At 31.6% G+C, this 121,896-nt stretch overlaps 4 protein-coding genes across 9 annotated transcripts; 2 read left to right on the forward strand and 2 right to left on the reverse strand.

Moving 5' to 3' along the window:
- Positions 1-39,564: 39,564 nt before the first annotated feature.
- On the reverse strand, positions 39,565-58,656 carry LOC130449060 (MMS19 nucleotide excision repair protein). The gene is made up of 12 exons (XM_056786710.1): positions 58,480-58,656; positions 58,218-58,420; positions 55,569-55,749; positions 55,001-55,203; positions 51,929-52,072; positions 47,528-48,085; positions 45,714-46,407; positions 43,646-43,797; positions 42,506-42,609; positions 41,323-41,467; positions 40,156-40,326; positions 39,565-39,863 (listed from the first exon to the last, which is right to left on the reverse strand). The coding sequence occupies exons 1-12, from the start codon at positions 58,574-58,576 to the stop codon at positions 39,675-39,677; spliced, it is 2,841 nt and encodes a 946-aa protein (XP_056642688.1). The 5' UTR covers positions 58,577-58,656; the 3' UTR covers positions 39,565-39,674.
- Positions 58,627-68,337, forward strand: LOC130449061 (uncharacterized). 5 transcript variants are annotated; one of them, XM_056786713.1, is made up of 11 exons: positions 58,627-58,703; positions 58,973-59,232; positions 59,282-59,439; positions 59,545-59,722; positions 62,821-62,992; positions 64,321-64,481; positions 64,647-64,831; positions 65,216-65,371; positions 65,531-65,846; positions 65,987-66,268; positions 67,548-68,337. In XM_056786713.1, the coding sequence occupies exons 2-11, from the start codon at positions 58,999-59,001 to the stop codon at positions 68,169-68,171; spliced, it is 2,466 nt and encodes an 821-aa protein (XP_056642691.1). In that variant the 5' UTR covers positions 58,627-58,703; positions 58,973-58,998; the 3' UTR covers positions 68,172-68,337. The 5 variants fall into 5 exon arrangements, with proteins under 5 accessions (XP_056642691.1, XP_056642693.1, XP_056642692.1 ...); XM_056786715.1 differs by having other exon boundaries at positions 58,634-58,707; positions 58,966-59,232; XM_056786714.1 differs by having other exon boundaries at positions 58,634-58,707.
- Positions 68,338-71,291: 2,954 nt separating this feature from the next.
- On the reverse strand, positions 71,292-75,845 carry LOC130449062 (carbonyl reductase [NADPH] 1-like). Its single transcript, XM_056786716.1, has 4 exons — positions 75,490-75,845; positions 73,633-73,896; positions 73,181-73,419; positions 71,292-71,833 (listed from the first exon to the last, which is right to left on the reverse strand). The coding sequence occupies exons 1-4, from the start codon at positions 75,511-75,513 to the stop codon at positions 71,515-71,517; spliced, it is 846 nt and encodes a 281-aa protein (XP_056642694.1). The 5' UTR covers positions 75,514-75,845; the 3' UTR covers positions 71,292-71,514.
- Positions 75,846-77,270: 1,425 nt separating this feature from the next.
- On the forward strand, positions 77,271-120,030 carry LOC130448646 (uridine-cytidine kinase). Of its 2 annotated transcripts, none has more exons than XM_056786097.1 (6): positions 77,271-77,481; positions 77,539-77,795; positions 79,234-79,379; positions 80,093-80,190; positions 80,965-81,013; positions 102,336-120,030. In XM_056786097.1, exons 1-6 carry the CDS (start codon positions 77,383-77,385, stop codon positions 102,494-102,496), a joined length of 810 nt encoding a protein of 269 aa, XP_056642075.1. In that variant the 5' UTR covers positions 77,271-77,382; the 3' UTR covers positions 102,497-120,030. The 2 variants fall into 2 exon arrangements, with proteins under 2 accessions (XP_056642075.1, XP_056642076.1); XM_056786098.1 differs by lacking the exon at positions 102,336-120,030 and adding an exon at positions 83,961-87,452.
- Positions 120,031-121,896: the final 1,866 nt, after the last annotated feature.

Here is a 121,896-nt window from a genome sequence, read left to right on the forward strand (position 1 = left end):
ACATAAGGGATGTGCTACTTCGATCACCACAGCGCTTGAATGCACATACACATCTTGTAACACTTAAAAAATATAGTTTGGCTAGAAGTTTTTTATGTATCCACTGTATATCACAGTTGGATTGTAATTTGTCTCGATCTTTGGAAAATTACTTTAAATAATGTAGAACTGACTTCAAAAAAGGTGAAAATCACTTTCGTCTAGTGACTTTAGTGACGGAATCATGGTTTTACCAGAAAATAGGCAAAAGATGATTGATTAGAACGGCGTGTATAATCCATAATGAGAACAAAATACCTATTCCCAATAAGCAAGGCTCAAAGACATCTGTCTCTTTCTTTTACTATTTGCATTTCTTCGGCAACAAAATGACATTATTGTTTCTAATAAAATATAACAGTTTTTCAATATGGAAATTATTATCATTGATTAGTATTTGACATATGAATATCGCCAACGGTTCCAGATATTCCAACTTAATTATATCTCGTGTTTAAACTTACTCGTCATCCTACTACTCAATAAATAACAGTGTGATTTTTCAAATATATCATACTAAATATTGCTAATATTTTCTCTGTACAACACCATTGCGTGTATTTCTACTCGCTCCTCATACCGCTCACCTCTATCTATCGTACAAATCCCCGATCCTCCAATTTTTGATTTTCCACACCCCGCGCTCCTTTGTATATTGGGATATTTTCCTTCGTTTCTTGTCGGACGGTTCGGTCGATTTTTGGTGGCTAAGACTCTTTGTTCTTTTTATTTCAAATCTTTGAAAAATATATATTTCCACAAAGACTGTAAAATAATGTCACTAAGTAGACTGTCTGTCTGGGTAACGTGTGAAATACGGTCAATAAATAAAATCTTGAAATGAAATACCGTGACAGAAGTAGGTGAGATTATTTTAACGGGACTGTTTACAAAAATTAAATACATTAAATATATTTCTCGAAATCCAACGGAACATGAGATAATAAATTTATTTTTATTACTAACCAATTCTTATAAGATTGGATTATCAGGATCATATAAACAACATTTTGTATAAGAAAAGCGGTTTATTCGTATATAAAAGTGAAATATGAATTAACGCATATCTAATAAAATTATTGCTATTAATTATGCTTTCTATTATTTGCTTCCATGTCTCTTGTGATACCATTCCCTGATTGGAGTTTCAAGTTTTTTCGCTTATTTGTGATCAGTATGAGGCTCATATCAAGGAAGATCTCTAGCCAAGGTAAAATATTGGGGTTTCTTTCAGCCAGAAAAGCAGAATCGTGTATAAAGATGTATTCTGCATCACCAGGAAATCATTTTTCGAATTGTAGCAGTAGTTTCTACTACGCGTTTCTATTGGCTCTGCATGGTACCTTCCACAATGTAAAGAGGCTTTAACTGAAATGATAAACCACACCATGACTTTAACCGGATGGGTAATTCTCTCTACGAGGTAATCTGGATAAAGTTGCTCATACGAATAAACTAATTAGAAGAAATTATACAAAAATGTTGATTTTTCATGTTGATACAGATTAAAATAATAACAATTCCTTTCAAAATTGATCTTTTCTCACAAAAATATTGTTATTTGACTTTTTTATGAAGTGAATATAAAAATAATATAAGCAAAAACAATTTTTTCAAACCTAACACAATATGCATGAATTTTATATACGATTAATAAAATAATATTAATTTTACTAAACATTAATAAAATTTTAATTGCAAAAAATTTATAAATAAACATTTTAACACGATTTTTTTTCCAAAATGTTCGTTTTTTTGATTAACAAAAAAATATGACCTTTGTTTCATGCTTTACAAAAAAGTATTAACCATTATAATAAAAAAGGTGCGTTTATATTATCATTTAAAGGTGAGAAAACCATATAAAATCTTCAAATGAGATGTTTTCCATTTCTTTCGTGATTCGGATGATTTCTCGAGTTCCTAGAGCTAAAAAAAAACAATGTAACCACGAGACTATATAATTACCAAACTGAATTTTTCGAAGTTCTTGTTCAAAACACGTTCATCAGTTATCAATAAATAAAATTAGAGATAATTTACTAACTCTTATTAATTTACTAACTATGTATCAACATAAAGATTTAATATAAATCTCGATAAAAAATCAGCAATAAACATGAATAAGCATTCCTGTAAATTATTATAGTAATAGTGATTTACGAACTACTACTCTACTACTACTACAAGCTCAACTCCAGTCTGCATTAGGCAGACATACGTCGGTGTTGTTTGGCCCATTGCAGTCGATTGTTCTTCGTGGTTTCCGTCAGCTTCTCCACCCCTGAACTGTTGTTTTTGGAAACGATAACTCCCTCATCATTTATCAACGATATCAAACGAGCTACACTTTTTTAACGATTGGACAGACTAGTGGTTTTTATTTTTCCATCTACACGAGAAGTAGTGATCCGTTTTCTGTTATATTTCTTTTCCCGGTCTATTCTAAAGGACTGCGTTTCTCCATTTCGACTTCAACTTTGAAACACCTACAACAATTACTATTTCTCTTTAAGGAAGTGTCGAGTGGAAGAATAATAATATTTTTTTTCTCAACATATTTCTGGAGTTTTACCTCTTACCCATACCAAACAAATATTAATTTCATCCTAACATCCTATAAAAAACAATTTACTCTTCAAATGGATTTAGTAACAAACGTTTTAACTATTTCCTACAGGGATATCTTGAGAAAAATGATACAAAAGTATTTTTAGTAACTTTATTTCAACAGTAGTTTTTAACAAACCTCAACTGAATGAAACATACGCACTGACGCAGATTGTCATTATGTCAGTTACCAAAAACATTAATAATGCCACAACATCTCTTCTAAGTAAAATAACAACAGAATCGTGGATTTTTTTTGCAAAAAAATACAGACATTTAAGTACTTAGGACAGTACTCTGCACTATCCACCTCTTAACTATTAACCACAAAATGCTTTTTCCTTCAGTTATAGATAAAATTCTAATTTAGGGATTGGTAATTAAAGCTTAGAACTAACGATTAGTTAAGGTAGAAACTTCCCAAAGGGAAATGAGCCCCATTAGTAACAAAGTCAATTCATACGATTTAAAAATTTGACAATTCGCTTCGTTACTGATTACGTGCTTTCATATTACTTCACTCAAGTTTTTGAAAATGTGATATACCTCGATAATATCAAATTCAGCTTCAAACTGACGAGTAAAATACATACACTCTACACCAAGGCTACGTGTTTTATTCCTTTTGTAATTTATTCAATCTGGTATATGAATTTCATCTTATGATCTTTATTCTTTTGGAAACTCAACATGACTAGCACCCTTTCGGCCTTTTGGTCACTGTTAACTTAGATTGGATGGAAACATCTTCAACTGTATATATGTTTCCTCAAATATACGGAAAGATTTCTTTATATGGGTGGAACCCAAGGTTTTCTTAGAATTATATGATATAAAAATGCATTATTTACGTATGTAGTTGCAAGAAAACGTACTTCCTTTTCGATTCAATGATCTTGTCAACATTTTTAGTATACTTATCAACAATGGAATTATGTCTTATTCACTTCCTCTAAAATTGTTATTTCTAGATTAATTTCATTCAAATTATTAGGCAACAAGTAAATTAGAAGTTAATGAAGATGATTGCAATATTGTCTAATATATTTCTCTTATGCTCTTCGACTCTAGTGATGTCCACTTAACCAAAGTTACTTCATACTCAATCCCCTTTTCTCTCGTATTCGAAAATGATATTCGGGATTTAAAAATAATCAGAACTTCATTGAAATCTTTGAAGCTCAATATGTACGACATATTTTCGTGCATTCACAAAAAAGCTACAGACATGTTTTCATTATTCTTATTATAGATATTCTTGATGCAATGATGATTTTATAAAAAGTTTAGCGGATGAATAAATATCTTATTAAATATCAATTTGAGTCAATATTTTTTTCTTTATTTAAACATAGGTTTTGGATTGAAAAAGTATTGTTTATACCAAAATAGGTATTTGTGAATAAGATTATTTCATCGTTGGATTGAAACATGTTTTCGCTAGTGCATTTCTTCAGTTTTAGAAAAAATAAATTATCATTCGGTGATTTATTCTGAAAATAGGCTAGATTAAGGAATAATTCATATCTCAATTCATGAATGCCATGTACAAATCATGTATGTGCCTCTTACATTGTCATGATTTATTTTGACAAATGCAGTCCCCATCAGATTGAGCCGATGAGGCCTTTTATTCGCATTTGTTTTGTTTTACCCTTTTGAAGTAGTTAACCTGGATAATACAATGTGCATTATAAAAATAACCACAAAGAATTTATCGGCTGATAAACTCATCATAGTCTTCTTTAACACCAATTACCACCGATAAATCTTAAGTTTTAACAATTGTTTGATCTGATGCATGATGTGGCGAATCCGCTTTCTTTCAAAAAGATTACTCATATCTACGTGTATAATCCAAACTGAAACTACAAAGCCATACAAATCTGACATCTGGCTCGCTATCTTCCTTGCATGTACAGCCTCAACCAACTTCAGTAAACCAATTTTTTGCATTGAAATATGTGGTTAGATTTCCCATTTCCCAGCTTATTTTTAGTTTTACTTATGGTTTTTTTCGCACAAAGAATGCTTAAAGAATACACAAAATTTCTTCGATTTTTTCTTCAAATCTCTCTCAAAATTGAGGAAATCTGCTATCAATAGCTGTCGAAACACATAACAGGAGTCAAATGACAGCTGCTTATTGATAAGAGGAATATTAATGGTTAAAAGGCAACTCTCGTACCCTCTCGTGAAAGATGGGCGAATTTCTTTGCGTATATAGTTGAATAAATTCCCTAATCTTAGATTGGTTCGTAAATAAACTTTCTTGACAAGAAACTTAACTTTACCTTTATCAGATTTGTAAAAATCAAACGACAAAACAAAAAACTTTGTAATGCTGACGCAAAACTAATGAAACAAAAAATATTCAAATTTAGATTCAAAACGAAAAACTTGGGCTGAAGCTGGGCTGAAAAATCTATTTGTTTTTTATAGTTTAGAGTTTAGATATTGAACACTCTACTGAATCACCCTCTATGTGAACTAGCTCTAGTTCATTTGCATAGTATCCTATCAAATATTGAATATATGAAACGCAAAAACATCAGTAGCAAACCATATCATATAAATAACATTTAAAAAATCAGAATTTCAAAAGCACTACGTTCCGATATTGTCTTCACGACTTCTAGAGACTCCCACAAGAACGAACAAAAGCAATATACATCACAAGATAACAATCGCGAATGAAAAAAAAATACGGAAAGACCGAGAAGTGCGTTAAGAAGGAGGGTTAGCGGGGGGTCCATTCTCTCGAACTTAGTATAGTCAATGATGCGTGAATAAAAGTCGATGCAGTCACGCGTTCGCAACATCTCGTCACGATTCCTATCCTGAGCACCGAACGAGGATCTAAAGTTGTAGCGTGAGGCGTGAGCCGTGAGTATCTATTCTCCGTTCTTTCTTCACTTGCGTCTACTCCACGGCGTTTTTCTCTCCAATGCTTTCAAATACCACGAAGTACCGGAATAATGTAGAGATGGTACGTACCACAATTTATACGTTATAGTATTAACTTTTTTTAAATTGATGCTAGTTAGTCTTCTCGTAAAATTATGACGCATACTGTAATAACGCTTAGGAGTTTATTAAACATATTTATCAAAATTATCTCTTGTACCAAGCATTATATCTCCATCAAATTTAACGGTAACCTAAAAAATAATGTCAACGCTCAAAACTTCTTGTAGATTAGAATCTTTTCACTTTTATTCCAGGTGTAAGTCAATCCGAAAGATTTATAGCCATATTAGCTAATTATGAGGTCTACTGTCAGGTCGCTGCCCCGTCAAGTACCACGATATGCATGTCAACAGAGCATCTACTCTTCGAATGTCCAATACATTTCATCAAAAGTCTTAGATACCTCAAAAGATTAGTGGTAACTCCTTGTGCAGTCGGATGTAAATAAGCCAGAAAAGTAACTTCCTTTGAAAGGACCCTACTTATTTATGAAGCAGAATCATGAAATGCACAGTCTCGTATGAAATACCTTCTGAATATAGGCGCAGTTAAGGTTCTTATTGATTATTTACTCGATTAGCATCGATGACTGGGATCATTGATGGTTTTATATTTTCTTCAAAATATTTTATTGCCAAGAAAAAAATTTACCTTTCACTTAAATTGTCCAGTCCAGCAAATTATTGATTTCATATTTTATCTCCTGATTTGCTTGATAGCAAATTATTACAAACATTGGGTGCTTTTTGAAAATTACCTGGAGGTGTATTTTCCGACTATAGATCCTCCTATTCCAGTACAATCAATATTCAATAAATCGGAATTTTTAGTACCAAAAAAACCAAAAATTATTTCCTGTTGTATAGGACATCAATACTAATTGTGGAATATTTTTTAGTCATTGTTATGGAAACACCGGCAAATGTTTTCATGACTTAAGTAGATACTGCGCGCTTATCGTAACATGGAAAATGTGCCGTATCAATTAGACATGTAACAATTCGTCGGATTACTTTCAAAACCTCCAAAAGTCCGATTTTTATGATTGATCAGATTTTGATACGAATGAATTCAAAATATCCTTATTTAACATCCTGTCTTTTTAATTGATTATAACGACATCTATCGGACAATCGCAAAATCTTCAATGTCATTGCATCTCATGAAATTACTCGGAAGCTTTTAAGTCTGCATTTTGCATTCGGCTGTCATTATATTGTTAAATATTGCGTAAAATAAAAAAAATATTTAAAAAATTGACTGTTTTCTATTGAAACATAAGGTAAGGAAGCCATAATCAACTTTTAAAAGTAGACAGTTATATTTGACCCGTTTGTTGGAGAACTTATGAGGTTTTGATTTACGTTGTTTTCTGACAAAATATTAGAATAGACTTCTGTGGCTTTGTGTGAAACATTATGATTACGAGATAATTTGCGATAAGATTTTTTTATTTTAATATTACACTTGTTCTCAAGATTTACGGCGGAATGAGAAGAAATGAATGTATACTATTTTTGGTTTCAAATTCAAATGGAATTTATGGTAGATCATCTTTGAATGAATGAATTACTAATAATGAAGCTCTAGAAAAAAAATAAAATCCATAGAAAGGGAAGGGAAAATTATTGCTTTGAACTGTATTGAGGTTTTCGATGGAATTATAAAAAAATTCACTATTGTCGAGTTTTATCGAGTAAGAAGTATTTTTAGCCAATTTGTCAAAGCAAATCTAAATTGTACAGGAATTGCATTGAATACTGCGCAGAGAAGAACATTAAGTCTCTATCCTTAAAAACTTTTTATGAGGAGTTTGCTTTAAATAATATAGACTCCAGAGAAAGAACGAGTAGTACTTGCGGACTATCATCATTTATGCGATACCCTACCGTTTGAAGAAGATTAATTTTTATATATTTATTTTTTTAATTATAATTATTTTTTTCTACGTCCGTTATAATATTCCCTTTTTTTTCATTCATCTGCATTCATTTTTTCAAACTTTTGCGTAAAAAAGCACCGTAACGTATTATTTTTTAACGCTATTGAAAAAATTGTTTTATCAATTGACGAATTAACATGAGGCTGTTGACGACTCATGTCAATTCATTTCTCCGATAAACTGTCAAAATTTTATTTCTTGATATTCGTTCAAAAAAATCCGTTTTGTGTCTAATTAAAAGGAGTGAGTATTATTATTAGTGATGGAGAATAATGGTGAAGAAAGTTTAAGCTGCACACCAGAAGATGTTATTGATTCGGCAACTGCAGCGACTATGAATCTTCTCCCTGAGAAACCCAGGTTACAGTATTTAAAGGAATATAATTCTTTTATTGAGTTGCCTACTAAAAATGGAATAAACAGCTTCACAGAAAGAGTGTTACTAGCTTAATTTGAAACTAAATCCAAAATGTGGAAATCTTCAACACTTTGGTCGACTTATTCAAAACTGAAAGGCACCCTAATGGTAAATAACGATGTAGACATCAGTAAATACTCGAAACTCATTGCATATTTGAAAAATAACTCAGTTGGCTAGAGACTCAAAAAATCTAAAATATTTGCACGTGAAGAAATTAATTTTCTGTTGCAAGCTCCAGACGATCATTATCTCATGCATAAGGTAGGACAACAAAAAATTTTAATGTCAGCTTAGATATTATTTGTAACATCTTTCAGGTTGCTTTAATATTCGGAATCTTCGGAGGGAGGAATTATATAGAATGAAGTGTAACGATATTAATAATACCGGAAATGTTTTAATTATCACAGTACCTGATACAAAAACTCATGTTCAACGTCGATTTACTGTTATTGGTGAAATATCTGACAATAGATTAAACTTGGTAAATATTTATAGAAAGTATAAAAACCAACGACCCACAAATGTCAAAACAGATCATTTCTGAAGTATAGAAATGGAAAATGCAAAACCCAAGTTGTAGGTATCAATACCTTTTCAAAAATTCCCTCGCTTATCGCAACATATTTGAATTTACCTAATTCAAAAAACTACACTGGGCATACATTTCGACGCTCCTCGGCGTTTCTATCAGTGAATTCCGGTGGTGATATAATTCAACTAACGACGAAGCACGGTGGATGGAAATCCAACACAGTTGCGGAGGGTTACGTAGACGACTCAATAAAAAACAAAATGGATTCCGCAGTGAAAATTTTAAGGGGAACAACTAGTTCGACTTCATTGTAAATGTTCACGATCCTACCAACAATCCAATAAGTACTAATACAACTATAGACGATGTTATTTCTTTGAATTCGTTTAATGTTGCCAATTCCAATAGTAATGTAACTTCTTCTTCACTCCAAATTAATAATGCTCACGGTTGTATTTTTAATATTACTATTACAAAATAAAAAGTGATAAAAGCTTTGTCCAATTTTTTTAAGTCTACGGACGTAGAAAATTTTTTGTATGAAACTCGTGGGTAAAGTAACTTTTTTTTCACTTGTAGGAATTCTCAATCCATTCTACTCGTGAAATGGAGAATTACTTTACTCACTTGTTGCATAAATAACTATTATTTCATTCTAATTTCTTCGTATGTACAAGTTTTAACTATTTATTTAAATTTTATAATTTTTTTCTATTTTCTCGCATGAACCATGCTGGTTATTAGCGATAAATATGATCACATTTCATTAAGTAAAGAGGTATTTAACAGATACTTTTAGATATAATCCACGTCGCAATTTTTTCCTAGTAGTCTTCATATCATTCCAACAATTACATTGTAGTCTATGCGATGTTTATAATGTACATTCTAATAGTATATGTTTTACAGTATGTTCTTAATCATAAGTTTGTCACTTCTACATAATAAATATTCAAGCATGATTTTACTCTGATTAGACCGTTTTTTAGTCTGGTTACTATCACTTGTTTTGGGCGATTATTTCATGTACGCGGCTACTTCTTAACACTTTTCTTTATTTATCTTAATTTTTGACATTAACCATGCCACTCAGCTTACCTATGAAGATTAATTTTCATTTTATGTAGGCTTTCACGTCACTATCAATCAAACTATTCACTATATGTACATCGCTGCATACCATAGCGTATTTTGCACGTTTGTGAGCGTCTTCTTTCCTTGTAGTACTTGGTGAGAGGGCACTCACAAATAACTGACATCTAAGAAGTTGTTTTGTAGTAGATGCAGATGAATCTTAATTTGTTCAAGAGGTTTGTTTGTGTAAATATGTTTCAAAGAACTCGGGGCATTTAAGGAGTGTTATCTAAATTATTAGTCTATCAAAAGGTATTTTATAGAAAATTGGGAAACTGTCTGTTCTTTCTTAGCGTTTGTGAAATCGTTCGAGGTACGAAGTATTCAAATATTTTCTGTTTTTTGCATTTTCATAGATATTTTAACATCGTAATGTATTTTTTCTACGACCGTGCGTTTTAACCCACTTTCCCGCACGCATTTTAGCTTTGAAAGTGTCACTTTCCCGCACTAGTGCGGGAAAGTAAAATTATGCACATTTTGACCATATTAGATAGTTTTTCACTTCTGAGATTATAACTATTGTTACTACAGGTAAATAAATATTTACGAAATAGTCCATCAAACAAAATTTAAACCTCTTCTAGCTTTTTGTAGCATTTTTAATTTTTTGAAAATATAAAATAATACAGATATTTTTTATATAACCATGTAATTGTTACTAAAACGTCAAAGTTGTTCAAAACGTCTTGGAAGTGACCGAATAAGTGCAATCTCCTTCTAAATTAAACCATATTAAACCGAATCCGATACAATAATATTAATTCATCATCAACCGAGGAAGAACTTCCCGAAGCCATTTTGAAGGCTGCAAATGAAACTAATTCCGAGCTGTTACCTGCCAAATGATTTAAAACCGTTGCCGTCACCGTCATCGTCATCTTTATGCGACCTGCAACCGATGCGATCCTCATCGACCTCATCTACCCTCCAGTTGAAACCAAATAACTCCACTGGATCGGCAATTCTTACTAGTCTACAGAATGCAACAAATTGTGTTTTCAATATTAATATTTATAATAATTAGTAGTTTTTAGTTACAGTTTTTTATATTGTTATGTTTGTTGGATTAAAATAATTTTTGAAAAATGGGTTGGTATACTTTTTTGTATATACGGTCGTAGAAAAAATAATGTTCCTAACACATGCGTAAAGTGTCTTTCCCGCACTTGACCGCTTGCCCGAACTCTTCTCCGCGTCGTTCGGGACAACTGCAGTCGCGTGCGAGAAAGTATCACTTTCCGCACTTGTTAGGAAAATAACTATTTCAATACCATCGAAAAGTAGAGATTTCAACGAACAAAAAATCTTTGAAATTTTTTTAAAAAAAAACCATATTGAGACGTGAGAATTTTCGATCGAAAAATAGGATATTAAGTCAAAGTGCGGTAAAAAAATTAATTTTAAATTAAAAAAAGTGTGTTTGGGACATAAAACAAGAAGTACTAGTATTTTTCCCGTTATAGCGACAATTAGATCTGCGTTACTAAGGAAACTTTTAAAATAATCAAATAGCTGTCAATTCAATTTTTTGATATGATTTAAAGAATTGTGAACTTGGTGAATGTTCAGTATTTTCAATACTATAAAGAAAGAAATGTCTGGCTTTTTTTGACACCGCAACTAGTAGAAGTAGCCAAAGTAGCGTCACAAAAATTATTGCTAGCTATATCGCGGAAAATTCATGGAATGGAAGATGGAAAAAACATGCAGCTCTTTCTCGGAAACCATGTTATTCATTGGCCTAGTTTTCATTATTGGCGCAACAACAAAAGCCACCAACAATGTGGTCGAATTATTCAATGATTGAAAGTATGTTACGACCCAATAATAATGTAGACAAAATATTTCAAACTAATTACATTTCTGAAACAAAATGGGAAATGTTCAAAGCCCAAAAAAGCTGAGATTTACACAAATTAGTGGTTTTTTAAATAATGCTTCCGAGGAATTTTATCAAGGTTGTTGTTGTTTTGGGATTACAGGAGCTTGTCGAATTTATGAATTCAGCCAGGTAACATTAGATGATATTGAAGTTTCGGTATTGTTATTAACAGTTAAACTTAAGTAAACACAGAATGATATAAACAGGATATTTGTGGTTACAGATAAATATGTTAAATTTTGCCGAATTTACGTAGTCCTTCGTCCAGCAGCAGCAAAGGATCGCCGCCTATTTTATGCATATCACAATGGAAAATGCATCAAATCAGGTTGTGGGTAAAAATCAGGTTACCGGAACAGTGACTAACTTTCTTCAACTTCAACTCATATTCATTTCCAAAATCGACTACTACACTTTTAGTTAAATATGGAGGAGACTTGATGACACTAAATAAACATGGCGGCTGGATCGCTGAAGGGTATGTTGATGTATCGTTAGCACACAGGACAGAAATAGCTTGTGTGTTTAGAACGTGTGATAGTGCTGAAATAATATAGGATTTGTGACCAAGTACATCAACGGGAGTTATAACGGCAGGACGAAATATAATTTCGATACAAGAAAATTCGACTGTTGTATCGAATAATTTAAGGAACGTGTCATTTATGCAATGCACATTTAATAATTATATTTTTGATTTAAAGTAAATGTAACTTTATTATATAATGAAATATTCTAAAATTAAATATCTACCTTCGCTTATGAATTTTTCTTCCAGCGTATAATAATATCTGTATTATCTTCGGCAACGTAGATCGTAGGAATAATATGTCCTTTTACTAGTAAAATAATGAACGCTCATTATTGTACTAGTAACAAAATAATGAGAAACGATAGCAACCTCTTATTAAGGGCGTTGTAACCAAATAGGCAGGAACTGTCTTATTTTTATTTAATTTGATGTTTGTCAGTTTTGGAAAGTGTATTGTAAAAATATCTCAAGAAAAAGAATTTTAATGTATTATTTTTATGCTTAAAGAAAAAATAGTATATGTCACTAGGAGCAGAAGACCCATTATATGTTTCGCCCAGTTTGCACAGCATCGGTTAATGCCTCGGTAGTGCAAGAATCTGTACTCAACAATAATGATAGCCTTCTACTCCTATTAACCTCAAAGAAAATAATAATAATCGTTCACGAGTGGAACACCGTTAGGGGAAAGTCCTAGCAATTAAAATTAGATAATTCTCTCATAAACTTCAAATTAAATTACAAAGCAATTTACTTTTTGACTTTTCTTTCAACAACTTTGACGTTTCTTCCTTTGTTATGTCAAAATCTTCTTTTAATAAAGACTTTATTCATCTAGACCTTGTAACCAGCCTAAATTATTAAAGTCCGCCTGTAATTACATCCATTGTTCAAATAATTCACAACATGAATATTATTAAAACTTAAGCAAAGTCAAATGATATTCATGAAGTGAAGCAAGATGCATTCCAGGAGCATATTCCCATTGGAAACCAGTAGAAAGGTGTAGAAACTAACATAGTCAGATAAACTATAAAAATTAGAAACATTTTTTCATATTATATGTATATAAATAATATGGAACTTGTATTATATATTATGAAAAATACATTCTTCTTCTCTTGCAACATATATTTCTTAAGTTTGTGACTCGAACTAATAAATCTCAAGTCCGTTATGATACAAGACACGTAAAGTTTAAAGTACTATTTTTAAATGATAAAAAATATTTTGACGTAATATAAAAAAGTGTAAATACAAAATTTGGAAATATGTTTATTATCTACAACTTTCCTCTCTAACTCTTTTCCGTAGGACTTGTAGTTTTTCCGAAAATCGAAATAAGCCGTTTTTTACCTCCTCCTACTTCCCGTCCGCAAATTATTTATCCTTTCATTTATATTATATTCTCTTTTTTTCGCAATTGGTTTCATCCAACTACTATTTTTTTATTTAAAAAAGTATCGGTCCTGTTCAATTGATATTTGTTCATTAACAATTAAATAAAAGGTCCATTAACCGAAAGTTGTAACTGAAATGCGAATTTATAGTGTTCAAGAAAACGGCTTCCATCTCTAATTTCATTCCATCGAATCAACTATGCACTGTGGCTTCTTGACTCATATCGCATGCCCAGACACATCTTCTTTACCTAACGATCCTGATTCTCTTACTATATCGACGCTGCTGTAGTTCTGCATAATGGTTCGATTGTAGTGCTCTATTTGTCTTGATCGTTTTTTATTTTCCGCTCGAACGCACGTTAGATCTTGGAATTTTAAAGATATTGGTCTTATAGTTAATGACACGAATACTTTCGAATATATATAATAGGGTAACTAATAATTAAAAAAGTTCATAATATCTGTCTTTTTATTAAAATTTTGGTTGTATACAGTAAATGTTCGATCCGAAAGCAACAGTGAGCTTTTGAAACACCAAAGCTATATGAACTTCTATGGATTTCCAAATCCAAATTAAAGTTGAATAAGACATTTGATTTTTTGTTTGTTGTGTACATGTTTCTTTTCAATTCTTTACGCAAATTTTATAATGAAAGGCACAATGGTATCCAGTTCCTTTCACTTATGCTATTGGTATCTAAATTATTTCTGATAACATTGATAAGAAGTAACAATGCAAAATTTTATTTCTAGCGAGCTACTATGGCCACTGAGGTGCGGTTCCAATGTATTATTACAAGCATACAAACACACTATGAATATACAATTGTTCTATAATTTGTAATAAAAGTGCACATCTTTGGGAAATTGGGATTAGTAGGTAATTTGTTCCGAAACTTTGTCTTTAGGCTAATAGTGAAATTGTAGTACAGTTGGTACAAATGGGTCTCGAGGCATTAGATAACCATGTGTGGATCCATCCTTACTTTTCTTATAAAGTTAAATCTTGCTTTGAGTCGCTTGGCAAATTTCTTGGTTGAGAGTTACCTATCGAGTGGTATTTGTGCAGCAATTCTTCCTTTTGGTCTCTTAATTCGTCACCCAAAATGCCAATATGGGAAGGTACCCAAATGACAGTCACTATTATTTTAAAGAATGTTGCAACTAGCTTATAATATGGGAATTGTAGTATGCTACATAGTTTGCTTAAGTCGATGCTGCTTGTAGAAGAAGAGTTGATTTTATTGGATTGATGACTCTGTAACTGCGTAGCCTACTATTTGTATGCGTCTCCTTGTATGATATTAAAACATAGTTACAATCAATTCTATATCTTTCAAGGTATTTTATTTAAGTAGTTGGTGGGGTGTTGTGTGTTGTGGGTATAGGGAATAGGAAAAGAGCTTCTTTGTAAAAGGTCAATGCCGTCAAGAAGCTGTGATAAAATAAATGGCATTGGTTTTATTACTGAGATGGTTGATGAATTGTTAGAGTTTAATATAAGAAGAAGGTATTGAACACATTGTTTTTATAACAACTACAACAAAATATATAATTACATTGTCTGACGTGCGTTTCGATAACCATATTATCCTCTTCAGAGTCTGGAATAAAACTCAAAAGTGTTTATTGAATCGCGCGTCAGAAAATATAAACGATTCCAGTACTTACAACAAATATAAGGGAAACAGGATTGAAAAGATTAGAAAGAAGAAATTGCTGTTGTTTAATCTTGTGCGGACACACTAGCTCCACATAAAGGGCTGAATCTAAAGTCTGATTTGTAGTCATATAAAGAACAACCGTAGTCTAGCTTTTAGCGAATTAGAGTCCTGTATATTTTAATATAAGAAGTTTTAGAGCCTATCGTCCTTCCTCTTCATTGGTAATGTGGGAGGATGCTTAGAATGTTTAATTGTTAAATGCCAAGTTATCACCGTGTATAATGAAAAAATAACTTCAAGCAAAAGTTCTAGTTTGCAATAATTATTAAGGAAGATTTTTTTCCTTAGCATTTACTTTGTTATATTTTTAAAAAATTAGTCTTTAGACTATAATATAATGGTTCTCTCTAGAGCCGCAATGTTCTCAACTGCTAGATATATGCATACATTTATTGAAATTTCGATAACGTTATTTTTTGTTAATAATGAGTTTCATTTGCATAAAAATTGTAGTTTCCCGAAGATATTATGAACAAATTCAATCAAAATAATTGCATAGCTTTATGTTTAACTTCTCATAAAAAAATGATTTTATTGGTACGAAGGGAGAAAGAAAGAAAAAAAACAAGGAAAAGATGGTACCCACAGGTGATGGAAGACCTAAGAGAGAGAGAGAGAGAAATTTAGGACTGGAAAACGAAAGCAAAAAATAGAGTGGAAAAGAATCACTTCCATGCTATGGGCCTAGAAGGTCAGCGTAAAGCACCTATATATATTTTCTTCTTTTGGTTGAATTAATATTACAGATTCTTGGGATACTTGAAAGTATGTATCTGATTTAGTTAGTATGACTGTCCGCTCATCTAGACTATCAGGTGAATACAGTAAAACTCAATCCTGGTAACTGAAATTGTTCCTCAAGTGTTCAATCGGGTTGATATAGGACTTATCGATCCAAAACATGAATATCTACTCCTTGGAAGTAATTTTGCACCATCTTATATAAGGGTTGACATGTATTATCATTAATAGCATTTCATTTCTCATAAATGGGGAACGTCGCATTACAACAGAGTCTAAAATGTAAAATTGTCAATAGATCGCACCTTATGATCACTAGATCAGTGTTAATACCCAAACTAATTGCGCTCCATAAAAATAACTTATCCATGAACAATACACTGCTTCATCTGCGTGGCCCAATTTTGATATTCTCCCGCTAAATTGAAACATTTTATGCGATGTTTACGGTTAGAAGAGGACAGTTGAGGCTCTATATGGAGTAATACTGCTTAATACCAACCTTCGACGTACTTATCGTACGTATCGTATCAATGAACCAGTTCTTTTTATAGTGCAATAGTTGTAGTGATTTGGTAGTACCTGTATTATCAAAAATCGATGTAGCTGTGGCATTCTTGCCTAGAGGTCGCATCTCTCAATACCGTGCCAGTGTTCCGAAGTTCGTAGATTGGGTCACGCCATAGCAGGGAGCTAAGTGAACTTGTGTATCACCTATTTCCACGGATGCTATCACACTAGCATATTCTTAACGTTAAATATTTCTGATTAGTTGCGTTACTAAGCTGTTAGAAATCAACAAAAGCAGCGGAGAATTGCAAGCCATCATAAACAAACTATAATTCAACGTGCGAGTAATATATGCGTAAATATTATGAATCATTGTATAGTATCATGTAATTCAGTTCGGAACCATGGTTTTTTCAAGTAATTAGGTTAATCTTTATATTTTCACAAGATTTAATATTTGCTTCAATCCTATTATCATTTCCTATATCATTTTGATTAATAATTTAATTCTTTTATTTGTGACAGACTGCATATAAATCCATATTTAAAGAGAAAATTATAAGTCAATTAATTAAAAAACTAAACTTTCAATTAACAGTTTTATAACGCAAAAAACGACATTTATTTTTTTTTGAGGAATAAAAATCGTATATAAATTTTAATATTTTCGTTTCATTTTGCATTTTAATAAAATTTTATACCTCTATGCGTTCCATAACGATAAATTATTCACATTTTTTTACATCCTTTTTCTCATTTTACTACGTTGTTTGGTTGTAGATTAATCCATAATCTCGCGACACAATTTTGATATTAATTGAGAGCTACTTAAACTCCTAAAATTTTTTTTGATCCTAACATTTTATTTCGATCAGAAAAACTTCCTTTACAATAATCAATTGGAAAAATTACTATAATTTTCATGTGGAAATGAATATTTGTTTGCACAAATACATTCTTTTGAAGTTTGATAATAAGCCTTTTACATTTGAAACTCAATATTCAATATTTGTTTAAGTTTAATTTCACTTATATACCTTTCTTATATTCAAGGTACTGATCAGTTTAATGTAGGCAGGCACAATAAGGAATCAGAATTATAATTGTTGAATAGAATGCGCATTTGCTGAATAACTGATATTATCATTTGAAAAAAATATTGGTTCCTTGAATAGTAATTTTATTTTTACTATGACCTAAATTATTTTATATTGGAATTTCTGGAACTGTTTATGATATTCATTCTGAACACACTATTTATACTACCACTACATCAACACTCACAATTACACTGTTTGACGCGGGTCTCTATAACCAAGTTATCGTCTTCAGAGACCGAAAGTAAACTGTTCAAATTAGTTATCAAAATGCGCGTCAGACAATGTAATTATGAATGTTGATGTAGTCGTAGTGTAAATGTGTTCAGTATATATATATATATATATATATATATATATATATATATATATATATACTGTGCTTTTCAGATAAAAGTATCCACCTTTAATAACTTTTGTAATACTGCTATTTAGAAAAAATCCAAAAACACGTCAATTTATGTTGAAAGGGGCAAGCATTATGGCTTATTTGAACTTACTGGAAAAGCCACCCCCTCACCCCTAGCAGCATCCCCTTTATTTTTTTAAATTACTTTTCATATTTTTTATGTAAAATTTGGATACTCCTCTTTGAGCTGATTTCAAAAATGTATAATACTTGTAGGTTAAAGTGGTTAGTTTATGAGATAAACAATTTTTCTTTTAAGAGCACAAATTTTACTTATTATTTACTTTCACCTTATTTGCCTGTACTAAAATGGGTTGTACAACAGTTCAAACTCTTTAATCTTTTTAACTGTGCTATTTATTGTACTTAAAAAATCCAAACAACAAAAAACTCTACTTTTTATTAAAGTTTGACATTGTCAACTAGAATTTGTAGTCACTATTGATAGTGTAATTTGATACATTATTTATTTTGTTTCTCTGAAATGGTTTACTCTTTGCAAGAAAGAATTGAAATTGTAGGTTTATACTACCAAAATAATAATTGTGCAAGAGCTGCTGCTAGAATATTTAACGAATTACATGACGGAAGACATGCAACTCATAAGTATGTAATTCAACTGATGGGGAAATTTACCACAACAGGGTCTGTTTGCAATAAAGTGCATAAGCGAGATGGACTCGTAAATAACGAAGCAATCGAAGTGGCAATTTTAGGGCAAGTCAGCTTAGAGGCTCAACAACCCCAATCGTTGTCAACAATAAGTAGAGCGATCGGTGTTTCATCTTCTACAGTTTTCCGAGTTCTACATAAATTCAAGTACCACCCATACAAAGTTAAGTTGGTGCACGAGTTGAATGAAGATGATTTTGATCGTCGTCTAGAGTTTTGCGAACCAATGACGCAAATTATCAATAACAATCCACAATTGTTAAACAATATTTGCTTTTCTGATGAATGCTCATGGTCATTAAATGGCTTAGTAAGTAGGCATAATTGTAGATATTGGGCTGAAAGTGATCCACATATTATGCGTGAATTCCATACACAACATCCCCAAAAGTTAAACGTTTGGTGTGGTATCCTAGGTGACCACATTGTCGGACCTTTCTTCATCAACGGAAATTTAAAAGGTGAATCATATCTTGAGTTACTCAGGGAAGGGGTTGACCCACGTATTACAACAATAATAGAAAGTGATGATAACCTTTCCGAAGATTTACTGGTATTTCAACAAGACGGAGCTCCCCCTCACTATGCTATGCCTGTCCGACAATTTTTAAACGAAACATTCCCCGCTCGTTGGATAGGTAGAAGGGGGCAGATGATGGAGTGGCCACCTAGGTCACCGGATTTAACACCCCTAGACTTCTTTTTATGGGGGTATTTAAAAACAAAAGTTTATGGTACCCAACCAGAATCTCTGGATGATTTACGAGAGAGGATAGAAAATGAATGTCGAAAATTAAATCCAGCCGTATTAAACAATGTCAGAGAGGCATTTCAAAATAGATTATACAGTTGTATGGAAGTGAATGGTACTCATTTTGAACACTTATTGTAACTTCATAATAAATAGCACAGTTAAAAAGATTAAAGAGTTTGAACTGTTGTACAACCCATTTTAGTACAGGCAAATAAGGTGAAAGTAAATAATAAGTAAAATTTGTGCTCTTAAAAGAAAAATTGTTTATCTCAAAAACTAACCACTTTAACCTACAAGTATTATACATTTTTGAAATCAGCTCAAAGAGGAGTATCCAAATTTTACATAAAAAATATGAAAAGTAATTTAAAAAAATAAAGGGCTTGCTGCTAGGGGTGAGGGGGTGGCTTTTCCAGTAAGTTTAAATAAGCCATAATGCTTGCCCCTTCCAACATAAATTGACGTGTTTTTGGATTTTTCCTAAATACCAGTATTACAAAAGTTATTAAAGGTGGATACTTTTATCTAAAAAGCACTGTATATATATATATATATATATATATATATATATATATATTCAAACACATTCTGCCGACGTAATAAGATAACTTTTTCAATAGAATGACTATTTTAAAAAAACTATTTTAAGTTTCAACAAAATCTTCTCCCACCTCTACACACTCAGTCCAGCGATTTTATAATTTTTTCAAACTTATCTTTCTGATGTTATAATATGCGATCACCTTGCCATTTGTCTGAAATCACTTTCTATCAAGTCATTTCGAGTGATTGCAAACAGAAAGTAGTCAGAGGGAGTCAGATCAAATGAATATGACCGATAAGGCAATAAATCGTAACTAAATTTGGCTAATGTTGCTACAACAATAACAGAAATATCGTAGTAACATCGAACTCCATTGTTCAACATATAGAGACGTGTTTTCTCAAGTTTGGCAACGAAGCATATCACCAATCTATTGTACAATCTATTTTTGCTTTTCTAAATGAGATTTTAAAAAAGGAAGATATGAGATGTGAGCGAAATCAAGACCTACATATTGTGTTTAGATTTTAAGCAGGCTCATTACATAATATATAAAAATGAAATGTGAAGCCGAAAGAAATTATGAAGCTAGTCAAGATAACATTAGACAAATCACAGTAACGTAACGAGCGACGAGCTGTATGAGAGAAATTTAAGCCTCAAAAGGGATGGAAAGAAAATAAAGTATCGACAGTGGTTCCTAATCTAGTATTGGAAAAAATTATGAGACATTCGCTTTTTGCAATCCTTCTCAGGTACTCAGTAGAAAGGATTTACAGTAAGTAATTAATAATTGAAGACACATTAAAGCAAAACGTGTCGTCTACATACATTTGAAATTCTATCTGCTGTATTCGAAGTGTTTATAAAACCAAAGTTTCTTGAGCCTGTGAACAAAGAAAAGATAGTTTCAGTACATTTCATCTTCATACTACCGTCTACCAGAAACTTTTAATTAAGGGGAGACGTTCATGGGAGAAATAATACCTGTTACGTAAATAGTCGAAAGACAGCCAAATGGTACTTTGCTAAAACTTTAAAAGATTCCTACAAAACTTAATGCGCTAGTTACATAGGACCACAACCTTTCATAGATTTCCCAAAGAACCATCAACTCATGGTAATAAAGTAGTAGGAAAACGAAAGAAATTAGAAACATGGAATAAGGCCCCAGATTTGCAGCAATCGAAAAAACTTTTTTCTTAGTCCACCAATTGGTCTGAACAATGACAAGAGTTGCTGGTATGCTTACTGGACACTGTCTGGAGAACTGCCATCTGAAAAACATCAAAGAAACTCCTAACAACTTTTGTCGCTTCTGTAAAGATCCAGATAAAATAAAGACTGCGGTTCTTATAATCAAGCTTTTTCAAGTCAGAAGAGGTGAGCCGTATAGCCCCGAAACGGATAGCTCACTTTACAATGTCGTTGCTGCCTGACTGGTGAACAGTCTGGGATACAAAATAGATCAATAGGTCAAAGTTTTCTCAATTCTCGTCGAAATGGCACAATGAAAATGCACATTTACTGAGTGGGGAGTTTTCTCGATCAATCCATCGCGTGAGTTGGTAACGTGAATAGAGCAAAGCAAAATCACTAAATAATACAAGACGATGCGGTGACGATAGCTCTCTTTTTTCGTACTACGCAAAACCCTAACATCTATGTCCGATTCCAGAATATGTGTCAATAAAATGTTTTTAAATGTAGACAAGTCCGATGGTGTTTAAGAACAATGTTTTGTTTCTTTGATCTTTACTGACATCTGATGGATAACATTTAACGTATTATAACATCATGCAAACACAAACTTCCCTACCAAGTTCAAAAACTTTATTATTCAACATATTTTGTTAGATAACCTGGACCCGGCTGAAACACTGCCTCTTCTCCGCATCTCAAAAACGTTGTGATGAATAAAAACTAATCTATCCATAGTTGATGGCATTGAAGCGGTAGGAATCGAAATATTTGCCAACGTTGATTTTCCCCTTGATATGACTCAATATGACTGTGCAATTTTTGAATTAATAAACCATATATTAGAATTAACTGTCCAGTTTTTAATATAAATGTTTTATTGAGAATACTGAAAATTACAAAATAAATTTAAATATTAAAAAGCCATTAAGTACAATGTATACTTTATGGTATTAATTGATTATTTAATAAATAATAACTTATGTGAGTTCAATTATTTGAAATATTTTTGTCAGTCAAGTTAGATTAAATCTATTCGATCCTCGACCCCAAAGAAAGAACATTACCGCTTTCCCAAAACTTCTATACCCGTGACAGCTTTCACAGACAGAAATAGGGGATATACATGGGGACCAGCAACCTACGCTAACCCACACCTCGAAAAAAAACTATCGAAATGCGGCATTGTCTGAGTGCCAGTACCAGCCGTAGTCTCGTAGTTGTAAGCCGTAATCCATAAGCAGTAATCTTCTTCGTCTGATTCCGACGTCGTGGTGGCGTAGACGTCACTGACCTCGGCTCGTGCACGCATTATTACGGCGTGACGTCACGGGGCAACGAACCAGACCCAGACTGCCATATCGATTCGCACTTATACACACACACAATCGCACATTATGCCTCCCTTACACACTCACTGTTATTCCTTTTGCGAAGGTTTCGAAACAACGCTCTTTCCATTCTCCTTGCCGAAAACAATATATTCTTTTGAGGGTTAAGGAAATATTTACATAATTCTATTATCACAAATATTATCTATTGTTATAGAAACACAATATAATTACACATAAATGCTTTATTGAAATTTTTTAATGAACAGTTTTTGGAAATTTTTGTGAAAACTTGATAAACAAATCGTAGTGTAAAAACAGATATAGTTTAAGAGGATGTGAAATTAAATTAGCATCCGAAAGACAAGTCTGCATTGTTCTGTAAAGGATTTGAAGTTGAAAAATGTTATAGTCTATTTCAGAAAGGTGTAGAGTAATAAAATGGGGAATTCGGTCCAGTTCGGCTGAATTTTGGTGTCGGCTATAGGTATAGGTCTTGAAATAGTATTGTTTGTAATATTAAAACTTCAAGTAATTGCGTAAGAGAAATAGGAAAATGTTTTCTGGCCTGAAGTGTCAATATCGAAATATTGTGTAGGGATTACTTGGGTAGTAGATTATACAGTTACGTGTTGCGTTTAACAGATACCGTTTAACCTTCTATTAGTGCCTCTGTCTAATTTCAACCCTATTTCAGATTCGGCTTTCTTTTTACTAGTATCCTACCGGCACCCCTTTGGTACACTATTTTCAGTGTTTGTGAATAGATAACAATATTCTATGGCTAATCCCATATATTGACACCAACCCGGGTAGTACTACCTGCACTTGATAATAAGGAAGAAATTTACAATAAAATTAATGTCAAACTATGGAAGTGGCTTAAGTATTCGTTGGGTCACTCTGTGGTCCCTTTGCATACCAAATGAGATTTTATTGCTCTCTACCTTTCTGAAATAAAGTATGGAAAATGCTTAGAAAATTTTTTAAACTGCCCCAGAAATCACTTCAAGAGAATATCCTAAAACAATCAAAAATTTTTGGGAATAAAATTTGCTATTTCGGATCACTTGACGTCTTTGTAAAAGAAACCAACTAAGTTATACATGAAGTCTGACGTTCGTTTCGATAACCAATTTATCGTCTTCCGAGTCAGAAGGGTAGGCTAGATTAGACAGTGTAATTTTGAAAATTTATGTAATGATAGTGTAAACAGTAGTGTTTTAGTGAAAAATAAATAGCATAATAGATAAACAGCACATTAAAAAATTATGAAAACGGAAAAATGTAATTTTTCTAAGTTTTCTCAATCAGATCTTCAGAGAGTAAACAATAATTTCGGCTTGGTAATTTATTTTATTATTATATTAAAAATTATTAACCTACTTTTAAAAAATTTCTCAACAAAAAAAAACTCGAAACTACATTTTTTCAACATTTTCACATTATAACGGTAAGTGCACTGCAGAAATTGAAAATGCATGGACAGTTTATATTTTTGAGAAAATGTTAAACCGCATTTTTATTATTGCCAAACGTCAAAAAATGTCATATTCTCACAAAAGTCAATATCAAGAAAAGTTTTCTGGTCACTATGTGGAACAATTTTTTTCAAATCTATTCCATTTTAGTTCCTGTAACTGTGAAGAATCGTTACTGTATCTTTGGATTGAGAAACCCCATGGCAAAGATTCTTTTTCGTAAATAATGTCATTGAACTTTTCTGTAGACGTAATTTAATTACAAACATGTCTTATTTTACGAATAATCTATCCCTGAAATAGCACAGAAAATAATACTCCATCAAATCCTGCTATGGATGACTTTTTGAGGAGAAGAGGGTAATGATATCTTGAAAAATAGGCCATTATACTACGGTGGCTAAAGTAGCATAGTGTGCTGTACGAAGAAAATAATTATTCTTCTTAAGCTAACATTTCGCAGATGGTGCTAGAGTCTTTACGGGGATAGGATATACGGTGTTTGAAATTATTTGGCACACAAATACTGAAGATTATATTGAATGATTGAAATTCTTCCTTATTTTCAAAGAAATATTTAAAAATAGATCACAATTTTTTCTCAATATTTGAATAAAGTAAATCCATCAAACTCTTCATTATTGACTAGCTTTTCAATATTTCCTTTCGACCAAATATTTGATATATGTTAAGACCGAAGAACTAAAACGTCCAATGGCCATTTTAAACAGCTACAACGCGTTATAGATATTATAGAACCTAACCTTACTAATTTTCGATCATCCGATTAACGTCGGCAGCTGTAGGTTAGGTTAGATTAAGCTAGGTTAGGTAGTGGTCAATATTCAATTTCAATTATATATTTGATTCCGGCGTAAGATATACACATAAGTATCTCAAAATTATAAATATTCTTTTAACTAACTGAATTCCAAGTACTGTTACGAACTCGTCCGTGACATGTACCGTGAAGTCGGTCCTGTTCGATTATGATAAAAAACCTAAAGTGTGACAGATGCGGAGGTTCTCGGAAATTCTGTTCATATGTTTTATTATGTTTATTTATTATAGAATAAATTTATAGGAAGGTCTTTTTATTTGTTTGTTTACTTTCTAAAACCGAATTATCGAAAAATTATTTTTGTATAAATACGTGCATATTTATCATCGAGGAAGTCAGTTCATAATCTGATTTCATCCCGAAAACATCGTGATAGACAAGTAAACTGTGAATTTAAATAAATTATATAAGTTAGTGAATAGTAATCAGTTTTAGTGTATAATTTAGTGACTAGTGACTAGTTTTGAGTATTCATCCACCTTATCACATAGAAATCCCATATTTGAAGGGCACACACATATTTTTCTTTACTATAAACCTGTTGAGTATCTCTTAGAACTTCCTCTCCAATGGTCTTAATTTACTAGTGATTTTATTTTAAATTTAGTCTTCTAATGATTCAAAAAATCAGTGTTTTGGACGAAAGACATTTCCGCCTACCCGCAATATATAATACTAATATTTATATAAGATGAGAATTTGATCAAATAAAAGCTAAATACTTACTTTTGAACAGGTCACATACTAAAAAAGTAATTCTTAGGCGGGAAAAAGTTGTGTCTACTTAACAAACATACAGAAGAATAAGAAGCGGAATTTCAATTTATCAAAATTATTCAACATTTACCATTAAAAAGTTTAGTTTCGCGGTTTTTATTCAATTTCTTTTGCATAGAAATGCATTCTGGTTAAAACATAGATTTTAATTTCAACACTTCTTCTCCATCTATAATGTGCCTGAAGTGCTTACCAATGAAATGTTTTTCGAAATGGACTTCGCACACTGCACATGTTTCATCCAGAGGCCTATCTGATATAGAAGTTTCTTTTTTTTCAAATACAGGAACACTGAGTGTTTCTTTTTTCCTATCTTAGCCAGCTTTACAGCCGAAAGCCACTGACATCGATATGTTTCTTGATCAAATTCATTTTTTATAAATACGATGATATTCCATGGCTAACTTGAATTTGAAAAAATGGTATCACTCATCAAATAACTAACGGTACACTATACCATTCTCGTCACTTTAATTATACTTTCCAAACTGTAGAATGTTACCTGTTAAGTCTTGCCGTGAGATTAGAATATTTTATTTAACTCATTCAAAAAACATTCGATCCAAACCATCCCGTAATGCATCTGCGTTTTATACAGCTTATTAAAGCTTCTCAAAAATAACTTTGCAAATTTGGAAAGAAATTTTTAGTTATAAAGAGATGAAATTATCTTCAAACATACCTAAGTGGTTCAAATTTTGATATAAATGTTTCTTTTTTGCTATCAATAAGGAAGTATATAATATAAATTATTCGAAATCACATTAATTTATTCGACTCATTACATCAAATAAACTTACCAATTGTAAAATATCATTTCATTACTTTAAATCCACCCCACGGGCGCTCATTAATCATAACTTACTACGCATTAGTTTCGTACGTATAATTTTCTACAATCTCATTTATTATATAAACCTCTACTAAATAATAAAAAAATATTTTTTACATACGTTTTAATCTGAAAAACAAGGCATGGTCAATAAAATGAAATATACACTTACTTTCTTCAATGTGTTCAACACCAACTTGACGGATACATCCAATCACTATCACACTTAACGATTATATTGATTTTTCTTTTAATGTAGTCCGAATTATTTTCATAGAAATAAACTTGAAAATGCTACGTATAACATTCCCTTTTTGTGAGAATATTTTTAGGAATAAGATAACAAAAGACCTTAGAATAGAAGTAAACATCGAAAAATTCAAAATAATGGTGGTAAATCAAAAAAGAGAATACGAGGAAGATTTAATAACGAAACTACAAAGAGTAGAAAAAGTAATCAAATTTGAATCCTTAGGAGTTATTTTTATAGAAGACGGAAGAATATAGAGTTAGCGAACAGAGTAAGAAAAGCTAATCAAGAAGCAGGCTAAAACATAAAGATAGAAGTATACAACTCGAGTACAGAACCTACGTTAATATATGGAAGTGAAGCAGTAGCAGCAGTGATGAAACAACTAAGGGAAAGAACAGTGAAAACGAGGATGGATAGGATGAGAAATGAGGTAATTATAAAAAAGTTGAATCAGGAACCAATAGGAAACCAACTATTTCAAACTGGTACGGACACATACAGAGGAGAAGACTACAAAGCGTAATAAGAAAAGTGACAGAAACAAAAAGACACGAGAAAAGCTAGTACAACAAGTAGAAAGAGGAAGAATGGGAAAAACAATACAGCAAATATTGTTTAGTATTCAGGAATGATCAGATGGGTTATCCATAACAATGGCTGAATGTTTGGTAGGCGCTGATCGGCGACACATTTTTCAAATAATACAGTGCACATGTATAAGGATTGGGCAATGTTTTTAGAGGCTAAAACTAAACAAAACCATCTTCATTGCCAGCATGAAAAATAATTACTCGTTATGAGTATCAAACCAGGCTTTGTTCAAATGGACTATATTACTGTTTAAGTCGCGTTAGGTCTTAACATTCTTGTCGAAACTCAACGAGATGGAATGATTCCATAATAAGCAAGTTTTTCAATGATCAAAAAAACATCTGTCTCCAAGTCAAAAACAACTTCAACTTGTACAAGACAGAAGATGGAATTATAGTTGATTATTTAATACGTTTAAAAATAAAATTGTCTAGCTGATCTCTATATTCTGGTCTTAGGAACTCATACATATTTAAAATAATCCTTTGACAATGGATATGTAAATCTTAATGTCCTCACTTCCGTACTGATACTTTTATCACTATTTGATACTGTATCAACTGTATCATTTTTAATCATTTTAATTTTATAATATTTTCTGTTCATGGAAATTTTTAAATTTACTTGATTCTTTTCCCAATCAATTCCAAGAAATTCTCAAATAAATTTCATTCGTGTATCCAAATATCTAACGTATTTCTTTACAAATTACAACAATTTTTTTTAAATTTTCTGAGGAAGACTCTACCTTTGAAAAAAGAAATGTAAAATCCATCTCTTGCAATAATAAATATAAAACATTCGAAAATTTAAATTTTCCAGATAGATATCTGGATAGAAATTTTTTTTGGCTGTAGTTATGAATTATTTCCCAATCCCGAACTAAATTCAACATTTGTTAACATGAACGTCTTTAAATGTATGGTATAATCAATTTATATTAAAAAATAAGGTCTCAGCTTTCAGATATTAATAACTCATTTTATTGGACTAATACCTAACTTAAAAGTGTCCTCAACATTATAATTCGCATTGATATAGTTTGTTCAGATTACACTCTGTATTAAATTAAATATTTCATGAAAGAACTAAATGTGTTTACAGAAGTAAATGAACTGTAGAACTCATGTTACCATAATCACATTTATTCAATGATTATACCTGTGAACTAGAAGAATTAAAATGTAAAACGAGATATTTCGAGTAATGTCTGAAGGGCAAAGCGAAAGTAAGTTATAATTTTTTAAAATATACTGTTACGAACAAGTTCGCGAAATTGGTCCTTAAACCGGCTATTAAAAAATTCTCAAATTCGGTGAAGGCAGCAATCTTTTATGTACGATTGAAATACCAGGAATTCTAAAATTCGGCGGATGTTCCACATGTGATGCTTACTTTCTATACAACTTTTTATTATAGCTGGCAGTTTATTTACGAGGAAGTATTGATATCTAGTTAGTCTAGACCAGTTCCATGCATAAATAAAATATTTCGTTATCATAGCAACGAACAATAACTTATTAGAAGTGTCAGTGTAAAGTTTGACGTCAAAAAAGTAAACCAAAGTTACGCAATAAATTAAACGAAAAAAGATGTCCACCGAAATTGTGAAAATCGAAAAAATGAAGCATCGAGCTATCATCAAGTACCTGTATTTAAAAAGGTTAAGAGGTAAGTAGATTTACGAAAATATGCTTAATACCCTTGGTGATCGATGTCCTTCGTGATTTAGGATTTGACATCCCCCTCATTCACCAGATTCCGATCCGTCCGACTATCATCTCTTTTCACAACTGAAAAAAAGTTTAAAAGGTCGTTTTCTTCCAACGAGGTGGTAATAAAAGCTGTGGAAGTCTGGTTTGTTGAGTAAGAAGAAACATTTTTTTGAAAGATCTAGAGACGTTGCAGGTTCGCTGTAATGAATGTATCCAATTAAGTGGAGAATATGTTGACATTGAAATTTTGTTTGGTTCTATAGAAGGCTAAGAATTTTTCAATATATCCTCGTACATTGTATCTTTTGAATAATTTCTAGGAAAGTCTCTTTACCTATTTGTTGTATTTCTTTATTTTCTAAAAGTTTTTAGAATTCTTTTGTGATATATAAGGAGTTTGTGTGGCGCAGCTTAGTTCAGTTTATTATAAATAGTCGTAGTGGGCAGACCTAAATAAGAATAATCGAGGAATTTGAATAAATTATTTAAGTTAGTTAAGTGATAGTGATAAGTGAATTATATTAATTAGTTAAGTGTAGTGTTTAAATGAATTAAGAACGTAAAGTCAGTGTTTATTCATTTACCACAAGAATAGGAATCGTGCAAATAAATTAAAAACCAATTCAATACTTTTATGTATCATCAGGATCTTACGTTACCGACTAAAAACCTCTTCTTAACATCTGTTTCCTCATCAAGCACTACTTTACGGGGAAAGGATCTAGCTTTTTCTCTTTCTTCCAATAGCTGATCACGGTGCTCGTTTCACTAGTCAGAGAGACCAAAATCACCGGATGTGAGCTTAGAGAACTATCTTTGAAATTTACGAACGTCTAATGCTTTCTAATAAACAATGCGAATGTTTTTGGTCGTATCCTTATCACCCTTGCAAAACTTATAATACCTGATTTGCAAAAAAAGTCAAATACTTAATTATTTAGAAACGAAAATACCTTTAAATGTCTTCCACACAACTTCGAAGTACACAATAAATTGACAATGACAATGTTTGCGTAGAAACGAGATTAGTTTCCGGACCCACTGATTAAAATAAAATCTTCGAAGCTTATTCTCATTTCCTGCTTAAAAACTATGAAAAATAGCTCAAGTAATAGTTAATGGATATCTTTCAATATTCTCACAACAATGATTAAATTTACTTCTCGAGAAGAGGAAGGTCGAGAAAGAGCTGCGCTAAATATCAGGAAAAGGGATGAAGAAAAAACCACATTAAGAGTAACTATATGATACATTCACAGAACAAATTAAAGAATTTCAAATGTATGACTTTGAAACTTTTCTCTGGAAATTTTTGTCCTTGAGCAAGTGACTAATTGTACTTCTTAATTTGCTCCCTCATTAAACAGAAATAGAGTTTAACGTAATTAATTCATTTCTTTTGTCATTATTCTGTCAATTTATACACGACCGTATAAGAAAATGACCATACTTTTTATTATACTGAAGTTAACAGTCAATCTGTAAGTCGCAACTAATCTGAAAGTTTGAGCACTGGACGTATGTTAAAGGACTTCGTCAAAACATTTTCTTACTTATATCAGAATAAAGTTGTAGTAAAAAATTAAATGAATTAAATAAAATCGAATGTATATCCGTTCGATGAATAAAAATCGATTGTCTGTCGACTCGTCTATTTTACTCGAACTTTACTTTTGTACTCAAATTCGTGACAATTGTAGTCGCAGTGGGTGCAAGAAACTGGCTGGATCTTGGGTCGATGGACATTTAACGCTCTAGGACTACGCACGATCTTTATGGGTATTGACTTCTTTCTTAATCATGCATGACCTATCTAGTATGGGTTAAAGCGTTAAAGCGTCTCTGAAAATAATTTGCAATAAAGTGTACTATTTCGTGTAAGTACTATGTATAGGGTGATGCAATTATCTGGACACAATTGACATCTATAAATATTCGTGGTATTCTTAATTTTATGATAGTTTCTTTATACATTACGTTTTAAAGATTACATTTTAGAAGTTATTAACGTAAATAAAACAATATGACGTTTACATATGTTCTGTAAACTAGCTGGAGCATTGAACAACTTTTACACGGAAATGACACGACAACGACAACTATTGCAGTTGATCCCAAAATACGTTACCGACATGTCGTTTCCTATAACGATACAAGGTGTGGCTATTAAATGAGAGACTGATGATAAAAAATATTTTATTTTGATATTTTCTATATTTATTTTTTTTTATTTCAGTTTAACGTGCCCCGACACCGCTGGTCATTGGCACACAAAAACAATCATAAGTTAAATACTTTTTAATTAAATAAAAATAAGTTACAGTTACATACAAAAAATAAAATCTATTACAATGCATAAATTAAATTATATTTTCTTATACAGCTTGGTGGCTTTAAGGAACTCCACGATTTTCCTTATTTCCGTCGGGCAGTTAAGTGTCGCCTTGAGGTTGGTTTTCATATCAAACTGTTGATATGCGGTAGAATATTCTCTGCAGTCGGTGAGGATGTGCTTAACAGTCACAGGAACTTGACAACTTCGGCAGACAGAACGACTTTCTGACGACATCAAATAACCGTGAGTAAGTTTCGTGTTGTTGATGCGAAGTCGTCTTATTGTCACAGCTTCTCTCTTATTCAGAAAGTTTAGGGAAATGTGAGAAGTAGTTGGGTGAATTTGATGTAGTGCTGTAGTACTCTTGCTCCATGTATCGTGCCAAGATTTTTTAATGAGGTGTTTGAAGTCAATCTTCAGATCATTGGCCAGCTGTACTGGGATTTCAAGATGATTTTTTGCGGCTTCTTTGGCATGGCGATCGGCACATTCGTTTCCAGCAATTCCAGTGTGCTATAGAAGCCAGATGTGATTGACTGAATGGATGAAAGAGAGTCAGTACATATGGCGATATGTTTATGGGGAGAAGAAATATATTTGAAAGCTTGAAGGATACTGTATCGTTCACCAGTGTAAACACTACACGTCGAGGGTAAGCGGAAAGAGCTTATGAGTTCGTGTTTTGTAGTGACTGCGCAACCCACACCGGATTCAGCTTTGGAGGCATCCGTATAGAGAATTAGGTCGAAGAATTTTTTATGCAGAATTTCCAAGAATGCTTTTTCTACAAGAACGCTAGGGGATTCGTGTTTATTGCAGATGGTTAGTGAGGTATCTACTAAGGGAATATTTTTTATCCACGGGGGAGAAGAAGGCAAAGAAAGTGGAAAGGTCAACGAGAGGTTGGTATTTTGGAGTAGAGGTGTGAGCAATTGAGGGATTGAATTTACAGTTGTTCGTGAGTTGTTAGGTACGGAAGTGGTGGTAAGTAGCGTATGGACAGGATTAGAAGGATTGGAAGATACTTTAGCAGCATATGACAAGAGAAGAGATTATCGTCTTAAGAATAGTGGTGGCTCATTAGCTTCAACATTGACACTAGCGGCGGGGCTTGAGCGAAAGGCACCAAGACAAAGGCGAAGAGCGGTGTTGTGTACAGAGTTCAACAAGTCAGTTTTAGACTTGTAAGCGGACATATATATAAAACAACCATAGTCAAGCTTTGAGCGTATGAGAGCTCTGAAAACTCTTAGCAGTATAGTTTCATTGGAGCCCCATTGAAGGTGGCTAAGGGTTTTAATTATGTTCAGCCTCTTTAATCAAATGCCTGCCATACATCATGAATATGGTGATTCCAGTTGAGTCGAGAATCAAAAGTCATACCAAGGATTTTGCATTGATTCATAATAGGTAGAGGGGAGTTATCTAGGAAAATTTGGGGTGAGTAAATAGATGATCTTCGAGAGAATTTTATCAGCATGGATTTGTTTCGGGAAAATGATAATCCTAGGTAGGGGGATCTCTCTTGTAGAAGATTTATTGCGTTTTGGAGCAGTTGGCATGTAGAGGGAACGTATCTGCCATGGCAATAAATGATTAGGTCATCAGCGTATTGGACATATTTTACGGGAAATGGGAAGTTAGCTCATTTATTGTGAGGATAAATAAAGTAGAGATTAATACTGAACCTTGAGGGATGCCAGTATTTTGTGGATGAGGAAGGGAGAGCTTACCGTTTGCGGCAACCTTGAAAATTCTATCAGTTAGGAAATTATGGATGAATGATAATATGTTACCATGTAGATTGTATTGAGTGAGTTTATTCAATATTGCACTTCTGGATATAGAGTCAAAAGCGCCTTCAGTATCGAGAATAGTTGCAATGACGTCCTGATGGTTATTTAATGCAGAGGAGATATTTGTTTGCAAGAGAACAAAGTTGTCGTATGTCGATCGATTACGTCGAAAACCCGATTGTGCGTCGGGAATAAGTTTGTATTTTTCAAGGAACCATAGGAATCTTCTATTGATTATTTTTTCAAGGAGTTTGCAAGTAGTGCAAGTGACTGAGATTGGACGGAAAGACTTAGGGGATGATGTGGATTTACCTGCTTTTTTAATTGGAACGATTATAGAGTTGCGCCATGCATCAGGGAACTGGTGAGTATTCCAAATAATGTTATAGATGTCAAGGAGCTTGGAGAGGGGCGAGTCGGATAGTTTTTTGAGAACAGGACATCATCAGGACTGACAGCAGAATTTTTGCAGGACGATAGCGCAAATTTTAGTTCATTTAAATTAATAGGAGCATTAACAGACGCAATATCGAGAGGATTTAGCTGTACTGTGGAGGAGGGCTGAATATGTGAGTTATGAAAATCGGATGCCGGATTATGGATGCTGAAATTTTCTTTAAAATGTTGTGCGAGTGTGTCAGAGATTTTTTGGCTGTCGGTGATAAGCAGATCGCTAGATAATAAATAAGGAATTTTGATATCAGTTGTTTTGCCTTGAATTTGTGCAATTTTTTTCCAAACTTGACTGGGGTCTGTATTGTGGGTAAGGGATGAAGTATAACTTTGCCTATTAGATTTCTTACTTTGCTTCATAATAAATTTAGCTTTAGCTTTAAGCCTTTTATGTACAATAAGGTTTTCTTGTGTTTTGTGACGTCTAAACCTATTAAGAGCATGTTTTGATTCACGTATGGCATTCGCACAATCAGGACTCCACCATGGAACAGCCCTACATGCCGAGGAAAAGACCGTTTTACCAATGTGAACCTAGGCAGCCGCAAGTATGCTCTTAGTGAACATATCTAGCATATCGTTTATATCCGTAGAAATGATCAAAGATGATAAGTATGCTTCGGAGAGAGGGTTAAACTCAGGCCAGTTTGCATTTTTTATTTGCCAGAAGCTTTTGGCAACAGTTTCTTTATTATAAGGATTGGATATAATAATAGGAAAGTGGTCGCTATCATGTAGGTCATCGGAAAAGTGCAGTTTTAGGTTCACAGAAGCTGACGTCAATAGCAGAAAAGGAACCTGAGATGTTAAAGTGAGTTTTGGATTCAGTATTTAACAGACAGATACCAGTTGAATTTATGACTTTTTCTATTGTGTTGTCTCTAGTGCGAGTTTGGGTGGCGCCCCACATAGTATGATGTGCATAAAGTCTCCAACAAGAATGTGTGGTTGGGGAAGCTGACGAATTAGGTCTGTTAACTCTTTTTCATCAAGGGGGTAGTCCGGTGGAATGTATATACTGCAAATGGTTTATTGGGGCACCAAGTAGTTATAGCTACTACTTCAAGGTTTGTTGATAATGGGAGGTAGGATGAGTATATGTCGCTGGATACAAATATTGAAGTACCGCCACTGACTCTTATTCAGTTGGTACGGATGTAATGATATCCTTCAAAGTTTCTCAAATTGCGTTTATGATCAATTTTGAAGTTGGTTTCTTGGAGACAAAGGAAGTCAGGTTTATGGGAGGAAATGATTTTCTGAATTCTTTCTAGTCCAGGATAAAATCCTGGATGAGTATTCTTTTGGTTGGAGATATAAGCCGATAGGGTTCAAATTGGAATTAACTAGGATACTTTGGTTGGTTTTTAGAAGTTCGTCGACTTGAGTCGTCGATGATAAATAAATGCATATGCGTCCGTGTGATATTCTGGATGCGAAAATGACATTTTTAGGAGAGACGATGCTACCTATTGATTTAATGTAGTCAAATAGTACAGTGATGGGGATAGAAGGCATAATGTTGGCCTGATTTCGTGAGGGCACAGAAGGGGGTGGGGATTTTGCTGAGGTAGCTGCAGAATATAATAAAGGTGGAGAGATATTATTTGGATTGGTTTTTGGTAGTGAGGGAAGGTTAGACATATTGCTGTGATCTTGGTTGCCAAAATCACAGTCAATAGTTGAAAAAAAAATAAGAAAAACGGATCAAATATATAAATAAATCTCAGCTCGAGAAAAACCAAACAGTCTGGGTCTCAGTGATTGGCCTATTGATATCCGAATACATAAATAATTTTAAAGTATATTTACCAAATTCTATGATAAAAACGCTGCTTCAACAATTTGTGGTATCACATTTTAATTATAACAAAAAGCGAAGAATTTATTATTGTTGGGATTTAACTTAACGATATGAAAATAACGAGGTATATAGAAAGAATGTATATTAATTTATTATCACCTTCAATGCCCTCCTCTATCACCTTCAACATACCCAAATATTGATCGTTTCAATTAATCATATTTATTTTTTTTAATAAGTTTAAGTCATTTTCAATAGCATGCAAATTTTTTTGTTTCTTGTTGTTCAAATATGAAGATTGTAGGCACCAGCTTTGTGCACACTTTTCGCGTGTTGAAATTTTCACGTTAAATTTGTCAAACACATTTTTCCTCAATTCCTATAGATTCAGCAATCGCACGAATACTTAGCCGATGGTTAGATCGTGCAAATTACCAAATTTTTCGATATTTTCATCAGTTTTTGACATAAATCATCTTCTCGGTCATCGCGAAAACGCTTAAACCACTCAAAAACACGTGAACCCCTCAAACATTATTAACATACACTTATTTCAATGAATCATAAGTTTGAGTTGCAGTTTTTCCAAGTTTCATGAGATATTTCGCAAAAATCCGGTGCTTTATTGTTACGTCGATCATTTTTATGGCAAAAAAACACATACAAACGAAAGCCACGGCTACCCTAGTTTATTTACAAACCCGGTAGACATCTCATTCGAAAGAGTAGCCTTAAAGATAAACAGCTGACTTTGGCACATGCCTACTTTTTCTATGGTAATGCTAGATTTTTCACTTAATAGCCACACCCCGTATGTCGTCCAGGACTAAGCATTCTAAACAGACCCATCATATCGCGCTGATATCGTTAAAATTTTCATATTTTTCAAGTATTGTGTTGCAGCTATGGGTGAAACAAATGATTGAATTTAGAAACGACGTTGTTAATTAATTTAATTTAGTGGAATCTAATCTTGTATTCGAAACATAAATCCAGGATTATAATGAAAACAAATTACATACTGGCTAGAAATGTAAGATGGATGTGAGGAATAATATTAAACGGAAACTAATAAGTAAAGTACTGTAATGTTTCACCGCTAATTTTTCTTGTTCAATTCTTAATTGAGCTCTTCTTGGCCTATCTTCTTTCATTTTTGTATGATTGTGTTCGTGTCTTTCCACGGAAGTTTTTGGCCCTTATTCATTCCATCTTTCTATTCTTCTTGACTTGCTTCGCCTTTCTTAATTTCTACCCCCTCCTATTTCTTTCATCATCTTAATCAAATCCTCCATTTTAGCTCAATCACTTTTGGTAACTGGCATAAATTCAACTCACTGCAATCTCAAATATTCTCGAACTTTCTCCAAAGCCTAATATTTGTCTTCTTGTTCGATGTATAATCCGTCGGTGAAAATAATTTGGTATCTCTTCTTGTTTCCAAATAGAATAATCTAGAATTCTCTCGAAAATCACTTATTCACCTTCCTTTCAAATGTACATACCAACCTTGCTTCAAAGTCGGTTAAGATCCAACTTCAAAATTCGCTGTAAACTTCGTCGCGACAAGTAGATCGCTTCCGTGTCTGTGGTCCTAGACGTTCTTGGACACCTTTTTGCTGGTGGTTTAAACGTGCAACCAGTCTCTTCAAAATGCTTAACCCATATTTTAATTAAATTTGCACTCGGAGCTTCATTAATGTGTGACTCATGTCTACTAAAACTACGCAACTATCCAACCACGCTAGGCTCCCCCCGCCCACGCACCGTGTACCTCGCGAAAAAAGATATGCACGTTCTATTGCGCCACCCTGTACTATCCTAAATAACTATTATTTAATCGGCTGTAACTCAAAAAGATTCGCTGGAGATTGCAATTTTTTAATCTATTCCGTATTGTTCTTTATTTCACTCTAGATATTGTAACGCCCAGATATTTGAAGTCAAACTCACACATTGAACAATATTGATAACTCTACAGAATTTTAGTTCACATAGTTTCATATACTATAATAATTTTCCTGTTTCTGAATTTTAAACCAGCTCATTGTTATCAAAAAGTGCATTCCACCTCAATTTCTAATTTCCCTACCGTTGGTAAACAAGCAAATTCAAAAAGAGTAAAAAATAAAACCTTTATTCACAGCCAACTTTGTTTTAACGCTCAGGTGACATTGCATGCCACGTCGCCGTCGATATTGCAAACTTCAAATTTTTTTCACAAAAAATTCTGATTACTTATGGGCATGCACAAATATCGCACAGAGTTGCACTAAAATGCATCCGTATGGTTGGATTGACATGATCGACTCACAAAAGTTGAAACAGCAAAAAATTTAATCGGGTTGGTAAAAACTTCATCGGAGTGTAAGGGATTGTGCATCGAGTTGTGTTCTTCATTATTATTTTTAGTTTGTTCACTAAAAGGCCATCTGTTTACAAATACTCATTCCAATTATTATAACCAAGACGAATAAAAAGAACATTTCAAACGAATATGAGACTTACAGAAAATACTATTCATTACCACTACAATTGACGCGCATTTCAATAAACAAGTCATTTTAAGATATCGAAGGTATCGGAACATGCCTATAACAATTGAGTGATGTTTGTGTGATGATTGTAAATTGTTTTTTTAATAAGAATATCATCAACAAAAACTTCCACTACTTTTCATTCGGTGTTACCAGCTTTTGTGATTTTCATGAATACTTGAGGTTATTGATGAATATTTCTCTGTAATTGACTTTATACATAGTATCTGTAAATTCCAATTAAAACTTTTTTATGTGAAGATGTATTGATAGGTAATGTATTTTAATAGCAATCAAAACAACATATAGTCCAGGAGCTGTCAATATAAAAAGTCCCCTCATACCATGCATGTAATTTTTTTATGAAAATTGATAGTTCAAAACTATAGGAATTGAAAAAGCGAGGTTTGCATGGATTTGCAAAAAAAAGCCGATAAATGTTTTCTCTCAAGGTAAAAAATGGTTTACCTAAACTGTAATCGATAAAAAATTTCATTCATTCGAAAAAAAATTTCGCAAGTCAATTTTTTTGGCCGGGAGAATCAAACAAGCCTTTTTTAAAGTTTGTGATGGGGGAGGAAATTTCTCTCTCAGTACGTAACATGATTTTTTTTGTCATTATAATGTCTTTAGGATCATCTTGATTTGCTGGCTCAGAAACGGCTGGAAATATCCAACAAACCAACTTAAAATCCATTGACTCCGAACTCACTTTCGATAGATAGAATTATAGTCAATGAATTTAATCTAGAATAAATGTTTTTCTGTGGAAATACTATTGTTCCATAATGATTATTATTTGTACTTACGATTTGCGAAAAAACAAGTGCTTCGAAATGCGTGTGAAAAACTTTTGTAAGATTCGATTCGTCTTGAAAGACCGATACAGTCGATTATTGCTTTTCAGTTTCGAGTTCATATGCATAGAACCATGATTCGTCGCCTTGTATAGACGTCTTTTGAAGCACCACGATTGAATTTTTGCAACATTTCTTTGCACTAATCACCACGAACTGTTTTCAAGCGATTGTCGGTATCCAACGCAAACATATCTTTTTGAATCCCATCAATAGCCCAAAAAACAAAACGCATTTTCAACGTTTGACCAATCGAAGAAGTAAGTAAATCTCATGATTTCGTCTTTGAAAACCTCAAACAAAGTAGAAGAAACAAGTTAATTGGCGTTGAGATGATTTTTCTCATAATTTTTGTCTTTGCATCGGCTGAAAACATTGCTCTTCCATTTCAAGACCATCCATCTCCATGTTAACAGTATGAAGAAACATTGTTCTACAAACTCTTAGTCGTTGATCTTGTAATTTTAGATAATAGATCTCAACTTTAAAATCTTGAATCGGTAGATTTATTCCATAGAAAACATATTTTTGTTGCACGGATATATCGCCGAAGACACAATACAAAATATGGCGTTAATCATGGAGTTAGCCGCGTAATTTGAATTATATGGATTTGGCTGTTTTACGCATCACATTTTTTTGCCTATTTAACAATTTAATTGAGTTTAACTAGTTTTACACGTCCATGTGCTTTGTTTTTCTCTTGCGGATAGTATAAAAATGTCATTTTGTACCAAAAGTGGAGTTAACAGGCTTACAGTCTTAGCCGACGATATACGAAATAGTTTCATTTGTATCTTAATTGCAAGTGATTTGATACATTTCATAATTATAGCCAATTTTATCAGATTAAATAGTCTATTTCAAAGGAGACCCAAATCCTTTATATAAGATAAAAATAAAACAATCAGAAAAAAATCAAAAACTATAATTGATAAACTATGAAAAATCAAACTGGAGCATCTAAAAGGAACCATAAAGATCTAGCTTCCATTGCATCTTTTCGTACTAGCCTCTTTTTGTCGTCTACACACAATCCCAATTGTCGAAGAACCTTCAATTTGAATGGTAATAATTTATATACGGGAAAAGTTGTTGTAAACGTTATAAGACATTGCAATGCTGCCCTTCGTACTAACTGAAAAAAAAAACACAGTGTCGTAAGACATTTTAATATAAAATAATTTAACAAATACAAAAGTGTATTGAGACAAAAATTTTTAAATGATCTAACACGTTTTGCAAACACAAACTGACATAGAATTATAAAAGAACTGATAATCATAGATGATACAGTAATATTACAAGAATAATATCTGGTGATTCTTCTGCTCGGCTCAAGTGAGTTTTGGTCACCTTCGCTTTAACCAATAAAGTTTATCAAGATGTAGGAAAACGTGTCGAGAATTCTTTATATAAAATAGACTTACCAGGCTCAGCTCAAACTGCGTGAGTTTCAATATCCTATCGAGAAAATCTTCCAAATGTTGTTCTATTAAGGCACTATTATTGTTACATATTGTGTTGGTAATTTTTAAAATGACTTGTAATATTTGAGATTCATTACTTTTTTCTAAACACAATAAAACATACCTACAAATCTAAAAAAAAAGAATAAATATTATTTGGTTTTTACAGAAATAAATTTTTGAAGTTGTTATTCAATTTTGCTGCCAAAATATTTTTAGTTTCAGTCTTTAAACCAAATTCTTATTTTAAAAATTCTTTGGATATCTCTAAGCAAAAAATTTTATTGTTATAATTTTCTATTTTTTCAAAATCGAAGGTATACTCTAATGTATATATTCAGTGTGTAAACCAAATGGAATGAATTCATTATTTTGGATACTATATGCGACGCCCCCCTATTTTTCAATCTCCGATCGCTCCGTGCAGACGCTACACGGGCAGAAGAAAATGGGAATGCACTGTAGGCGACTACTAAGGTCTCGTACTACACACTCCGCCATTTTTGACATTTACGCGTCTGTCGGTGTTGTGCTACAGCCACGTAAACATGTCCGCCATTATTGATACTCCCGCTGAGAGTGATTCGTTTTCTACAGGCTGAGGTCATAGTGCTGCAGAAATCCATCGGAGAATTACTCGTGTGTATGGGGAAAACTTCATGAATGATGGTGTGCGTGAATGGTGTCGAAAGTTTGAAAATGGCCGAAATTATGTGCATGCTAAATGGGGCCAAGGGCGCAAATCTGTCGTTTCAGATGACCTGGTTCAAAGCGTTGACAGAATGGTTCTCACAATTACACTGTCTTCAGAGACTGAAGGTTAACAGTTTACTTTAGTCATGAAATATGTATATTTTACATAGTAATGTACATTTCATGACAATCTTATATAAAAACTTATCACAGGTAATTATCTTTCACTGGAATATAATCTTGTGAACTTATTCCACTCAAGCAAACACCTCCAAATTGCTCTACCAATCATCATTTCATTGTGTGTTTTTAATGCCGAATCTGTAGAAAATGTGAAACCTAATAGTGCCCATTATTCTTCACCAGAGGTGTTATCATCTATAAACTCAAATTAATTAAATATAAATTTATGAAAGAATCACAACAGCTACTTACTTTTGGAAATTGAAGTACAACTGCCTGAGAAGGAGCAAATTCTAGCAAATAACCAAGAGCCGTTAAATATACTGTTCTATCGTTATCATATTGGTCTGCTATCTTATTAGTTGCATAAACGAATGTTTTCTGTCTATAGAGAGGTCTAAAAACAAAAATATTAAAATAAATACAAGAAATGATAACTATAAAATTTTAGATATCTAGCCGAGTTCCTAATCAGCGAATAGATCATCTAAATACTTATTTGTATCTAAAAAAGATAACCAACATCGCTCATTAGTCCAGAGCCTTGTTTGCTGTAGAAGAAAATAAGTTCGGAATAGCACTCTGGATTGAATCACTGAAAAGATTCACACAGCTGGACCCAAAAATCATTTGGGTCTAAGAAAAACCAGCTACATCTCATCACGCTTCGTTAAAGGGCAATGCAATCAGTTTGGAGGAAGGATGTAACTCTACTTCACCTAGCTCTATAAAGAATGCCTCGCCATTGCAAGCATACACATAAAAAGCTTTGGGCAACAAACCTTTAGAGGCGAAAATCTAACTTCTTTGAAACTAACACATATACTCAAGTACATCAGAATTCTGGAAATTGATGGAAAGCTGTAGATGTCAAAACCAGCTCTAATATAAACCTTAAAGGTTGCAGTATTATGTAACCTAACCTGCCTATTTTTACTAAATATTTATAATCAAATAAATAATGTAGACCAGCCTGTATAAGAATTTATGATGCACTATTATTGGAAAATTATCAAACACTATAAAGCAGACATTGAGGTGGATGAAGAATGTATAATTTTTCCCATAAAAACATTCAAATAACAATGTAAGTGACAAATACATGTAAAAAATGTTTTATTATTTTGTGTTTAGTATAAGAAAATTGTCACATTTTGGTTTTGGGTGAAATAATAAAATTCTAATTAGAAATTCTTTCAATCTCATTTCCATATGAAAATACCAATTTTTTAGAGCTCTAATTATGGTTTATGTGAATATGTAATGGGGAGGAAGCCATGTGTGAATTCTTTGTTAAATATTAAAATGGAAAATAACAGAATTCTGAATAATATAAATTTTTTCAACACAATTTTTTCAATACAATTCTTCACCGTAATTCCATTAATTGACCATACATATGAGCGACTAATTGATTCAAATATCATTTACTTACGATCTATAACAGAAAACATCATCTCCCATTGAATCAAAATTTTCTTTCATGATAATTCGTAATCCTTCGGTTACTTCATTGTATTTTTCTAATAATTCTAATAACTACAAAAAAAATAGTTTTTAATGCAAAGTTATAAACGGAAAGAATATATCATCAGAAGTTGAATAGCACATAAGATTTGGGTGAGCAGTAGAAAAACGAGGAGTATCTATAATACTTTTTTTCACTTTGTACTTACTACCTCTTTTCTTATTCAACACCATGAAACAAAATCTGCCTTAAAAGGACGATAAGGACTTGGTATATAAATTAGAAACAGCAATGGAGAAGTATTCTTCAAAATGGATCTTCTTTTTACACTAACTTAGATAAGTTTTTATGACAACATGCCTATAAGTTACAACTTGTAAATAAATTTAATTAAAATATGCAAACTGTGCGTGATTGAAATATAAATAGAACTACTACTTCAAAATGGTAGGAATTTAATTAATCCCACCAATATCTAATCACAAAGTGAAATATTTAGGTATTAATTATAGGATCTCCATTCCTTTTCAATTTGGCCAAGAGAGACAAAAATATTTTATCAACCAACTTCTGATGACAGTAATTGGATTTTTCTTAGGGTAGTAATCAATCTTTTTTGAAAATTAATTTCGTCTCATTAGACTCTATTTTTTGGATTTCTACTATTCACCTCTGCTATAATTTCGAAATTCAATATTTCGAAAATGTATTCTGCCATTCTTCAAAGGAGAAAACAACTACTCTCCTGGCTAATGCCTCGACGAATATGGAATTATATTTCCTTTGAAATTTGAGAGTGATGTCAATCGCCTTTTTGTCGATATTAACATCGTTTTTTGACGTTGTCTTTAGGTCGGGTCTCAAGCCCGAACGAGGGTTCTTAAACTGCTCTGATAAGACGTAATAACGTCGAAACTAGCAGTAATTCCAAATTCTCCTTACAATTGCGAGCGTTCCCAATAAGAGAACGCTCATAATATAGTATAATAATTTCTTATACCTTTATATATGTTAAATGTTCTTGATTTTAGGTCTCTTCTGATTTAAAATTACTTTCTTTTATAATTTTATCATAAAAAATACATATTGAGTGAAAAATGTTCTTACCCAATTCAACCATAGTAGCCCGTAAGAATGATTTCTCATTAATAATGCTTTTGTTATCCAGGACAATGTTAAAATTATATTCTTAGATGAGGACGTCATCAAATGTGAACTTTCTTCTTTCGTTTTTGTTAAGAATTCGACCAAATTTTGTTCTAAAAATGAATTAAACTTTTAAAATAATGTGACCAAAACAAATTTCATATGATTAAAAGAATCTTGCAGATTCTATTTTCTAATGGTGTGCAACGAAACGGAGCAGACTCATAGGAAAAATCAAATCACAACGTAGTAAGACTAAGAGATTACAACTGATTATGAAGGACTGGACAGTTAAATGTAGGACAGAAATGAGAACTTCGATACACTGGAAATGGTGCGTTCAAAAATTTATTAGAGAATAATTATACTTTTCTTAAACAGAGACAGATCTCCTCATTATAGTTATATGAAAACTTTTCTCACATCCACTTAGGAATAGTGAATGTTCAATATTCTAATTATTGTACATGTTATTTTATGTAATACATGTTATTTTCAGACTATCACAATGTCTAATAGATCATGTTCAAAAATATATTTTATTTCTAAACACGCTACTCTCACTAAACTATTTGAGTCATTTCTTTCCTTCTATCGGAAAATCCTTTTAAAGATCAATTGTTTGTAAAGGCATTTATAAACAATTTTTTTTTGATCTTACACGACTCAGCATCATTTCATCAATATTTATTGAACCAGTGAAAGGTAAAATTATAATCTAGTATAAATACAATCTTATCTGAGATCCGGTAAGCAACATGATTACACTCACGGCTTCCATATATGCTCAAATTAATAAATTCTTTTCAAGTTCTGATATAGTTACTTTGTATCAGCTTTAATTAACCTCACCGCCAAGGGAAAACAGCTTAAAGAGGAAAAACCCTAAGCTTGGACGAAATCAAGAACCAGCACAACTCTAAGAAGCCCTACATTTCAATAAATATAAATCATCTGGAGCAAAGAAACACCTTTTTCAATTCCGTGGATTTTCTTTTCAGAAGTTAGGGAGTTCAAAACGTTATATACCAATAGCATTGGTGGCAATTAAATAAAATTTTCTATGTCACTTTTAGGCAAACATTAGAAAAAAATTGACTTCTGTATTTTTTTTGGTTTATCTCTCAATAAGCAGCCATATTGGTCATAATTGTCCTTTCTTACAAGCATTTTTATAGACGAAATAGTATTTTTATCATGATTCATAAGAGAAAATCAAGTTATAAAAATCGATTGTATGCCTCAAATTAATTGTTGTCCTGCCCACTTCATCAAAAGACTTCAGTACCTAAAAGGAGAAGTACTAACATCTTAACAAGTGGGACTAGAAACTCAAAAAAATTACAGAACAAGGAGAAGCACAGTCCTGTATAAAATATCTTCTACCTATAACTAGGTGCGGAATGGCTGAAAAGCTAAACAAACGCCCCAAACAATCTAGAGTCTAAATTATGTTACGAACAAATTCGCGAAATGGGTCATTAAACCGGCGAAGGCACAGGGAAGAGTGAAGTACTCTTCGCTGTACTTATTCCAGTGATTTGTGTATTTCTTTTCATTACATATTAATCTAAGCATACCTATGTCAATTACTGGAAAGAAAAAGTGACAACTACTAAATTTATTTATTTTCACTAGGTGTCAACGATGTATGATTGAAATACCCGGAATTCGTTTGATGTTTTTTTATATAGCTTTTTATTATAGCAGGCGGTTTATATATTATATAATTTTTTGAATAATTTCTAGGAAGGTCTATTTATTTATTTGTTTTATTTCTTTATTTTCTAGAAGTTTTTATAATTCTTTTGGGGCATATATAAGTAGTTTCTGTAGCACAATAAGTAATCGAAGAATTTTAATAAATTATTTAAGTGATAGTGATGATATAAGTTAGTTAAGTGTAGTATAAAGTATTTAAATAAATCAAGGACGTAAGAGAAAGTGTCTATTAATTCACCCCACGAATAGAAATCGTATAAATAAATAAGGAAACATTTCAATTAATCATAGATTTAAAATCACTTACCATCTTTCATTTTATTAGTTAAATTCGCCAAACATTGGGAGGCAATTAACCTAACGTCATTATTTTCGCTTCCTGTACTTAAATTAAAACAAACGTTCATCAGTTTTTGGTCAACTATTAAATCTCGTCTTAAACCAAATACTAAGCCATTCATTATTGCTAAAATTGAATGATTGTGTTGAATTTTTTCAAAAATAATTTCGAAATATTTATCGAGAATTTCTTTCTGAACATAACTTTCTTGAGAACACATTAAATATTTTAAAATCACAGAAATATCTTTTAGAATGTCCATGTCTGTATAGTCATTGACTAACGCTGATTCTATGAGGTTGTGTAGTAAATTGAATTCTATCAACTCTTTTAACAGTTCCTGGTTTTGTTGTTCCTTTTCTATTAAATATCTTGTGTTTTTTATTGCAATTTTAGAAAATGCCGGGCGTGCAATAGCTTCTAAGTAAGTTTGTATAACAAACTGCCGGAAATTTTCCAAATTAATTAAGACGATCAATGCTTCTAAAATATATTCTAAAGTAGAAATTTGAGGATTTAATTCTACAAGTATGTTTTGTTTCACTTCATCTGGAAAATAAACGGCAGTGGTTTTAAGACACTGTAAAAACAGTTGTTTAGTTTCTGGTGGATCTTTTGTGAAAATTGAAGACTGTAGAGTTGGATAAATTGTAGATTTCAACTGTAAAAGAAACAGAGAAAAAATGTTAATTATAAAGAATTTATAATTGTGATTAATGTTATAAATTTATTTAAGTTTAAAGTAAAGAAAAGAATCCAGAATAAATATCATCTATTTATTGTTAGACAATAACCTTTCTCATTTCATATTTTCCAATTTTACAGTGTATATAGTTCTGACATAAAAATTTCCTATTTAAAATTAGTTAACATTGCACGAATGTAACCCATAAAGGGATCTTGTGTTGGGAACCATTAGGATCTGTTAATCATCTAGTTAAATGATAAAATGTGTACATTGTGTCCATGTGCCCATAAATTTACCTAACGTCAATTTATTATTATATTCGTCAAGATTTATTGTACACTGACCACCGCTAATGGGAACCAACGTCATAGTTAAGCAAATTACTTACTTTTATTTATATTGATGTGACTTTAACGACCATAAATATAATTATTTATTGTGTACAATAGGATTTTGGTATTCAAGGCGGTTTTTAAACAGATACGAGGTTCTTAATAGTTTGAAATTCGTCGACGATGTTCTTTAAGAAGCCGATCAGACGCTTTGGTTTGACCTTTTTTATGTCATAAGACAAGCTGTGAGACTTGCCCAAGTGGTGGCGTGTGATTTCCTTTGTTGCCCGAGTCCAAGTCTTTACTGTGTTTTGTTACCTTGTTACTTATAATTTTCTTTACAGTTCATTCCATCCTTATGATAATAGATTGAATCATTTCTTTGATGTCTACACCTGTATATGATGCAGCTCCAGTTAGGCGCAGTATATATATATATATATATATATATATATATATATATATATATATATATATATATATATATATATATATATATATCAATACAATTGAAAAAATCCCTGCACAAAAAGGGGTGAATTTGTTTTTTATTCTAAACAAAAATTTATTACTGAATCGAGATTATTAGTCTCATAAATTTTGAATGAAGGTATTGAGGAGTTATAGTAAAGGGGGGGTTTCTAATAAATATTAACCAGTCTAGTGCAAGAGTTTTGAGGCAGTAAATAAATTAATGTGTTATTAAGCAACAATTTCAACCACCATAATAAATAAAATATAAAAAATAGCTTTATACTAACCTCATTTGTTAAATATGGTATCAAACTATTTAAGCACTCAAAGGCAATTTTCCTACTATTTTCTCCAAAATTGAGTACTTCTAAACACATTACAGGAATTTTTTGTAATTCGGGAACTTCTTCACTCATTAGACTTTTGTAATATTTCAAATGCACTTTTGTGAACTCAACTAAAGTTTTAACAATAAGGGAACGTTGATCATTATATGCAGTCATGTTGTAAATGTTGGTCAAAATCGGTATTATTTCTTTTATTAGATATTTACACGATCGTTGGGATCCTACAGCAACATATACTAAAATGACTGATGATTTTTCAAATAATTGAGAGTCTGGTAATAAGTTGCCTTTCAAAGTGTCAAATATGTTGTGCATAACATCTATACACCTATCTGTTTCGTCCTCTGAAATTTTGGAAATAATTGCCGAAAGTGTTTCTAGACACTGTGATATAATTTCATTAGAACTGCCAGTTAAAATTTCTTTTTGAATCAGTGACCATATTTCCGATGATTTTTCTATATACACTGAGGTTGGATATGTAGCACAGCCTTCTTTCTAAAACAATATAGTTATAAGAAATTTTTCCTAATATTTAAAAACACTTTGTCAAGAATAAATATATAGAATGTTTTCAAAAAAGGTGGCTCCATTAGGTAGAAAACTGAAAATAATTTTGATAGGATTGAGTGAATAAATATAAAAAATAATTTTTTGTGACAGTATCCATTAATAAAAATTTCATTCACATTGTTCTAATTGTTTTGACATAATTGTAAAACGTATAATTCAACATTAAGGAAGAACGCACCCTTAGGCAATGGCGCTGTTAAATTTAGTAGAATAGTTTGTCGATATTACTCGCACTGCATATACAGGGTGGGTCAGAAAGTTTTGCCAATTTAAAGAATAATAAAAAAACTAAATATAATCCACATACAATTTTTTATTTTATTTGAGATATACATCTGGGAAATTCATTTCTTAAAAAGAACATCATCCAAGTGTGCACCATCGCGCTGTAAACATTCCTCGAATCTAGATCTCAAATTGGCAAAAACTCGCTGGCACATTGCGCGGGGAATAGCTGCTATTTCTTCTCGGATATTGGTCTTCAACTGATTAAGCATGGCTGGGTTATTGGAGTAGACTCTACTTTTCAGGTACCTCCACATTAAAAATCCGGACTTTTAGGCGGCCACACAATGTCTCCTCAGCGAGATATCAATTTTCCAGCAAACATCTGGTTTACGACCGCCAAAGAGGCATTAGAAGTATGACATATCGCGCCATCTTGTTGAAACCTTGTGGTTAGGATTATAAGCTTCAAATTGTTGCAGTTGTGGAAAGGAAAAATCTGTTAACATGGCTATGTATCGTTGAGAATTTACAGTGACAGATTGCCCTTGTTGATTTTGAAAGAAATAGGGCCCGATAATTCCGTGCGCTGATATGGCCGCCCAAAAGGTTACTTTCGGCGAGTACAGAGGCTTTTGATGTTTTGCACGTGGGCTTTCTGCAGCCCAGTAACGGCAATTCTGTCTATTGACATGCCCATTTAAGTGAAAATGGGCTTCGTCGGAGAACAGAATATTGTTGAAACTCTGAAAGCGTTCCAACATTATTCCAACAAAAGCTCGTCTTAAAATTAAATCATTTGGCTGTAATTTCTGCACAAGTTGAATTTTATACGGGTATAATTTTAGATCTTTCGACAAAATGCGACGCAAAGATGTTCTGGATACCACAAGTTCGGCTGATCGCTTTCGAGTCGATAGACCAAGATTACGTTGAACGGAAGCTCTAACTTGTTGAATTGTGTCTTCTGTTCTTGTTGATCTTGGACGTCCCGTAGGCTTCTGATTCAGAATTGAACCAGTAATTTCTGACCCACGATCGAATCACACTTTCCCTCGAACACTGATTTATGTCATGTAATCTAAACTCACGTCGAAACAAACGTCGAACAATAGCGCACGAATCGCCATTTTTGTAATAATGTTTAATGCAGAATGCACGTTGCGCTTCGGTGAAGTGATCCATCGCGACTAAATTTCCGGGAACCGAGCTACTCATCCCCACTACCCGCACAGCTTCCTCTCGTAACGGTGTACTTCTCTACTACTTCACACGGAAGTTCGATGACTATCTCGGAGTAAAGTACTTCTTCGATTGTTTGAGTTACGAGATGAAGTTCACGCCTTTCTTTTGGAACATCCTTTTGATTTACAAAGCAGATTAATTGATAAACAGTGGTTGTTTGGACTTGCCTATTTAACAGAAATATTTTCTAAACTTAATGAAGTTAATTTGTGTTTACAGCAAATGGCAGATATTTTAAAAGGAAATTACAATTTTGGCTAAGTAGCGTTGAAAGTAAGGAGTTTGACTGTTTTCCGACATTAAAAGAATTTTGTGAAGAGACGAATACAGAAGAATTACCTCAAGAAATAGTTACTGATATTGCTAATCATCTTAAAAACATGGGAAGCTCGGTAACACAGTACTTTCCTAATGAATTGGGTACCAATCTGGAAAAGTATTTATGGGATAAAAATCCTTTTCTTATAATTGAAAAGCCCCCAATTTCATGCTTTCAAGAATACGAAAAACTTATAGAATTGACTTCCAATTCTTCACTAAAACTAAAGTTGGAGAATCAACCAGTAGCAGAGTTTTGGTGCAGCCTTAAAGAGAAGTATCCAGAGTTTACAAAAAAAGCTATTTCCGTCCTTTTGCCATTTGTAAGCACATACCTGTACGAAACGGGATTTTCTTCATATATTTTCACCAAAAGCAAGTACCGCAACCACTTGGATGCGAACCAGATATTAGGTTACAGCTATCTTCAATAAAGCCAAATATTAAAGAAATTTGTAAAAATAAAATTCAATATCATTCATCACATTCGTCTTGTTATATACACACTAAAAATAAAAATATGCATTTTTACTTGGTTTTATTATTTTACTCCTACTTATTTTACATTTGTTCAACTAAATACCATACGGGCCTCCGTCATATTTGATCAGAATATATAGGGGCTCCGCCATCAAAAAAGTTTGAGAAACGCTGCTTTAGACTCATGATTAAAAGCCTTTACAAATTGTTTAATAAGACCCAATTTAATATTCAATGGTGACATCAATATAGTTTTGACGTAGACAATTACTTTCAATTTAATATTGTATTTTCCTACTTCGTACTCAGTACGTGTAGGCCAATGTTTTTGTATGTAGTGGGTGGCATCATTTCCACTATCCCACAGGAATAGATAACAGGAGTATTTAATATAACCACCTTGTATTCTTGCCAAAAAACACACCATAGCATTTTAATACTGTCGTAATTTTCTTTGAGATGTACGAAATGTGCTAATGGAATTGATAGAAATCTGTTCCCATCATGTAGTAAAACAGCTTTCAGACTTTTAGTTGAACTGTCAATAAAAAAATGCCATTCAATTTATAACATGGAATACCGATTTCTTCAAATAGTCATAAAAAAAACAGAGGCCATCTTCGTTACTGAAAAAACAAGAAAATTCTTCATGACGTTTTCTTTGACGGGATATTCGAACATCAGATTTGTGTGCAGAAGAGTTTCTGCACACACTGTATATGGTATGCGAAGTCTAAAAAAAACATCCAGAAAATACTATATTGATAATTGTCAAACTTATAAAGTATGAAACTAATGAAATAATGGCTGATATTAATATTTTTGCTGTTCCAGGTGTTTGATTGTAGAGATAACAGGCTGCATTTCATAAACTATTTATAATACAACTGTTGCATTTTCTATTTAAATACATGAAAATTTGATTGTTTTCTACGAGGTAGACAGCCAAAGCAACAAATTCAATTTGTATATGCACGACTGATAGAGATCAGACTTTATCTTTGACTTTCGAATGAGTAGGAGCACTTTTAAAACAGAATTCATTTAGTAGATTTCTTAGCCCCATTCAGAAGTGCAAGTATTAATTTTCAATGGTTTCGTGTTATATAAAAGAAAAAGACTGCTAGTGTTTAATGAAGCTATGTAGAAGAGAGTTCTCTGAAGTCTTGTTGTCCTGAATAATATCTGACATGAATAAATCTCTATTCGTTAACGGTCATTTTTTATACTCAAAGCTAATTTGGCATCTTATTAATTAAAATCTGATTTCAAACATATTTTGGGGTAAATTGTATAATGTTAAAGCTCTTAACTCTCCTCGTAGGAGCTATTCTACTTGGAGATCCATACCACCATACCCTACAATAACTTATGAAAAGGCAATGGGAAATTATTTTCAAACTGAATGGTCCACTGCCCATTACTAGAAAATATAGTAATCAAACTAAGGTGTAACTAAACTGATAGGCATATAAGACTAAAAACATGATTCTTACATACCAAAAGGTTCAAACTATCTGTTTTTGCGATTTCCAAGGAAGAATCCAATTTTTCCAATGCCAAAGTTACACCTGATTCACCAAAATCTGGAATAGCATATAAACATGGAGCCAAAGCTTCAGCTAAAGCTTCTCTAGTTATAATCTGAAAAAAAATATTCATTTGTACTTATTTTACTACTATAAACAGTATCGGAAAATATTTGGTGGATTGTAAGAATTTCAATGTAAAATCTATAAAAAACTTACAAGAAAAATATTTGGAGTATGATCAATAGAAATTTTTCTTAACAACATCCGTATTCAAGATAAAAAAGACTAATAACTTTTTTTAAAGTTTCATCTTGTGATTTTTTGTATAATTAATACATTTATTATTACTTCAAACCAGCATCGGTTATTACTTACATACATTTTCAAATCAAAATATTCCAAAAACGGTACACAATTTTTTTCTTCGGCGCCCTTTATCTTGAATACAGATGGCGTTACGAAAATTTTTTACTGAGCGAATCCCAAATATTTTTCAGTTCTATATTTATCCTAGAGACGAGATAACCTTTTCTAAACACCCTGTATAAGTGTGAGTTTCAAAAGATTTTCGAGATATGATAAATGAATTTGTTTTCTACAAATTGTCAGTGTCAATATCATATTTTGGAAAAGTTTGAAAGACAATTCCGACAAAGATATCGATGCAAATCAAATAAATATTGATATATTGTGTGTAAAAAATAATATACTAACCAAAAAAAGATATAATTAATAATAATGATATAATAAAAGAATTAGAAAGCACTAGTAGTTATAATAATTCATTAGTGCCACTAAAAAATTAATTGACACAAAAAGATATCACTGAAAGTGATAAAAAACATGAAGATGAAACTAAAACTACAGACGTTGATAGAACTGGATAAACTGAAAATAAGAAAAATATAACTGAAGATACCGGGGTTATTGAAAAGTTTCTACCAGAAACTACTAAAGAATAATATAATGACTAATGATGAATAAATATATATAGATTGCATGACTATAGATAGCAAAAATAATATAAAAAATGATAAAACTGACATTGATAACAGTGCTGTAAATAAAGATGAAGATTCCATCGCTATAAAAAATAAAAAAGTTGATCAAATGAAGCTTAACAAAAACACTCCTAATGATATAGTTGAACCAACTATAATTGAAGATTTTTTTGATGACGAGAAAAAAATTTACAATAACAGATGATAGTCAAACTAATAAAACAGATGAAATATTGAAGATTGTAGCATATAGTGATGGTACAGAAGCAGTTTTTGATAATGAAGATTCTAATAGTGATGAAACATTTTTGAAAATTACTAATACAGAAATTGACATTCAAATATATTTATTATCTTCATCCTTAATGCAAATTATAAAATTAATTTTATTACCACCCTAGCTTAAATCCATAAACCATTAGGGGGTTAATTCAGGATTATTTATAGCAATACACTATTGCCTAAATATTGAATTCTATACCAGTTATAAATGATTTAAAGGAGTGGATAGAGTGGATAAAGTTTATATCTTTAATTAATATAATTCTATTAATATTTTTTGTTTCGTTAATTTCTTTAATTAATATAATTGATCATTTTTTGTTTTGTTAATTGTTTGATCACACTAAGTCTCACAAATGTAATTAAAATCAATAGCAATCAAATAATCCATCCCTCTCTGCTAAACATTATCCAAATTTATTACACAGATACATTTTCATCCCTCAGCTAGCCATCATTAATTAATTCTACCTTAAAGTTGGAAATTATTTCTCTCAATTCATGAAAATATATACATTTCATTTTAAATAATAGTTTTATATAAAAAAATCAGTTTGGAAATAGTTCCGATGATCTATGGGGTCACTTAAACACTACACATTGAGAAATAATAACATTTATTGAATTATTTCCCAATAATATTTAACCTCACTTTTGATGTGAGCAAGAGAACCATTTTGCCGGAATTTCTCTAAGTTAACAATAAGAGATCTGTAAGGACAATATGATTTTGTACTTAGTGACGTGCAGACGAGCGACTGGATCCCCCCAGAACAAAAAACGACAAAAGCTTAGTATTAAGCTGTAAAAATAATAACCATGTATAACCATAAAAAATAATGTTGAAACTAAAATTGACAATATTAAATAAATAAATAAATTTCATTATTTTTTATTAATATAATGAATGGTTTTTTTCTTGTGTGTTTAAACTGAAATAAACAATATTGTATGAATAAATAAAATATCTTCCAATATTGTCCATTTTTTTAATATAATGAATGTTTTTTCTCTTGTTATGTTATTCTAAGAAAGTTTCGGAACACCTCACCATAATATTTCGTGCAAACAATAATTTTGACTTCAATGTTTTGTAAGTAAATAATTTCTTTTTAGTTAAATAACTTACTTAAAAAGCTACAGAGAGCAAATGGGCCAGAACATCACCATTTAAGAACATTTTTATTTAATTTTACCATCCAGGCCCCCCAGAGGTTCCTGCCCCCCGAGCAAAATTCTGGGCACGTCACTATTTGAACCAGTTCCAAATATTTATTTCTTGTTGAATTTTCATTAAACAAAGAGTTCTAGGAGATCAATATATTGCAGCGGATGGAATGCATTTATGATGCATGGAAAGCATAGATTTGTAGAAAATGTTTTTTAAAATTGAAATTCCTTAGCCCGAACTAGGATCGTTGGTTTCAGCAGAAATTCAAACATTTATTTCTCTATCTCTGAATTTCTTAATTGACTTTCACTACAATCAATACTACATTTTTCAAAATTTTGAATAATCTCACTCATAAAGAACTAACTATCTAGAAACCTATATTCGTAGTCACAACTGATGAGTGCCCAAAATACCATTTTAATATTATTATTATCTTTTGTATAATTGCAAAATATTGAGAAATTATGTGAAAACTTGCAAGACAATTTTCAAAAACACTGAATTTTGTTAATATGGAAATTGATAAAATTCACCCAAATGTATCTAATGGGAGGTAGTATAATTTTTTGCTTAAATTACTTACTGTTTCGTTTGGAGGTGCCCTAAAATCTACAGGAAAGTAGCATGCCAATACATCAAATATATCTTCAGTTAGATGCTGAAGGGAAAAAGTAGTAAGGAACAGCCTCATCCATTTGAACAAGAACAGCAAATTTTTAGGATCTCTTTCCCCATCTATGGTCATCAATACCATATATACAAATTCTAACTTCAACGCCAGTAATTCTAAAATCATCATTTTGTTTAAGAAATAAATAGTGCGGTCAAATTAGACTACCAAGTTAAAAATCAGTAAACTTGTTTATAATATAATTAAAAATCAAATTTGGCAGTTCCCCTTCATTCCCGTGTATGGAAAAAAAATTATTCAAGGTCAAAGGTCTAAGAAATAACTTTTTTGCGATTTTCAGCAAAGCGGTAAGTTTTATCTATCATAAAAATACCTTAGACAAAAATTGTAGATCATAAAATTCTCTGATGTTAGAACACTAAATTATACATACTATTAGTCTATTTTGAGATAAGTACCGTTTTTAATATTATAGTAATTACTGGTTACCAATTATTTTATTATTATGATGAATAATTACCTTCTTTGAATTCCCTTAATGAAAATTCAAAAATCTGATATATATGGTACCTATCTGCCCTTTGTTGTTGTTGACAGGGAACATTTTTGAAAATAGCATTGAGTAGAATTGGTACCTTTTTCCCAGGAAAATTCTTAAATTGAATTAATGTTAAGATTCCTAATAAAGTAGTAGGAATAACCTAAAATATAATTTGCGTTATACTCATTTTTTACTAACAGAAATGTTAATTATCAATGTAAAATAAATATGGTTTATATTATTGTTTGTGACAATGAAAAATTATGGTTTCCCATACTTGTAGGAACTGATTAAACAGAGTAACATCCTCACAAGCAACCGAAGCTAATAAACAATCAAAACCACAAAACCAAGATCCACCCTGGAAAAGAAGACTTTAGGCCTTGATAGATAAACTCAGGAAAGACCTATCAATTATGAAAGAATCTAAACAACCTATACATAATCGGAAAATGATGAAACAAAAGAAACACGAGACATAGGAAATAAAAACCGCCAAAGAACATGTTAAGATAGTCGAAAAGTTGAGATATCTAGAATAGTTAGTGTTCATTCTGAACATACTATTTAGTATCATTAAGGTAAACAACCAATTATTGACACTTTTAGATAATAAGATTATTCATAATCTTAAACACATTACAGAAAGTATTTTTTTTATTTTCTTCATTGGTAAATTATTTTATAAATATTTCACTCTAAACATGCTATAATAATTTTTCATTTATTTTGTTTTTTAAATTATTTTTGATTCAGAAAAATTTTACTACAAAAAGCCTATTACTGACACCAAATGTTTATGGAAAACTATTTATTGACATCCCATATATGACCATACATAGTAATTTTTCTCCAAATTAAAAATATAAAGCTTGATTAACTATCTAAACAACAATAGATATCAACAAATTATTGAAATAAACAACATATGTACTTTAAATATCACAAAATATTAAATAGAATGTTTACAGGTAAAGAAATATCATATTATGTCTGTCTTTTCTATGAATTGTAGGAGTTGGTAAAATCCCCAATATCGAGTTTTTACTGATAAAAGAAATGTATTCTTCATCAATTTCATACATGTAACTTCAATTTCTTGTTTGAAAACCCTTTGAACTGTACAGATGTATCTAGAACTTTTCTTATTTCTTTTACCTCCCCAAAAAAATGCAATAATATAATCTCCTATACAAATATTTTTTCTCTGGACAGTTTCACATAAAGTTGGCCAACTCTCATATATATCTACATCGCCCAGATTGCTCATACTTTTCTGCCTCTCTTCATCTGAGATCAGACTCTTCATGTTACTTTTTATTCAATTTTGATATATTTTTGGCTATCTCAAGATTATTTTTGTCCTGTACCTTCTCTTGTCCTCGTTTCATTCTTTGTTCTATATCTTCCAACTTTCATTTTTTTCATTTTCCTTTTTAGAGTGTAATGATCGCCACACTTCAGATGTAGCAGCTGCTGTATTTTTATTCCGATTTGATGCAAAAGACTTTAGATCTTAATTGTGAGTAAATCGCGGAAAAAACTTTTCTGAACTTATTTATTTTTCTTGTATCACGAAATTATTTCTTTTTTTTTGCTACAGCATCATTTTCTGCAACAAATTGATCTCTAATAGGCCTAATATCTCTAAAAAACAAAAACCTTATGTTTAATTATGGACACACTACAACCAGTTATGGATACCCAATATTGAAAATTGATATTAAACTTATTGGCAACATGTCCGTAATATAAGCAAAAAAAGGATATATGAATCTCAATAGAAATGTCAAAACCAATTATTTACACTGCTGTAAATGAATGGTGAGACATCATTTTCAGTAATTCAATAATTGACATATCAGTTTAATACCTTATTTCATGTTTAAGGTTAACTCTGACTTCAATTCCCGACCATATAAATATATTTTGTAGGTTTTAAATTGAAATTTTTAGAGACTTGAATTAAAATTCTCAAAAGTACTTACTTTAATTTCTCCAATTACAATCATAATCACAAAGTAAAATTTTAGGTGCTTGCAGAACATTTGTGAAATGCTGCTATTATAGCAGATCCAGAGCTATTGTAGTTGATAACAATGTCATACATTATAGAGAAATTATGGATGCCACGAAATTATATATAATCTGCTGTTTATTATTTTTGCTCGAGAAATTAAAAGATGTCAATAACTGATTAGGTGTTGATAAATGGTTGGTTACCTTATACTAACATTCACAATTACACTCTTACTTGCAATTCAAAAACAAAGTTATCATGTTTAGAGACTGTAGATAAACTAAAATCTTTTGTTGTTATACAGATATACTAAATTTCCCATGCCTATGCACCTTTTCCCACGAAAAAGAGTTCATTTTACATTTAATCTCTATTGAATAAACAACTGGTATCTTGGACATATAAAACATTTGTTTTAGAAATTACGTGTTGAGACCTATACAGTTCTTAAATTGAAAATTATTATGTGAAAAGTAATTTACTGGTGAAAAATTTGTGGAAAAAGCGTGACAATATAGTTATATATGCATCGTACTACAAACTAAAGATTAAATAATAGCAATGGGAATCCATTTTGCTGACTATAATTGATATTGTATTAAATTTACCTGGTGATGATCTTCGAGCTTACTGCTATAGAAAGAAGCTAAAACTTCCAATTGTGGCACATTTAAGTAATCTAGTGGAATTCCTCTTAAAACTTCGGTTAATATAGTTGTACCTAGTTCTCTCTTAGAGGCATGTTCGTCGGTAAGCAATTGATCCAGTTGTTCTATTAAGCTAAGGATAGTTATTTTATCTTCTAGTATGCCTACAAAATGTAATTGTGGGTTTTAATTAAGTAAATATTTTATATCTATTGATCTTTACCTTTCGATATTTCTGAAGTGTTTTCTCTAAAAATCGAATCTTCCTTATCTTCTAGCTGATCTATGAGACGTTTCAAATCCATAATTGATGTTGTCATATCAATTTTTGCAAAAAAACCATATAAATTTACAATAACCTATGTACCGCATCGACCACATGAGTTATGACAATAGACAAGCGTTTGACATTTTGACAACATATAAACAATTATTTGAAAGACAATTGTAGGTATATTGCATCCTTAATTTTAGTAAGAGAACATCGACTAGGAAGTGTAATTAATTTTAATGTGATAAAGCAGAAACAAATAAATTCTTCAAATTTTCAATTATTCACCAATCATGATAGTTGCAGCAAGTGGTTGGTTATCTTGCCACGAACACAATAATGTTGTATTTAAGACCGCTAAAATAACTCATGTTTGCTAAGGTTAAATATATAATTTTATTCTAGTCGATTCCCAATGTATATTTATAATAAAATTAGTTTATAGTATAGGTTATTGAAAATTTCAAAGATATGGTGCGTCAACGTCGATCTCAGACTAATTCAGGAGGCAATAAAACTGATAAGGGAACTAACAGCAGCAGTAGTAATGGTAGTAGTATTTCTAAAATTCAGTCTTCTGAACCGAAAGGTCTATTAGATTATTGGAAACAGTTTATAGTTATAATTGTACTTAGTATAGCTGTATGTTTTGGATATATGGGATATTTAGAGACTAGATTAAATACGCCATTTGATTATAAAAAGGTAATACTAATCATTATTTATAAATTTTTGTATTAACTGAATTGTTTAGGTGGTTTCTAAGAGCGGTTTAGATGTCCCTGATTTATTTTGGGGTAGCTACAGACCAGGAAATTATTTTGGGTTAAAAACGAGGGATCCCAATTCTCTTGTGACAGGTCTTATATGGTACTTTCCTCAAAGACTAGGTCCGGGAGGCGATGGCATAAGGTACCCTTTATTATTTTCTACTTACATGATACTAATAACTTTGTATTGATAATTTTCATATGCATATTTTCTGTTTCTTATCTATTATCAAATATTGCAATGAAGACACTGGTGTGAGCAAGGTGATAATTTGAATAAATATGGTTGGTTACAACATGATGGCTCTAATTTTGGTATTCAAGAAATTATTGATGGACCTTTTAAACTTGTAACATCATTTGTGAAACGACCAGGAGGTTTGTCTGGTGGTGATTGGACAGCTAGAATTGAGGTTGATCATGTGGTAAGGCTTATATTATAATTAATTCACCAATTACTGATCTTGTTAGTTTTGAAATTTAATTTGGAAGAGATTAAAATGTCACTCTTCAAGTTTTAGAGAAATTTGTTGTTCTGCTAACATTAGAATAAAATTAAGAAAGTCATGCAAGTTAAATGTGCAAAATCAAAAGATAATGAAAGTAGAATACTTCCATAATTAAATTCTCTGTTGCTCAATGATTATTCTTGCATGGAATTAGCAATTTTTACGCCTGTTTTCTGAAAGCTTTTCAAAAAGACGTTGCTGCACACTAGATGAATTAATCTGACACATCACGAAAAAAATTACTTTCTGAGATTTCTCAGCAGAATACCATCATTAGTGAGAAATTAGTTATTTACTTACCGAGGCTACACAAGTTGGTAATTCCTCCACAATGATAGTGTTCCTCTGAAAAAACTTGGAAAAAATCATTTCTATGTGACGTCTTTTTGTGAAGCTTTTTTAACTCTCAGAAAACAGGCGTAAAAGTCTCCAATTCCGGGCAAGAATAGGGAAATAAGAGATTTTTTATATCATTGAACAATGGAACATTTAATTATGGAAGTATTCTACTTTAATTATCTGTTTATTTTGCACATTTAACTTGCATAGAGGAAAATTTCATATTGCTCTGATAACTTTAGTGACATAATTAAATTTTTTAGATAAATCTCAATTTGTAAAATAAATTTGATCATACGTCAATTATAGATTTGAGACTTTAGTGACAAGAGATTAAATAAATTTCTGACAAAGGTTAACATTATCACAGAAAATGTTTTCCAAAACCGGATCATCAAAGGTTATTTAAAACAAAATGTGCATGGTATCGAAATATCTACAATCGTCAATTTTATCTATCATTCAAAAATTATTGAAAAAAAAAATTTTGATGTAAAATCAAGAATATTCAGAAACATAAATATATCAAAAGGTTTAAGAAATAAGAAAGAATTATTTATTATACCTTGACATTAATTGAAATTTACACTGGTAGATTGTCCCTTGTCTTATCAGCTTTGTGAAGGAAAGCTTATACCCTTTAAATTTAAATAAATTACAGCCCATTAGTGCACTCCCAATTATTAGACAATGAGATATTGCATTAAAGTTCGTTCTGATTTCTGCCTTTTGGAGTACTAAAAGAGTGTAGAAAGTACTTACAATTCAAGGAAAACTCCTTAAACAATAGTTTATCATTGATTTTATTAACAAAATTTTTTACCAGGAGGATTGTAGGGGTTCTAAGGGCTACAATATATTTAAGAAAATTCAAGGAAAATTATCTCATTCCTGCTTGCTAAACCGATCAAATATATTTGGTTCAAAATGATCTTAAAAAATGTTGGCAGGAGTTCTTCTAGTCTGTAACTGTTCTTGGGCCTTGGAGTCCGTGATTTTTCAAGATATAAAAAGACAGAAATAAGAAAAAATCGATGATTCTCCTTGCATTTTCATATAAATATATTTTAGCCCTTAGAACCTTTGCTAACCTCCAAAAAAAATTGTTAATAAAATATATGATAATCTATTGTTCTATAAATATTTTAAAAATCAGAAAATCCGAGCACGACACTTTTTTTGGAAAATCTCATTTTCTCAGGAAAATGTCAATGGCCGTTTAAGAAGTTTTCCACGAATCGTAAGTATTTTCTACACTCTTGTAGTACTTGAAGAGGCAGTAATCAGAAAATCGTGGACGAACCTCGGTACAATCTTTCTTGGTCTATATTGGAAAGGACCATTGAAATACATTTAAATGCATTTATAGAAACTTTTTTAAATTATTTCGATAGCCAATTACAACAAGTAATATATCAGGTGCATCAGTGGAGAAATCCCTTCTTAGTCTGTTATATGGAGGGTAGAGGTAAGGAGGATAATCTCATATGAGACCTTAGCTTAAAAACTGTCCGCTTGTAGACGGTAAATTATAATTCAAAATTTGACCAGAATGGCGCTCCTGTCAGACTAGACATCATATGAACTTAGTTATTTTAGCTAGAGAGAAGTATGCAGTGTTTTTATTTTATAATTTTATATTTTAAATGACTAGAGTCGTTAATTAAATATTGGTATACAAAGTCTAAACTATTCACGTACTACTGTGAGATAACACTAAATGTTAATTAAGTATTGTGAATTTGTAAGAAAGAAAGTGTCAATTATCACTTCTTTCTTTCTCTGCCCTTATTCTTAAATTTCTAGCGCTTTATTTAAAATTTACACTCATGCGATAGTAGCGCCTCTCTAACGTAAAGGATTTGATGGACATTTTCTGTAACACAGAAAAGGTTCTCCTTACCTCTTCTATCCATTGTCTGTTACTTCATTTTATGTCAACCATAATAAATACGCGTTGACCATTAACGAACTGGAGCAGTTGGAGAAATTAATATAAACAGAACTATTGTCTGATTAAAGAGTCAAAAACGTCGATTTAATAATCAATAAGACCATGTACAATATGTATTATTAGGGAATGTATCTCCAAGTGATTTCATCATTAAAATAATTGAGATGAACTGAGCTAAAAAAAGCAAAAATTTGAAATTCATAATCGATTCTCAAAGTTGAGTATTTCAGATCATGTTAGATATTGCAAAAAGGTTATGTTAACCTAAAAAGTCCACCCAAACTGTAATTGCCCTGAGTGTTGTATTAAAAAAAATATCTTTGGTATAGAGCTGTCTTAAATAATTGTGACTATGTATATGATAGTTTTTGGAAAAATGGCTTACAAAAGTATCAAAATTGACGTCTAAAAGGAGAAAATTGTATCATTATGCCTTTTATATAGAGTTACATCCACAGACTACCTTTGAATCTTTCTAATAAAATTCAATGAACAATATAGTACTACCTAAATTTAATATAAGGGGGTTGTTTTTTCTTTTTCATTCTGTAAATGTTTATATAAATTAATATAGTCATAGGGGTCTTGAAGGAAGAGCAGTATTTTTATAAAATTAATACATTATTATGATATGATATTTTTCATTCCCTTCTGAATTGTTTGTTAAAAAAGACATATATTATTATTACCTTATAATGATACCACATAATATGTTTTTCAGAAAAGTAATACAAGTTTAAAAGATGAAGATGTTTCATTGGTATGGTACATGGCATTAGATGAAGAAACAAAAGGTTTTCTTGAGTCTACCAATTTTGAAACCAAAATAACTGGAATTAAAGGAAAAACTTCTACATTAGGAGAATTTAGAGTAAAATTTGTCAATACTTCAGGTAAACATGAAGTAAAAATAGTAATAATGATAATAGAGTTAACAAAAAATATTTGTACAAATAATTATAAATTATATTATTTAATAATTTTCAAGAATTAACAAATTTTAACTAAAACCCCAGAATTACAACAAACAAATGAATTTGCTCAAAGATCTGTGGCTGTGGAACTTTTTGAAAACTAAATTTCAATGTAAAAATTTTTCAATTTTCTCATCCTGCCACTACTACTTCTGCTGATTTTTTATTCTAGTAAATAGAGATGCTTCTGTTCTATTATTCATTTCATCAATTTAGTAACCTTTCTACTAGTCTTCCAATTTATTTTTTGATTTAATACAGGGTGTCGCATAACAACCCACATAGAGCAGAGGCTTATAGGGAAGCCCAAAATAAAACGATTTAGGAAATTTACCCTAATACCAAGTTGCATCCTGGGTGTTTTTGGATTTCCCCATATTTTCTTTAATATCCTTTCCTAACATAGTATGTATAATTGTATGCAGTCGTTTCAAAGAAATTAGAAAACATTTTGAAATAATTTTTTTGGCACACTCTGTAGCAAGATCCATCTATTGCTTTATTCTTTTTGCGTCATCTTAGAGGAGCCCTGACTCTACATAAATTGTTTGAAAAACCCTTTTTCTGGCATCAATAATGTCTTGGTTGGAAAGTTTCATACATTTATATATTGCTTTGATTTTTGTCATTTTGTAACATTTCTAAGTCTCTTTCTGCTACTGATTACCATTACTCAGGTATGTATCACCATCTAGAAGCGAAAAATGTAAATTTTGGATAATATAAAGTGAAATTTTTAAATCTTTATTCTGTAAATAGTGATGCTTTGCTCCTATCATTTCATCAATTTAGTAACCTCATATATCCAAATGAAGTTCTTGAGAATTCTAGAAAAATAATGAAACAAAACAAATGAATAAATAGACCTTCCTAAAAATTATCCAAAAGAAACAATGCAAATAAACTGCTTTCTATAAAAAACTAACATCAAACGAAAACCGCGGTTTATAAAAAGTAAATGAAGGCACCGCGCGCGTCTTCGCCGAATTTTAAAATTCTAATACATCTAGACAGGACCGGGTCGAGGGCATAGACACGTTCGTAACAATGTGTAATGAAATAATGAAAAATTAATAAGTGGGCACTTGTCTAATGATACATTTATTTTAAGCTGATAGCCTAGCTTAATACTTCATTAATTTTTTTTTATTTACCGTGCCCAAAGGTACTTTTTCTTATTGAGTTAGTTATTGTTAAACAATTTCTTTAGTAATATTTTTCAAAAACATGTTTTTTTTATATTTCAGGTATTTTACAACATGAGTCTTTTTTAAGTACTAGAACACCAGGCTTACATGTTATCAAAGAAACTGTGATATCTTCACTAAGACTTGCTCAAGATGATCCAAGTTCCCGAAGAAAAATTGTCCTGGGTGGACAATTACCATCATTTGCCGGACATGAAAAGGTAGTTTTATTTATTTATATATATAGTAAGTGTAATGTCCAGTTTTTCTTGAAAGAACTGATCTTATTGATATTGTCCAAATTGTAACACATCAATTCAACTACAATATGGAATACATGTTTCTGGAAACTACCTTCGAAAGTACTATTTTATTTTTTCTTTTAGAGAGAACCGAACTTAGTAGCAATACAATTGACAGGAAGAGTTCCTTTTACAATAGACGTTATTTATGAATCTGGCTCTAGCGTACGAGAAATTTTAGCTGGAGATGCTTATACAAAAATTCTTCAGTTGCATCAGAATCAATTTTCTGAAAAATTTGAAGATATTTTCAAATTGAAAAGGAAGGGGTGAGTAAGATCATTCCATATACTAATTTTTTGTTATAATTATATGGGATTATATTGAACATTTAATTCATTCATTAGATTCATGCCAATTGTAGTTGAAAGAATTTCACCTAAATATTTTTCTAAATGAATTATTAAAATAATTGAATTATCTTTAGATGGCTGAGAATAAGCAATAGAATTTTCAATCATTTATGATATTATAATGTATATTTCTATTGAAAAATTTAGTTAATCTATAACATTAGTTTTTCAAACTAAAATAATCATTTTGATATGCTGTGCTTTCATTGTGTATACTGTACATAATATTTCAGTCTTTCCCATTCGAATGAAGATTACTAAATTTGCTTTGTAACTTTTTTATGTTCTATTATTTTGTAGGTATACCCAAAAGGAAATAAGTTTTGCTCAAGCAGCTTTAAGTAATATGATTGGTGGAATTGGATATTTCTATGGAGCGTCACGTGTTCAAAGTAATTATATTAAAGAGCCTGTTTACTACTGGAGAGCCCCATTGTATACAGCAGTTCCTTCAAGGTACTTTTCCATGAATAATTATTTTCTACGGGGTAGTGAAATGAGAAATGTGATACTTTCCTAAACGTTATTAATTATTCAAAAGAAATTAAAAATTTCCGTTGCGTTTTGTATTTTTAGAATAGTACTGTAAACAATGTTCCAAAAATATCATTTTAGGAGTTTCTTTCCTCGAGGTTTTCTTTGGGATGAAGGATTTCATGGATTTCTAATATCCCAATGGAATCTGGACATCGAATTGGACATAATTAGTCATTGGTTTGACCTTATGAATGCAGAAGGTTGGATTCCTAGGGAACAAATTCTGGGAGTGGAGGCGCTAGCTAAAGTACCAAGTGAGTTTGTGGTACAAAGAAATACGAATGCAAATCCACCTACTTTCTTCTTAACACTGGAAACCATATTAGATAGATATGAATCTTTGTTAATCGGAGAAAAGTATAGTTTACTAGAACGACTCTATCCCAGGCTGCAAGTAAGTAGATAAAACAATATTGATAATTAAATAATTTGTCATCAGTACAACAATTCATTTTTAAACATTGTGGCTGCTTCCAGAACCTCTAATATCCCAATTAATTTTATATATTTTTCTGAAAAATATATTATTCATAGGCTTGGTATGCATGGTTTAATACCACACAGAAAGGTGATGCTCCAGGATCTTACAGATGGCGTGGACGTGATGCTTTAACTACAAGAGAATTAAATCCGAAAACTCTAACGTCGGGATTAGATGATTATCCCAGGGCATCTCATCCCACCGATGAAGAAAGACATATTGATCTTTATTGTTGGATGGCAATTGCTTCAAAGACCATGGCAAGATTGGCCAAAATTTTAGGAAGCGATGGGTACAAATATGAACAGACCTCAGCCTATTTATTGAACAACAAGGTTAGTCAATTTGGGAAATATTAATGATATTAAAGCTTAAGGATGATGAAACAACTTCATTCACTATTCTCAGTCTTTTATGTGGTAATGAATATTTTAAATCCTCTAATAAAAAGGGTGTTTCCTTTATATGGAATCCATCAAGGTGTTTATGTTTTTTGTTTGTTTAAGGTGAAAGTTGGGAGTGATTTTTGTGTATAATTACAGTAGTAAGTGCAAAACCAAAATTTTTGTATTAAAAACAAAAATTAAGTGATTTGGAATGGCTTTATAAATGCCAGTGGTTTTTCATAAAAATTTGTTGTTTTTTAAACATTTTCTTGCATATTATCTGTTAATTTCTATAGTTTTAGCAATTTTATAAATGATAAATTAAACATAAAACCATTTTGGGTCCGAATGGGATCTATAGATTAATCATCTTCAATATTTTTTAGACATCTTAAGAACCACAAAAAACTATTTCAAATTAAACCGCTTTACATCCCACGACTATTTGATTTGTTCTGTAGCTTAAGTGTTTTTTTGATTCATTCTGATACTTTTAGATCCATTTTTATGAAAATAAAATTTAAAAAAAAATGTGTATTCAAATGGGCACAATAGGAGGAAATAATAAATATAAGAACCCACTTAAATAATATATTTAATTCAAATACTAATAATGAATGACAATTCTCAAGTCTTTGTATGATACTTGACAAGCAGTGGCGTCACTTCTGGCTCCTAAATGAAATTATTCATACTTTAGTGATTGGAGAGTGGCCCTGACAGTCTTTTCCAATACTTCTGGGAAGAGAAATGAGATATCTTCTTACTGCTTGCTAAATGACTGTTAAAACGTAGAAATCTAAAGTGGTAGGAATAGATGAACTCTGAGATATGTACATTTTATGGGTTAATAAATACTTATTCAATAAAATATCATTACAAAGACCTGAAATATTGAAAAAGCACATAAGTCCTTCTATAAATATTGAATTCTTCTGAAACTTAGGGGATATTTTCTCTTACAATAATTTCTATCGCTTTAAATTTCATTCGTAAAACTATGTAAAAAATATATTTTACATGCAACTTCTACTACTTTTTTCCAATTTAGCAAAAATCCTTGAGTTATGAGTATTACTGAAATGCTACATTTGTAAAACAATTTTTACAGTGGTAGAATTTCAATTCGACAAGAACTATCATGTAAAGTCTAATCACACCAATAAATGCTGATATCTTCATTAAAGTTATACTTAAATGATTTATATTTTTCTTTTCTGTATTTCAGTTGATGGACACTTTACATTGGTCTGAATATGCCCAAATTTATGCCGATTATGGTCTTCACACAGATGCTGTCCGATTAGAGAGACCAAAACCATTGCCAAGATCACAAAATCAAAATCTAGAGCTGCAAAGAGTTGTAACTAAAAAACCAGAATATCGCTTAGTAGATTCAACATTTGGTTATGTAAGCTTATTCCCATTCTTGTTACAAGTTTTAGATGCAGATTCGCCGAAGCTAGAAAAAACTTTACAGAATCTACACAACCCCGATTTATTATGGACTCCATATGGTCTAAGGTCTTTATCTAAAAATGCTCCCCTATATATGAAGAGAAATACCGAGCATGATCCTCCATATTGGAGAGGTCAAATTTGGGTTAATATCAACTACTTAGCCACAAGAGCTTTGTATCACTATTCAAAGGTCAACGGCCCGTATCAGGCTTTGGCTAAGGAAATTTATGTAGAATTGAGGAATAATCTGATTGAAAATATAATGCGACAGTATTTCAGAAGTGGATATATTTGGGAACAATATAATGATAAGACTGGAGAAGGTAGCGGTGCGAGGCCCTTTACTGGCTGGAGTGCTCTAATTGTTATATTGATGGGAGAAAATTATTAATTAACTATGGAAAACGGTTTTTAACAAGCTCCATTATTGACAAAGGTTATACATTTTTGAATCATTTCAATAATGTCATATGCAGAGTGATTAAAAGGAATAAGGGGCTCATAATAATAATGTGTTAATCAACTATCACAATAAAATCGTGCAATAAAAAGAAAAAGTCTTTGATATAGAAAAGGTTTGAACCACTTGTATCACTTTTTTAAAGAAATATAAAGCAATTGTAATGAATATATATTCCTAATTATTCAAAAAACACAAATAAACGTTTTTAAGTTGAAAAATCTTGAACAGTTGGTGATATTTAACTGAAGATAATATTTATTAACACTGCAGCAAAATTAACATAGAACTAAGTAGTGTCATTATGACTGTTGGTGTAGTGGTAGTAAACAGTGTGTTCAATAAAAGTAATTAGTACATTGATGTAAATGGGAATATAATCATCATCATTCTAAAACTGGTGTGGGGAGCTATTTGGAATAGTCTCACTGCTATCTAGCTCATTCCAAATGAAATATGGCAAGCAAACAACTTATCATGAACGTTTATAAAAAAAGAAATAGTTCAAAAATCATCCATTACTTATCGTAAGTTTCAAAAATATGGTGCCCATGTACTTATTCCTTAAATTGAAGGACGAATTTGCTTTCAATTTTTTATATTTCTTTATAGTAAAAACACATTTTTAATGATTAATTATAAATGGACATCACCGAGAGTGTGTTCAGATGCTTGATTAGTTTCGGACAAGAGATTGATCAAAACATCAAGAGTAATTATATTAAAAAAAAATTACAAAAAGTTATCTAAAATCAAGACGATTTAAATCAAGAAAATTCTGTTTCCCAATTAAATAGAAAAATGAATTTCCACGGAAAAAAATTTACAAAATTTGCTTTAAATAATTAATACATCAGACATGTATTAAAATTCAGTTCTTAGTAGTTGCCCATGATATATAGGATTCAGAATCAGAGATTCCTGTGCTACAATAATTAACAAAATACAAATTTGATAAAACGTATCACGCCGGTTGTAATGTTAACACAGACTTGTGGCTGGTCGCCTTCATGAAACCTCCCTTACGGAGACGATCGATTGGTTCTTACCAATACAAAGTTACATAACTTAGTGGAAGATTCCAATTTGCAATAGATCGAAGATGTTCATAACATCAGCGACATATAGCCAAAAGATCAGGTCAACAACAAAGCACTATATTAAATACATGGGCGGAGTGTATCTAGTGAATTTTTATTTTAGGTAAACATGCATTATGTAGATGGAGAGTAGGTACTGGTGTTTTAACAATTATTAGTTCTTACTGTGTTTTTCTGAAAATCCTTATAACTGTCAGAAGCAATAGGTTGGATATTTCTACATTAGTGAGTTTATAGTAGATTTGAAGTTTACAATGTAAAAGATTGCACCCATTATCACAAATTACATAATTAGGGAGTATTACGATATGTAGATACTTGTTTTGTGACGTCTGCCTTGGGAATGAGACTGTTATACCATAAAACATTGTTATGAAAGAATATTTTGCTGATTAAGCTAGTAGATACATTTTGCTTTGGTTGTTTGTTGATATTTGATATAATTTTGTGAAAATTTTGAGGTGTTAATTTTGAAAGTAACGAAAATGGTTCCTTAATAGTTCTTCATACAATTGATTGCAGTGTTTAGTCCAATCGCAGTTAGAGGTCTTCTAATTTTCTTCCGTGTTTTTCCATAAATACTTTCATTAACACTGTTTTCTCCTTGTAATGAAGATTCCCAGATGTTGGAGTTAAGTTGAATTTGTTTCTCGTGGTGTACCGTTAAAGTTCTTAGGATTTAGTTGCAACTCCAACCTGTCAACTGTAGAACTGGGGAGGGGGGTGTAAAATGAAATGAGGAAGAAAACGGGAACACAGATGAAAGTATCGAAGAGGGAATGAGTGGAAAGAACAGATTTAAATGCAATTTTTATGAGGACTACAAAAACGCGAAGAAAAATTTACCAGCGAATATAAAGAATAAAATAACCATAAGTTTATTTTAATATTTGTAGTGTAGATAGGTATAGAAAGAATTCGAATACATTCGTGAATGTTTATTGAATTTCTCCAATGAAATGGAAGGTCGATAACAAATTAATTTCTTCAAAAACTTGAATGTTAGAATCAATAAATCCGAAGTGACTACTGCGCCACAATACGTGAACAAAGGAATATTCAAAATGTTTAAAGAAAAAAGTATCAAGCTGAAAATAGTCGCTCTTGGATCACTGGCTTTGGTTTCTTTATAAAGAACTATAAAAAAATTAAAGACTGTTCTTGCACAACCCAAAGTTGGTTCAATCAGTTTGCTATTTTTATTCTTGTTCTAGATTTTCTTATTATCATCAGGTGTGGAATTATAATTACATTTTTATAGATCTCTAAGCTTATTATTCTGAAAAGTATGAATAACTTGTAGAAAAACCAATATATAGTATTGATAATAATTTCCCTCGCGCTCAATTAAAGACACGTTAATATTTTTTACCATTTCTTCTAATGCTGATAACTGAAGTTATACTTCAAGTAATGAACATTGTTATTGTAATTTTTTGTCTTGTAAATAAATTTAGATAAAAAATAATATAAAATTAAATATATTTGCAACATCTTCCAATCCTTATAATTTTGATTCATTCATTTTCTATCAATAAAAACTGAATTGCAAACTTTTTGAAAGTTCTGATTTCCAAACTCATCTCATAACATTTGTAGTGTTAAAAATGAGGGCGATCAAAAACTTACCTAGAAAGAAAATAACAAAAATCTTGTACCTTCGCTTTATTGCAGTCTTACACTCATTTGCCTTCTCATCACGACTGCATAATAAATATCAATTATTTATATCGTTGAACGTTATTGATTGAGCATTGCATAGTTGCCAGGCTTCGTTTGCAAAATGTGCCGTTATGTATTGTAACATTCAAAACTGTTTTGTTTTCATCTAATTATTTCTCTCACACATTAATAATGAGTGAAGTCTGAATGTAACAGTTTTATCCAGCAGTATTCATCGATGATCTTGAAATATGAATACTACTTCCTGTGCACATGTGTGGGGAGAAAGGCAACAATAAAATTAATAAGTTTTTTCCTTTTTTATTCACTTTTTTAATGCTTATAAAGTTCACTTTTGGGTGATCCCCAGCAATTTTACAACTACTGAAAACCATTTTTGAATCAATTGTTAAAAGAATGAGGCATACAACTTTATGTTAATAATAAACACATTAATATAAAAGATAATTGTTAACAACATAATTATTAGGCAAAAATGCTCTCAATAAAAGTTAATTTGATGGTGCACTATTGGTGAACCAATCTACAACTTTACAGTCATACCAAATGTATTTTCCTTTCAAATTGGCATCTAGTGCGGCAAAAAGTGAACTTTTTGCTCCCTCTTCAATGGACAATGGGCCTTTGTGACTTGTCATATCAGTATTGACATATCCTGGATGAACTGAATTTACTGAAATATTCCTATTTGGAACTTCTTCGTCAAACATTTTTTGCTGTATGTTGGTCAACGCTGACACCGCAACCTTTGACACAACATACGTGGATGAACCCCAGCCATCTTCCACAGTTTTACCATTTTCAGCAGCTCTAAAATAAACAAAACATCACAGTTTTTAATACATTTATCACATTTCTTGAGTTATATATTAGTGTAGTAATCTAAAATTGGCAAACTATTTTTATTCTTTGTACTTTTGCATTTCTTAAAAATTTTCTATTATAGTAATAATAGTAGTAAAACGAGTTGTAAAAGCTATTCTACTTAACAAACACGAATAATAATAAAATTTAAATAGTTCTAATTTGTTTATTAACAGAAAAAAAAATTTAATTATATGAAATAGACCATAGTCATTGAACTGTTTATTTTTATTTTGGTTGCCAATACGACTTTATATCTTCAAATATTTTATCAAACATATCAGTTCCTTTATTCCTTTGCCTCCACACAAACTCTCATAAGTACAATTTAAACATGTCTCTGCTTGTCCCACACTCTTTATTGTTTCTTGGTCCACCTGGTTAGGTTAGGTATCAAGTGGAAGTTTACTTATTTCTAACCATGTTTCTTTCCGCAAAATTATTTCACTATGATAAGCTAAAACCTGTTGCTTTAAGCAAGTTTCGCTTCTAGTCATGTTATAAAATCATTTCAAACTTAGTTGTAGTATAAGCTATATAGAAAATTTTTGAAAAATACGGGGTGATAGTTCAAAAGACCCTGCTTAACCATCAATCTGGTTAAATTTAGTTTCTAATTTCTCAAACATTTGTGTCTGCTGAGCAATTTCAAACAACATTCCAATAATAGAAATTGATCCATTTATCCTATTAGATTCCATTTTAGCTTATAATTAAGTATCTTATAAAATGGACAGAACAAGAATATGAACATTAAAATTTAATGAGAAGTTAGAGAGACTAAGGTCTTCAATAAAAATGAAGACATTGATAGGACCATTGAAAATATGATCTGTACTAATTTAGGTAATGTTTGATCCTTGAAATATTTAAGCATCTTATCAGAATTTGTTATCACCATTGCAATGTGTATATTTACAAATACTTGTCTGGCTTTTGGATGAACACTTGAAATATAAAACATTCCTATAATCGTTGAAAAAACTCTTTATAAACCGTAGAGAATTTTGAAGGATGCTTTTTACCTCAAAATTAGATGAGCTAAATTCCAAAGTAGAATGTAACTTTATAGTTTTTCTATTTACAATTGTTGAAGCAGTTTATATAAGCTGCAAATGAAAAATTCACTTTCTTACCAAGAGTATAAATGGAATGTAATGGTATGGACAATTGATGAAATATCAATAAAGAAAAATCATATATCAAAACAATGGACTTCTTATAAAATGGAAGTATCTACTACTACTAAACATAATTACACACTTTTAGGAGATAATCAAGAAGCATACATACTTCACAAATTTTTCCACTAATTTGTTGAGTTCAAACACAGTAAGATCTTTTTTAGAAAATTCTCTTCGTATTTCTTCAGAAGGTATTCTATACAAGTGGCCAGCGGAGCTAGAGACATTTACCACCTTGGCATTATTTCTAAGCAAGGGAAATAATGCATCACAAACTCTGAGAGTACCAAAATAATTTACTCTGATTGTTTCTTTTGCTTGAACAGACATAGGTTCTGGAGCAGATACCTAAAATCAATCAAATATGCTAAGAAATAACGAATGTAAAATAAAATTTAAAACTTCATAAGTTAATGGAAACATAATTTTTTTCTGAAAATATATTGATTATTTGAAATATAATTCTATATAATATATATAATATAATAATATATATATAATATAATAATATAATTCTGCAAGAATGTATTGCAGTATTGGTAACAATTTTGCGGCACTTACTTTGAATGCTATTGCTGCGTTGTTAATCAATATATCTAAGCCACCATGTTCTTTTTTGATAAATTCTTTAAAGTTGTCCACACTATTTTGGTCAGTAATATCTAATTGCCGAAAAACAGGTTTCAAATTATGCTCCTTTTCCAACTTAGAAACAGCCGCTTTTCCCCGCTCAGAATCTCGAGCTGTTAAATAAACAACACCGTCAAATCTTTCACACAGTCCTTTAACGATTCCATATCCAATCCCTTTGTTTCCACCGGTCACCTAAATTTTGACATGTTAAAGACAAAGATAGCCATTCTAATTCTAAAGCATTTATTTAAAATAACATAGTCGAGTTTTTACAACTATACCTATGACATATACATTTAAAGATCAATTTTTTAAAAACCCATTTCAATGAGGGAACAAGCTAAACAAAGATTAATTTCTAAATTTTATAACCTGTCCCTCTCAAAAAATCTGGAGATGATCCCCAAGAGAAGAGGATATCTGTTTCCATAAATATGTTCAAACAAAATAAGTATTGTGTAAATTTATGAAAATCTAATGGCAATATCTCTGGCCATTACATCCAGCTGATTTCCTTCTTTTTTTGTTTGACTGCATAGTCTTTATGCATAGATTTGTCATCAAGCAATTAAAATCACTAAATTTTTACTATACTCAAACATAACTCTTTCCCATTCATTTATGATGTTTTTATAGGTTTCTTCTATCATATCTCGAGTTCTAATTGAGGTGAGATATTCGTTTTGGTCTAAGAACATTCAGTAAATCCTTTTATTTGAGATATAATATGAGTGAATTGGTTTAGTCTGAGGGTAGTTAAGCACAGTCATTCAATTTTTCTGAGATTTTTCTCCATCAATGATGCATATTTCGAGTTCTAATTCAGATATGTTGTTTGTTTTGGCCTGAACACACGCAATAAATCAAGCCCTTCCATTTGAGATTTAATATGAGTGAAATGATTGAGTCTGAGGAAAGTACAGCGTGGACATCCAACATGATTGTTGATTTTTTGGCTGTAACCTGATACTTTTTGTATCCCTTTGTAGACATAAGTATTAATTGATCTTATCACAAAGCTATAATTATTATTGACAGAGATTGATCGATTCTCAAGCTGCAGTTGTACAGAAAAATATCTTCTCCATGTCTTATTTTGAATAAACTAATTGTAATGTAGCAGCAAATTGTTAATCTCAAAATGACAAAGCCACCATCACTATAAAAGTTCTGTCTGATATCACCGCATCTTCACTTCCTTCTCACTAAGATTGACTTTAGCTACCATGTTCAATTGAAAAAAAATATTTTTTGAAAGAGGAATTAGATGTGATGCAGGGGATGCAATATGTGAGAAAACATCTATATGACTTTGAGAAATAGATGTACAGAATGATAATCTATAATCACATCAAAATTCAGAACCTCAAATGTTATGTTCATATTCATATTATTATTTTCCCGTTATACATCCACTTGCTAAAATTTCCTTATTTCTCGTTCATTGAACACTGATAGTAACAATAATAACATGTCGTGAACTTGTAAGTCTTTGGAAGTTACATTAAATTTTAAGCTAAATTTGAAATTGCACATTTCTTATTATTAAGAGTAAAAAATATTATAATTACCTATTATTTTATATATATATATATATATATATATATATATATATATATATATATATACTTGGACTGAATTATTATTTACATCAAATAATTAAAATCTAAATTACATAAAAGAACAAGTGTTATTTTATAATTATTGATACATTAATACTATTGACCAATATTAAAGTTTCAATATAGAATATGAACATTGTTTTAAAGATAAAAGGGGACTTACGACTGCAACTTTTTGAGTACTCATTATTCACTTTCGTTATTTACACGAAATACCTTTATCTTGGTTACTTGTTTGAGAATAAGTATAAACCCAGATTGTTTAAATATTTGTTTTCTTATCAGGTTTGTGGTTAAGTATATGTTGTTCACGAACCAAGGTTATATAGTTACTGTGATATGGTATTTGTTTTCATAAATGTACATAGGTATACTTATTTGTTTTTGGGGGTATTACATATATGGTTTTTTGTATGTAGATAACACTGTTATCTAGTGTGAACTTTAATGTCAACTGACATTACACATTTCTTTACACAACGTGACACGGTGATCCGAATTTGACGTATCGTAATTAATGACAATACGTCTAAACGATTTAAAACGTGAATATATTTACGTCTATATGAGAAAGAATATTTGGATATCAAAATTATCCTCTCAACAATATTGACATGGATAAACTCATTAATTTGTATCGGTATTATCGTCATTGGTGACTAACAAAAATAAGAAGATACTAGGTATAGCAAATTGTAAGATAACCTCATCTAGGAACGTTTAGTATCATAATGAGGCAACTAAGATAGGACGAGACATAATTTTTTAATGATGTCGAACTTGAGAGAAGCCATCTAGGTCTAAAACATTATATTCCAAGTGTTCAGTTGGCGATGAAAGAGCAGGTTTAGATTGCGAAGAGGTGAATGCAGTTAACGGAGACTGTTGAAGACAGGACAATATATAATTTTTTTAATGATGTCTATAGCTTCATTCAACTATCTTCTTCGAAAATTAGATCAGGACTTAAAGAAACAGTACATGAACATGAGAGAAGCCAATCTTGGTCTAAAACATTATATTCCAAATGTTAAGCTTCAACTATCATCTTTAAAAATAGAATCAGGATTTACAAAAACTGAACACGAACATAAGAGAAACCATTTTTGTCTAAAGCATTATGTTCCAAGTGTTCAGCTGGTAGTAACAGAGCAAGTTTAGATTGCGAGGAGATGGATGCCGTTGACAAAGACTGCTCAGGAGGTTCTGTGTAGCTAGGCGCGGTTGGCAGAGATTGTGTGGAGTGATATGCTGCTGACGTAGGCTCTGTTATGGAGATACGTACGGTGATTGTTCAGGAAGTCTAGTAAAATATTCCTGTTAATTATTACGGATGCGTGTAATTGTAGCTCGGAGAACATGCCCTTTCGCTTTTTATACTCTGTATGCTACACGATTTCTATTTTGAAGAGATGGATTTGAAAATAGACTTTTTCTGTTTCATTACAAGTATGACATGGTCGGAACAGCTTCCACTTATAGAAACTGTTCATATAGAAGCATTACATATATGGTATGTACAGTGTCGGAAACCTAAATCTCGCTCTGAGTTATGTTTCTTAATCAGCTGATAAGTGATCTTCTCGGGTTAAAGTTTCCGAAAAACCCTCTAGAAAGATATAGCTACTCTATAGACAACAAAATATCAAAGGAAACTAGATAAGACGAAAATATTCAATGTAGTGTGTTAAATGAAAATATAATTTTGTTTTCATAGGTAATTAGTTAATTTTTCGATACGACTACTTGTATATCGATTCTACCTAAAAGGTCTAGACGTAATTTACAAAGCACAACTTTTAAAACAACCTTTCAAAAAAAGAAGAATGAAAACTTTAGAACGCTAATACAATGGTAAAATAAAGTTGCTCAATGGAATACTGTATTTAATTACTGTTGTTATAGAATCAATACATGGTTGGTAAAGTTATGTTTATACAAAACAGTTTTCCTTAGATAACAAACTTTGAAAGTGAACCTCAAAATCATGCGTATAAGTGTTTTTAAATTTGCACATTATATTAGTTTCATTTATATTTATAAGTTCTTTTAAAATATGAGTGCGGTAAAGCTAAATGGTGACCACAAGTCTAATGGTCCCGAAAGTAAGACCCCATTTTTAATCGGTGTTGCAGGAGGAACAGCTAGTGGAAAGGTAAATATATGTCAATCTCTTCTCATATCATAATTTCCAAGTTGCATTTGATCACAGAGCACAGTATGCAAGAGAATAATGGAAAAACTTGGTCAAGTAGAAATGGATCAAAAACAGAGACAAGTAGTTTGTATATCCCAAGATAGTTTTTATAGAGAATTAAGTCCTTCGGAAATCATTAAAGCTGAAAAAGGCCAGTTCAATTTTGACCATCCTGATGCCTTTAACGAATCTCTTATTTATGATACTTTGGTTGATATATTGGCTGGTAAGATGATTCAGATACCCACATATGATTATAGGAATCACTCGCTGTAAGTATATCTGAAAATTTGCAATTGTTTTCTTGCTGCATCAATTTATGAATAGAAATTGGAGCTGCCTGCTTATATATTTTATATAAGACATTTTGAAACTTGGTTGCTTATTCTGTACGGAAGTCCTTCAACTATTTGTCTGTTACCTCCATAAAGGTGTTAAACTATCAGTTTTAAGTTTTTTAGATTTAGATTTTTAAGTTACTAGGCACAAATAATTTTTTTTATGATATTCATCTAATATTTGCTTCAATCTAATGTCTATACCTAAGATATCATCCAATTGATTAGCTCTTTTTGTTAATTTTCTATGTCATTTATCCTTGTCAATGATGATAACCCTTTCTCATAATATCTCTTTTGATTTAATACATTTACTTCTCTTCAAGCATTCCTTACATAAGGTTTGTTACAATTTAATGTTTTGTTCTGTCGAACATACTTTATCAAGTGAAGCAGTGTTCCTTAAGCTTGCTAGACATGGAGCAAAATCATGTGCAGATGCAATTACAGCTATATCAGTTTGGTATCATTCTAATTGCAACAGATTCCACTCCTAGGAAAGTATCTAGTTGGTTTCAAAACCCACCAAATATAAGTCGAATTAGCTAATATATTGGGACACTTTTTTGAAATTAAGTTTCTCATCTCTTGTGGTAAATTTAATCTTGTTTTGTTAATGGAATTTATTTCAAAGTTTTTCATTTTTTTGTTGCTTATATGGCAAATGGTGAATGATGAAGTATTTAGAAGAAAATAAGTAGCAGAAGATATAAAGGTTGCTAAAAATTGTAATGAGTGGGTAATAACAATAATACAGGTAATTCTGGATTTAGTGTACTTGCAGCCATAGGCCAATTTAACCTGAGTAGTTCCCGTTCAGGTCACCTTTTAGGTGGAAAATTGAATTGTACCTTATTTCAATCTCACGTTCAAAGAAGTGAGTAATTAGAATATTTAAAAGATAAATACCAAAACACCAATTGGAAAATATTGACGGATCTGTTATCCCAGTGCATTGATGGGAAAGGAAGTAATTCCTCACACTAGGGCCCGTGCATTAAGTCAGTGACTTTACTACATTACATGATGAGCATTAATATTTATTTTTGTTATGTACATTTATTATTTTAATTACATTGTATTGTTTATATACAAAAGTAATGTATTAAATTTACAATTTATAGTTGTAATTATTAATTTTAGAAAATAAAAATTCTAGTGGTAAATCTGGTAGATATATTCTATTTAAATGACAGTGTGATTGCTATTTTGTCCCTACTTTTTATCACTGGTAGAAGCGCCTGTTTCTAAGTTCTCTTAATTATTAAGTATAAAAAAGTAACATAATAACACACTATCACTTATCCTCCAGCTTTAGAAATTATTGTATATAATTCTGGACCACTTTGTATATTTAATTTATTCTTTTTAGGAGCAAAGATGAGATTCTGACAATATATCCTGCAGATGTAGTTTTATTTGAAGGAATATTAGTATTTTATTTTCCAGAAGTTAGGAAGTTGTTCCATATGAAGCTTTTTGTTGATACAGATTCAGATACTCGACTAGCTAGAAGAGGTGAGTTTTTTATTTGGTAGTATTCATTTTTGTAAGCATTATTTGAAACTTAAAATTTTAAATAGCTCTTGGATAATAGAATCTCTGGAAATAGCTCAAATGTTATCTAAGGATTGGAATGGGACAATTCAGAGACTAAAACACACAAGAGACTGCTATTAAGCATACCTAAATACATAGTATTTATGGTTGAGACTTCACTGAGAACTAGTACATGTATTATACCTCCTCTTACACTCAGTTTTAGGAGACTTTCTCTGGAAGACGTAATTCTTTTAATCCTGATCATTTAATAAATCTTAAGACATCTGCGGGCTTCATTTTTCTGTTTCATTCAGTACGCTCCAGGCGTAAAGCTGTGAAATTGCATTAAGAATTATGTGGATAGATGATACCTCTTCTAACTCCTAGAATTTGTATTTGCCTCCTTCCATTAGTTTAATTTTATCGACATGCCCATTTAGACATCAATATTCTATTAGAACCTCTGTTAAAAGTGTCTTCACTTGTCTTATTTGTACTGTATTGCCTTATTTTGTTTCTTTTTAATCAATTTTTTCTCTTTCACTAGCTTAGAACATGTGGCTGATTTCTTTCTTTTCAAGTATCTATCCAAAAAAAGTTATTCTTACCAAGTTTGTCTGTAAAATAAATTAAAATCTACAACAGAATTACAACAATGTCTACAACTATAACTAATTTCCTTTTTATAGTTCCTCGAGATATTAATGAAAGAGGACGTGATTTGGATCAGGTTTTAAATCAATACATGAATTTTGTCAAGCCAGCATTTGAGGAATTTTGTTCACCAGTAAGTATATATCATATTTCATTCTATACATTGTTTACAATATCCTAATTAAACATTAGAATATGTACTAATGGCAGATGGATAAATTATTAATTTATTCAAATATTAATATAACTAATATTAATTTGGAAACATAAACTTCCAGTTATATCATTTTATAAACTCAATTCCAATTGATTTATTGCACTGTACATTAAAAATTTATTTTAAATTATGTCAAAGTTTGTTGACGAAAAACTTATCGATTTAAAACAGCCAACATATTCTACAAACATCTAAAAAACATATAACGGCACTACTACATAAATTGCTTCAAGACGAATAAAACAAATGGATCATATCTCCTAATTCTAACCCAAAATATATAGATACTTGATAGAATTCAAAATAAGTCAACTTTCGATTTGTTGTTCTTATTTGTTTTGAATATATTATTGCTCTCAGTAAAATATTTTGTACTATCTAACATTTGTAAAATTTTCAAAGTTATCAGATTCATTTTTGAAATGAAATAAACGAAGTTCTGCAGTTTCATCTGTAATCGCTCAGTTGTAGACACTACAACTTATGATTACGGGATCGTCCCTGTACATTTTTTACTACTTTTTTTTTAATATATCACTTTATTTGCAATCTGTAAAGTAGTTACAATAAGCAAATAGGTTGCTACAATCAACAGGATTTCTCTTTATTAATTGAATTTATAAATTTTTTACAAAAATCTTGAATTTATAAATATAATTGTTGCTATTATAAACTTTTTCAATTTTCCAGACCAAAAAGTTTGCAGATGTTATTATACCTAGAGGAGCAGATAATAGTGGTGAGTACTGATTTAAAATTGGGGAAAATTGTTAATTTAGTTTTCAAAATAGAAATGAAGGTAGTCTTACTGCATACTCAATATATGATACCTTGTTGTGTGATGATTATATTAATGAACATAGTTGAAGTATGTATGTCATAATTTTCAATTTGTCTTATTTGAATTGAATAAAACCAATTTTCATTTCTTCCAAACTTAGAAGTGTACCATTGAGAAATTGATTAAAGTAGAGTATCTTATTATATTTACTATAATTGAGAGCGCTCCATTCTTGGAAATTGAAAAAAATATAATTGATATGTATAATGAAATAATGGAATCTCTATATATTTTCTCTTCATTAAATGTTCTAATTTTTTTGTTTCATTTCAACTTAGGCCAAAATTAAGTAGGGCAGTGATTAATAGTTATTATTAACAAATATAAGACTTTATAAGTTGAAGATTGACAAGACCAATTTTACGCCAAATTTTATCACATCATCTACAAATGTAAAAAAAAATTATGGTATTTTACTTAAACAATCAAAGTATAAATATGAACGGAAAATTGGGTCGGAATAAAAATCTTTTGGAACCGGTCGTATTGAAATTACTGGTAACTAAAATTGTACATCTTATCCTCAACTTTTTTATTATTTTTGTGGTGATGTGCTTTATGGTGGAAGGTGATAGTCACTGCAATTGCATCTATGTTCAAACTCATTACATTTTATTTTCTACATTGGGTAGAAAGTTACAGATGATAAGTGCTAGTATTTGTATCGGCTTAAATTAAATAAGATGTTGAAAAATAATCACAGTTAATTTAGAATTTTTGTAACCGTTGGTGATATTCATACTGAAGGCACTGTTTAGTACCAGTACACCCAAACTCACAATTACACTGTCTATTCCTTTAAGTAGGGAATGAATTAACAACCTGTTAAAAATTAAAAGGACATTGTAATTATGAATTTCCATGATAGTAAATAATGTGTTCAGTATACAAACATAATATTTCAGCAATGAATATTAAAACATTTCAATACCAAACAATTCTTCTGAATATTAACTTGAACTAATAAACTTTATTAATCTGTATTACACCTGTATAGTATTGAGCAGATTTGAATTGGCAGCAGTAGCTATCTGTTTTAGATTTCCTTCTCTGATATATTTCACATTATTCTATCCTATTCTATATTTTCTTCTTCATTATTTGTTGCCTATTATTTTTTTCTACTTGCTCTGATTGTATGTTTCCTATATTTTAATCGTTCTGTCTTTTATTTACTTCAAACTCCTTCTATGTATATTGTAATTTATTTGTAATTTATTGTCATCACTTGTAGGATGCATCCAGTTTTGCTTTCTTTTTATTTTATTTCTGTTCTCATATCATTGTTAGTTTTTATAGGGAATTTTGTGAAGTATTCTTGCTAGTATTTCTCTTCTCCCATTATCCATTTAATATTTGTGATCAGTGTATATTTTAACTTCGTTTTTAGTTTTTCATTATGATACACTATTGTTTCGATCTCCCGCTAATTTATCACAGTTTCAAACTCTCTAGTACTGTAGTATATTTTGGTGAATATCATCCACAATAGATTTAATTTATCTCTACTGCCTGGTTTTAAAATGGAAACAGGAATATTTTCAAATAATTTGTTAAGAAATTCCTTACTTTATGTTTGCACTTGGTATATCTTAATGTACTATTTCACCATGTGCTTTTACAATTTTTCAAATTAATTTGTAATAGTTTAGTTTGATTACATTTCAAATTTTTGTTAAATGTTTACATATTTCACCTTCTAGAGACAAGTTTAACTATTTCGGTGGCTTTTGAAATAAGTTAATTCAAATTTATTGTCAAAGTGATAAATGATAAAGCAACTTAAAAAATGGCTTTATAAAAATGCAGTTTGCCAGAAGAAGCAAATCTAAGAATTTAGTGTCGGATAATATGGGAGAAGTTTTTTTTTTGGTATTTTAAGATAGCTTTTGAATAAAAAAATAATTGATAACTCTATATAATGATGTAATCTTTCAATATTTGATTGATAATGAGAGTTAGAGCAAAATTGATGATGACGAATGTAATTGTTTGGTTTTTGCTTTGTTCAAAACATCAATAAACCCCCTCTAGTTGTACTTATCTTATTTGTTAATCGATTTCAACCCTTTGACTAGTACTTTGTTCCGATTTAGTTGGTAGATTTAATCATTAGTCATTTATTTTCTTGATTCGTTTTTTTTTGGACTAGTTCTATTTTTATTTCATATAATTTTCTACTTTGACATTATTTAGGTTATAATTACTTCACCATGGATAGTTAATATTATATATTTTCCTGCTACTTTTCTTTTTAATTTGGAAATAATATTCTAGTCCCCTTATTGCCCATGAAGGCATTATTTGATGAAGAACAGAAGGTGATAGATATTAATTTAGAAAAACATCAACAGTGTAATCCGAAAGATTACTGTAATTTTTTTATTTGAGTTTATAATTAAATTAAAACATCAATGTGTTACAAATTGGACTTATGTGTCAAGTTATAACACACCGAGGGTTTACGAAACTAAAGATTTATGCAGAAACCAATACAAAATATTAATTGAAATTTTCAAGTTTTCGTAAACTATTTGTTTACTTCCGTCAATTTTGTTTTCCCTGCCGCGCGCTGCTATTATGACCGATCCGAGGCCGTACAATATTCCCCTAAGCTCTTCAGAACATATTGAAAAACCAACTAATTCATCAAGTTCCTTCAATATTATATCCATTTTATAAACTATGAAATTTTTAAATTGTTTTATTGGTGAAATCTGTAAACTGTTGTTATTTGTATTTTTATTAAAAATATCAATTCACGAAATGTATTATAGGTGTTTTGAAACTCGAGGCATACTGTATATGAGATTTTTTATCGAATTGACATCAAATTTTGTTGCAGTGGCTATTGACCTGATAGTTCACCACATCAGAGACATTTTGCAAGGAAATCATCGACCAAATACAAACGGTTTTCGCCCAGGGACCATCTCTCCTGACTGCCTATAGAAGCATTTTATATTAGTTTCCCTATTGCTCATTTTATAAACGTTCTCTATCAGTGACATTTTTTAATTTACATAATTATATACAAAACTTCCATTTATGCTAACTTTTGGACATTATATAATTGTCGATATGTCGATAAGGTTAGTTCTATTTATTAAGAAAACTCTCGAATATACTTGTAAAACAAAAAACAACTTAACAGGTATTTAAAAATAAAATTACTGAGATTAAAACATATTATGGAAATAATACCAAATTCGTTGATCAAAATAATAAGTCTGTGCATTTCTAATAGTGAAACGGGTTAAAGAAATTTAAATAACATGAAAATGTAACATATTGAATGAAATAATGGTATTATTAATAAAATACTCTACATCAGAATCGAAATATAGAAAAAAGAATATTTCGCGAATAGGACAATATTTTGTTGATATTTTAGATATAAGCTCATTTTTTCTTTTTATTTGCTCCTGTAGCTGAATTTTCCAGTATTTGTTGGATATGTCTGTATTAATATAAGGCCACATTCCAAAAGGTAGAAAAAGGCAAGTGTTTGTGATTGAAGGTCGCTACCTTCCACTGTTAGCTGTGTCTTTTTTATTTATCTTGGCAAAAGTAGCAGAGTTAGTTTTATAGACCTAAATAAGAAAACCTCATACATTTTGGGTATATTTGTTGTCCATGACCATTTAATGTTTGGACATAAACTGCGCAGTTATCATAATGAGTTTTTCCATAATGACTGTTCATTTTTAAGATGACAAAATAATGCACATATCAAATATATATGCAGTAACTTATGCAGTCCCAAATCGTGAGTTCAGACTGAATTATGTCAATAAAAATGTAAGCATTGAAAGGTTCAATCTATTAACTGTGTAAATAAAGCATGATGCAAATTACAGTCAAGCGTTTATGCTTAATTACTTCCACAATACGCCGCTACATTTATTCTTTTATTTGATCTTTATCAAGGCTTTATATATATGGTACATAACTCAATCGTTAATGAAGATAAACATCAACGTTGGAGTTATAATGTACAGCATCCATCTCCAGCACAATGGCGTCTTTTATTATTGGAGATATTGGTTAGCAAATGGTCATGTCAATCGTATCTCAGATTATCCGAAACTCTATTGGGTGTTGAACAGGATTTCGCAGCTTCCTGTTTTCCGATTCCTTTGGGTGCAACATCGAATGCAGCTAGATAATTTTGTAAAACTTCTTGTCGAAACGCCAATTGAGTCAGCGGTGTTAAATGCTTGCACTGTTTTGAAAAGCACCAAGCATTTACTAGGGCAACATCAAGGAGCCAGGAGAAAATTGTCCACCACCACTTCTTTTGTGGTATTGTTGAACCTGGATATATTCTGATCAATCAGATCAGTTCCACCCATGTATAGATTGTATTCAGAAATCAATCTAAGCTGTGGTACTTGAACGAATTTTTTTTCTCAGCCTCAGAATAACGTTTCACCAGAACAGTTGGTTCCAATGATATATGGACGCCACGCTAGCCACGTTATTGTCCATCTAGTTTACCAAAATAATTCCATCCTCCTTATTGATATTGTAAAATATATCACTCGTTTATTGGTTTTAGCAATCTGACTCATCTGTGTACAGCTTTTAGGAATTCTGTTTTCTCTCATCGTTCATTTTTTTGTAAGATTGTGGAGTTTGAAAGAGAAACTTCTTCAAGTGATGCCGAAGCTCATCTATCATACCCATGAATGGAGCAACACACTTTCCAAAATTATTTTCATAGATCGTGTTTGCTTTTGGATTCTTTCCCTGAATTACAGCATCATATCTTGTACCCAAATCTTATAGGTAAGCGTCTTATGAACTGTTTACATGAATGTTTTCCATAATATCTAATCATAGTCTCATCATAATCCAGTTCTTGTTCGGAAATTTCATTACCTATAAACTTAGGAAATTTATAAGGGGTCGTAGCTTCCACAATTTATTTTCAGGATTAGGCTTCAAATTATCAGCACAGTGCATGTATTTAATATTCTGACGAAATCTGTCCCTTCTCGTGGAATGACTGACCATGGAGGTTTTCATATCTCCTTTGGAATCCCAATAGAAATCATTTCCTCTTTGGAAATGTTTATATTAGGTTGGCTACAGAACAAGGCATACTTGTTGGATTCTTGAACAAGCAGTCCAGTAACTTCTTGATTTAATAAGTTTTCAAATATTCCCACATAATTCTTGTTCTTAAATTTGTCAGAATCAGGTACAGGAAAAATTTCAAAGTCACCGTTTATCCATGTTATATTTTCTAGTCCCGAACGAGGAAAAACTTCATCAGTTACAGTAGATGCAAGCACTAACTCAACATTTGGCAATCATTTTCGTCCGCTAAGGTTATCCAGTAATTCACTATCATCCTCTTCGCCCGAATCTTCGTCTGTCAAAATATTTGAATCGGGAGGTTCAATATAAATTTCGTGAATATTAATATCATCATAAGCCTCTTCCAAAGTCAATCCAAATCTAAAAGAAAAGAAATATAAGATTTTCAATATTTTCTACAGTAGAGTCTCAATTATCCGACCTAAACCGGCTGCACCAATGTTGGATAAGTGAAAAGGTCGGATAACACGGAAAATGATAATAACGACGTTAAATATTAGTTAATTTTATCGAACATCGAAAACTTTTCAAATACGTAGCTGAATTAAAACATAACTGAATTAACCAAACTCAAACGTCTAACGGAAAAGTAATATATTTTACAATATGTAGATACTGTGCATACTCACATACTGTACAATGTCGTGAACCATGAAACCAAAAGCTTTGGTAAAAAAAGTTTGCTATATTTTTTTGTTTGCTCGCTGTTTGTCGTTTTCTGGCCGCACAAATCTCGCAGTTTCCTCAAAAGTAAAAGCTCCTTAGAAGATGTTTCCTCCAGCTGCTCTGCATATTTTAAAGCTATTTCTAGAGCTTTGTGTTCTTCGCTATGTGAAATTTTCTGTGCACTGGAAAGCAGCGTTCAGGAACAAAGAGAAAGTCCGGTCGTCTGGCAAGCGACTACAATGCTTACAGTTAGAAAATGGAAAGGGGTTGCGAAGCACGGGGCACTGCTGCGCCCGTACAGTCAGGTATGATAGAAGGGGATGCTTCATGCACATCCTACTATGGAAAATCATTATATTGTACTATACATGACATTGCCTCAGTGTGTCGGATAACTCGAAAGGATGGATAAGCGAAGGTCGGATGACCGAAACTCTTCTGTGTACCGTAAACGACCAGCGTTCCAAAATGTGATTATAGGACTCATAATACAAAATGCAAGGCTGACTATTTGATTGGTGCAATTTTACAATATATTACAATTTAACACAAAAACAAAATAAAATTAAAACTTACTGTAATCGAAATTCCATTTTTCGGTACTTTAAATTTAAAGGTTAGGCTTAATAGGTGATTTCTAAAACTCCAATCCATTAATTTGTAAATACGCGTCTCGGTGCTCTTTCTTCTTTCGACATTAAACCATAGAATGATCGCCGCTGATCACATTCCTCGTAGTAATATCGCGCTACTGCCGCGTTTTACACTTATTCCTCAGCGTTATATATAAGTAACGCTATCCGTTGACGGGTTAAATATTATCTAATGGCTATCTAAAGAGCTCATTAAAAATATAAAAAAACTACACTAGCTATTGCACCAATAGGAAACTTCTTGGTACAGTTTTGTGCTTTTGGTAAAGTGACTATAATGTCTGTATTTGCAATAATAGATCATAAATATTCGTTTTTGACCAGTTTAACTTACAGAACGCGCGAAATTGGCACTACCAAAATACAAACCATACTTACCACATGAATCCTAAATTCCGTTTTTACCTACTTTATCAACTTACCATTTTGTCAATATTAATGTATTGTAATGTATATTTTTTATTTATTGACGTTAGGTTAAAAAGTTTGCTTTGTAGTATATTTTCTATTGTTGCTGTTCTTATTTATAGGTAATCTTCATATTGTACACAAAAACACAAAAAAGTTCTATTTCACTATTGTTAGTGTCCTTTGCAATACAAATTTATTACACTTATATTTAAATCGTGGCGTGCATCCAAAAGTTAGCATAAATACATTTTCGAACTGTAAGAAATTAACTTTAGTTTCAAATTAATTGAAAAACTTATCTTTAATCTCAACTGCTTCAGAATCTAATCTACAATATTGTCAAAACTATCTACCTAGTAATGTGAGACTCAAATTTAGTTCTACGAGTTGTTATTGAGATATTTTTGTTGGATTTGATAGTTATTCATTTTCCCACTCGATACTACCTTCTGACTGAATAGCTTCATTGAAAGTCTTCCGCTCACCTTCTGTGAGAAGAACCTCAGCAAATTGGGAAGTCATGTAGTCTTTCAGTCAATCAGGGACTTTCATTTTCCGAAGCGACGATCTCGGTAACTTGAGCGGACTTTTGGCGTCAGTGAATGCGCCTGAGTCGTCACTAGATTCGTCTGATTTTGGGACAAAAGACTCCAGCTAGACAACATCCTCGTCACTTTCATAAGCTTCATTTTCTTTAAGAGGCCGGACTAGTTTTTTATCACAATTACCAATACATCCTTAACATGATCCTTCCACGTCGGCCAATCTTCAGCACCTTTTAACGTACGAACTTGAACTTAGCCTTTGAGGCAATCACAAAACTCACGTTGGCGAAAACCGGCACTTCAAGGATCACGTCTAGGTTGTTTAGATCTCTGAACACAATACAACGCAGTTAGTCGAACTGCCATCCATAACCTGACGTGATTTTCATGTTCTTTGTAGAGTTTTAATTACTTGACCAAAAAAATTCAAATTACATTCGAACATGAATAAATGAAGTAAAATAAAAGTCAAAATGAATGGACTTAAAATGTCATTAGCAGGACCGCCAACCATTAATAATGAAAAACAGCAGTTACCGCAGACAGCCGCTATAAAAATTACTGTTGAGTCGGGATTCTTGAACACTTTGTTTTACCGATACTACCGATAACATAATACCACCTAGAGCAGTTTTTGCAAGACCTAATCGACAGACAGACGTGGCACATGAACACCGAGTTCACCGGTTAATTTTTTTTTCAAATTTTCCTAAATTCTCCGACTTATTAAGACGTTTGAGTCAAAAATACCTTGAACAATATTTTAGATAAGATGGAGCAGTAGTTTTTAGTTTTAATAAATTATATATTACTTGGGTTCCTACGACATCTACAGGGTATTCTTTCATTATCAATCAATCTTATTATGTAACAATATTTTATAAAAAGGTATACTTATAGTTAACTGATCGTTTATTAAATCTTGTGAGGAGCACTTACTGCAATCGATATCTAATGTTCCGTATTAACGGTTGTGCATTTTTGTGTGTGAGATTTAAGAAGGAAAATATTATATATAATCGCTAATTAGTGATATCACTAGTTTTATAAACTATATTGATATGATATAACAATCTACTTATCCGGGAAACTATTCAAATTTTTATTCTTCTTCATTAATTTCTGCATTTCTGAAAATTTAATCAGTATTTTGAATAAATATTATGTATTTTGTTGTTTCTAGTATTTTCAGCTTTTATAGTCTTCCTGAGTATCTGATTTAGATTTTCTAAAGGATCATATTTGCCATACACCATATCTACTATCTATCTTATATTGTTCTAATTGGAGAGTGGAAATTGAAAAGGGTCTAAGTTCCAAAAAGATTAATTTGATATATTACATAAAACGTGCGTGAAAAATAAAAACACCTTTCTTGAAATACTTTTATTGAGTAAAGAAAACATGATCATATGAACTTCATACATAGTTAAGTATTAAAAACAAAAACTCAGATGAAAAACACTAACTTGAACATAACAACTGCTACAAGACCAAGAAAACGTAAAAAGGGTATATGTCCAAAGAAACCTTTTACTGTGATTCTCTTTCTATGAGATTTTCATAAAACGAAATATATTTCAATGGAATATATTCCATCATGTCTTTTAGGTTCTTAAACTTCTCTGATAATAATATGCGGTTTATGTACCTGAGGGTTGGAACCACTACTTGTGAAATGTCAATTAACCTTTTTCGTTTTTTAAGCACATTACAAGTTGTCCATGCCTCCAAATCAGAAAATGTCTTCTTGGTTTTTACTGAGTTTTTACAGTCTACTTGTGAAATTTGTAGTTTAGTTGCATTCAGATATTTATCTGCCTTGCTCTGAAAATCCTTGAAATCGTTACTTGGCATGTAGATTACATTAAAAGGTCTGTGATTTCGGGGGTGTAATTTTTTACGACGCGTTTTTTTTTTCTATTTGAACACAATCACTATCGCAAGTGAGTAGGAATGTCCCCTCACCTGAAACTATTGCTCGACATTTTCATAGATACCTTTAGAAACCAAGTGAGTAAGCAACATTGAAATAATTTTATTCTTGTTTTGACCAATACAGTTATAGCTCCAAATCACCAGATTTTCCTTTTAGAAAAGTTTGGATGGGAGACTCTCAGCAGATGCTTTTTCATTTCCACCCCTCCAGTAATGTATGTAATGCATCATCTGTATCAGACAAATGAACTCCGAAGTTAAAACAAGGACAACTGTCTTGTGTAAAACATGTCTGAATGTCGGAATAAAAAGAACTTGTTCCAAATCTATTGAAAGAGTGTTATTTTCACTATCGATGGTTTGTGAGTTTGTGATGTGAATTTTGCCGTTTCCGCCTTGAGATGGTGCAATTCCAGTTCTTCTGCCTCTTGTTTCCGCTCTGGATTGGTCAATGGAATAGATTTGATCTTATTTTTATAAAGATTCCACTTCGAACATATACCTGACCTAGGCCGTCCAATTCTGAGATTTGGAAAGTCTTTTTTGAAAACTAGCGACTATTACTTATAAGTGACTGCTGCATTTGGATTTTTTTCCTTGTACGCCAAAAACATGCGATTGACATTTAAATCTGGACTTAGGAATTCTTTTTTTGATTTGTTCCGGCTGTAATGATTTTCCTCGCGAGTAAAACTCTGGATATGATCTCTAACATACTTACGCAGTTCTGGAAAGTACTTTTTTACTTTGGTTTTTCTACCACGTTTATCTGTGTACGTAGTTGCTTCAATTTTTTTTTTTCGACAAGAACTTGCACTCTCTTGTGGCTTAGCGCAAATATATTAGAAAAAGTTTTTCTGCATACCTGTACAAGCTATTCACTACCATTTGGTATCGTGTACGTAATCGTATTTTGGCGAAGACTTTCCTCTGGATTATCATACATACCATTTCTCCTGCGATGTATGTTTATAACTTGAATCAACCCCATAAGAAAAGAACTCCGCTTATCGTAATTTGCAAAATCATAATGTTATTGGAATAATGGTTGAATGATAAAGATTTGCAGGAATACTTACAAGAAAAAGTTACCTGCAAAAAGAGCATAATATTAGTATACCTAGTCTTGTGGTTTTAAGAAAAAATTGCTTACTTCTTGTTCAGGCGCATTCTTAATGGTATAAGGAAATTTTTATAATTTTTATGTTGCAAGCCACTTTTGTCTCTTTTCTAACACTCTCAGTACCTTTCTGCCGCCTTTTTATTGCAATATCACCGGCATGTACATTACCACGTGCGATCATCTTGTATACTAACAATGTTGATTATTTGGAACTTAGACCCAGCTACGTCATTATGTTTATATTTTTGTTTTGTTTATATTTTTATGTCAAACAAAACCTCACTTACATTATGTCCGAGTTATGAGGATGTGTGTTAACTCTTGCTGATCTGGCTATACAAAAGATTTGAATATAGTGATACGAAGATTATGAAAATTTTGGCTGCGCTCAGCGTAATTAGATAATTTAACATTTTTTATGGTAATTTGTACAACTTGAGAGGTCAAACGAATCATTTTTATGTCGAAGAAATTGTACAACATACAAGATAGAGAAGTTTATAACTTACAGAAAAATTCTCCCATAAGAGTCAATGTTTGGTTCAATCAAAATGCGTACAACTTAAGGAGGTGTACAACTTGAGAGGTTTCACAGTATGTTTAGTAGAATAGCATTGATCAATATTTCTTCTTTTCAAAGTCTTTTTACCCTTGCATGTTTAAGTAATGTGTGGAGTCGAGCTAAAATATAATAACATTTCTTCAAAGTATTCTTCATTCTTTTCTGTCTTGTCCCTCATCTCCATTTGTTTCTCGATTTTTTCTGTATTCATTATTTCTAACTGTGTTCTCAGATATCTCATCTCCATGGTCCGTATCTTATTTATCTGCCTTTTTCTTGCGGTCCATATTTCTGTTCCGAAGATAAGTATAGGAGAGTATAGGACTACTCATTGAAAAATTTGTCGATTTCTCTTTTCCTGGAAGGTATTTTTAATATTTTTCTGTTGCCTTGTTCTCTCTTTCATTTTATCTTCGATTCTTCCATCTTCCAATATTTTGGAACCTTTGACATTTCGAACTATTCACTTGTCCTAGTATTGCTTCGGATACGTCTATTTCACATACTTTTTTGTCGTTACTTAACACACCACTCAATAAGTCGTGTGACTAAGAAAAACATATTTGTACCAAAAATCGATTTTATTCATCAATATAATCTCCTTCAAGATCAATAGAATTATTTCAACGCTTCTCTAACTTCTCGATGCCGTTCTTGTAGAAGGAATTTTTTTTTGCCTCAAAAGAGGCTTCAGTTTGAGCAATTGCTTCTTCATTTGAGTTGAATTTCCTACCGGCGAACATTTTTTGAGATCAGCGTATAGCCAGTAGTCACTGGGGGCCAGATCTGGATTATACGGTGGATGAGGAAACAATTTGAAGTGTAATTCGTTAAATTTAACCATCGACCTGTAAATCAGTGCATTTTCTTGGTGAAACAATGATTTAGTCGATGAATATCATTCCATGCGCATCCCAAAATACTGAAGCCATAACCTTCTCAGCTGACTGTTGTGCCTTTACAGGGTGTAGTCCACTCAGATGATGATTGTTTTGATTCCGGAATGAAGTGATGGATCCATGTTTCATCCATTGTCACGTATAGACGCAAAAATCTGATGTATTATGCGTAAACATGGCCAAACACTGCTCTGAATCATCATCACGTGATTATCTTTGAACGACTGTGAGTAAACGCGGAACCCACTTTGAAAAAAGCTTTCTCATGGCCAAATGTTCATGCATACTTGTAAACACACTGCCTTCTGATATCTTTACGGCCTCAGCTATCTCTTGCAATTTGACTTCACGATTAGATATAATCAATTTGTGAACTTTTTTGATGTTTTCTGGAGTAATCACCTCAATTGGACGACCAGAACGTTCACCATCATCGGAGTCTGTCCGACCACGTTTAAATTCAACAAACCAATAACGAGTGGTTCTTTTCGATGGAGCCGAGTCCGGATAACATTTTTGAAACCATTGTTGAGCTTGTACAGTTTTTTTTCTTAAATTGTTTAGAATCCATTGTTTTGAAAATACCAAAAGTAGCTAATATGGATGTCACTTTTTTCTGCCTAATCGAAATGTCATGAAATTTGTCTTTTGGTACTTCATATACGTCATATGGATTTGACACTTGCAGCGCCATCTGTGTGTCAGTCACACCAAGCACCAAATAATCTGCATAGATTATTTCTGATATTTCTTTCATATTACATTGCCCATCTTGTAATGAGTTACCATTTCTTTGTTTCTTTTGTAATTTGTGGTTGTGGTGGACAGTCTACTGCTTTTTTATACAAGTCCACTGTGAATGGTTTTGTTCTTACAGTATTCGTTAGGTTCTTGATTCCGCCCACTTCTCTTTTTTCAAGATCTTCCACGTGTAGTTTCTTCTATCTTATCGAAAACGTTTTCATAACAAAGGTGGGTCTTTTCTGATTATCTTATAGTTTTTGTCTTATTATAAAGTTCGCGTCAATTATCCCTCTTATTTGGTCTGAAGCTGTATTGAGAGTTTTCTAACGTTTCTTCAATGACTATAATTTGTGCATTCCCTTTTGCACCGTTCTTGTAAACTGTAACATAAGTACTATAAGATAAGTACTAATCACTCTTAAAGAAAATAAGTTGGAAATATTGGACGGGAACAAAATTATCCAGTAAAAGGAAAGTTGTTCCATTAAAATTTTTTGCCAAATAACTAATTATGTGTTGATTTTCCTGGAGAGTGTATTTCACTATTTGAGCAAAAGTAAATGCGATTTTCAATATCTATCAGTTAACAATGAGTGCAGTTATTTTTAAAAAAGTCTGAATTTAGCCGAAAAACAGTCTCTTACGTAGAAAACCTTCCTTGTATTTTTTATGTGTGATATTTTTGGCATTTATTTAATTATTGTTTATCTGAATAAATTATTCGAGACTGAAAATTTTATATATAATCTCAAGTATTTTATTTCTTGATTTTTTAATAATGCGAAACAAGGACATTTTCTGATATATATACAAGGTGGCTCAACTAGAAGATACTGAAGGAAAAATTGTGTCAGAAAAAAAATCTGAATCGCGTCAACTTTTTTATTAGTGGCATAACTTTTGACGCAAAAAGTAAACTATATTTATCATACTTAGTAAATGTTGCCATCCCTTAAAGTTTTTCATACGGGTTCAATTGATAATTGAAGATCTTCTCTTTCTTCACACATTGATTTAACGTTTTCTTATCATATCATTGAAACCACTATTCAATTGTTGCTTTCCAATTGCACAATTTCAGCACCCAATAGCAGACATGCGTGCGCAATGCTTCAGGAGCATTCTCCATTTTGTCGTTTTGGAGATTTGTGCGTCAAATACAGATTCGTTTTCCTCCTCCTCCTCAAATACCAGATGCATGTTTGGGCTTTATGTGCTTCAAAATATCGCTATAAACAAAAACTGTAGGATTGAGGTTATGTAGGCATTCATTTCAAATTTATTCAGTGCTTTTAAGATGAAATTCCGTTAACCACTTCCATGGACATTAGTAATATCACTAATGCGTTTTTTGATCAATGCGGAAATTAAATCGATTTATCTTCTTATCGTATCATTGAAGCCTCTATACAATTGTTGCTTTAAAATTACACAATTTGATCACCCAATCGAATACATGCGTGCGCAATGCTTCAGGCGCATTTTCCATTTTTTCGTTTTTGAAATTCTTGCGTCAAATACAGATTCGTTTACCCCTTGCTCCTCAAATACCAGATAAATATTTGGGCTTCATGTGTTTGATTTTTGTGTGTCAAACTCTGGAGCGTCAAGCCCATAGGTTTCACGTATAAAGTGCTTGATAAATTGGAAAGCGACTTGAGTGTAATCAAACCAAAAACGGTGATATGTACGAGTATGAAAAGCTCGTTTTTTAGCATAAAGGTCTAAGGACTAATAAATAATTCACTTACAATTATTATCAACAATGAGACCCTCAGTTGATGACAATAAAAATATTGAACAATTAAGTCCTTAACTGATTCTGATTTTCATTGATACAATTTCTGTAAATTTATTTTAGCGGGGAATTCCAAGATTTATCTGTAATTAAACATGTGATATGTTTAAATTAATTATAAGGAGATATTTTAGGTCCATCAAAAAATATTTTGTGATATTTTTTATAACTGAGATGCATTTACTTATTAAACAATTCCTGACTGAACTTACACTTATATAAACTCCTGAACAACATTAACGCACCACTTTAATTAATCTAAATATATACAATATAAACACAAAATGGATCTAAGTTACATTGAAATAGTAATGAACACCAATAAATTACTCGAAAATGACCTTAACATAACCTTAATTTGCCTCTATGAGTTGGTTGTGATTACAAACAGGTAGACTATGACTTCGAATCCTATTCTTAAGATAGTCCCATAGATGTTCTATAGGATTCATATCCGGACTGTTAGGTAGCCACTCTAATAATATTGACATCATGTAAGTAGCCAATAACCTTGGGACGTCCGTTGTCTTGCATGGATAGAAACATGGATAGACCCAACAAACAGAACAAAAAGCATTACATGTTCGAGAAGAATGTTGTCTAAGTAATATTGCGCATTCATAGACCTCGTTATGTATAGGGGCTGATTCCGTACGAGTATCCAAGCAAATTCCTCCCCAAAACATTTTAGAGCCATCACCGAAAGGTACTTTAGGAGAAATATTACAGCTGGCAAACCTTTCTGCTTGCCTTCGCCAGACACGCTCACATCCATCTGGACCTTTAAAGCCAGCTCTAGTTCTATCGAAGAAAAAAATCATTGATGGTTCAATCCCAATGTAGTCTTGCAAAATTCAATCTCTGAACTCTGTGTTCTATGGTCAGCAAGGGGTTTTTGACTGGTATTCTGTTGCTTAACCCTGCTTTATATAAATTTCGATTTCGAACATGTGATAATTTATTTTTTAGCAGATTGCTGGTGACTCTCCTGTTTCTGAGAGCACGTTGTCTCAAGAAACGATCATCAATTTGATTAGTGCCACGTTTTCGCCCTTGTCCTGGTCTTCATTATGTTGTTTATCATGTTTCATGATGTCACCTCACGACTGATGCTGGAATGATGTCTTCCTAACAGACCAGCAACATAACGTATTGAATATTCTTCATTCAGGAGAGTCGATGCTTGCACTGTCTCTTCCATTGACAAATGTCTTTTAATTTTTTTACTTCATACACTCCCAAATGAACTTCTAAACATGCATGTAATGAAAACAATTACAATCAACTAATCAACTATAGTTAACTTAAATAACAACTTTCACTGTCAAACAAGGTTTATGATCTACTTGTCGAACGGCAACTTAACAATAAATAAAGAATATAGAGAAAAATATGAGTGGTTTGTTAATTTTGTCCAGCAGTTTATTTTACAATTTTATATCCTGTTTAAAGTTGATAGCGTAAACGAATGCACAAGAATTAAGTATTTTATGTTCCCACATTTATTCTGGGATATGTGTATCAATACAAAATGAAATAAGTTCTGTACCTTTTATAAATAGTGTATCAAAATTTGAGTGGCTTCATTACTTTTTAACTAATCACTAGATGCAATTTGGAACGAACAATTTCAAGTTCTATTTTTGTTAAAAGTAACTATTATCAACTATATTTCTGGTTTATGTTTAAATAAATGAGTATATAGTTTAATAGAAGAATTTTTAATATATATTTCAAATTAATGATGTAATTCACACTATTTTTTATTCTGCTACACACACTAGTTGACTATTGGAGTCGATAGTATGACCAAAAATAAGAGTACTGCCTCATGAAACTTATTGTGTAGCTGTAATTTATTTTTTCAACCAATCGATTCTGATTACAACGTTCATACATCTCGATCTAAATATCAAAAGATTTTTTCTTTAAATTAAAAAAAAAATGACGTAATAACCTTCACCTTCCCCTCCAACATTGTCTATATGGGAAAAATTAATTATCCTTATATCTTCTAATCACATCTTCATCAAAAATTTTAGTACATATTTGAAGATAAAAGGTTTTCAAATCAGTGATTTTTGGAAAAAGTATTCAGTTGTTGTTAACTAGCTAGAATTAGAACTAGGGAGATATTGACAACATGATGAGGGCAGTAGAGATGAAAACGTTAAAACCATTAAAGGAGTGAGCTTGAGAGATTAAATAAGAAGCAAAATTAAGAGTAAAAATCTGAATATTCAGTATATGGTACGATTCACGAGATTAATACGACGATATTGGAGAGACCACGTCGATAGAATGGTGAAAGATCGATGGGCTAAATGGGCAAAGGATGAGAAACCAACTCTTTTGGCCTTTTGGCCGACCTCTCAAGAGATAGCAAGGACATCTACTTCTCAAGGGGATGAATAGTATAAGAAACAAGACTAAGTCTTAAGAAAAGAGAAAGAATAAGAAGAGATATTGAGGTTTGCAGCCATTTGGAAATGATAACTTTACATTAAATAACTATTCCAAGCTTTCTTATGATGAAGTATAAATTTGGACATGATTTACCTGTCAAAGTTTAAACCAAACTTTCTTATATCTGCCTTCGCCTTTTCTACCTATTTATTCTTTAGTCGTGTCCCTTCTTTTGTCGTTCCCTATTCCCGTGTTCTTTATAATTTTTTCAGTATTTTAAATTTATTTATTCGGGAGACGTGCCTCAGTCATCTAACATGTTGTGTCTTTAATACCTGGGTAATTGATCGGTATTTTTCTCTTCCACATTTCAAGTCTATTTGTTATCTTAAACGAAGACATTATAATTTTATTAAAATCGGCTTTACGCTTCTTCTTTTATTCAATTAATGAATAACTGTTGCATTTTATCAAAAACTAGTTTTTTTACGTTAGACTAGCCTATTAGGAAAAATGATCATTTTTGGTAAGTAATCTGTTGAAAAATTTTTAAAATAGGTATAATTTATAGGGCGCATATTAAATAAGTAATTAGTGATGTATACGAAAAAAAAATTGTGTGTGTCAGCTCCGACGCACGACTGGAGTTTACTCCTTAAGTTCGATAGTCTAACCAGACGCAAAAAGAGTTTATTTAACTTAAAAAAAATTGATACTCTATAAAAGGGTATATTTGTTAATTAATGAAAATAATATACATATATAAACATATATTTATTCAATTTATTCATTTCATATACATTTATTATAACTAATCGACGAAATATTTTACATTAAACTTTTTACAATAGTCAATAATCTCTATAATTCATATTGGGTTAATTATCTAATTTTATGTGTTGTTTTCAAATATATATTTATATGAACTACATCGATAATTATTAAAATATTTAATAAATACAAATTGCACATGCTCATACATATAATACATGAATTATAACGTACCTTGCAACCATGTGTTTGTTAGATGTTCCGGCAATATCATCTACACCTCTTTCTGCCATAGTTATTTGAAAATACTTTCAGTTCACTTTAGCGGAACACAATGATAAAAATTAAAACTTCACAATAACAATATTAATTATGATATTTATAATAAAAACAGCAATATAAGTATGTCAACACTGACAAATTAGAAAGTTGCGCATCATAGGGTGCGCATCAAAAACGTAACGAGGTCATTCATCGATAGATTTTACTCCTCACATTTTTCTCATACCGGGCCCCTTATATATGCAAATCAATTCTTAAGGAGTAAACTCCAAAAAGAAAAAATTAGAAATAAACTATCACCACCAAAAAAGACAAAATTTTAGGTTAGAAATATCAGCTATATGTCGAATGCGACAATGTTCCGATAACTTATTTTTAAAGTCGACTGTATAAAAGTTAAAAGTAAATGAAGTCCGCTTCAATAAAATCGTCATTATTCCGATAATTTCCTAATATACAGGGTATTTTGAAAAAAAGGTGATCCTGTCTCTAGGATAGATAGGAAACTGAAAACTATTTGGGGTATGCACGGTAAAAACACCATCCGTAATCAAGATAAAGGGCGTTGAAGAAAAAAAATATACACATTTTTTCTGAATTTGCCGCAACTACTGGCAACAAACAATCGAATCAATAATAATAGTTACCTATAAACACTTTTTGAGGGAAATATATTTTTTTATTATTGGTGAGAACTAACATGTACACACAGGGTGTCTGATCACAGCAAACTGACAGGAACCAACACTTACTTTAAACCCAGAAACTGAAAATTATGGTGGGGCATGTCGCGATCAAGTCGTGCACTTGCTAGATTAAAGAGAAGTGCAGTAGGACCTCCATACAACGAAATTGAAGGTTCCAAAGTAAAAGTTCGTTACATAGAAACTTCGTTATAAAGAAATTTTATTTTTTTCAGTTTAAAAAAACATATAAAAATAGTATTTAACATGTGTTTTTATGAAATGTAACACAGGATATTATATAAAAAACTCAATTAGAGCAAAAAATAAACTTTATGTTTTTAACTGCATGAAATATACATATGTACATAATAAAATACAACAACAACAAAAATCAGTACATTTTATGAAGCAATAGGAAAATGTATACAGATCAATTGGAAATTTATTTGTTTTGAGCTGGGTAATATTTTCTAATATCTTGTTGAACACGTGTTTGTAACTTCTCATAGAAATGTTCACAATCGTTTATCATTTGGAAAACATTATCAGGCACTTCTTCAATACACTGGAAACTATATCTGATGGTCTCAAAAGCAGACATCATTTCGGACTTTGAGGGTTTCGGTCTTTCTAGTTCAATATCATCCGTTTCGTCATCCTTTTGGTGTTCGAGATCTTTTATCGAGTCTATTATCAGTAGGATATTCAGTCACAATCAAGTCCTTGTCTACGGCTAAATAATCCGTCAAGCTAATTTATTGCACTAGTTGATTGAAGCTCGTTCCAGCAGACATTGATGTCTCGTCACTGGTTCCTTTATCGTAATTTCCGTAACATCATTTTGCCAAACCTTGGCTAAATCTGTTATGCAAACACGCAGGTCAATAACCTTATCAAGGGATTGTTTATTTTCTAATGCGTTAATCATTCAAGTTTAACATTTGTTAGTTTCACGTGATGAGGATGAACAGGGCAATTGTCTACGAAGAGAATAACTTTTCTATGCTGTCTTATCATTTTCTTGTCAAATTTCTTTATTCACTTCACAAATTTTCGCTAATCATCCATGATTTCTTGTTGTAATCATAGTCAAAAACAATTAAAATAGTTATAATGTGTTAATGTTAATTAGAATAATTTTTCAAGACTTTTCTAATCTACATATTTTAAAAATTATAAAAACATGAATGAATGAATGGATTTGGAAGAACACAATATTTCCCAAAAATAAATAGTGATTATTGAAAACTATTGGTATGAAGCCAGTTAAATTGAAATAGATAGTACCACATAGTCAACATTTTTGGTATTTGAATAGTTTATAGTTGATATACATGTAATTACTAAATATATTTCAAAATTAAATCTTGTTTTATTAAAAAAATATGGTTTTACTTAAAAAAAATTTAGCAAACACGATGCTTTGCTCTAGAGCAACCAGGATATGAAATTTACCTTCAATCCTTGAAGACAATTAACATAATTATCGAAACAACTGTTCAAAATCATACAATGTGTCCATAACGTAACGTAACTTACCGAAATGAGTTTAAAAAAGGACTTTAGATTAAAATTATATAGTGTACATAACTCAGCCTTATGAGGATGGTCCCAGAAGTACATAGAAATAGCGGTAGTTGCTTGGAAAATACCACTATATATGTAACATCGAAAAAATTAGTCAACGTTATGTGTTTAAACGAGGTCGCACGACCTGCCATGACCAGCATCGCAGTGGTCGAAATCTATAAGTGCGCTAGCTAGCAGTCATAGTAGGCATTTTAAAAAGTGCGGTACATCGCATATTAACTGAAAATTTGGACATGCGAAAATTGTGTGCAAGATGGGTGTCGTGTTTGCTCACAATGGAACAAAAACCGCGTCTTGAAGATTTTTCCACGGAGTGTTTGGAATTTTTCACAGTAAAAAAGCCGAATTTTTGCGCCTTTTCATAACCATGGAAAGAACAAAGAACAATCAGACCAATGGACTTGAAAGGGAGAACCAGTTCCAAAAAAGGTAAAGACCGTTCCATCTGTAGGTGTTTTTTGGGATGCGTGTGGGATAATTTTCATTCACTATCTTGAAAAAGGGAAGACTATACAAGGCGAGTATTATGAGAACTTATTGCAACGTTTGTTTCCTAACATAACCAACAGATCAGCTGACTTTCGTAAAACTTAGCTTTTTTATTTTCATTGTTAAACTAGGAACAAAATATTAGATAAAATTTGAGGTTAGGAATTTGTTTACTTTTACTGTTTACAGAGACTTGCATGCAACTTGCGGCTTGCGGCCTTTAGATATGCAAATAAATTGCATAAATATTGAATATCGTGGGTGAATGGGGCATTGAACATTCCATTATAATTTTTCATTAACGAAAAGTGTGACTGATTTGATAATAGAATCAATGGAACTACTACACTTGAGCTGTTTTTTTTTCATTTTCAATATTCTTATGATGCTTTAGGTAATCGCACTTTGGGGTAAAAATATCGATGTAAAACTATTAGTATAAAGTATATCGATATATATTTTTTATTTTTCCATTCCTACTCTATTTTTCTTTGGTTTTCGACATTAAAATGTACTTTCAACGTAATAACACATTTAATTTTTTGTTTCAGTTGCAATTGATCTAATTGTTCAGCATATACGTGACATCCTTAATAAAGGTAGAAGTTCCTCTGAGGAAAGAGGTGCGAATATTTCTGGATTTCAAAGTTCAAAATCTTCTCCATCAAAAAAATGCAATCCAGGAGATCAATTGTTCAAAAGACCTCACTGAGTATTCCTTTGAATTATAACTGAAATTGAATGATTAAATAGATATTGTATTTCAGTAGACTAGTAGATAGTATCAATTAACATCTCTAGATTCAATTCAAATATTCTATCAATCAATTCAATAGATAAAATGATTCATTTTTTCTGCAGCCATTTTATTAAAAATATAATTCATTGTTAATTTGAACAAATAGAGTTTACGATATTCAAAAATCCTCCTCTATAAATATTTACAACAATTATAATATCAACTAATAAATGTGGTACATATGATTCATGAATGATTTTTTATCTGAATATTCGGAACATATCAGAAAGACACTCAATCTTGACTCTTAGCTTCTTTGGGTAATTATGGCATTGTAAATAATGTTTTGCTACATATCTTGTTGTTGCCTTCACGCACATAATTTGAAAATCTCAAAAGTGAAAGTAATTATTACACTGTATATTATTTTTGTATTTATAAATAATAATTCTCATCAATTTGGACTATAAGCATAGATTAAAGATTACGTTAATGTAGATTTTGCCAACATATGTAATAAAAAAAATATTTCTGGTACCCACTATGAAAATAATTGTCTTTGGCTTCAAACCAATTTTTTGTTTATTAATTTTTTATGTAGATAACCTTTGCCTTATTCGGTTATCAAAAAAAAACTAATGATGCAATGAGTAATTTGAAATTATTACCAAGAACACATGATAACTCCCGTCTCTTAACCTGAACGACAATTTTAAACGTTTATGGAGATATGTTGGTCATACTTTTTCTGAAAGCTAGAATTCCTACTCTACTTTTGAGTAAAATATTACCTAGTATATTAAAAACTTAGCCAAAATTAACATATGACAACCTCGCTTCTATAAGCCGAAACCAGATGACCACAGTCGTGTATATAAAATCTTTCACAGACATCGCATTCGTTTCGTTACATAAAAATACGAGGCTTGTCCACAAAATAAGGTTCTCAACGAATTTTCACAATGAAAACCACGTTTATTGGCATTGAATAATACATTTTTGGAAAGCTAAGACCTTCCTCTATTTTTCGATATAATTAATGCATTTTGGCATGCGGTGTCCCACCTTTTTATGCCTAAATAATAGAAATCTGCGAAAATAGTTTGAACCCTCTCCTTTCAACTCTTCGTCGGTTGTGATGTGCGAAGTATTTCTTTAATTCAGGGAAGAGATAGAAATAACTGGCGCCAAGTATGGGCTATAAGGGGGGGGTGAACAAGTAATCAATCCAAATCTGTTGATAACACGCACCTTGGTATATCCTAAACGGTATCTCAAAATGTTGAGAATGCAGTCGCCGTCGATCTTTCAGAATTTCTTTTTGCAATCACTTGCTCTGGAAGCAATGATCGACCAGAACGTAGTTCGTCTTTGCCGTCTGTACGTCCATCATTGAATTCCATGTTTCATTTGCGCGTATGCTGCACACTTTTCCCCATACACCTTATACAATTGGGAACCGGAGGAACACAAATAACGAATTGCAGAGCGTAGTAATCAAATAGAAGCTCCATCTTTCAGGACTATCAAGACAAGAATTAACGTCCTAGAAAGCTCGCCGTGGCGGGAACTGGGAGAAAGGGAGCCAAGTTACATGCTAGTTTTGCCAAAGCCCGCCTAACAACGTTCCTAGCGTCTGTAGCTCCTTGGGAATGTTATTTTATGGACAATCCTCGTACATGTGTCTAGGAAATCTTTAATTTATGCTACAAGGTGTATAATTGTTTTTTTTTTAATATTGTTATGTCTGTTATCCAAATCTTTTGAACTGGAAAGAATCGAATTTTAAATTAGAAGTCAATTTTGGTATTATCAAAATTTTGTACCACTCAAATGATTTCTTTATATTAAATATTCATACCCTAAAACACTTTTTAAACAAATAAATGAAATTTAATTCATATTTTGCTATTTATAAAACATGAATTTTCTTATTGCTATGCTGGTCTATTGAATTTATAATAACGCTTTTTATTTCTAATATTGTTGACGTTAAAAAGACAATTTTTATTTTATCTTAAGGAAAAAAGACTTTATTTTGAACATGACTATTACTTATAGAATTTTTTGTGTACATCAATTTTATAATTTTTATGTTCATTGAAAATATACAGTATGGTGCAAATGCAAATAAATTAGTTATTTCGTAAACCGGCGACTTTGAAGAAAATCCTGGTTATTTGTAACGTTGCGTTTTTATTTTTGACGTCATATGTGTGAGCAAGATGACGTTACCGCCAAAATTTTCAATTTTGTACTAAGTGCTCCGATTTAGAAAGACCTGCCGCGAACTCTTCTCGAATAACTTCCAGAGTTACTTAACTAACTACTAACTAACCTTAATACACATATTCTTTCTTTGAGCTCAATGATATTTTGTAATCCATATTAGTACACTTCACTTTTCACGTATCCCCTTTAAAAAAATCAAGAGGTGTCAAATCAGGCGACCATTCTATTGTTCATTTTCGACTTATGTACTGGTTTGGAAAGACGTTGCTCAAGTAGTCGCGCACCAAGACAGCATGCTGTAGATGCGCACGATCTTACTGCAGCTATAAATCATTTATGTTTGGAAAAAACCGGTTCAATTTGGATATCAAGAAGAAGTTTTGAGGAAATTCTAAATATCGAGGACCTGTTAAGGTTTGTTCAAAAAAGTATGGTCATATTATCGTAGCTGAGTACTAATAAGTTTGATCAAATAGATCATTGAACTCTTAGAAAGAATACGTATTAAGATTGCATGAACAACTGCGAAAGTTATAGAGAAGGTTCGAGAAGAGTTCATAGCACGCCTTTCTTATTTAACTACAGTTATAAATTAACAATTTGAGTACTTAATTTGCTTATTTTTTGGACAAATATTCTTCTTCTTTTAATGCGTATCCACTAGCGGATGTTCGGGATAACATTTTTCATCGCTTCTCCATTTCTTGCGGTGTGTATTAAGGATTGTATATCGTGTAGTCCTGTCCACTACCTGATGTTTCGCAGCCAAGATATTTTCTTCCTTCCGAACCCCCCTCTCCTTCAATATTATCTTCGATCAGTAGGTGCAAAAATTGATATTTGTTTTTTCGCATAATTTGCCTTAGGTTCGCCGTTTTCCTCTTCTTAATTAATTCTTAAATAATTCACGTTGTTTTCCGATGCGTCTCAGAATTTCTCCGTTTTTCAATCAAGCCGTCCAAGGTACCTTAAGGATTCTGCGGTGCCGCCACATCTCGAAAGCCACCAACTTGTTAATCGCAGTCGTCTTCAATGTCCAGCCTTCCATGCCGTAGAGAAGCACCGACCAAACGTACCTCTTCACGAACCTCAGACGTAGATTAAGATCAAAGTCAGGCAAGTAAGCACTATTCGGAACCTTAAGAATTCCTGTCCGGCTTGTTCAATGCGATATTTTATTTTTTTGTCTGATGCCCAGTCTTCAAGAAGCCAGATTCCCAGATATTTGAATTTATCCACCCTTTCTAAGGGAATTGCGTTAAATGTTACGGTGGCGTTTTCAAACATTTTTATGTTTCTTGAAAAAATCATAAATGTTGTTTTGATGTTAAGGCCCATTGATTTGCTCTGTTCTTTTATCTTATTGACAGTTGTTGTAGGTCGTGTATGGTCCGCATAACGGATATTGTTAATCCACGTCCATTAACTTTGATTCTATATCCTCTAGAGTCTATTGGAAAATTGCTTCGGAATATAAATTTAATAAGATCAGATATTTTGATCTGATATTGTCGGACATGCGCTGTTTGATTCCAGTATAGGTTATCAATGTATCGGATGTCTTTCTGATCTATATCAAGCCTTTTGAGGAGCTGCATTAGTTTGTGGTGCTGTACGCGATCGAATGCCTTTTTATAATTTATGAAACAAAAGCAAACGTCCTTTCTTTGGTCATACCAGTTCTGGACAAGCACTTGTTTTGCGACTATTGCCTCTTTTGTGCCTAACCCTTGCCTTAACCCAAATTATGAGTCGCATATACCTCTTTCACATTTTCGGAATATTCTTTGGTGTATGATTTTAAGAAATATTTTTAGGTTATTGCTCATCAGGCATTGCTTTTGTCTTCTTAGGCAAGGGGATAAAATTAGAGCTTAACCATTGCCTTGGGTAGTAACCTGGCTTATATATGATGTTGAACACCTTATGCAGTGCTGTAATGCCTCTCTCATCGATGAGTTTGAGTATTTCTGAAGTAATTTTATCTGGATCAGCCGCTTTGTTATTAGACAAATATAAACATTAATAAAGATTAATTACTTAGAGATATTGATATGACTGAATAGGAATTAAAAAGGCCTTTCAAATAATGTATTACACTACCCACATTTCCATTTAAAAATTTTGGTTCACACAGATGACTTCAAAAATAAAAACGTACCCTTACAAATAGCCTGTTTAAAAATAATAATGGACGATTTTCAGGATTTTTCCTTATAGTCGCCGTTTGACGAATGAACAAATTTATTCCTTTAATTTGAACAATACTGTATGTAAATGTTGGTTGATTTTTATATTTATTTTTGTTATATCTATGGATAAAATATGCACATAATAACACGTTTTAAAAGAAATTAATATAGCGTTTAAAACGGGAGGAAATTCTAATTTGGGAGATTCCTCTCAAAATGCTTTACGTTATCACTAACTGTTGAATGCTTACTAAAAACGAACAAAAATATTTTTTGTGCGTTTTGATATAGTGTTGGCACATATTTTTAAACCACCGTAAACATGCTCTAAAAGTTTAATTTTTCCCATAACCTAGTGAAAAGTTTTTATCAAATGCTTATAATAATAATAGCTGGAACATGCTAATCACATGTATTATTCTTCTTGATATTATCATAAAGATGATTGCAGTAACATCATTGTTGTATACATTCATTCCCGAAAATCTTTTTAGAATTACTTTGAAGTAGGCTAATTGATATAAGAAGAACTTCGGAGATTTATAGATTTCTCAAAGTAAAAAAAAATTTCAAGAATCATTCTGATTCTCAAAATGTCCCATTATCTCAGTTTGTGATGAAGATAGGAGAAAATAAAAAAAATACTACCTTGTAGTGTGAGTTTTTCTCGATAAAAAAGGTCCCTTACACTTTTTTTGTAAAAACTATAATTTACTCGGAAAAAAATCTAGAAAGTAATAAGCCTCCCTGCCTAAAATACGAATTCCACGTAGTACAGTAAAACGTAAATGTGACGCACGTTTAACATTTGGGATGTAATATTGAAACCATGCTATATTCTTCAGCTTGTAAGACTTGGGTCCCTGATAATTGTAAAAATTTTCATCAACTCTCAAATAAGTCAAGTGACGATGAATCTGAGAGTGAAAATCAGATTCCGATATCAGTATTGATGAAGATGTAGATTCTAAATAATTTTTCTATATTTCCAATCAAACATTATATAAAAAGAAGAAATTTTAATATGTATTGATTTTTTCCATATTGCTTACAATTGAGTAAAAAAAAATTATCTGAAAGTTTTTCGGAAAATTCGAAATTTTTCCAAAATTCTCAATTGTTTGCTTAAAAAAAACAGAAAAAAATCATTTCTACAAAGTGATTTAATGAAAATTAATAACTTTGGCGACTATAGAAGAAATTATAAGCTTGATTGCCTTAGAAAAACGACTTGATAGATTTAATAGATTTACGATTGTTTTCCAAGAAATCTATAGTTTTCACAAAAAAAGTGTAAGGGATCGAGAAAAACTCACCCCACAATGTAGTATTTTTTATTTTGTTCTATCTTTATTACAAACTGAAATAATGGAAAATTTTGAAAATCAAAATGATTATCGAAATTGTTTTTTATTTTTTTTGATCTCTGAAGTTTTTCTAAAATCAATAAGTATAGTTTGAAGTACTTGTAAAAAAATCAACCTTTTTGCTTATAACTTATTATTTTGGTGAAAAATTGCCTCCACCGACTGGGCTATAATATGACATAGCAAACAATTTTTTTAAATGATTGCAGCTTTCAAACTACAAAACTTCAGCTTTTATTTTATTATGCTGGAGAATGGTTTAAACTTTTACATATAAATAAATATTGATCTGTTCATCACGATTTTATACTTAAAACTGTCTAAATTGATAAAAAAGTGAAGCATAAAAATGGTTTATTTTTCAGCCCAAAGTTTTAAGTTAAAATTGTTATAAAAAATGGTGTTACTGCAAATATACTTCATTCGACACTATCCTGTTTTATATTTGTTTAACATATATACATGTGTTCAAAAGTACACTTTTAGCTCATATACAAGGGTGTTCAGTTTATTAATTTCTAGAGTTCTAGAGAATAGTTTTAAAAATAAGAGAGATACAAGCCTTTGAAGGTGTGAGTTGAAAATATGTTTTCAAATATCGGTCAAATGAGTTATTATGAAATTCCCAATTATGGAAGTCATTAAATAAATCAGGATAACTAATTTTGTGCCACCAGTCACCTTTTTCGAAATTAATATGTTACAGTTGAAATCCGTTTTCAGTTCATTCTAGTTTTGACAAAGGAAGGTTAGATTTCACCAACCCATTCCAGTAAAACTTGTTTTTACTCGTCAAAACTAGTGTTGACTAGTACTCTTTGCGTTAAAACTAGTTTTTCTACATTTTTACTAGGAAATACTAGAATGTACTAATTTTTTCTTATTGGACGTTGCATTTTACGAAATCTTGCCTCCCACCGGTGGATAATTGTTCAGTAGCACTGCAAAGACATAAAGTTCCCAATAAAAAATTGAGTTAACTCTAGTTTGAGCAGTAAAAACTAGTTTTAACGGAAGAGATTTTTTAGAACTAGTTTTCCCCTGTCCCAACTAAAATTAACTGAAAACGGGTTTTAATTATCCGGTGGCAAAATTAGTTTCAAAATCTATATAACTAAAAAACTACTGAACGTATCGATTTCCAGTTTTAATCAATAGATAAATAGATAAATGTGGGTTTTATTTTTTAAAAATTGCATCGTCCAAATGTTAACCGTTACGTCTGATACCGATCTCGGAACCTGGTTTCGGTATATCTTGCCGCTCGCTGGAGAATTGCCGCCGAGATGCCATTGACTTCGCGAACAATATTTTCTTTCAGTTCAGAGATTATCGCCGGGCTTATTTCGTACACATTACTTTTGAGATACCCCCTCAGAAAAACGTCCATGGAGAGGTAAGATCCGGGGATCTGGGTGGCCAAGGGATGTCACCGTAACGGCTCATTAATTTGCTAGGAAAGAAATAACGAAGCAGCGCCATGGTCTCCCTAGCAGTGTGTGACGTGGCGCCATCTTGCTGAAACCATGTCTGTGAAGTAAAGGCAGAATGTTCTCTCAATGTTGGAAATAAATAATCGTTAAACATTCGCCTATAAGCAACACCGACTACGGATATTGCTTGCTTGACAACGCACACCAAACTGTCATTTTGGGACTGTGAAGTGGCTGTTGATGTTTTAATCGGGAGTTTTGTCTTTTAGGGGACCAATGACCACAATTTTGCTTGTTTACACTTCCATTCAAATGAAAATGGGCTTCATCACTCTGAAAGATATTGTTCACTGTTCGACATCGCTCCAACATTGTCTCAGAAATTTTTACGCATATTCTGATCATTAGGTTCAAGCGCTTCCACAATTTGAATTTTAAATGGATGAAATTTAAGGCCCTCTTTCAATATTTCGTGCACTATAGTTTTTGGAAGCCCCAAGGCAGCTGAACCGACTGACGCGGATTATCGCGTAAACTTGCCGCGACGACTTCAATGTTTTAATTCGTTTTAGACGTCTTGCTGGGTTCCGGTCGTGGATTGTTTTCTGCTGAACTTACTGCTCGGAACTTTCGCACCCATGGTCGAATCAATCAATCTTCACGTAACCGACGAATATTGTAACGTGAACAAAATCTTCGACGAGCAATTGCACACAAATAATTGATTTTGAAATCCCCTGCGATTACAAATGCATGTTGTTCAACCTAATTCTGCCATCAGACACCCGTTATAAACTAGTTTCAGAGAGCAGTGAGTTATATTAAGTTTAAAGAAACTAGTTTGTACATGACACTTGTACTTTTTTAAAATGACCTCTAACTCATACAGAATTAGATGAAATTAATCATTCTAATAAAGTATTTGATAAATGATTATACAAATTCACCATTTTGAAGGATAATATCTCTTACTATTTGGTTTTAGACATTTAGACAAAAGTGTACTTGAAAAAATATTTTATTAATTCTAAAAATTGTGCATATAATTTCCTATTAATTTTATTTGATTGTAAGTTGCCATTATTTTATAATACGACGGGTGTTCAAATAAAAATGATCAAAACGACACTGTATTAAATCTCAGAGGTTTGAGCGCAACTTTACCAAGATGAGCTCCCTGTTTCCAGTATTCATATGGCTCTGAACAGACTCAGATATCTACTGTGTCCATCAATCCTTCGTTCGTAATTAAGCACTTCCTTATAATGTATTTTTTCAGTTGACCAAAAAGTCACAGGGAGACAAGTCCGGGTTTTAGAACACTTGAACTTGCATGGACACTGGAGATGTGTGAACGTGCATTATCTCACTTTGCGAGCAGCACATGCCGTTTGATCACGTCAATGTTAATGCTCGAGGAATTCGATGAGTACTAGAACTCGGACGTTAAAAGAGGCGGTGAACATCATCTTGACTTCTGTTGCATTAATTAACATACAACTGCCCGTTTTCTCTACACATGTCGGGGCGCTGGCATATTTATAAAATCAGGTCACAACCGTTTCGTTTGTTAAGACGTTTTGTACATTTGCATTTAAACACCCCTCATATATCACAATTGGTGTGAACAATATTAATTTATACTTTATATACTTATTGTTGTAACAAAAATGTTTATTGTTTTAATTTGTACCTGAAAGGTAAATATCTTGTGTTAATTTATATTATGTTTTTAAGTTTAACGATGTGTTATTTCATTTTTGGCTTTCAGTAATAAATAGGGTACAAGTTACCCCATGTACGTGCTGAAATGTATTTGGTTGTGATTTTATTTGCTATTTAGAAATTTTGTTATTTTTTAACTATATTAGGCGACTAACCTAACCGACATATTATCTGAAGAATGGAGTTTCTGACACAGATATTTTTACACAATACTATTTCATCAATACCCATAATAATAATTAATAATAACAATAATATGATTAGTGAGACAATATAATTACATCAGGCAACCGACAAGTTCGTCTTCAGTAATTAACCTTTTTTTATTCATCATATCTATCCTACTGTCTGCGCCACGTTTTTAAAGTCAAAATTTATTACCAAATATTTTTCTCAATCTAATCAAAAGAAATTAGATATTTTCTCAATAAAGTTTAAAATGAATTTTACCGTTTTTAGTACGAGTAACTATAAGAAATCTTCGTATTAAGGATTTAGCAGATTGAAGCTTAGTTCATTGGAATCAATAATAAATAAATTCCAGTTATACAGCAAAGTATTTTCTTGTCGATTGGGTATGTTTCTGTTTCATAGCTTCAGACAATATTGTTTTCGATTATGACGCAGTTTTTAGTTTTTTTTGAGATACCTTGCTCATGTAATGTAAAAAGTTTGTTACAATATGAGGTATGAAATGTAGAATATCATGATATTCTTTTCCAAACATATCAGTTGAACAAAGGTATTTTCTTCAAGGCCCATGGTTTATTTTTCTTTTCTCATCAATCCTCAACTGAATCCAACAATTTTGCCCCTCATTCTTGTACCTCCTCCCTCTTTTTTAGTAGCCCTTTTTCTATTTCTATATATATTTCCCGGCATCCTTTTAGTATGCCCCAACCATTTTACTGTTTGGGCTTTTATGTATCTTGTTATTGATGGGTGTTTATACAAATCCTTCAATTCTTCTTCTCTATAGTCTTTCACATGTTTTTATTCCCCAAAAAAATTTTCCTCAACACCTTTCTTTTCCATAGAATTAATTTTGTTTCTTCTGCCTTTGTTAAAACCCATGTTTCACTTCCGTATGTAAATGTTGGTCGTATTATTGTTAGGTACAGTAAGACCCCTTTACCGCCTGGTATATGAAACAGCGATAAACAAGGCTATTATAACATGTGAATAATGAGGTTACGAGAAGTTGGAGAGAAAATTGTTTAGGTTAGGTATGTTTGTTTTAAGTCCATTAGATTATTCAGTCTATTCTGTGTTTCCAATTTTCTGGTTTTTTGTCAAGAAGATATCTAATGTAGTTTGCAATAAAAGTTGTTGACGAATGGATAAAACATCTATAACACACAGTCTTGCTTTTGAACTCCTGCCAAAATTTGGATCACCTTCAACAAATTCGTCCAAAATTTCAGTTATAGTGGTCAAACTCCTTTTAACAAACATCATCCAAAGTTCTTTTTGCTCTTCTTAGAAATCACTACTATGAATATTTTTTTTCTTGCTCAGTTAATTCCTTGAGCTCATCGTTAGAAAGATTAGCTTCTGTTTCATGAACTTTTTCTTCGACATCTTCCATATTTACTCTAAATCAGTTTATTTCGCTAATACCACTATTTCTTCGACTATTTCATCCATATCGACAGTGTCTAACGTCCTTGCTCTTACTTGAATCTGGTCAAATGTTCTTTCATACTCCTTCCAAAGATCTTTCTGTTGCCTCATTCCAAGAAAGGTTCATGTTTTCTACAGCAAGTAATAAGCATTAATATTGGATATCAGGCCTTGGTCCATTAGACTAAGGCCTGTATGGCGGCAAGAAAACTACTTCAAATGGAATTCATGTTGTTAAGTCTAATAAATTTGTTGGGTGGCTTGTAGCATTATCAATTAATAGTAGTGCTCTTTGTTTAAGTTCTTTAATTTCGTTTAACAGACGTGCAGAAATATTCTCAGTGAACCAATCCTGGACAATTTTTATAGTTATCCATGATATAGACTACCAAATTACAGATAAAGTTGATTTAGATATGCCTTTCATCGCTCTTGGATTTTTGAAGTGGTAAACTATTAGTGGTTTTAATTGAAACGCTTGCGTTACCACTCAGTGGAAGTGTTAAGTGATCTTTCGCAGCTTTTAATCCTAATTCTCGTTCATCTTCACGGGATAGAAATGTTCATTTTGGCATCCTTTTCCAAAACACACCTGTTTCATCAACATTGAACAGCAATTAAGGAGTAGAGTTTTCATTTTCAATTATTCTTTTTACTTGGAATTCAGCCGCCGCTTTCATATCACCATTTGCCACAATGTCAACAAATGTTTCAAATGATAAAAAACCAACATAACTACATACACTATTTCGGATATATATTTGGAAACCTAGCGTTAAGCAGGATCTTACTGTATATTCTAATTTTGGCGCACAATTTCGGGGATTTCCCGGGTTGAAATATTGAAATAACAGAGCGCTACACAGAAACAGCGCTAAGCAGAGTCTTATTGTATATTATAAGTTTGGCGGCTTTAGATAAGTCTTCTGATTTTATCATTTCAATTATCTCATGACTTTACTTCTTTTGACTAATCTCTCCTTTATTTCTGTCCGCTCTTTATTTTTGTTTGACAGTGTTGCTCCCAGGTATTCGAATTCTCTTATATTTTTTGTCCTTACCCGTTAGATTCTCAATCCATAATTTGTTATCTGAAAGTCCTTTCTTATTCCGCTAACCCCAATGTTATAAGTTGATAATATCTTTTCTTTATCAGTCTTTCAGTATCTATTTATCAATTTATTGAAGACGTTTAGGTATAAGTAATCTTATTTATACTACTATCAATCTCTTTATATTATCAGTTTGATTAATCTTGCAGGTTTTAAATGTCTACCCAAGAAGTTAAAAATTATATTATGTATTCAACAGCAATAAAAAAAGACATAGTTCTATAAGCTAATGCTTGGCTTGAGAGTAGTTTTGTGCTCCTATCTGGTGTGATAAGGTATTTTCCAGTCCTTTTCAACCTTTGCTTAGGTCAGCTAGCTAATTCCTTCTGAGTTTTGAGATTCCAGGAGGAGATGAATTAATGCATTGACGTGGTACGCGGTTTTCGAGAATATTGTGGTGTTTCTACTTGGGTGTAGGACTACTTCTTGTATATATCTGTAAGTCAGAGGTAAACCATCATAAATGCATTTTCTTTACTTTTTTACGTTTTATCTTAAGTGACTCATTTTTATTGAGGAAAACTACATGCAAAATAATATAATAATTATCCTCGATGAAAATCATTAAAAAATGAGTCACTTGAGGTAAAAATTTCAAAAGTGAAAAAAAAAGCACTTATGATGGTTTACCTATGACTTACGGATGTAGAACTTTGAGATTACTGTGTAGTCATTGATGTAACACATACCATGGTGGATTGACTTCGCTGGATGTTACCCATGTTTGGTTTGTTCACAGCCCCATAATTCAATACGATACACTGTGGATTCAATGAAGGTTGTGTATAGTAGAAATTTGTTTTATAGTGATAGTTTGGCTTTTAATCCAAGTAGCTAGTATATTTCCTTGTGATCTATGCTATTTCTATATTATTCAGGAAAACTGGCAAGTATAAGTCACTTGAACTGATTTTGATTCTCTATCCACGTTTAGATATCCATTAAGTGTAATGTTGTAGCTGGGTTTCTATGAGAGTTTTATCCTTTGTTAGTAGGTCTGTTGTTCATAGTACGGGTTAAGAATACTGCTTTGACAGACATATGTTTGTTCTGTATAGTTGTTGGATGTAGGTCCATTCATTCTTGTTCGGAATTCTCTTTCTGTTAGGTATGATGACAATAATTTGAAGTATTTTATTGGAAGATATTTGTTAATTTTGTTGTTTAGGTACTTGTGCCAAACCTTATGTGCAGTATTTTTTCTTTTAGAGCTATATTTATGTCGTAAAAAATTCTGTGGACTTGCTGCACCATACTTCTCTCAAAAACCAAATTGATTGGTACTTGGTATCCAGTTTTACTTTTCCTTCATAGTAGAGGTCTCTCTAGTATTTGGAATCTTTACCTTGTTTGGGAACTAGAATTATTTTTTTAAATAGTTGTAACCAGTAGTTTTTTCGATGGGTGGTATACGAGATAGTGTCAAAAGCATTACTCATTTTTATGGTAGTCACTCATTTTTGAAGTCATTTGGTCTATTCCATACGATTTTCTTGTATTTAGAAATTTTATTCTCATTGTACTTCATTTATGATGGTGTTTAAGCACGTGTATACTGGGTTTAAGTAGTCACATATCCACTAAGAATGTGATAATCTTTACGCAACTTGAGATGTAGGAATATGAAAGAAAGGACTTTTGAACAACACTGTATGTCACGCTAATTATCGTGAGTTACTAACTATGATGTCTTTTAGGTACATTACAAATTAAAAATAAAACTGTTTGACAATTATTAATGTTCGGTTAAAAATAACGCTAAATTGAATTAGTTAATAAACGACCCTATTTATAAAAATCTTTAGTAAAATAATGCAAAATAATACCAAAAATACAAATAATGGGAAATCAATTAGGGTTGAAGCCTTTCTTGTTTAGAGAAAAATCAATTTTATTAATTTTCTTTGACATTGAATTATTTTATTAACGGTGAAAACTTTCAGAGGGACGAAGAGGGAATCATTTTCCCTTATTTGAAGCTGTGTACCCAGTATAACATTAGAATTTTCAATTAAGGAGGCCCTCTCGCTACCAATGGCAATTAATTTTATTCAATTATGATTAAAATAATATTTTTATAATAGTTTCAATAATTACTTATGCTATGTTGGAGTTTAAATCGTACTTTACAATGCCAATTAAATTTTTAAAACATCATTTAAAACAACATTGATTTTTTTCAGAATCTTATATGAGGGTTAGGTATTAGGACTATACTAATGTTTGTATATTACATGACAATCTCCAACTTAGCTATTGCAAACGTGCATGTTTCTTGTTTTCGTTTTTTTATAAAGTACTTACCTATTTTTTTGAGATACTCATAAGTTCAAAATATTATATGAAAAAAATAGTTTCTTGTTTTCTTTTTAAAATACTTACCTCGAAATTTTTTGAGATACCCATAAATTCAAAATATTGTATGAAAAAAAATTAGTTTCCAAAATTTGCAATAAAAAGTATGGTTTAAATTCGACGATTGCATAAGTAATGGCTTTATTTATTAAAAAAATATTTTCTTCATAATCTATTGAATTTTATTTTATATATCTAATTTTATTTCAAATACCCATAGAAAACTCTGAAAAAATAGTTTGTTTCTGAAAATATCCTAATTCAGTTTTTTATATACAAATATTATTCTTGTATAACTGTCATGAAAGTGACATTTTTAATGACTAAAAACTATTGGAAGAAAACGATTACAAAGTAATGTAACGAAAATATATTCTTTTTCATACTGTACTGTAAAGTAGACTTTACCGTACTAATTTGAGTCCGGAAAATGGCACTTTACAGTATATTTGTACTTTACGGTACTTTAAATTCTCTCAATCCAGTTCGAAATAAAAAATCAATGAAATCAATTACTAAATTTTCATTCTAATTTTTGAATGTTAACAGTAATGATTTAACTACTGTTACCAGAAAAATTTATTGTAGAAATTACTGGATGTACTTTTTTATTTTTAATAATGCTGGAAGATGTGTGTGGTTTTGGTTCAAGACTTGTACAAAAGTTTGCCCCCTTGTATCATTCTTGCTATTTTCTTTTTGCTCTCGATGGATTCTTCCTTATATTTTTTAGCCACTGAATAACTTTTCCATCCACCATACCCTTTTAAAACATTGATATCAGCCCCAGAGATGGCCAACAGTGTTCTTCTGCAGCAATGTCCGGTGTACTTTTCTGGATTCTCAAGATTGAGGAATTCAACAATTTTTTACTTACGCATTTTCCTTGTCTGTAACCTACCAAAAGTGCTTTTAGTGAAAGGTGTTTTCGCAAATTTTTATATTTTCTTAACACATCCAAATATTGCATGTTGATCACAGTAAAAAACCGTCGAACAGGTGTTGTTGTGTTATTAATACGAACCATTAATTGAGAAACAGTGCTACATCGTCCATTTCTAAATTATAAATGTCTTCCTTCGACAATCTCTGGTAAATAGTCTTTGTTAGGGGCGTCATAAATGTTACAACTTCTTTTTTTGATAGCACCTTCGACTGGTTTTGATGATAGTAAACACTGTTTTCTCTTTTCAAAAAAGCTATTGACTTAATGTTGAAATTCTCAGTAACCATAATCATTGATTTGACCATCGGGTATTTAGACCATAAGGAAGAGCTATTTGATGTTTTTGACTAAAAATTTGAGGTTTGAAAAGAATGCTCCTAAAAAACAACTGTTCTTACCACATCAAAAAAAAATCATCACATTTTCATCAACACTTTTTACCTCGTATTTTTCACGCCAGTCGCAAAACATCGCATTATTATTCTTTTGCGTATTTTTGAAAAGACCTAATTGTTAAAATTTGCCCTACTGTTTCTGCTTTTGGTAAATATTTTTTGTATTTCCAAAAATTCAATGTGTCTGCCTTTGTTTAAAATGTTGCCTTAGTGACTTCTGTTAATTTCTATTTTTTTTTAAATAATAAGAGAATAATCAAAGGAGGCATTTTTCAGTAAAATCGTCAAATATGACATTTCATATTTTAATATAATTTTGCTTTTTATTTAGAACCAAAAACAGTAAGAACAATAAACAAATTTCGATATACGTTCATGAAGTTATTATCAATGTACTCTGGACTAGGTATTCTTGATTCGGCTCCTTCGTCGTCTCGTCCATAAGCATCCATCTCGTACCGTACTAAATCACTTCCCAGATGTAAATAACTATAAAATCAATATAAAACATTTTTAAATCAAATAATAGTAAACTAGACATAATCATGCAAAATTTAACGGTACATCTTTAGTTTTATTATAAACAGTATATAAGTATGATAAACTATTAATATAAACATGAATTGCACGAAAAAATATTTTCTAATATTAATTCATTGCGATTTAATAGATTTTGATCTACATTAGTTGCCAATTTCATTAGCATTAACAGTCAGTATATAAAATGAAGTGAGATATATCGCTGCACTTTGTAGTCGGCATAATTCTTTCAGAATTTTAATCATTTTATGAATAATACATTGATCCATGTAACCCTAAGTTACTGTCGTAGACTTTCATCTTCTCTAAGCTTTTTTATCCGTTACATTTGTTCCCGAGTCTGCCAACAAAGAAACAGAATACCTCATAAAATAGTGACTTGTATATTCCTTTGACTGCGTCAAGTTCAAAAACTCACCAACCAAGTAGACCATTTTCCTAAATTTGTTTATACCAATTGGGTTCGCAGTTCATTTTAAATTTCTGTCTTTCCGAAGAAAACAATTAATTAAATGTGATTTTATTGGAAATTTTTTATCTATGAAAATAGGACAGTTATAGAGAAAACTTTATATACTTATGTGTGAATTAATTTTGTTCGTGAAAATGTTTCACTTGCTTTTGCTCACATTTTCCCATTTTCCTATTTTTTGCTTTCGTTTTCCGGTTCTAAATTCCTGAATTCCTCTCTCTCTCTCTTAGGTTTTCCATCACCACTGCGTACTATCTTTTTCTTGGTTATCTTTTGTTTCTTGTTCCTCCTTGTTCTATGTTCATCTTTTTTTTTTGTTCTAAAATCGGGCATTCTCTGTATGTGACCCTCTATTCTTTTGGATTTCATAATTTTGCTCAGTTCTGCTTCTCTAAATAAATTCCTTATTTAATTATTAGTTCTTCTCAGCCATAAATCTCCCTCCTTCTCTCCCTCTGCTTTGATAAGAATCCACGTTTCGCCTCCGTAGCCTATTATTGTTTTGTATAGATGTAGCTTTGCCTTTCTGGAGATTTTTTGGGATCTTATCATCGCGTTCTGCGCTTCTAACTGTTTACTTCCTCTCATCGTCCTCGCTTCCAGATTTTCTTCCTCGTTACCGTCGTCCTTGATAACCATCCCAAGATATACATTTTTTTGTTCAGATGTATTGCTCTTTTCATTTGCCCATACCAAAGAAAACATCACTTTTAATACTACTTATTATCATAAATAGTTAATTTATTGTTATTATTAAAATAATGTTGCTGATTTCAAAAATAATTTTTATTATTAATGAGTTTGTTGCATACAAATCATTTTTCTACTTAAATTTATTCATTAAATCAAAGATCTAACTCCACTCTTTTGATTAAAATCACATTTTAAATTTATTAATAAAATTAGGCTAAATTTATTATACTTTTGTTTTTATTTTCAACGCACATATGGTGTGCGTCACAATTACAAACATACACGTAGTTACTATAGAAGAAAGCTTTTTATTTTCTAATATAGGTAGACAAATCTACGTATTCCATCAAGAACTTATTGTTTTAATTTTATTTTTTACCAATGTTCGTTTTAGTTACCAATAAAGACGTCTTTATCCATTATTCGTTTTTTTTATTATAGCTAATCCTCCTATACAGTAAAAGTTCCTTATTCGCGCTTCCTTCATTCGCGTTTTCACTATTCGCGGAGTAAAAAAATGTAACCAATAACTATATTCGTGGCTAAAAATTTATTCGCGGATCTTATAAATACGTACATACTAATAAAAGGATTCCAATAGGTATCCAACCCAATATCCATTATAAATGCTTTCAAATGAACTAATAAAAAAAAGAAAAAAGATCTAAAGCCTAAAGTATGTTGTTAAATGATATTGCAGACGACTTTGACATAAGCCGCCTTCGCCGCAATCGTTTTTTGGAATGTAAATAAACAGAATGAAAGCATTTTTATTATTCAATGATGAAGTACTTAAACATATTTTAAATGTTGCTGTTTCGTTCTATGGTAAGAGCAACAAAGCGATATCCAGAAGAAACCTAGTAGCTGATGGAGGATACAAACCTGAGCAAGTATTTAATGCAGAAGAAACTGCACTGTTTTGGAAGAGAATGCCAAACAAACCATTCATTTCTAAAAGCGAAAAGTCTGCTCCTGGATTTAAGGCAGCAAAGGATAGAGTTACACTGCTGCTATGTTCGAATGCATCTGGAGATTGTGTCATTAAACCACTGATGCTTTACAGATCGTTTAATGCCAGTGTTTTGGCGTGCTAATAAGAAACCATGGGTTACAAGCGCTATTTTTTGTGACTGGTTCCGGAATTGTTTTGTTTCTGAAGTTGAAACTTATTTAAAAAAACAGAATGTAGACTTTAAAGCACTTCTACTTTTGGACAATGTACCAGGTCATCTTCGCGAACTTGAAACTATGCATCCAAATATAAAAGTGTCACGACGGCTTTGCTTCAACCTATGGACCAAGGAATAATACAGGCCTTTAAGCTGTATTACATCAGAATCATATTGGATAATATGGAATGTAATCCTGATACGAATGTTATGGAATGCTGGAAGAAATTTGACATTGCAAAATGCATCGTAAACATAAAAGAATCATTGGAAGAACTGAAGCCACATACATTGAAGTCATGCTGAAAAAAACTGTGGCCTGCTCTGGCTGCGGACAATGATGAAGAATCTGTGCTAGCTCAAACTATGACTGCAAACATAGCCGAAATCGCAAATGGAATAGGACAAGATGGGTTCGAGCAGATAGAAAGAAGATTTGGCTGAAACCGACTTGGAGAAAATGTTAAATTCACAGCCCATTGAAGAAGAGGCTTCAACAAGCACTGGAAACGTGACATTTAATTTGAAAAATGTTAGTGAAGGTTTAAGAATGGCAAATGAGCTTTACGATTTCTTTATGAACATTGATCTGTCTATGGAACGAAGCCTTATTGTTAAGAGGCAAATTGCTAATGCGACTGCTCCGTATGAGTTTGAGCTTTTAAAAACTGCCAAGAAAGAGAAAATTACAAAATTCTTCAAACCGTTGCCTAAGCCTAAAGATAATTGATCAAAATGTTCACAAACTTAAATAAAATTGATTTTTTATATATTTGTTTTTTATGTATTTATTTATTTTGTCACCTAGGAACGTATCCCCCATAATCCCATACAAATTACCATTCCGTATTCACGGTTTCTGTATTCGTGACATATTTTTGGAACATATACCTCGCGAATAAAGAGCTTTTACTGTATTTTAAAAAAGTACGAGCTGTTGCCTGAATAGAGTCCTAGACTTCGATTGTCATTCAATTCAAATTTTACAACAGGTGAATACTCATCATTGCATTCATAGTTTGGTTCTAATAATCCAGTGTCCCTTAGTTGCATTAGAACAACAGTAACATAACTTACAAAGAACACTAAATAACAAATATGCTCTACTCTCTCTTG

Source organism: Diorhabda sublineata, chromosome 9 (genome assembly GCF_026230105.1).
Source record: "Diorhabda sublineata isolate icDioSubl1.1 chromosome 9, icDioSubl1.1, whole genome shotgun sequence".
In the NCBI taxonomy this organism is placed as follows: domain Eukaryota; kingdom Metazoa; phylum Arthropoda; class Insecta; order Coleoptera; family Chrysomelidae; genus Diorhabda; species Diorhabda sublineata.

What these genes read in the sequence shown, in the direction of transcription:
- LOC130449060 (XM_056786710.1), bottom strand. Translation starts at nt 58,576, where the DNA reads ATGACAACATCAATTATGGATTTGAAACGTCTCATAGATCAGCTAGAA. An exon ending in GGGCACCTCCAAACGAAACA is followed by an intron (nt 52,073 to 55,000) that starts GTAAGTAATTTA and finishes ATTTTTTTTCAG; the next exon opens with ATTATAACTAGAGAAGCTTT. An exon ending in TTGTACTTCAATTTCCAAAA is followed by an intron (nt 40,327 to 41,322) that starts GTAAGTAGCTGT and finishes CTTTTTTTTTAG; the next exon opens with ATTTGTAGGTATGTTTTATT.
- LOC130449061 (XM_056786713.1), top strand. Translation starts at nt 58,999, where the DNA reads ATGGTGCGTCAACGTCGATCTCAGACTAATTCAGGAGGCAATAAAACT. An exon ending in CGCCATTTGATTATAAAAAG is followed by an intron (nt 59,233 to 59,281) that starts GTAATACTAATC and finishes TGAATTGTTTAG; the next exon opens with GTGGTTTCTAAGAGCGGTTT. An exon ending in CCTATTTATTGAACAACAAG is followed by an intron (nt 66,269 to 67,547) that starts GTTAGTCAATTT and finishes TCTGTATTTCAG; the next exon opens with TTGATGGACACTTTACATTG.
- LOC130449062 (XM_056786716.1), bottom strand. Translation starts at nt 75,513, where the DNA reads ATGAGTACTCAAAAAGTTGCAGTC. An exon ending in ACGCAGCAATAGCATTCAAA is followed by an intron (nt 73,420 to 73,632) that starts GTAAGTGCCGCA and finishes GATTGATTTTAG; the next exon opens with GTATCTGCTCCAGAACCTAT. An exon ending in TTAGTGGAAAAATTTGTGAA is followed by an intron (nt 71,834 to 73,180) that starts GTATGTATGCTT and finishes TGTTTATTTTAG; the next exon opens with AGCTGCTGAAAATGGTAAAA.
- LOC130448646 (XM_056786097.1), top strand. Translation starts at nt 77,383, where the DNA reads ATGAGTGCGGTAAAGCTAAATGGTGACCACAAGTCTAATGGTCCCGAA. An exon ending in GAGGAACAGCTAGTGGAAAG is followed by an intron (nt 77,482 to 77,538) that starts GTAAATATATGT and finishes ATTTGATCACAG; the next exon opens with AGCACAGTATGCAAGAGAAT. An exon ending in TTGAGGAATTTTGTTCACCA is followed by an intron (nt 80,191 to 80,964) that starts GTAAGTATATAT and finishes TCAATTTTCCAG; the next exon opens with ACCAAAAAGTTTGCAGATGT.